Source organism: Pinus tabuliformis, chromosome X (assembly GCF_031772625.1).
Source record: "Pinus tabuliformis cultivar Carrire ecotype Pingquan chromosome X, CPIR1, whole genome shotgun sequence".
In the NCBI taxonomy this organism is placed as follows: Eukaryota; Viridiplantae; Streptophyta; class Pinopsida; order Pinales; family Pinaceae; genus Pinus; species Pinus tabuliformis.
In genome coordinates this window covers 459,554,919-459,658,568 of record NC_142308.1, presented here as the reverse complement: position 1 = coordinate 459,658,568, position 103,650 = coordinate 459,554,919, and the positions used below count along the sequence as shown (strand labels likewise).

General features: G+C 38.3%; 1 protein-coding gene across 7 annotated transcripts; it reads right to left on the bottom strand.

Annotated features, from left to right (window-relative positions):
• Positions 1-25,201: 25,201 nt before the first annotated feature.
• Positions 25,202-85,359, bottom strand: LOC149140600 (vesicle-associated protein 1-2-like). 7 transcript variants are annotated; one of them, XM_089450050.1, is made up of 11 exons: positions 85,179-85,359; positions 84,911-85,043; positions 84,666-84,758; positions 83,872-84,073; positions 83,262-83,332; positions 82,970-83,051; positions 82,699-82,814; positions 82,453-82,611; positions 82,203-82,244; positions 27,156-27,233; positions 25,202-25,935 (listed from the first exon to the last, which is right to left on the bottom strand). In XM_089450050.1, the coding sequence occupies exons 4-11, from the start codon at positions 83,921-83,923 to the stop codon at positions 25,828-25,830; spliced, it is 708 nt and encodes a 235-aa protein (XP_089306176.1). In that variant the 5' UTR covers positions 83,924-84,073; positions 84,666-84,758; positions 84,911-85,043; positions 85,179-85,359; the 3' UTR covers positions 25,202-25,827. The 7 variants fall into 7 exon arrangements, with proteins under 7 accessions (XP_089306176.1, XP_089306177.1, XP_089306174.1 ...); XM_089450051.1 differs by having other exon boundaries at positions 84,911-85,001; XM_089450048.1 differs by having other exon boundaries at positions 83,872-84,118; positions 84,911-84,986.
• Between the last annotated feature and the right edge of the window lie 18,291 nt (positions 85,360-103,650).

Sequence of the window (103,650 nt, the reverse complement as noted above, 5' to 3'; positions counted from 1 at the left end):
ATTTAAATCCCTCTCATGCATTTAAAGAGGGGTCCAAAAATTTTATCAGAAACATTATTCAAAACATGCACTTATGTACCTTTGAGGAGGTTCTGGTAGAATGAATGGAATAGGATCTATTTTCTTTTATATCTGACATGTTCTACTGAAATTGCACTTTTGCACTCTTAGATGATGTTGGATTGGTTGGAATTAGATCGATATTGCTGAAACACATGAGCAGAACTTATTACAAATGGTACTTTTATCTTCTGATTTTGTTTTATTTATGTATCAGGAAATATCTTTTCTTCAATTGCTTTATGTATGAAAGTTTGAATTTTCGTTAGCATTATTGCAATTTTGTATGGTGTTGGCTTTAATTTCCTACTGGATACGTGAACGATTCTATATGCAATATATCTCTCACAATCGTTTTGGCTAACTATTTATCCAAAACAATTATTGTTAAACGATTTCATTTCTTATTGCAGTTGAATGATCTTTATTACCAATTGCTATAGGACATTATTGTAGATCGCATACCTTGTTTTTATTCCCGGGTATAGTTATAGTTTGATAGTGTTTAAAACTAGGATATATGCATGTGATTAATAGTTTAGATTAGATTACACGTAGTTAAATCATTCCCCCATTATATCATATATCACCCCATCAACACTACCAAAATCTCTTTTTGGGAAACTGGTCCCAGTGGAAGCCACTACACCAAATGGAAAAGGAGTTGCCAACCAAGGTCCGGACTGGGTGCCTTTCCCCCATGTTGTAGCAACGATTTTCGAGGCTTCAACTGGTACCTGCTTCTCTTTTCCTATAACATGCCTTTGCTCCTCCTACAATTATTCCTCCCTTGAACCCATGCCTCTGATCTTCCTGACTTGTTTCCTCTCCTTTGACCAAATATCTTCATTGATACTTCCTGCAATAAACTTCCTTTCTCCCCCTAACATGCTATGTCTTTTACAACTTGCCATGGCTAATACCTTCTGCAATTCTATCCAACATTCTGGTTTCCAAGCCTATTATTCCTAAAATCTAACTATTCTGCCATCTTTCAACTTTATAAGAACCAATAGGTTTCAACATGACAATGTCAACCATGGGGGGTGATTCACCATTTTTTGAGTAAAAAGGTAAAAAGACAAAAAAAAACAAAACAAAAAACTACTTTTTTCAACTCGTATTTTCAACTTATCTCCCCATGATTTTCCTCATATTTCGAGCAGAAGCACTCATTGGATGCGGAATTTGATTTTGCATCCAAGGAGTACCCATGTTGCATAATTTATATGGACCCTACTACATGAAAAATTTGAAATACATGAAAGCATGCAACATGGGTACTCCTTGGATGCAAAATCTAATTCTGCATCCAACAAGTGCTCCCACTCAAAATTTGAGTAAAATCGTAAGGAGATAAGTTGAAAAGGTAGTTTTTTATTTTTTACCTCCAAAACTTAATGAGGTAATCCAATCTTATTTTATTATTTCCACTATTATTTTATAATATTCCTTAGGAGGCCCATTTTAGACCTCAAAATTTCTCTGATGCCATCTCTTCAGTCGGATCATCTTGAACCTTAACATCTTCCATTGTAGTTTCATCATGATCTTTCGACTTTACAAAACTTGAAAGCATGACTGCAGATACTTTTCCACTTACTTGATCTTCTTCCTTTTGCTTTCTTCTCCAAACCTTCACATACCTTATGTTAGGGTTGTGTATAAGAGATTCCATCTTGTACCTGCAATCGCGAGCTATATGCCCATAGCTATGGAATTTGTAACTTTCAACATTGGGCCTAAATGATGGGGAAACTGACTTATACCTTTTGCTGAAAAAATCATTGGATTATTTGCTTTGCATTCCTCCAGCCTTACTTCTATGGTTTTGATAATGCCCTTGATACGTATACATGTCATAAGTTTTACAATTCCTAGCCATATATCCAAAGTTAGTACATGAAAAACAATATTCATTAAACAAATTAGCATACTTGGATGAGTTATCTTGTCTTGACGATCTCTTGTAGTCGTTATTTCTTGGAAGAGGTGCAGCTTTTTGTTGATTATTATCTTTGAATCTTTCTGCATTACTACTTGGAACTGCATCATCTTCAATCTTCTTTTGTCCCATATTTGGCCTTTGATAGACCCTGCTATCAGGAATCTTGCTTTGTGAGATTTTGGAGCTTGTGCCTTCATTGAATGGATCTTCTCTTCCTTCTTTTTCCTCCATCTTTGATTGAGCGATGACATTATACTTATTTTCATCATCCAATAATTTATCCTTTTGTCATTTCCTGAGTTTGTCTATCTCAGTTAGCGCAGCAACGAGCTATGTTTTCTTTTGAGCAAAATCTTCTTGAAAACGTATTTTCAGGGCTCTTGTTATTTCTTCTGACTCTTCTACTTGTAATTTTAGAAGTGTGATCTTTCCAATTTCTTTGTTGAAGTATTGTATGTTTTCCTTCTACCTTTCATTTTCTTTCATGGGTCTGTCTATTTCTACAACAACATTATCCAGTTCCTGTAGAATTTTGTATAATTTTTCCTACAAATCAGCTAGCTTTGATACCATGTAGAACTTTTTCTACAAATCAGCTAGCTCTGATACCATGTAGAAATTTCCCACTTGTAGATCAACCTGGTAATGCAATGTACTAAAGCAAAACACTTGATCTACTTCTACAAACAATTTAGCGGAAGCTTAATCAACCATGAGAAACATCAATAAGAACACATATAACTGATAAGAAGGAATCAATCACACATAACACAGAAGAATTTACCCGGGGAAAGCACCTACCTAAAACCCCATCTCTGTATTATCATACAAGTGGAAATATAGTTCGGATTACACAAAGCCTTAGCTCGGAATCTATCCAGCTCTTAGTACAATCCCTCTGTTGCTCATAGGCATTCAAAGGCTTCTCACAAACCTTCTCCTCTGCCCTCCAAGCCTCCTATTTCCTTGTGCAGTTTCCTTGGGGTCCAATGCTGCCACCTGTGTGAAGTGGCCTCTTCACACATCACTAACCTCTGAACTAACTACACAAACTTGAAGGAGATAAATCCTCATCATGGATGAGCTTCCTTTATAGGAAAAATATCCATCCAAGTGATAGTACACTATCCCTTCTCTGATCTCAACTGAGTCTCTGTCTAAACTACCTTGCATCGGTTATCCATGAGAGAATACTCAGTTATCTGAAAATAACAGTTGTCACATGCATGCAAGCATCAACAAACTGTATCTCATTAATTTAACAACTTGTTAAATTAATTTAATTGAACTTGACTAAGTTAAACTAAGTCAACTGATCCTCTCAATATAGAACTCATCCTTAATTCCTCAATCAGTGGAGCAAATCAAGGACACATTCCCCAATCAGTGGAGAGATTATTGCATGTTTTCACAAAGACTTCAAGTTTGATTTTCCTTAACTAATTAACTCATGGAGATTAATTAATTAATATTTTAAACTGCTGGTAAGACCAAAATTCGTTTTTACTTCCTATAGTTAGACCAGGCACTACTAAGAATAGGAAGGGACCCAGAAATGCTATTTTTAGAAGTTTCTATTTTTAGCAGTTTCACCTCTTACCCAAGGTGGCCAAAATGCTCATTGGCCAAATTGTTATTTTTAGACACGTTATTTTTAGTATATCTATTTTTAGCACTTTCTAAACTTAGCATTTCTTGTTGCAAATTTTTCAACACTCCCTCTCAACAAGAAAGGCTTCCTCTTGAACCCAATCCTATAACTCTGGAATGTTCTGCATGCAACACATCTACCAAGTGTGGTTGCTCCAGCAACACTCGGAACAAAAAAAAACTCCCAACTGACCACTCTGTTGGGCTAGAAACATACTATAATGTTGAAGCTCTACCTGTTGCTGACAAGTGCTCCCTTTCTGACCTCTACGCTACTGCAACATCTCCATGCATCTCGCACCATTACACCCTTCTCTGTGCTACCCTGCACTATGCAACACACTTGTGCCTCTCGCATTGTTGCAGCCTACATGCTTTGCGCTATCCTGGGATTCTGTGCACTGTAGCTCTCTCTGCCGCTCCATCTGCATCTGTCTCTACCCAATCATTCAATTCCTACTACTCCACATCGGGGCTCTTGTATCAAGGTCGCATCTAAGAGGTTGGGTACCTCAAGGATCTTGCCCCTCCTCCTTGGGACGATCACTCTATATCACCCCACCTCCTACCTGGAGGTATGGCTGCAGGTGATCCCTCTGCCCACCTGGCTCGAAGTTCCCCCTACTGGAGGCGTTTGCATGAGTAGATATCTCTACTTGATCTCCTCTCAGCTTCTCTAGTTGTGGCTGCTCCACAACCTCCTGAAACTGCTGCACCAATCATGGCTCCTCCACAATCGTCTAAGACTTCTTCTGGCGCTGCATGTTGAGAGGTAATTTACTCTCCCTCTCAACCACCAAGTCTCTAACCTTTGCCTTGCTCCTCAAGGCTTTGCATGCATCTTGTACCTCAAGTGCATATAGGTTCTTGGCTATCACACCAATCTATTTCCACTTTCCCGTCATCACGAAATTTTCTAGAAAAAGAGCTAATTTTAAATCAGCGATATCTCCCTCATCCGAACTCCGATTCAGCCGATTTTTTTTTATTTTTGGTATTTTTCCGCAAGGAATCCAAATCTTCTATTTATTTCTAAAAATTTTGTAGAGAAATTTTCAGATCTACTCTGCAAACTTTTGGCCCAAAACTCAAAACTTTGAAATCTCCTCTCAGTTTTTGTTCTCTCCTTGATCACCTGTGCTGCGATACCATGTAGAATTTTGTAAAATTTTTCCTACAAATCAGCTAGCTTTGATACCATGTAGAACTTTTTCTACAAATCAGCTAGCTCTAATACCATGTAGAAATTTCCCACCTGTAGATCAACCTCGTAATGCAATGTACTAAAGCAAAACACTTGATCTACTTCTACAAACAATTTAGTGGAAGCTTAATCAACCATGAGCATCATCAATAAGGACACATATAACTGATAAGAAGGAATCAATCACACATAACACAGAATAATTTACCCAGGGAAAGCACCTGCCTAAAACCCCATCTCTGTATTATCATACAAGTGGAATTATAGTCTGGATTACACAAAGCCTTAGCTCAGGAGCCATCCAGCTCTCAGTACAATCCCTTTGTTTCTCATAGACAATCAAAGGTTTTTCACAAACCTTCTCCTCTGCCCTCCAAGCCTCCTATTTCCTTATGCAGTTTCCTTGGGGTCCAATGTTGCCACCTGTGTGAAGTGGCCTCTTCACACACTTACTAACCTCTGATCTAACTGCACAAACTTGAAGGAGATAAATCCTCATCATGGATGAGCTTCCTTTATAGGAAAAATATTCATCCAACTGATAGTACATTGTCCTTTCTCTGATCTCAACTAGGTCTCTGTCTGAACTGACATACATCAGTTATCCATGAGAGAATACTCAGTTATTTGAAAATAATAGTTGTCACATGCATGCAAGAATCAACAAATTGTATCTCATTAATTTGACAACTTGTTAAATTAATCTAACTGAACTTGACTAAGTTAAACAAAGTCAACTGATCCTCTCAATATAGAATTCATCCTTAATTCCTCAATCAATGGAGCAAATCAAGGACACATTCCCCAATCAGTGGAGAAAGTATTGCATGTTCTCACAAAGACTTCAAGTTTGATTTTCCTTAACTAATTAACTCATGGAGATTAATTAATTAATATTTTAAACTGCTGGTAAGACCAAAATTCGTTTTTACTTCCTATAGTTAGACCAGGGACTGTTAAAAATAGGAAGGGACCCAAAAATGCTATTTTTAGAAGTTTCTATTTTTAGCAGTTTCACCTCCCACCCAAGGTGGCCAAAGTGCTCATTGGCCAAACTTTTATTTTTAGACATGTTATTTTTAGTAGATCTATTTTTAGCACTTTCTAAATTTAGCATTTCTTGTTGCACATTTTTCAACAGTTCCTTTTGATTTTGGATGACTTCTTCCTCACACTTCTGAACAGATTCTTCTAATTTTTTTTGCTTCCTGCACCTGGAGTTGTACGAGAGAAACTTCTTCTTTGAGTGTGTGATTTTCTTTCTATATGTTCATCCATACTTTGAATGAATAAATTAATTATTTATCTACATCCTATTCTACTTCTTCTTCATCGTTGTTAGATTCTTTGACCTAAGAACGGTCTTCATCGTCATCTTAAATTACTTGCTTCTCTAAGAAAAGATCATGAAGCTTATTCCAAAGACTTTTGGCTGATGTACATTAATCAACTTTAGCTTTTATAGGATTTGGCAGAGTACTAAGAATAATATTCATGGATTTCGTATTGTTCCTTCTAGATTGAAAGGTATACATGTCTTCAAAAAAAACAAATTGCCTTGCATAATATCCATGGGCTTGCAGATAGGCTTCCATTTTAGTTTTCCAAAAAAAAAAAAAAAAAAATGTGATGCGTTGAACAAATGAATTAGACCAACTTGTTTCTCTTCAACAATGGTAATAGGATCTAAAACTATTTCAATACCATGAACTTCCTTTGATTGCTTGGCAGCTTGCTTCTTTGATATTTCCATCTATGCACTCTGAGATATGCCTTACAGTTTTTAAGTTGCTACTGAAGGAACCTGCTCTGATCAATTGTTGGAAAAACTGAGAGGGGGATGAATCAATATTTCTCTTCAATTAGTTAATTTTATTTTTTTAAAGCATTAATTATCATAAGCATCAAATCAATACATAAATCAACACCATTCAAGAAATCACAATATAAAAGATAGTAGACACAAAAATTTTAAGTGGAATACCTTCTAGAAGAAAAACCATCGAATGCTTCTTAATATATGCATTTTCAAGATTACATCAATGGAAAACTCCAACTTTCAAAATTCTCCAGCTATAACTGGAAGGAGGCTCCAACCCCCTAATTAATTAGCTACAAATGAAAGGACACACCAACACCCTAATTTACCAACTCCAACTGGAAGGACACTCTAATTCCCTGGTTTACAGGCTCCAACCTGAAGGATGCTCCAACCTGATGTTTACCAACTTCGACTGGAAGGATGCTCCAACGCCTCGTGCAGGCTCCAACTTACCCTAGCACCACCATGTTGCCCTAAAGTGTTCTCAATCTCTTACCTGAAGGAGCATCCAATCACTTTCCTTGCACCACCCTGATCAGCAAAGTGACCACCCTGAAGAGTTTGTCAAAAACCTTTCTTTCCAAGAACAACACTACTTTTATTAGGAAAATTCGTGTTGGTAACCTTTTGCATAACCAATGTCTAATGTTGTCAACACTACCTTTACCACGAAAATCCGCGTTGATCCTCTTCAGGTAATTTTTCCCAAAATGGAGGAGAAGCTTCTCTTACTAGAAATCTCAAGAATGATGATGTGGTTTTGGGTGAATGGAGATTGGAACGAGACCTCCCATTCCTGGACCTTGATCCTATTTCCATGGATCTATCCCTTGAGATGTGGAACTCCTCCCTCTTTTCATGGATCCTCAACTCCCTCTCCTTCCCTATAAATGAATTTCCCACCATCCACTAATGGTTGGCTAATGGTTGGGTGGTTTCCATCCTACTGCTGAACTATGCCTAATTGTTGTCCATTTTGCTAAGGAGAAAGGAGTGCTTGAAGGTTAAGGCTAGGACTTGGAAACTCACCTAAAGGAGGCTTCCAACATCAAGGCATAAGTGGTTATAATGCTCCCTTTACCGATAATTAATAATACATTATGTGTTTTCTTTCCATAAATGTGTCAATTACTGCTCATTTAGTGTAATACTCCTTGATCTGTTACATGGTTTATATTGGAATGAAGTTTGCTATGAATTCATTTGTTGTCTCCACGTGATCTTCCTTGAAGGTATTCATCCATAATGGTGAAGAGGAGATTTATCTTGGAAATAAAAGAATCAAGGACGACACCAACGGATGTTAGCATCAAAGTGAAGTAGGTCATTTATCCTCCTTTATGTTTTCTGGTATAAACTAGGAAAGTTTACATATATTTGTCTTCTGTGGTTGCTAGATCCTCTCATAGGACTAGAGGGATTTTTTGTGACCGTAGAAAGGGTTGCCTGCACAACAAAATGGAGACTCCGCTAGGGACTATATAACTCTTAAAACCTCCTTTTGTTTTTGGTCTCTTTTGATAAGTTTGGCCAACCTCTTAGTGATCTAGGACTTTGATTGATTGTGGATCCACATTTTGAGTGGTGTGTGGTTTAGAGTGTCAAATCTAGGTCTTTGTTCAACTTTCTTTGTTTTTTCCTAAGATTTTCTCGCTCAGAGCTCATTTCTATGCAAAATAGAGCGCTGCCAGCATGGAGTTTTGTTGGTTACAGTAGCACTGAAGACCCTGTCAGCGTGGATTTTGACCATTACAATAGTGTTGGTCCAAAAAATGAGATTTTTTTAAGGTTTTTGATAGAAGACCTAGAATGTATTGGTCTCTAAAGTCTTTCTCGTGCTTTGTGTACATACAATTTTGACTTATTGTTGTTAGATCCTTTGTGGTTTTCAAAAGCTTATTCCATATTTAAATAGTGAAAACAAACTTTGGTTGAATCTTTAGTTCTTTGAGAAATTGAATTTACTGTTTTGTTGCTTGCATGTCATTACTGATTTGTTGTCTAATAAGCATTTTTAGTCCTTTTGAAACTAGAAAAGAAATTGTTTTTGCATTTGTTAAGCCTTCATCTCAAAATTGATCATTACTTCTGGAAACTTCATTAGATTACATTGCAATGGAAAGTTTTTTTTGAGGTTGTCATTGAGCATAGATTACATTGCTTGATGTTGAAAGTTGATAAGTGCATCTTCATTCATTTGAAAAGAAAAAAAATTCATGTAGGTGAACTTTAGTGAATTAAAATTCATTTACTTTTTTATCTTTGCATTGGAATTGTGGAATTGAAAGATCTAGTTACAAAGCTATTGTTGGTTTCATTTTTTATTGTCGCATCAATGTTCTCACTTCTTCCCTACACTACATAGCTTTCATTGAAAATGAAAAGAGTCATTTTTTCATATTAGTTGCATCATAGGTGTGTTCAGGTGACATCGATTTTTGAGCCTTGAAACCGAGTCATAATTCAAGGTCAACTTTAAAATTTATCTCAATTAACCTAAGGAGCATTTAGAACATTAATGAAAACCTCTAGACGTCTAGGCTAGATACGTGTTACGTCGTCATTAAACGTAGAAGTTTTCGTTGTTTTCCAGCGTTGCATCCCAGGGGTGAAATCTCTTTCCACATACAAAAGTGTATAGGATCGTTCTCCATGTACCTTTGAGTATATTGGACGACGCTCCACACATGAAAAGTATATGGGAACGCTCTCATCGAACGGTTACACATTAGACAGCACTATTACAAACTGCACTCCCACGTACCGTAGAGTATATTTTGGGAGTTCCCTATAAGTTGTTATCCATCCATAGGTAAATAATTCTACCGCCTTGTATATCATGATACACCGAACACAGCATTCGAGGAGATTGGTTGTCGTACGTTAATTCCTTGGTTCGCCAAGGTGTATATTGCAGTTCACGCTTGCTTGGCAAATATTTATGCCTAGTTACCCCTTTTTTTTTATTTGTTGTTAATTCTAAAATTAATTCGTCGTGGAAAAACTTCCTTCCTGTCGAAATAGTCCTTAGTAGATCTTAGGTTGAGACTAATGGCAACAGTTCCTGATTCCACCAATCAGGGAAACCCCTCTGACGGGAATCCTGGTCCTTTTCCTTCTTTTGGGAATGTTGGTGCTCCTTATATGGCAACGTTGTCCCTTCTTAGATTTACCATTGGTTTTCTAGTTTGGTTTTTTCGACCCCTATGGTTCCAAATGTCCAAACTGCTTCTCAACCGAGTTCTCCTCCACATGAACAATATCAACCTCTGGTTGATCCTAAAGTTGACTCTTTTCCTTCTTCGCATGTTCATTTTTATTCCTCTTCATCTAGTGAAATCCTGCAAGTTAGTAACTGGGTGGATAAGAAGAAGAAGAAAAATAAGCAAGGGTCCAACCCAGCAACCATTGTTATCGATGCAACTAGTGTGGAGAAACCTTCCAATAAGCCCCACGAAGTTAAATTCTAATGCATGCTTTGTAAGGGTGACCACCTTCTCAAAGATTGTCCTGGTATTCCCAATATAGTATAAGTGTGGTCTACAGGCTCACATAGGCCTTTGTCATCAGCCTCTCAAGATCATGTTGGTGACAAACCCTCAACTAGTGATAGCAAGCTCCATGGGAAAAAGGGTAAAGTCAAATTTCCCTGTAGGTTATGTGAAGGTAATCATCCTATTCACCTTTTTCCTTATATGGATGAAGCCTCAAAAGTGTTGGGAAACCCTACAACTTATCAGCCTTGCCTTCCAACTGCTTATCGAAAGATTTCCCCTGATCCTCCACTATTTGACCAAGTTATTGATCAAAATTCATCTCTAATCAATCCCACTCTCTCTTAATGTGAATCCCATGAGCTCGTTCCCGACCAACCATTGGTTGAGAAAACAGTTGACTTGATACCACCTTCAGTTGATCGTACTTTTCCCGTAAAGAGTGAACTTCACACCACTCAGGTTCTTCTTGTTTCTTCATATTCTGATTAATTGGGGGGAAATCCTCCAATTTCCACAGTACAAGGGGATGATCCTCCTGTTCCCATAACGCAAGGGGGGATTTCTCCCATTCCCATGGTACCCCCTCCAAGTAGTGATGTCACTTCCTTTGGTTGGAGTTGACTAGCAATATATCGTCTTCCTTCTTACGTGCCCTTCCATATCATAGTATAGGCTTATAATATACCCGTACCTGGCACAATAATAGATGAAGGCGCATTGCTTAGTATTTTGTCCTCAACTACTTGGAAAGCTTTAGTTTCTCCACAAAGTGTGCCTATTACATAGAATCTATTGGCTTTTAACAAAGGAACCAGTCAACTTGTAGGGATCCTTCCTAAGTTGCCTATTACTTTGGGAGGAAAAATCGTCTATATCGATTTGATGGTTTTCCAAGTCCCTTTGGGTTTTAATTTACTCCCTTGTCGTGACTATGTTTATGTCATGGGATCTCTTCTCTCTTCTCTCTTTCGTGTCATATCTTTCCTGCATGAAGGAAAAATGATGGCCATTGATCAGCTTTTGTTCGTTGGTCCTAATTTGACTCCCACTCAACCAAATTCCCTAAGTGGTCCTTCTATGAAAGTGATATCACCCCCGCCACAGGTTAATTATGCGGCCACATGTTCCATGCCCTCGCCTATTGGTGATCTATTCATTGATATAGTGCATCATGTACTGGGGCCATTGGAGCTTGATCTTTCCATTAGATCCCTTGATAAGTATCCCTTCCAGAGAGTTGTTCTCCCATCTGATGAGAACTTCTTAGAATCCATGGCCTCTTATGGTCCATGATCAAGATTCCCAGAGCACGGTTCATTTTCTTGTGCCGAGCTCCTTAAAAAATGAATCAAGGTTCTCGGAGCACAGTTCCTTCTATTGTGGCAAGCTCCTTAAAAAATGAATCAAGGTTCTCGGAGCACAGTTCCTTTTCTTGTGTCAAGCTCCTTAAAAAATGAATCAAGGTTCCTAGAGCACAATTCATTTTCTTGCGTCAAGCTCCTTAAAAACTGAATCAAGGTTTTCAGAACAGAGTTCCTTGTCTTGCGTCAAGCTCCTTAAAAAATGAATCAAGGTTTTCGGAACAAAGTTCCTTGTCTTGCGTAAAGCTCCTTAAAAAATGAAACAAGGTGTCGGAGCAGAGTTCCTTATGTTGTGTCAAGCTCCTTAAAAAATGAAGCAAGGTGTCGGAGCAGAGTTCCTTGTCTTATGTCAAGCCCCTTAAAAAATGAAACAAGGTTCTGGAGTAAGGTTCCTTCTCTTGTGTCAAACTCCTTAAAAAGTGAAACAAGGTGTCGGAGCAGAGTTCCTTGTCTTGTGTCAAGCTCCTTAAAAAATGAAACAAGGTGTCGGAGAAGAGTTCATTTTCCTGTGTCAAGATCTTTAAAAAATGAAACAAAGTGTCATGAACATGGTTCTTTTCTTGTGTCAAGCTCGTTAAAAAGTGAAACAAACCCCCTTCCAATACGAGTCTTTGATTAGATCTCATAAATTCCCAGTCGATTCTTTCACTTGATCTTGTAAGTGAACCTTCATTCCATCTACCTGTTAGTAACCAGTTGTCTACTTAGGTGAATGAGATGAAGCTTGGGGACATGTACCTCGGATTGATTCATTATTATGGGGGCATGAAAACTTATCTCAAGCATAGTTTCCCATGTTTCAAGCTTGTGTAAAAATCAAGCCATTTCCACTTTACCTCTCGTGATTGTCGTTTTTATCGCCTATTTTTGCTAGATGAACCTTGGTTTTTTCATTCCATCGTCACCATCTCTTTGGCTAATCATACGCTTTCACTTGGTTTCTCTACCCTTGCATGAGGAACCGTTGTGATGAGTGGTCTTATTAGCTAGCTTCTTAACCTTTACATGTTTTGAGCGGTTCCATCATGAATGCAACCGGTTGCTATCCTTTTATACCATTCATTCCTCCAGGTGGAATCCTCTTTCAATGCTTTTCAGACTCCAAAAACATGAAAAGATTGTCGAGCACTTGTCTTTTCGAACTCGTTAAAGTAAATGAAATGATGTCTACTCAGTATAAGTTTAACCCTTTTCCAGACTGAGATAGACTAGTTACGAAAAAAGAATACCTTAGTCAAATGTGGCTAAGAGGTTATATTGGATATTGTTTTCTACCTTTTCGAACTCGAAAGACTATCTACGAAAAGGGACATCTGAAGTTTTCTTTTTGCCTCTTTTTCAAACTCCCTAAACATGAAAAAGACGTCAATTTACCCCTCCGTCGGACTCGTAAAACTAAAACGAAAAAGGAATTGTCACCATGACGACACCGAGCTACACCTTCCTAGGGCTCGTTAAATATATTAAGATGGATGCATTTGACGAATGACCTTATACGACAAGCATATGGTATCCTCTTCAAGCTTGAGATTAAAAATAAAGAGATACTTGCTAGAAATAGTGGGGGGGGTGGAAGGAAACATATATCCTATATTTTGTATAAAAGGCAGCATGTCGCTCTTGAACATGACACTTATCTGTATCTCGTGCCAGGTTTGGGCTATCCTCACTTCGTCACTTGCTATATTGTGTTTCGGGAATCCATTTTCCTCTCATCTAATTACATCCTATTGTCACCATGACCTCTAATCCTATTTTGATTCAAATGTTGCCAAATTCTGGAGTCGTGTCGCCAATATGTTCAAGAGAAGTCCCACTTGCAAATTCAAACCCCTTATATCTTGTTTGACTTTTTCTGCATCAATCCTGAATCACTCTTGTCAGCTTTATAAAATCCTATGTTTCATGTTGATGATGTGGGAAACATTATGGCCCTCCTTCAATGGGTCACTTCCAGTCGACTCCAACTCATTATCCAGGAAGATGATATAGAAACTCCCTTTCAATACCTTGGAGCTTGCATGCCTCAATGGCAGGTTCTTTGTATTTAACGATAGGTTTACATCACTGGCCTTCAATCAAATGATTCTGCGAGTGTTCAACTTCATCTACATTATTCACACTTGTGGATTGTGCTATTGTACCTTGAGAACCATCGTCATCATTGGTGGTTATCTCATGCCTCTTAATGGTTTACATCATTGACCGGTAATCAGGTGGTTTCTACCATGTTCGACTCTGAAAAATCTATTCACATGGTGAGATTTGTACTTTGGTTGGATCAAAATAGAGATGAATACCCCGGGTTTCGTTTAATAAATCCAAGTTGCGTGGAATTATTAAGCATTCATGATTGGAAAAATGGTCTCTTCTATACGGATGGTTGCATCCATGTCATGGATCCATGTATTGTTAGATGTTTACACTTTAAGCATACTTACATCAGAGATGTCAGATATATTGTATTATGTGTGATTTGCAGGTCTCCTGACAGTGGTTCTCTAAGTCCTTGCCTTTTCTTGTAAAGCATTTCAACCATCACTTCCCGTTCTGACTTCATGCTTTAGGGGGCATCTATTATACATTATTTTTTCACACTCCCAGTCTCGTGTCCTGAAGTGTCGCACTTTGTGTCGTCAATGTCGCAAAGTGATGAAATTTGTTGCAAACAGTGTATTAACCCTAAAAAATGTTTGAAACATCCCTAAAGAAAAGGAAGAAAACTTGCCTTGAAAAAATTTTGAAGAGCTTGTAAAAACCCTTGTTTTGCAAGACCAACGCTACTTTTATTAGGAAAATTTGTGTTGGTAACATTTTGCATAACTAGTGTCTAGTGCTTCCAACAGTACTTTCACCAAGAAAATTTGCGTTGGTCCTCTTCAAGCAGTTTTTCACAAAATGGAGGAGAAGCTCCTCTTACTACAAAGCTCGAGAACGACAATGTGGTTTTAGGTGAATGAATATTGGAACGAGACCTCCCATTCCTGGCCCTTGGCCCTATTTCCATGGAACTATCCCTTGAGATGTGGAACTCCTCCCTCTTTTCATGGATCCTCAACTCCCTCTCCTTCCCTATAAATGAATTTCCCACCATCCACTGATGGTTGGCTAATGGTTGGGTGGTTTCCATCGTACTGCTGAACTATGCCCAATTGCTGCCCATTTTGCTAAGGAGAAAGGAGTGCTTGAAGGTTAAAGCTACGACTTGGAAACTCACTTAAAGGAGGCTTCCAACATCAAGGCTTAAGTGGTTGTAATGCTCCCTTTACCATTTATTAATAATACATTACGTGTTTGCTTTCCATAAATGTGTCAATTATTGCTCATTTAGTGTAATACTCCCTTATATGTTACATGGTTTATATTGAAATGAATTTTGCTATGAATGTGTTTGTTGTCTCCACATAATATTCCTTGCAGGTATTCATCCATAATGGTGAAGAGGAGATTGAGCTTGGAAACGAAATAATCAAGGACCAAATGATGTTAGCATTAGAGTGAGGTAGATCATCTATCCTCCTTTGTGTTTTCTGGTATAAACTATGAAAGTTTACATATATTTGTCTTATGTAGTTGCTAGATCCTCCCATAAGACTAGAGGGATTGTTTCTGTCCACAGAAAGGATTGCCTGCACAACAAGGTTCCAACGTTTGACTCACACTGGCAGACCACGTTCCATATATTTTCAGATTGTATCCCCCTTTGCTCAATATAATAAATGATCATTAAATAGTCTGTTGGTTTTCGTCGTTTTGCAGTACTCGCATAAAGTCTTCAACAGAGGCAACAGCTTCTTATGTTCAACAATTAAACCCTAGTTGTCAATCTCAATGTTGTACTTCTACTTCTTCAATTGATCTGAATTGGATCGTTATATTGTTTTTCATCCATCTCGATGCATTTGGAGTGGAAAAAGTGGAGGAATCAGCTCATGGGACCGTTTTTACCAGCGGGACCCAGTTTAGAAAAATGGGATCTAAAACCTTCCAGGAGTGTTTTGAGGCATCAAATGACGCTTTTTGGGGTTAAAAATTTGCCTCTTTAGTGCAGCGCCTTTTCATGCTATTCTACACACAGATATCTTTCCAACAATGCAAGAAGTACGTCAATCAAAGTCTATATGCGAAATTTATGCCACTTAGAGTTGACCTTCATGTTTTCACACCTATAGTTTGGGAGGATGCCGCGTCATCCCCATTATTTATGCAAAAAGGGCTATCCACGTGTTTGTGATGTAATAGACTCTAACAAAGTCTATATTGTAACTCTAGTTAAGAGTTGATGTAGTCGAAATTAACCACCAGTAGGCTATCAAGTTGTGTTATAACCAGGTCACTAGGAGGAAGAGGCATTCCATTCTTTCAAGAGCATTTTGTTCTATAGCTGAGCAAAGATATCTAGGAGAGATAGGAGGTAGAGCACACAGAGAGGATCTGTGCACTGTAGCATCCCACGGGCCACAAGCATTACTTCTTTGTACTTGCAGCCATATTTCTAGATAGAGAAAGAGAGCGAAGCGACCTCACCTTCCAACTGAGTTTTATCTAAAAAGGGTTTCCCATAAAGCATATCTTGTGTCTTATGTGTGTGTGAACTTATTTTTTCGTTCTCTACTTTTCTGTATAATTTTCATTCACATGCATGCACTAATTATAGTAAAATCTACAGATCTAGAAATTAAATAAAATTGTAATTGTGTAAAATTTGAATATTTTAATATATTATTATCAGATTTGTTGTGACAATTTGTCTAGTGGAATATCCACGGCAGTTTACGGATCAGAAACTGAAACCCTAGCTTCACAATGGGTACCAACACTGGTTGTCATATAGATATATTTGTTAATAACTCTAGTAGTAATACGTTTAATTGACTAACACAATGACTTGCAACATATATGCTCTAGCATCACAATCTTGTAGTACTGCCACTACTAACATTGTTGACTTCTTCCCACGAGTACACACCTAGATGCCACCAATCTGACCTATGCGCAAATGTAGGTTGTATTATTGACGAGCTTGGGATCATAGGATGTTGAACCAATATGTTGCAACAAAACCCTCGTTGCTCATACCAACATCATCATCTATTGTAGTGAACTTATGGAAATGTACTCTTCATGTAAATAGATCAAACCTAGAGTTTGTTGTCAACATGAACATGTCATCAAACTTTGACCCTCTGTCATATGCATCTAAGACAAACTACTGCAAATTATGACAGTGAAAATTGCTTGGCAATTAACCCTTAATGCATAACAACAATGAAACCCTTATCATTGAACCTCTTACTACAAAACTTCTTCAAACATTGTTGCTAGATGATGTGAACATGGAACACTTATTAGTGAATAGATGCTCAGTGACCCTAAACCTTACTATTGATATACTTCAAATGTACAGTGAACCCTTACTCCAATAAACAATGAAACCCTATATTACAAATGAAACCCTAGTGAAAGCCTTACTGCAAGATTCAAACTGATGACCAAGGACTCTTTCTGCCAAACTGTTGTAAAAGTAATGATGACAATGTGTTTTAATAGATGTGCATTTTGATACAGTGACTGTCAACAATGATGAAACTGTCCTTGCTGCCAGCAATAATAATAATAAAATTGTTGACAAATATGTTGATGTCTCTTCTTGTAAATGCCAATACCTTGTAATACAACTGCTATATTTCTGTATACTTCAGTCAATGAAGCTTCTCATAAAACCCTAACTACAAAATCATGCTGCAAACAAACAACTTATTCCAGAGAAAGGCATCACAAGCAAATATTGCGCCTCTGTTCCTATTTAACTTAAAAACCCTTGTTTATTCATGGCATCAATGATTAATGCACGAGGTTAATTATATAGTTTTGCAACCCTCACTGAATGAAATCTTCAACTGACTAATCTCATTCCTTTGTCTTATTGTAGAAGATGAATCTTCAAATTATGCCTTCGGAACAGGATAACAATATTGTGGCTATGAGAACCAACAATATAAACCATACCTTGTTAGATGTTGTCAAGGACACTTACACAGTCACAGTAATGAGTATAGGTTCGGACTTATGCTTGTATTACAGTACCTTCCAGTAAAGTCGGCTTGATCCTTGAGTGGCTTCAATTAGGAATTGTTGGCATATGTTTGTATGTTGTCACTAGAGTAATTTGCATATATAATTCCAGTGAATTCAAAGCAAGACAAATCCTCGACCAGTACATATCTACTTCATGGCAACTCAGCTAATTACTTCCATATGGAGATCATAATCATATGCAGCCAATCATTAAAACACATGTGAATATAGAGACAACGTAAAGATTAAAGAGGTCGCACCAGCTAAGATTAGTAGTCGCTTGTTGACTGACGTCAACTAGAACAAAAGAAGTTATCAAATATGATTACCGAGCTTTTTCGCGTCCACACTCTGATTGAATATAAGTTTGTTGAAGATATATTTTTGCTTGGGTCGTTTCATACGGAGTACGGACCATCAACCATATTCTTATTAATAAAGTCGAAACCCTGAGTCATTAAAAATTCGTGCAGAGCCAGCCAGATTATTTGGGCGTCACAAAAATACAATGTCGCGCTTTGTGATATGAACAACGATGCTTTTGACCAAAGAACCATATCCATATTATTCATAAAGTCCCCCTTTCCTACTTTAAACCATGCTTCTTATTGTCGTATAACTTTGTTTGCCCTAAAGCATTTTATATATATATATATATATGCTTCTTATTGGCATTGGCAAATTCCAAAATAAAAGAAATAACAAATCCATTATATTGCCTTGATATTGAATTAACATATCTCCACAATAGAGAGGAATCGCTCGGGCATGCAACCTATCATCAGAAACAACATGATGAGAATAATGAAATGACAAAGGTCTCTAGAGCAAGTTCACTAACCATTATCCTCAAAAGTTTCAACAAGTGCAAGGCTACTAGGGTTTCCAGCGATCCTTCCAGGACTATTTGTCCATTGAAGGTTTCCCTTGATGTAATCATGACATATATTAAGAGTGTTCAAGAATCGATGTTGACATCAATGACAACACCATTCAACAAATTTGATAATCAATTGATCATTTTGGAATACATTTCAACAAAAGAATAAATTGCAAACATATTCACTAAACCTCTACTTCGAAAACAAAACAAAACAAAAAACAAAATTGAATATCTTAGACCAAAAATGGGTGTAATTTCCTCCTCACAAAGGGAAGTGATCCATTGATTTCAACTAAGAAGTATGTTGGTGAGAAATGGATTTCAAGGAAAAAGTATGCATCGGCCCAGGGGGAGTATTAACCCTTTCTCATTAATGTCAAAGGGGGAGAAAAAAACAAAAATCAAAAGAATACAAAACAGTGAGCAAGCAAATAGGGGCAGTTTAGCCCAAGATCATCAATGACTAGCAAATGTATAGTGGTGTTTCCATCAATACCGAAGGATGAGATTGTTGCACACAAGTTGCCATTGAAGTCAATTGCAGTTATTGATGTCAAGTGATGTCAAGTTCAGGTGGGGCTTGTTTATGTGTGTTGTCATGGATTGTTGATTGTAAGTTGTTTACCCTTATGTCATTGATGGAGTTGTACAGTCAATCTTTGGAGGCCTTTCTTTGTCAACTCCTTAGTCCAAACATGAATGCAAAGTGTACAGTTGGATGGCCCTTTGAAAGACCTTCCCAACGGTATATGGCACTTAGCCTAACACCTAAGGGATGAGGATAATGTTGGAATTTCCATGCCCTCCAGGTCTAGTATGTGCCCTAGCTAAGAACACAACACACTAGAGAAGCCCAACACAAAAGCACTTTGCATGGCAAAAATATAATAGCAATGAAACAATAAAGTACACATATTTTATGAGCCCAAAATCTCAAGTCCATTAATAAGAAAACATTAGGGTTCTCATACCAAGGATCATGGCCCTTCATAAAAACAGATATTAGCATACATAGTATACAAAATCTAGGGCTTGAGGTTTGATCCTTAAAACCCTCAATCTGTCCATTACCACAAAAACAAAATTGCTTGACTTCTTGTGGTAATATTTTTCCTCCAACCCTTTATGTCCTCTTTTCCCTTGATGTACCTAACTATTCTTTTCCTCCAAAAACACATAGGGATTAGCTCCTTTCAATGCCCTTCCAATCAGCTACTCACAAGTGGTCTTCTCCTTCAGTGCATTGTACTATATCAACATATCATTGATGTTTAGACTTCTTTCATTGAATAAACTTCATGAACAGCCCATCCAACCACCTTACTACAAAACAACAACCTCTTGTCCACACTTGCTAGTATTCACACCAACCTAAGACACTTCGACCTACCTTTGTCATAGGTTTGAGGCTTTTTCGACCTCCTCTAGGGCTTCAACCCTCCCACAAAACAACATTGAGACCTTTTAAGCCCTTTTGTTGCAAACTCAAGGGCTTTTGGCCACCTTATTTGCCTGAGGCCTAGTCACATAACAAGTTGTGGCCCTCTATGAAGCCTAACAAAATTCAATCTAACCTTTCCAGCAGACAGGGAAACCTTCCTCTCGACACAAAACCACACAAACTTGCCCCATGATTGTTCAGTGCTTGATGCTACTCATCCTTCTTAACACAAATAAGCAATCAAATTGTCCTTTCTTCGAGAATTGCGGCTCACTTCTTGAGACCTTGTTCTCACAAGGTGTACTTCCAATGGTATAAAATGACCTCTCCATTGGTATCTATTTATACTTGATCATGGGAAACCTCAACGGTCATGTCCATCGGCTTTGTTGGCCGACCTAAGCCTACATGATCAAAATAAATTAATATTCTTTTTCTTGGTTTTAAGCCCACACTTTGGGTCCAAAAGCCCCAAACTTGGGTACTTTGCCCACAAGGCCTCTTTTTGTGGGTATTCTCTACTCGAAAAAACCTTTTGAAATTACCCAAATTTCAATAGAAATTAGACTCGTGTTGAAGTTTAGTCATGGTTCGAAAAGCTCAAGGTTTCGTGATAGCCCCACCTCGTCGAATCAACACCAATCAACAGTGGAAGGCAAAAGCTTAGGGGAATTCACTAATGGGAAACAGGTGGTGACCAGACATGCCACTAATCACTATGACCGGTCAACAAGGAGCCTAGCAATAAGCTCTCAAGCATCTATTATATCACCCGAGATGTTCTTGCAAGCGATGAACATGACTGACGAGTGGTGGAATGACAAGCCTATTGGTCACAGCACGTCGTCACGGGGTGCCTGGCGAGAGGCGTCAAGGCGTTTGTCAATTCGCTCTAAGCACAAAAATTTTATACAGGAATGAGCGCAACAAGCAACAAGGCCACCAATCACAATCCTTGGTCACAAGGAGCACAGTGGTTAGCATCTAGGTGCTTTTCGTTCCACTCGATTTAAATAACTTGTTCACAACAAAATGAGTTGTAAGCAACAACCTAGCACAAGTGGCACCCAAATGACATGGCAAAGGTAGATAGCAGGCATATGACATTGCACCCCAAGGAGAGGACACATAGCAAAGTGGGTTTGGGATTCTTTGGGTGGCCAAGTGGCTCTTATCCTAAAGACACTTCCTAGTGATGTGGCATGACATGTGGCAAGTTGTGATGTGGCAATGATGAGGACATGGCATGGCCAATCATCCATAAGCCACCGTGCAATACTGGGAAAGTGGGTCTAATTATCCTTTGTGGTACCACGTTGCCCAAGTGAATGCAACAAAGGACTTCAAACAATCTCCCCCCCCCCTGGCACAATTAAAAATCAAACAACAGCAGGCAAGTGGGCCCAATCATCCTTTGTGTCACCGCGTTGCCAGGGCAAATGCGACAAAGGACTTTGAACCACCACATCAACCCCACCTTCCCCCCAATTAAAAATCGAAAATGCAAGGGGCCCCTAAAGTGAGGTCAAAAAGTTGGGGTTCATTTAAATCTCATATGTGACAAATTGCAAACCCCCTCGTCATTAAAGCTCAGATAGGTGAGAGGGCCCTAAAGTGATGTCTCTATTGTCAATCATAATTAGATTAATTAATGTGCACTAAAGTTGGTGGATAATTAACCTAGGCGAATTATGGTGTGACATTAAGGCTCCAAAACCGACTATGGGTCATATAAAAGGAAAGAGCCAAAAGTTAGGAGTTTGGTCATGGTTCCAGAATTGTGGTTTTGTAATATCCAAGTATTTGAGAGTCGTCCCATGCAATAGTGTTTAGAGCCGGATTTTCAGATACAATCAAAAAGAGCCCTTATAAGGGCATGGTCTCAACGTCTGGTCATGTGGTCACAAAAATTAAAAGAATTAAAAAACTCATGGAGCTAGAATTGATAATTCAAATACATACATATATTAAAATCTTTTAACAACACAATTACATTAAAATGGTTATGTGAATGCAAAGGTAAGCCCCGAAGGATCTAAGCAAATATGAAAAGTAATCTGAGTTATCTAGACCAAATTTCCAAGAACAAAATACTTTGCTATTAGGATTATATGTCAGCCATGCCATGAATTGACAATCCAATGAAGTATAAATGAGTCAAAGAGAGAGAGAGAGAGATAGCAATGTAACAAAATGTGGAACTCGAAAGTGGTGGATTTGTGGTGCAAAAGTGGTTCTATGGTGCGAGAAAGTAGTTTGAATTGAGCAAAGGTGCAGAGTGCAAAGGAGCGTGAAAGAGATGTATAAAGATTATGTGCAATACATGGAGTAAAACGCAAAAGGAAAAGAAATCTAGGAAAATACAAAGTGGATCCAAGTTTGTAAATGCTAAATAGAAGAGCAACATATAAAAATTGTGTATGAAATAAAGTTGAAAAAAATGGTTCAATAGAAATTTTCAAATCGATGCCTATATTTCTCGGGGGATTAATGCCTCTTTCTAGTTGGTAGTAAATCAATCTAACAATTAGTTAGCATATATATATATATATATATATATAGGATTAATTAAAATTGCCTATTATATCGATTCAACCACAACCTCCCCCCTCCCTCTTCCTCCTCCTCCTCCTAATAATCTAAAATAAATCCACCTTAACAAAAATTCCTAGCATATTCTTTTGCTAATTGTTCTTAATTGCTATCAACATAAGTGTAATTGATTGCGCTACTCTATTATCTAAACCATGATTTTGGAATATTAGTGCATGTTATGTTTAGCAATCTCTAAGAGAATTAATTTGAGGATAGAGGGTGAAAAATGTGAGTTGAACACATGCAATATCTTAAACCTATACTGCAAAGTAACATCGATCATGTCTTTAACGATCCCACTAACCATGCATTGTTGTTATATTAATTGCCTACACTAATAATAAACTTTCGAAATCATTGCATAGCATATGGAAAATAAACATTATTGTTGTTGGTCATGGTAAAAGGATTGGATCTTTGGATTCACAAGAAAACACATAAAACCTTGAACTTATGAATAGTTTTTATAAAAACACTTAGCATGTCTCAAAATATATGCAATTCAAGCCAATTTCATGCATTATGACCAACTTGTTCCTTAAGTTATTGCATTTAATTCAACGCTATAGGGTTCTTAATGCAAATATTTTAAAAGCAACACAAATTCATTCACAAGTTTATATCATAAAATAAGACATAACATTCTATAGATCATTGAATCACATTCACAAGTTTATATCATGAAATAAAACATCACATTGAGTCACAAGCTAGTGCAAAAATCTACCTCTACTTTTAGTTTTAGATAAATTTAAAATATTCATCTTGTAATAAATAAACATGAAAGAAATAACAATATAAGAATTTTAATTTCAAAAACAAATTCTCAAACCATAATGCAAAATGCTCCTAACATGTAGAAACAAATTTAAAGATTAAAATCAGTTGCTTAAAGCATAATTCAAAATGCTCTTTCTAACCACATGCTCAACTTACATAAATTGGCTCACCATGAAAGTCATATCGGTGACAAACAAGTGTTAATCTCTTGAAAGGTGAAGATACCAAAAGTTTTGTGAAAAGTTTTGTGAAGCTACCGTCTTCCTATTTGTATTTTGGATGGGATTTCCTTTTTGGAACAGCCACTAAAGTTTTGTCTCATCTCCATAAACTTTTGATCCGGGAGATGCATATATTTTGTCACGGTATTTGTCACTGTTTCTTCTCATGTGTTCTTCTGTCAGGGTTTTTGTAATGATGATAGGTATTATCTGCTGCCATGGATTTAGTCTTGCATCATTATACAGAGGCCTGGGCATCCAAGCCAATCAGTCTTTTCTGAATATGTATATTTTGACCTTTATATTCTCTTAATATAAAGCTATGTTGTTTTTTTTCTCTGAAAAAAAAAAAAAAGAGATACCAAAAACACTAAACATATGACACCAACTTATATATCTGCATACTCAATATGTGCGTATCCTTTTCTCGAATATACATAAAGGTTATTGCAATTACTGTATTAAAACCTCTTAATTGGTTCATAGCACAATACACCCATAAATAGTAATGAATGTGCAAAGGGTGTTCCACCCGTTTCATTCACTAGACAATATTTGTAGTTAGATGTTATTTAAGAAGCTGTGCAAATTAAGAAACTCAAACACTTGAATTGACGACATTACTCTAAGTAGTGGTTCTCACCTATGACATATTTTTAATTACAATTTTAACTAAAAACATCTATATGTCGAAAAACTTAACTCCCAAGCTATGGCCTAGTATGTCGAAAAACTTACTCCCAAGCTATGGCCTAGTGGTAGGAACTGGATGTTCAAGCTCTGACGAGTATTTGACCTCCAAGAATTGGTTTTCCTCCATCATCAAAATGTTTTAACACAAATTCAACAAGCCAAATTGATTTATGTAAAAGATTAATAAAATACTTTTATCCATCATAATCCTAGTCTTTAGTCTATAAAACTGTAAAACTGGTTCTTTAATATCACCATTTCTTATGACATGTTAAGATAACATCCAAGAAAAATACCAAAAATAGTTGAGTTTAAACAATATAACTTATATTTATTATATCAGTATGTGATTATAACTTGGTCTGAGGAATACCCATGGCTGCACAGAGAGAAATGTTAAATCCACGCAATCACGTCACCATTTAATATCCATCTTTACCATATTAATGCCCACGCATACCTAGTAGGATTTCTTATTTTGGGACTAGACGAGACGTGTTTATTCACTTTATAAAAATTAATAACATTAATTAGTCCCTTTTCGTCAACAATTGAAATTTCAAGCATTACAGAAACAATTAAAATTGTTTCAAGCGTGATGAAAATATCTTATCACATTCCATTAAGGTTTAAAACGCCGCACATTGCAAGAATGATTGTGGCTAACCAATTGATTAGTTGAATATGAGAGTTTTCTAGATATTATTCACATTAATCAATAATATATTTTTCCACATTAACCAATAATATATTTTTCCAGATGTTATTAGTAGTAAACATCAAAGAGTTCCCTAGATGTTATTTGCATTACTGACTAAAGAATTTTCTAAATGTTTTTCAAGTTCACTGATTAACCGTGTCCAGTAAAATCTGCCAAGCCAAACCTTGTAGTACAATGCTATAGAACAACATGGTACATTGATTTCATATCAACAAATTCTATGAACTTAGCGTTTGTAAACACAATCAAGAGTGAAATACTCAAATAATAGATTAATCAACCCTTTGTGATTCTGACTCTCAATTATAGATTGCCCGTGACACAAGGAAAAAGTAAGGGTTTATGTTTACCCTCAAAACAGACTCAAACTAAGATGCATTTTTTATGCACCTTCAACGATACAGGAAATCTAGATGAAACATTGTAAAGAACCAAATAATTTATGATTTCAAGCAACCTCCTTTGGAATAAAAGAAGCAGGCAGCCTGTTCGAAGGATGAACAGGCTGGCTTCACGAACAGAATCGAGCCTTGATGTGTTCTAGAAAGCATTCATGATTTCATTCTTAGCACACTCTCTATGCTATACTCAATCCATAGAATTGTACACCAGTCAAAACCTTACCAGACAGGTGTTTAGACTGCACAACTACCCAACCGTAATGCAACTTCACTTTGACAATGTCTGAGCTTCTCTCTTAATATGCTGGAGCTCAACAATAGCATTCATAACAAAAATTACGTATTCAAGCAGCAAATACCTAACGCAAAGGTTACCAAATATGCTTCATGCTTTTAGAAAAACTTTCGAACAAAACCTTTGCACCTCAAACACTTTATCTTTCTAACAGTGACGGAAATGGTTACATCAAATCTATGCACTAACAAGGTAGCCAACTAGAATACCTAGAAAACCAACAATCAAACAAAACAGGATGGAAAAGTGAGAATGTGCGTTTTGGGTTCCTCGGCGAATTGATTCCTGCAATAAAGAAACCAAAAAAAAACAATAAATGTAAGTGAAACTAAAAATATTTTTTAGAAGATGTTTCTCTCAATAAACATTATATAAGTCAATGGAATAGGCATCAAGCATAGCTGCATCTCCGTTGAAATAGTCCCAAAAAAATTATATACATATGAAAGAATCGAGGAGATTGTGCTCTAAAGGAGACAACCAGTAACACTATCTGTTTTAAAACTTACATTATATATGACCCTAAAGGTATGCTTATCTAACTTGATCAACCTACCACCATGTGTAACAACAGAAGAATAAAAATAAAAATAAAAATTCCTGGTCAAAAACCCATGCAGGAACCAGTTTTCAGAGAAAAAATGTGAAAGCTTGGACCATATCCACAATTTTTTTTCTATAAAAGTCACCAACACTTTGCTACAACATTTTACAAACTATCAAATCGATCATCAACAACATTTAAGACCAACACCAAAGGATATACTAGAGAAGTAGCTTGACTGGATAAAAGGTGTATGCAGATCTAGAAAATTTGATAGCCTGAAGGGTTAACAGGTTGTGGCCAATGTTGCTGGTCATTTAGCTAGTTGCCAGCAGGTGCCCAGTTCTAATCCACCTGGGTGAGGCACACTAATCTATGCCAAAGGATTTTCTAGGGATGTCATCCAGAAATGAGTGGCAGCATCGTTAGATTTCCACACAAGGTTTTATGAATTCCTATAGAAAAGTGTATACTCTGTTTCCATTCAGACAGAAGATGGTAACTGAATTGCAACAATTCGAATAATTTTGTTCTTCAATGGTTCAGAAGAATAAAGCCCTATGTATAGGGGTTAAAGGAAAACTCATCTGTCCTCTCAAGATAAATCCAAATATTGTTAGATAAAGAACCAGGAGATTGAATTCATTAAAAAGATATTCAACCTTGTGACCAAACAGATAAAGATCAGCTGTTGGCACAGTAGCCACAGATTTGGCACACCAAAAACTGCCTGTAAAACCCAAGAGTCCAAAGCATGCACAAAGTACTTCAGACTAATCAGTACCCATAATCACAGCCAGGCTCACAAACTATCTAACTGAGTATGTCCAAAGAAAACATTTTATTACAGGAACAAGAATCAACAAAACACAGAAAACATCAAAAATACTGGAACTGAATAGGCCAAAATGTGCTCTGATACAGGGACAATAAATTTGAAGTAACTAATCCTGAAACGTACCAATTCCTGACGTAGTTGTTGAGTTTGGTTCACAACTGTGTTCCTTTCATCTGTTAATTTTGACAGCATTGTCCGTGCCTGCAATATTTCAAAATCTTATGGACAAGTTTCTTCTATGGAAATCAACATGCCCAAATGTGCCTGCACTTAAGTTGCACTAATATTGAAAATAAAACTTTATAGTACAAGCTCTGACAATCTTTGTTGTAAAAATCACAATGGAACAGCAAATCTAGAAATTACAAAGAGTTATATTTTCCAAGGCCTGGATATCTTGGGCATTTAATATTCTAATATGGCTAGACATGCAGAACAGCAAGCAGACTATGAAGAGATTAAATAAAAATCAACAAGCAGATATCATATGAAAATAAACTTATATTATCATCATCCGAATACCCAATAGAATCGATAAATTGATGAACTGAATGCTCAAGCCTGATTTGGTTATATCTGGGACAATTTAATAATGCATATGTTTCATATTTGATCACGTATTGGTCATATAAGAGGCATCTGCCAACAAAATGGACAAAACTTAAAAGTCATGCATATTGTTGCTAGTGCCTCACTTCCCCATTTGTCATTTTTATAATTAGCTCATATAGGTCTTTGCCTTTCTCATTTTCTAACGGCTTGAATCTTTTATCTCGTCTTCTAAAAGACCTCATTTTCTGTTATAATAATCCCCATCTAAATTTATAATTTTCTCTAGACTTTATGTTTCCCATCAAAAATTGCTTTGGGTTTGATTTCAACTCATCGCACAAGTTTAACAGTTAGCTAACTACATTTTCCCTGTAAAGCTTGTGTCTTCCTCGTTAATATATCGCTCTCTGTAAGCATGCCTCAGTTGGAATTCCTCTTGTGCATTTTCATGATTCTTTCTGGCTGTTTTAAGATCTTCCTCGAACACTCCATTGCATTGTTTACATTTGTGCTTTCTTTTATCCAATCAGAAAAAAAACCTTACCTACTTTTGTAAGATCTTTTATTCATTTCTTGATTTTTTTTCCATACAATTCTGTGGCCACTGTATTTTGAAATTTCTTCCTTCAATTTTCAGATGTACATTTCAGCTTTTTGAGTCTGCTTTTAATTCATTCATCTTTCTTTGCAACATTGTTAACCAATGAACTAGTTACCCTTTTAACTTGAAACAAACAGATCTCTATGTAGATTCTGGAACTTTAACCCTGATTTGGAATCTTTTATTTGGATGGCCACAGATTCTTGGTCTATTAAAGAATCTACTACTAGTGAGGATCCATAATTGGATGAGCTTGAAATCACCATTTCATTCAAAACATAATGCACGTTGCAGATATGCTGCTCAAACTACTGCATAAATCTAGAAGATTCTTACCCTTCTTACCCATTGCTGTAGTTTCTCCTTTATCACAGCTGAAACTTGCAATCAAGAAATTGTTTTATTTTCTCCACTTTCTATCTCTTCCATCCAATATAAGTTTTGGAGTTTCCTCAAAATGACCCCGATATAGAGACAAGCTGGGGAATGGTTCTCAAAATGACTAGTCACAAGATTGATTCAGTGATAGTTTAGACACATTTTTGCATAATTTGGAAAGTCGCTATTTTTAGTAGGTTCCCTACTATCTAGGGGATGGAGTTCTAGGGATGATACAGCAGCATGGATCACATAGTCAAGTCCTTACGAACTCCGGATTTCAGTGAGGCCTTTCCAGGGGACATGCATGGCACTTTCTATGATCGTGGATTTGGATTCCTTACTGAAAGACAAATCCAATGAGTATACTCGCATGCGATTCAAATACTTTCTATTTTTACTAACGGTTGCATGCCAAGTCTGATTACACATCCAGGTTCCCCACAACATTCTAAGTCCATTGGTTTTGTTCTCATTAAAATCTGTGAACTTTCTATACTTAGCAGTCAGAGCCAGGTGCTAGTGATTACATATTCAAACTCCACAATGAGTTCTGAGCATGACAGTAATCATTTCGTTCGATCCTGAGAACTTTCTATTTTTAACAGTCTTGGCATGGTCGTACTAACAACATATATGGTGTTAGAAAATCAAAGGCAAAGTAGATTTTCTTACTTGGTAATTACTTGTGAGAGTTAATCTTCTTTTCTTTGTTATTTATTCTTACTTTTTCATCAAGCAATTACAAAAACTATTCTTCCAAGATCACAATCCTCTTCTTATTGAATCAATTCAAAATGAGATATCCAACCTGAGACCAAATAAAATTCTAAGTCAGCCCTTCTCCTCAAGCTAAGTCAAACTTCTTCAATCTGATCAAGATATCTGAAATTTCAGCTCAGCTGCAGAGGTAAAATTTCAGTCCTGCTATAGACATAAGATAAAATGTGGTCCTGTGATAGACTTCAGAATACTTCAGACTCGGACTTGTTACAGACTTCAGATTCTCGGTCTTATCTCAAATTCTCGGTTCTAATACAGACTTCAGATACTCTCAGATTCTCAGCCCATGTTTACATTTGCAGACATGACAGGTATAGGGTAGAAGTTCTAACTTCTTTTTCTTCTTAGAATCTCTGCTTCCTTTCCTTCTATAAATTGCAGAGGTCAAACTATTATGTGCTTGCTTGTGTATCTTCAAGGCCCAAATGGTATTTTTTATATAGCTGTTGAGTACAGTGCCCAAGAGCCATATAGGCCGACGTCACTGAGAGAGGGCTGACTTGGAATTTTGACAGACTTTTATTAACTAAATAATAATAAACAAATTCCTTTCTTTTCAAATGTCAAACGACATGACTCAAATTCATATTGTCTTGACTCTTTTGACTTCAAAAGCATGATGAACACGCTTGATAAAACAATAAAAAATAAATTTATCGATTCCGAGACTAACGAGTATAATGTTGTAAATATGCGGACATATTACTATTTTTAGCAGTCCCTATTTTGGGGTATCTATTTTTAGTAGCATGAGGTGGTAGTGTGAGGGGTAGACACGTGGCAACAATTAGGATGCACATGTGGAATGGAATTGGATGAGTAATTTGTGACATGGAACTTGAGCAAATTTATTTCTCTCCTAAATTTTCTCTCTTCCTTCCCCTAAAATCTCTACTGATTTCCCTCCACTCATTCCCCTAATTTTTCTCCTCCGTTATCTCACATTTTCCTTCCTTTCACTTCTTAAAACTCTTCCTATTTTCCCTCCTTTCTTTCCTAAAAATTCTCCCTATCTTTCCTCCAAGAATTCAATTTCTTAACTCAAGCTGTCATGAATTGGTTAAAGGAAATTAAAGGTGCTAGAAAAGGAAAATTGAGAAAAAAAAATTAGCCAAGTTGAATTTATTGAAAGAAAATAGAGGGAAAAAAACACTCGCGTGTAACTGCCAAAAGTTTCATAGAGTGATGTTTGTCTCATGTTAACTCCAAGAGAGGGTTCATTAACTCAAATTTTCTCAGGTGAACTAAGGCCCAATAAGAGCCATTCGACCTCTCCTAATTTTGGTTCAAACTTCAAACTAGTGAACTGAATTATTATTTAAGCAAGCAGAAGGCCAAACTTCCAACTCGAATTGGTCTTGATCAAGCACAAGCATCTCACTCTCTTCTCTCCATTATTTTACTCTCTCTCTCTCTCTCGATACTCTGCGTCTTGGTATCATTGTCTCGAGTTCTGTAATAGTCATCTTTGTGCAGCCAACCTTTTGGCCATTGCAGAATAAAATTTAGTTTTGATTGACTCACTCTGGTTCATTTGATTCAATGTTATCTTCTGCAAATTATTAAGAGTTTTCAACTATTTATTTGGGCAATTTGAAACTTATATACACTTTCTTCTTGCATTTTTTTCATATTAGAGGCTGATTTGTGAAGGACTGTTCCACTTATTATTTTACAATTTTTTCTATACTTGTTTGGCCCCTAACATTCTGGTCAAACAGCCTTAAACTTGTTCTTTTCTGAGTCATATATTGCAGATTTACACCTCTGGACAGCAGGTACACTCGCTAGGGACACCCCCATGAAGTTGGCAAGCACCAACTCAAACAGAGAAAAGAGGATTTGGCCCAGTGACACCTAGGACTGATTCCCTTATATGTTCACTGATTTTGTGGCTGATTTAAAAAGTTTATATAAACTCAAGGGAGTAAAAATTAAGGTTAACAAAATGACCTCATTGCTTGGGACACAGAATTCTTGGGTGTCTACGATATCGATGAGCTTTTGTTTAAATTGCTATATTTTAATTTACTCACATCATGACCCCATTGCAGGTTGGATCAAAACGTATTTATTGACAAGAGGAAATTCCACAATTTGACCATACACAAGAAAGGTTATAATTTCATGGATACTAAATACTTTCAGCGGGCACAAGATAAACTTTGGGAGTTTTCTTGCATTAAAAAGAGAAAAAATGAAACTCTTCATAGGTTTCATGTTTGATTCATCAATACATAAATTTTTCTTGGTTGTCAAAAAAGTAGAGGAATTTCCAAGACGATGGAAACCTTGTATCTCATCAAAATCTTCCAGTGATAAACAGGATGAAAGTGACTTATGCTTGGATGATCACGAACTAGTAGTTGCACCACTTGAGTAATATGCAGAGTATTGATCTTCTAGTGCAATCAAGACTAGTATAGTTTTTCACAATTGATAACTACTTCTAATGATATAATCAGTCTTCTTTCAGCATTCCAAACATGAAAAACTTCAACCATATACTTTCATCAATAGAACAATAGAGATCACAGTAAACAGTAGAGCAAGAGACAAGAGACACCAAAATTATGCTCACAGCCAGGGCAAAACCCACAAGGGGAAAACCCAACCAATCTTTCCTTATGAGAAAGATTTTGTTCATCAAAAGTACATCAGAATATTCCAACAAGATTCCAAAATCTGACCTCAACAATATCCAAGTCAAATCAGTCAAAGGAGAGAGAATCTGGTAAACGTTGGTCAAAGTTATAGTCTGGAACAAAGGAGCCGAATTTCGACCTGAGGTAGCTGAACAGAAGGGCCAAAATTCAGTCCTGAAATTGCCATAGAAAATATAGTCAACAAACCAGTCAAACTTTCGGTCAAAGCTTCAGTCAAACCCTATGGTCAACCCAAGTCAGCAAGCCAGATACAGAACAGAATTTCGGTCAAGTCATGTCAACAATCTTTTGCAATCTTCGACCTCCACAGATAGTCAAAATTTCGGTCAAACAGATCCAAATGCCCAGGTCAATGCAAATCAATCAGATCAAAAGAAGTTGGTCAACGCAGATCAAAAAAGTCTCCTTTTACTCCTTCGTATGTGTGAACTCCTTGCTATGATGAGATGCCAAATGAGCTTCAACAAACCTTTATTTATATGTGTCTTAGGAGGTGGCTTTTCCACATGTGGGACCGACTTGTTCATCATTAGGCCGACTCATTCAAGTTTGAAAATATGAATTTTTCTCTATTATTTGCCAATGAAAATACCGACCATAGCTACCCATTTTTCAACACTCCCTCCTAGCTAGGGAGGTACTTTTCATTCTCTCTCATATTCAATGTCCTCGACCAATCCATAAGTCCCTCATCCCAAAGCCAAAGGGAGAGATCACAAGTACAAGTCTCTCTCAATCAAGTTCAATCTCCCTGACTAGTCCATAGGTCTCTCAACACACAGCCTAAGGGAGAGATCATCAATCTCATCATAAGGAAAGATACATAGCATCCACCACAACAAGTGGGATCAATCAATGAGGCCAAACCAATCATATGCACAGGGTACATCTCCCCAACCACAAACAAAGTCTCTTGACCCACATCCTAAGGGAAAGAAGTCGAGATCAATCTCCATGACCAATCCATAGGTTTTTCAACACACAACCTAAGGAAGAGATCATAAACTCAGTGCCCCAGAACCAAGCTCCCCGACCAAACTCACTGGTCTCTCGACCCACAACCTAAGGGAGTGACAATCTTCCCAACCAATCCATAGGTCTCTCGACACACAGCCTAAGGAAGATTGTCAATCATATGATGTTGTACACTCAATGCTCCCTCTCTCTCAGAGAGGGGTTCTCAACAACTCCAATTTGTTCTCTAAAATAAGCAAACTTCATCCAAGACAATGGCTTTGTCAACACATCAACAACCTGCTCATCAGTAGGGACATACTCGAGCCTCACAACTCCCCTCTGGACAATATTTCGAATGTAATGATACTTGATCTCAATGTGCTTCGACCTGTCATGGAACACTGGGTTCTTAGAAAGCTTCACACAACTTTGATTATCACAATATAATGGTTGATTCAAGAACTTGATCAAACAAACCAACAAATAGCATTTGAAGCGACATAGCTTCACAATAAGTTGAACATGCAGCTACATACTCAGCTTCAGTCGTACTTAGAGCAACAAAAGTTTGTTTTCTACTAGACCATGAAATCATAGTGGAGCCAAAGCCAAAACAAAATCCAAAGGTGTTCTTTCTATCATCAGAGCTTCCAGCCCAATCAGCATAAAGAAATCCATGCAACTACCATTCTCCATTAGAAGCATATCTGAAACCATATTCAATGGCGCCACGCAAGTATCTCAATATATGCTTCGCTACAACCCAGTGCACATGTTGGGGCTCAACCAAAAATTGGCTCAACGTGTTCACAGCATAAAAAAATACCAAGCCTTGTGCTCTATTTCAACAAGCGAATCAATTTGTGACACATAGAGGGGTCAATCAAATCAGAGTCACAACCCCGGACCTTCAAATTCGTCACCATATGAGTGTTCATGAACTTGCAATCCATCATGCCAAACCTTTGAAAGATCGTAATAGTGTATTTGCCTTGGCCAACAAAGATTCCATCAAGATTTTGCCAAATTACCAATCCCAAATAGTAATGCACGAGACCAAAATCCTTCATCTCGAATTCAGAAACCAACTCCCTCTTATACTCGAGAATCAGAACTTCAACCCCTGTCAAAAACAAATCATCTATATACAGTAGCAACATCAAGGGTTTGCCTTCCACGACTCTGAAGTACAAGTTCAAATCAGAATTTGATCCAAGTGGATATTGGTGGCCACCGGCCTATTCCACTTGCACCCCCAACACTGTTTCCTTTTAGTTTCCTTAATTCTAGCACATTTTTGACAGTTTTTCGGGTCCTAAACTTCCAGAGCCATTTTGAGGTCCTAAAAGACGTTTTCCGGGAAAACAAAGAGACTGAAAAGTGTCAAAATGTGTTTCGCAAATTCTTTTTTTGCCTCCTCGTGGAGATCTTCGAAATGAAGTATTATGATAGCCAAACGGAGATTGTATGCCAAAGTTACGACCCTAGGAAGTTGGCAGTCCAACTTACCCTAAGAGGGCCCAAAACCAATGGCGCTTCATCTCCTAGGGTTAGGCTTTCACACTTCTTTATGATAAAAAGTCCTCTGAGCCTCATTATAACACAATTCAGAAGGCATGTAGTTGTCACATCTCTTATCAAAGATAAGCCACCACCATCCGAGCTAATTTGTCTTATTCTACATATAAACAGTGTTCAATACTTGTTATTAATTAATATAATTTTTGTTATTTCGTTGTATCTTTGTGTTCTGTTTAAATTTGTATTTCATTTCGTTCCTTCATAAATATAGATTAATGTTATCAGAGCAATATGCTCTTTCTCTGTTTTTCTGTGCATGTTCCCAACAAGGTCAGGGTATAAGGAGTTGGGACTTGAACTAGTTGGATCGTTGCAAGATTGTCCCCGCCAACATCGATGGCATCCCATTGCAGAAGAAAAGAAAAACGAAAAAGCCCTCGAGTGGCAAAGGAACAAGACGATGGACAACTTTGCCCATATCCTTTGGTGGATGTCAATAGCTGACACATGTTCATCTAGCAGTCACTTTGGAGGCGCCATCCCCTTCAAGGTACAAGTTAACTTTGATATTCCCATATTCGAAGGTCAAATAGATGCAGTTGTTGTAGATAAATGGTTAAGTCTATTGGAACTTAGAAGGTTATTTTTCGATCCATAATTTCTTCAATAGGGAAATGATTACTTTTGCACTGCTTAAGGTCGTCGCCCATGTCAAGCATTGGTGGGAAACTTACTGTGAAAAGAGGGTTGAGGGACACTCTTTGTTTACAAACACACCCTCTTGGAACTCTTTCTAAGACGTTGTCAAGGAATAGTACCCTATGGCGAGTTATGAAGACAAGTACATACAATGGACCACACTACGGCAACAAAGGGACCAAGATGTGCATGAGATCACAAATATTTTTCATACTCTACGCACAAAGCTAGGTATCAAAGACTCTGAGCGACATCTGGTGCTCAAGTACTGCGATTGTCTGCACAAATCATTCAAGAAGAAATGGAGTTCTTGGACATCTCCTCAGTTGGTGCAGCGTACCAATATGCTACCAAGATTGAACAAAAATTTAAACAAAAGAAGCGCGACTTTGGATTTGTGAATCTGAAGTAAGGCAAGAGCAACCCAAACCGCAAAACAAAGAACAAAGCCAAGGTGGAACAACCCATCGAAGCCACAAGCAATGAATGGCACCACGAAGACAAAGGAGGACACAGGAAAGTGGTGAGAGTTCCACAAGGCCCCACTCACAACACGAATGAGTGTCCCACCAAGCAATCATTGGTGGTCGAGCTAAAAGCTTTAGAGTCTGATGCATGTTCTGATTCTAAACCAAAACCAGAACCCAACAAGAGGAATGACAAGGGGAAGCAAATTATTGACGTAGATCCCAGTGCCATCATTGCCACCACCAAGGTCCAAAACACTAAGCTCAAAGATCCAGAGGAGAGGGAGCATCTCTTCCACTCACAAATGTGGGTGAAGGGTAAGGGTTCTCCGTTACAGTGCATTGTCGACAATGGAAGCCAAAAGAACCTCATGTTAGCAAGAGGTCGTTAAGCGGTTGGGCCTGCCGACCACACCACACCCACAACCATATACCATTGGGTGGCTCCACCAAAGACGAGATCTATGTATCAGTGAGCAGTGTCGACTTCTCTAAAGCATCAAGCCCTTCACAGGCAAGGTACTATGTGATGTTGCTCCTCTTGAAGTTTGTAATTGTTTTATTAGGCCAACCATATTTGTGGAAGCGTCATGTTATGTATGGTTCCAGGCCTCGCACTGTTATTATTACATTGGGCAGGGAACTAAACAAGATACCGGAGGTAGCCCCGCTTACCACCATCTCTTTGATCTCTATTATGAATGCAATAAGATCATCTCCTAGACTGGGAAATTTGTTTTCTTTCTTATTCATTCTCAAAGTAAGGGAAAGTTTGTGGCCACATCCATGGCCCCTGGAAAGGGTCCCTTTATGCAATAGAAGCAAGTTGATAATGTCGTGGAAGAATACAAGGACATCTTCTCCTCACCCACAGGAGTACCATTGCACTATCAGGTCAAGCACTCGATTGCACTGACTCTCAGAGCTCCTCTAGCCAATGGGCCAATATACTGTTGCTCTCTTCCAAAAACTGAGGAAATCAAGTGGCATATCCAAGAGCTACTACAAAAATGGGCACATCCGACCAAGCTCCTCGCCTTGTGGGAGCCCAATTGTACTTGTGCAGAAGAAGGATGGGACCTGTTGAACACACCATGTCAACTACTCCATAGTTGTACATCTTTTCATGCATGGATTTCCATCATGTCCGAGCACTCAAATGATCAACAAATTCATCATTATCAGCTATATGTACACTAGAGTTTTGTAAACCCATTCTGCATTTTGTGATGTAAATGGTCCTAGTAAGACAAATGTATGTAACAACATAAGTAAATTTATTTTTCTGATGATGATTACTATCCTAGGAGGTTTTTAGTCTCACTAATTCATGTGTGTTTCTAAACATAGATGATCGGCAGAGTTTTTCCCTCCAGCCTCACCCCAAAGCTAAGGTGGATTTTGTTGTCAGGATTTTAAATGAGTCCTAGTGTTATTTATCAAGTCTCTGTAAAAGTGATTTGGGAATAATTCTAACTATTTGGTTAGATTATTTTATTACAAGTCACTTAGTCTACTAGATTATATTTTGTGTCGCAGAAATGGGTAATTATTGAGAGTCTATAATGAACGGGTGTTCCCCCTTCATGGGTTAGAAATGTAATATTTCATGTAAAAAATATTTAGTGCATGGTACCTCATAGTTAGACACCATGGCTAAATATTAGAGGGTTGAAAAAATTAATAATCCCCTCATGAGTCAACTAATTAAAATTTTTGGCTAAAATAAATTAAAATGCTAAAACCAAAAATTTAATTAATTTAGGTCCTAAGAAAAATTAAATTCTCCAACATTTAAAATTCGTGGGTTTTAAAGTTTTTAATTTTTGTGGTCCCAGACCAAGGGAATATCAAAAATTTCAAGATATTTTGAACCCTTGGGCCATAGTAGTTAAGTCAAAGTCAAATTTTTGCGGCAATTAACTCAAAATAGTCATTTTTTAGTTAATTAAAAAGAAATTAAAAGTGATATTCGAATTTCCTCAAAAAGTAACTTTATTTCAACAGTGATGATTAAAAGATCATTCGATCTTCATCAACGGTTGAGATTGCTTTGACAGGGATCAAGCCAACTAGCCGTTGGAGAATTTTTCTATAAATGAGGCCTCTCTCCATTGTTTAGATCTGATTTCTAAATGGTGTACTTGCTCTAAGAAAGTTCTTGTAACTTTTTTTGGTTATTAAAACGCAAACACTTTGGAGTTTGAGAGCGTGGTGTTCCTCTTTCATGTTTATGTGGTAATATTGTTCTTAATACTTTGTTGCTTTTATTTGCATTTGCTGGATAATAGCCTTTGAGCATTGATCTGTGTAAAGGTATCTTGCACAGATTTCTGGGTTTTTAGAATATCATTTTGATTTGATAGAAGTAGCAAGTATCTCTATTTCTTGATGATTTTATGATCATTTTTAAATTTCTATTAATCTAACAATCAGATCTAAGTGTGCAGAAGTTATCATTCAAGATTTGGGTGTTTGGGAAAGTCTTCAGCTTGACCAACTGACTCTTAGTTTGCAGAATCTAAAAGAGCCCAGTGTCTTTTTAATTTCTGAAGTCATTTTATAGAATATCTTATTTACAAGGTTCTTATTGAGCTTGTGCCTCTTTAAAATTTCAAATTTATTTCTAAATATTGTGCAAAATTTGTTTAAATCTAGCTAATAGAGGGCTTTGATCTGCAGATTTACTAGATCTTAAAATATTATTGTAGATTTGTAAATAGCAAATTTCTAATTCATTGGAGATCTGGGTATTTCATATTTTGTATATTCATGCTTTGGGGTTTTCTGTCTTTTATTTGTGCAAGGAAAAATCTGAAAAATCACAGTTGATTTCTGTGGATTTCGGAGAGAGATCCAAGCCCCGGAAGGCATCTCCATTTTGTTTGCAGGTTGAAAAAAAAAATTGCAAGAAGATCGTGGGCAAATTTTTTTAGGGCCTTGAAGCCTTGCGCTGGCCATCTCCCACCTCCTTACGGCCTCCCATCATTCTCCTTTCAACCTCCATTTCTTCACCCTCCTTCATCACTAAATTTTCTCCATAAATTTCCCTAAAATTTACCAAATTTTAACAAAAAAATTATGAGTTTGGCATTTGCATTGGAGAATTTTCAATGACTTGGGCAACCCATCTTCAAGTATCTTCAAACCCCTAGGGGCTGACTGGTGGACATCCTCTAAACTCGTACCTCTTTCATTGATCTAATTGAAAGCAAAATTAATACTGACATAAAATTTTAGTTATCTGAAATTTAGCAATTAGTTTGTATCTTTCATTGCATTACATTTCAGAAATATAATTACTTTCAGAAACTTTTGCATGTTATATTCTGAATATTATTTTGTTGTTTTTTCAGTAATTTTTTTAGTTTTTAGATCAAATACATCAATAGATCAGAAAGAATTAAACTCAAAAATTTTCTAAATTTAGTAGCAAATTTAATTTACATTTCTTATTGTTGTATAATCGCAAAAATAGAAGCTAGTTTCAGTAACTTTTGCAAACAAATTTCTAAAAATTGTTTTACTATCGTTCAGTGGTTTATTTCTGAGTTTTTTAGATCAAATGCATATATAGATCAGAAAGAATTAAACTCAGAAATTTTCTGAATTGTAGTTATCAGTTTGTCATTTAAAATTTTATGTTGTTATACATAGAAATTTCTGAATATTGCATGGTTACAGGACTGTTGTTTTAGAATATATTGTTGGTTTTAACATTTGATGTAAGAGTAGATTACTAGACTGATATTTCATTAATGTGATCTGAGTTTAAAACATTTAGTTTAATTTCTGAAGTTCATTTGTTTTTTACATGCTTATGCAAGTAGGACTAATCTAGTTTTACTTATGCATCTAATGATCTTGATTGAGTATTTCATACAAATGAATTTTTTAATTTAAAGGTGTTTTATTCCAGCATTTTACATTTCAGTCCATTGTGCATTTCAGTAATTATTTGTGCAAATTTTACATTTTGTAGTGCTGGTATAAGCATTGTTTTAAAAAACGACAGAGTGGACTCCAACTCGGCCGAGTCAAACCGAGCAAATGCCTGGCCGGGTCAGCTCGGTGGTCGAAACAGAATGGCTGGCCGGGTTGTTACCGAGCCAGTCATTGACTCGGTCGACTCGGTAACAACTCGGCCGACTCGGTAATGACTCAGTCAGCTCGGTAACAACTCGGTCGGCTCGGCTCTTTGACAAAAATCCTAAAGCACATTTGTCAAAAGTTGTTCCGCTTCCTACATATCAATGGTTGGGTTGTTGTTCATTGCATATTTATAGCCCTAAAGTAATCTATCACTGTGAGAAAGTTTTGAAGATTACAAGGACGAAGTATGGTTATCCTAGTGGCATGAATTAGGAAACTGAAGCAATGCGTTGAGCCATACAATGTTTTTAAAAAGGCAAACATTCGGGCAATGGACTAATAAATACATATTTACCTCTGATTGTTCTGGAGCTTGACTAGAATTAAATCAAGGGTTTTGAGACTTCATTAGGCGCAGAAATTGGTATTATTGTTGTTGTAACTTGTAGTCTAGTAACTGTCCTTAGGCTGAGGCAGAAAAGAATCCTGGCATTGGTGGCTAAGTATGAACTTTGTATTGGATAGTGCACTGGATGCCATTTTGATATAATGGATATATTCATGAGCCTACTTTGATCATATGTTGTCTTCTCTCTATATTCTAAAGCTTTGTGTTTGGAAACATGAATGAAAATCTTTAAATTTTAAAATTATGTTTTTAATAGAAAAATAAATATTTAATGTATTTTTTACAACGACCAAGTCATTGAAATCAAACAGGTCGAGTCGATACCGAGCCGGAATCGAAGTCGAAGCCAACCCTCGGTCATTTTCGAACCAGAGTCGGAGTTTTAAAACATTGGGTATAAGTACCTGCTTTCATATTTAGATCACCACCTTTCTGAGCCTTAAGCAACATTTAAGACATATTTCGAAAATAATTTTAGGCCCTCATTTAACTAAAATTAACCAAGTCCTTGCATTTCACATAGTTTTAAATTTTGCATTTGCATGAGATAGTCGAGTCTTTTCAACAGCAGTTTTCCATCCTTTACTTGAACCTTATTTTCTTCGCAAAATAGTTGACTCCACAAGGCACTGGTATCACTTTCTTCAAACCATTTTGAATACTTCAAATCTTGCGCAATCTAAAACAAGTATTGATTGCTTAGTTGTGTCTCCCAAGTTGGTCTACCCCCCTTAGTCTGCTATTGGGAAACAACTCAAACGAAGTGATTAGCGATCAGTGTCAAAACCCCTGATCTGAGTCATTGTCGCAGTGCTTAGACATTTTGTGCGACAACAGGACCTAGAGACTCTGCATTGATTATCGGGCACTGAATAAAACCACTGTCAGGAGCAGGAACCCAATCCCACAGATTGATGACCTTGTTGGCTAGCTCAAGGGGGCCAAGTACTTCAACAAGATTGATTTGAAGTTCGGATATCTCCAAGTTCCGATAAAGCCCACAGATGTATGGAAGACCGCCTTCAAATCCAAGGGGGGCCTTTTTGAGTGGTTGGTCATGCCCTTCAGGTTGACAAAAGCCCCTGTAACTTTTATGAGGCTAATGGATGATATCTTGCAACCTTTCACCAACTCATTTGTGGTTGTATATTTGGATGCATCCTCATCTTCAGCAAGAGCTAAGTAGAGCACTTGCAACATATTCGGAAAATCCTTCAAACCCTACGTCAGCACAAACTATGTGCCAACCTGGAGAAGTGCTCCTTTGGCATGGATTAGGTCCAATATTTGGGCTACATAATCAACAAGCAAGGCGTGCATTTGGATCTGGCTAAGATCCAAGTCATTTGGGATTGGCCAACCCCGACAACTATGACAGAGCTTCGCAACTTCTTGGGCCTTGCTAATTTCTACCAGAGATTCGTGTTGGGGTTCTCTCATATTACTTGGCCCTTGAGTCAAGTTACCAAGGGCAGAGCAAAAGCAAAGTTTTTTTGGTTTGAGGCACAACAAAAGGCATTCGTTGAACTGAAACACCACCTTTGCTTTGCACTAGTCCTCACCTTGCCAGACCTACAACAACCATTTGAGATTGAGATAGATGCCTCAAATTATGCTATTGGTGCAGTCCTCACTCAGCAAGGGCACCCAGTGGCCTATCACAGTGAGACACTCTCTAATATTGTTCGTAGGTACCCCACCTATGATAAGGAGATGTACTCTATAGTGCAGGCCTGCCGATAATGGAGGGAAAGAGGCAAGCATTATATTCTAGGGAAGGAGGCGATCATCCACACAGATCACCAACCTCTTCAATTTATGCAGACACATGGGAAGTTGCAGAACGATCGCCATCAGAAATGGTCCACATACCTACAACAATTCCATCTAAACATAAAGTACAAGGGAAGCACCAACTATGTCACAAACTGCCTCAGTCGACCCTTGATTGTGGCACTGAGTAAAGTTCTCAACTCTTGCGAGCACGAGACCTCTGGATGGCCACAGCTATATGAAAGTGACTCGGAGTTCACTGCCACCTACAAGATGTTGATGGATGGAAAGCCAATTCTAGACTTCCACCTTCAGGATGGACTATTGTGCTATCTAGGACATATTTGTGTTCCTTCAAGCAAGCGTGCCACGCTGATTTGGGAGGCGCATTATAGCGGAGTCGCATGACACTTTGGTGTCAAGAAGACAGTGGCAGTACTGCAAAAATATTTTTGTTTGCCAAAACTCGAACAAGATGTTGGAAAAAATATCAAATCTTGCATTGCATGTGCCATCTCTAAACCAACCATTAAGAAGCAAGGCCTATACACTCCTCTTCTTACTCCTGGCCGACCTTGGGAATCCATCTCCATGGGCTATATGTTTGGCCTCCCTTCTACCAACCATGGTAATGACTGTGTATTTGTGGTTGTTGATATATTTTCTAAGATGGCTATATTGATGGCCTGCAAGAAGAGCATCACAGCAAAAGACGTTGCCAAACTCTTCTTCGAACGAGTGTGGGTTTATTTTTGGATTCCACAAACCATTATGTCAGATCAAGATAACAGGTTACTGAGCACATTTTAGTCGAGCCTTTGGTCGTTATTGGACACTAAGCTCACCAAGTCGACTACATCCCATTTGCACACTGATGACTAGACAGAGGTTGTCAACAGGATGATAGTGCACATACTATGTTTGTACAACTCCAAGCATCCACGAACATGGGACAAGAGTTTTCTCTATGTGCAACACAGCTATAACAAAGCTCTCCATAGCTCGACTAGCCATAACCCCTTTCAAGTGGGCATGGGATTTCAACCATTGTGTCTTATTGATGTCGCAATGCCTCTTGTGACTACACAAGCAGAATATGCACATGTTTTGTCTGAAGTTTATAAAGCCACCAGATTTGTTGAATGCATCTAGCACATCCGCCAGCAAGTTCATGATATCCTGGATAAAGTCAATGCCAAGTACAAACAATGTCATGATCAGCATCGCATGCCACATAAGTTTCAAGTGGGTGACAAAGTTTGGTTACATTTACAAAAATAACACCTTACTGGATCCCATCAGAAGCTTCAACCACTCTAATATGGACCTTACACCATCACCAAGGTTGTGGGTGACAATGCTTTTGAGCTCAACATTTCCCCATTCCTTGACCTGCACCTAGTGTTCAATGTGGACCACCTTTGACCATACTTTCCACCATTGTTGGACACATCACGCATTGTTGAGCAATTGACACCAACAAAGCTCAACCCAGATTGCATTGAACAGGCCACGACTGACCGGATCATGGACACAGATTAAGCACACTCACCAACAGAGGATCCAACTGTATCTAGTTATCAAAGTCGGCCAACTCCTACACCAAGGCAAGTGGCTCACCAGAGACCAAGTTCAGTGGAAGTTTCCCCATCTCAGGGAGGCAATCAATGCAATAGGGACCATTGCTTCCTAAGGAGGGAGGATTGATCCAGGTGTATATTGGTGGCACTCGCTTATTCCACTTGGACCACCAATATTGTTTCCTTTCAGTTTCTAATTCTAGCACAACTTTTTATTTTTGGCAATTTTTCGGGTCCTAAAATTTCAGAGCCTTATTAAGTCCTAAAAGATATTTTCTAGGAAAACGAAGAGATCAGAAAAGTGCCAAAATTTGTTTCACACATTTTTTTTCCACCTCCTCATAAAGATCTTTGAAACGAGGTATTATGATAGCCAAATGGAGATCATATGCTAAAGTTACCCCAATGGGGCCCAAAACCGTTGGCACTTCATCTCCTCGAGTTAGGGTTTCACACTTCTTTATTATAAAAAGGTCTTTGAGCCTCATTGTAACACAGTTCAAAACGCATGTAGCCATCACATCTCTTCTCAGAGATAAGCTACCATTGCCCGAGCTAATTTGTTCTATTCTAAATGTAAACAATTTTCGGTACTTGTTATCAACTAATTGTAGTTTTGTTCTTTTGTTGTATCTTTGTGCTCTATTTAAATTCTTATTTCATTTCGTTCCTTCATAAATCCGAATGACAATCGCTCTTCTTGAACTCAAGACTCAATAGATAGCCATGAAGTACCATGCATGAGGAGCCTACTTTATTTCATTTCGTTCCTTCATAAATCCGGATCACAATCGCTCTTCTTGAACTCAAGACTCAACAGATAGCCATCAAGTACCATGCATGAGGAGCCTGCTTTAGCCCACAAAGGGCTTTCTTCAATTTGCAAACATGAGTTTCTCTATCATGGACCTCAAAGCCTTGAGGCTGCTCAATATAGACTTCCTCTTCAATGAATCTATTCAGAAAAGCAGTCTTGACATCCATTTGATGCAATTTCTAACCTAAAATAGAAGCAAGAGCAATGACAGATCTAATAGAAGCATACCTGGAAATGGGCGCAAACGTGTCTTCATAGTCCTCTCCCTCTTTCTGGGAGAATCCACGAGACACAAATCTAGCCTTATACTTTTCAACACTGTCATCAGCAGCATGCTTGATTTTGTAGATCCACTTTGAAGGCACAACAAACTTTCCCTCAGGCCTTGGCACAATTTCTCAAACATTGTTCTTCAACATAGATTGATATTCTTCAATCATAGCATCTTTCCAAACTTGTTCCTCAATTGCTTCTTCATAGGTGGATGGCTCGAACTCAATGATATTGCACATCATTACTACATAACCCGAGTACTTCTTTGGCTTCTTTCTTTCCCTAAAGTTCCCACAAGGTGCAACATGTCCTTCAGCTTCCTTCAAAATTCTTTCAAGCAAGGAAGGTATTTTTCTAGTCTAAGGTACAGTGGCTCTTGGATACTCAACAAGTTCATGATCATCAGTTTCTTCATGAGAGCCTTGATCCATGGATTCAGGTTCTTTAGACTTTGATTCCACATTCTTCGGAGCCACCTACATCTCGTCATAAGAGTCCAAGTGCAAACCCTTAGACTTCCAAAAAGTAACATCCTCATCAAAGATAACATCCCTACAAGTCTCAACAAAACGTTGCCCTGAAACATAGACCCTAAAGGCCTTTGAATTCTCACTGTAGCTAACAAAAGTTTGTTTCTTCCAGGAAGGTTCCAATTTTGTCCATTTCTCCTTGATGAACATAAACAAGACAACCAAAGATTCTTAAATGCTCAACATTTGGTCTCTCACCTGTCAAGACTTCTTTAGGAGCCTCGTAATCCAATATTCAATGTGGGCATCTATTTTGAACATAGACAGTTATTCTTGCAGCGTCTCCCCAAAGAAACATAGGCAACTCTTGATTGTGAAGCATGGTCTCGGAAGCTCCTATAATAGTCCTATTCTTTCTTTCGACAATTCCATTTTGTTGAGGATAATTGGAAGCTATCAGCGCCCTCTTAATTCCAGCATCCCTACAGGGATTTTAAAAAAAAACAATTCCTTGGATACATATTCTCCACCATTATCAAACATTAGAGTCTTTATACTTCTTACTGTAGAATTTTCAACCTGTGCCTCGAATTCACGAAACTTTTCAAATACTTGATCCTTTGTCTTTAAGAGATACCATGCTTTACAAGAATAATCATCAACAAAAGAGAGATAATATAAATTGTCACCCAACGTCTTGTCAGATATAGGCCCACAAACATCAGAGTGCACAAGATTTAAGATTCCTTTGGATCTACTATCACTGCTAGTACATCTTCCTTTAACAATTTTCGCAAGAGCACATCCCTTGCAAACTCCATCATTGCAAACTCCATCGTGATCAAACCTGATTTATGGTACACCATTAACAAAATCTTTCATTCTAGAGAATGTTTTATAGTGAATATGAGCGTACCTTCAATGCCATAGCTCACAAAGATTAGCGGTGTTGTGTAGCAAGGCTTGAATTGAATGTCCAAGGAGGCGATATGTTGGAAAAAGTAACTACATTCGGTCTTCAATAATGTACTTGAGTCATTATGTGATGTACTTGTTAAAAGAATAAAGAAAAGAATTTTTATTATTGTGACAGTGACTTATTAAAGCATGGGTTTCATGCTTGGGTCATCATTATATTATTCAAAGTCCCCATTGTGGACTCTTAGGATTAATATTGACTTTATAGAGTCATTGTACATTCAAAGAGACCCTTCTTGGGCTTTCAGATCATGTAAAAAGGTTTTGTATCAAGTCAAATATGAATTATGTGTCCTCCACATCATGTCGGCCTAAGGAAGATCAAGTTAGCCTAAGGACCCCCATTCGACCCACAAGAAGCTTATATATTGAAGGAGGGTGAAGTCATTTGGAGCACTCACTCTCAAGCAAGTTCGATATCTCAAGAAGAGTTGGTGAAGTGAAAAGTTTGTTGTCAGGAGGACAAAAGAAGTGTGAGTTTGGGGCAGTCTCTAAAGAAGAGGAAAATCGAACTGTTGGTGCCTCTCTCTTTCTGTTTTGGGGTCTGGGTTGGGAGATCGAAATCTCCTAAGATTTCGTTGTTGTCGTACGCTGCATGTTGCTGGGAGCTGCTGCCTAGTCGAAGTTGCTGGAAGGGGTCGAAGAGCTTGGACGCTAACAAGGTGTCGAGGGAAAGTCTAGTCTTGGTCTAGGGTAAAGAGTCTCAAAGAATACTATTGGAAGGAAGAATTATCTTGACTAGGTTTTCCCCTCAAGGAGGATTTTTCCCTAACATGTGTCTATATCTTGTGTCTCTTGTTTTGTGATCTTCATGTATGTATAATTGCTTGATGAAAGATAAGATAATAAAGAAGTAAAAGAAGCCAACACACTCACAAGTAATTATCAAGAAAGGAGAATCAAACCCTAATATAATATCCTTGATTTTCCAACATGGTATCAAAGCTAAGGTCAAGAGAAGTCGAAGATCACTTTGTTGGCATGGATTCTCCCTCTATGGTGAACTACATAAGTTTGGGTTTCAACTCTGCTGGAAGATGGATCAAGAAGATCATCTACTACCTATTCAACAAAGTCAAGGGTCATGGATTCTTGGTTTCCCTTACAGGATCTCTTACTGATAACAATGCATGGATCATTAATAGTGGAGCATTGAGACACATCACAAGTGAAAGTAGCCAACAACAAACACTGTCAAAGGAGTCATCCTCTCATGCAATGGAATTGGGTGACAAAAAAAGCTATGTTGTTATAGGTGTGGGATCTACATCATTAAAGTTGGACAATGGATCTAAGCTGCATCTCAACAACATTCTCTATGTTCCAAGTTTGAAAAAGAATTTACTTTCCATTTCTTGTTTAGAAGATAAAGGGGAAAGAATTGTTTTTATTGATGGAAAAGTATTGGTTTAGGGAAAGAACTCTAGTATTGACAAAGCTAGGGTTATTGGAGTTCGTGAAGGAAGTCTTTACCAGGCTATCACTCCATCTCCTCAAGCTCTGGTTCATATGGAAAAAGGTCCCATTGAACTATCACATCGAAGGTATGGCCAATTTCTTTAAAGGGTCATCCCTACTCTTAATCAATTGGTTCATGGTATTCCTAATATGAAGTTAGACCATGAAGGTGTGTGCAAGGGATGTTCTTTGGGGAAGCATACTAGAAATCCATTTCTTCATAGTGAATCTATATCTAAAGAAATATTAGATCTCATTCATTCCGATGTATGCGGGCCCATGTCTGATAAGACACTTGGAGGTCATCTCTACTATGTAACATTCATTAACGACCATTCAAGGAAGACATGGCTCTACCTACTCAAAACTAAAGATGAAATATTTGATAAGTTCAAGGAGTTTAAGGCTGAGGTAGAAACCCTAACCGAAAAGAAGATAAAGACTCTAAGGTCTGAAAATGGTGGGGAATACACCTCTAAAGAGCTTATTGCATATTGTAAGGATGTTGGGAATAAGAGGGAGCTCATTGTTCCCGACTATCCCGAACAAAATGGATTGACCGAAAGGAAGAATAGGTCAATCGAAAAAGGCATTCGAACTATGCTCCTTGTTCAAGATCTACCGAAGTTCTTATGGGGTGACGCAGCAATGGTTGTCGTGTACGTTCAAAATAGAAGTCCTCATAAGAGTCTTGATAATACTACACCCGAGGAAGTATTCATAGGAAAGAAGTCGAGTGTGGATCATTTCCGCATATTTGGAAGTCCAGCATATGTCCATGTTCCGAAAGACAAGCGAAAGAAGTTGGACTCGACAAGCATCAAGGGAATATTCGTTGGTTATAGTCTTTCCTCAAAAGCATATAGAATCTACATAAAGGAGGGAAGATACATTGAAGTAAGCAAGGATGTCATATTTGATGAGGATCAAGCTTACAAGAAATCAAAGGATATTCCTATTAATTCTAATGACGAAGAAGTTCATGTATTTGAAGAAGATGAAGTTCATGAGAACTCTATTGTAAATGATGAAGGAGAAGGACCAAGTGAGCAGGACCTAGGTTTGATGCAATATTTCCTAGGCTTGGAGGTCTGGCAAAAGCCAAGCGAGATTTTCCTTTCTCAAGGGAAATACATTGTGAAGTTGTTTGAAAGATGTGGAATGGTGGAATGCAAGTTTGTGTCTACTTCAATGGAACTAAACTACAAGAAGCTATGTGGAAGTGTTGCTGGTCTTGAATTGGCAAATCGAGGCCATGATGTTCTTGGGAAACTTCTGACAGGACATATGCTTCGTTGTAAATACTTTGAGTCAATTTATGTTTGAGCCTCATCACGTACATTGGGTTGCTACAAAGAATCTCTTAAGATATCTTTGTGGCACTATCAACTATGGATTGAGATACACTGTCGAGAATTTGAGGCTACATGGATATTCTAACGCTGACTGGGCTGGCAGTATGGTGGATAGAAATAGCACGTCAGGATGTTTCTTCTCTTTGGGATCTGCTTCAATTTCTTGGATGAGCAAGAAGCAGAAGTCGGTTGCTCTAAGCACCATCAAGGCCAAATATATTGCAACTAGTATGGCTTGTTCTGGCGTTATTTGGTTGAAGAAGCTCTTCAGTGAACTATTTGACCATGTGTTGGATACCACCGTTATCTACTGGGACAATCAAAGTAGGATTCGCCTTTCAGAGAATCTCATGTTCCACTACCACTCCAAGCATATTGATATAAGGTACCACTTTATCCGGGATATGGTACAACAAGGAGCAATAAGGCTCCAACACATCAAGACATATGAACAAGTTGCAGACATCCTCATGAAGCCCTTAGGGAAGGTCAAGTTCTTAGCCTTCCGAGAGAGACTTGGAGGCGCGGAAGGACCCTCCCATGCGGGTCTCGCTTGAGTTGGACATTAAGCTCTAGGAGCTCCTGGGGGTTTGGGGTACTTCTTGGAGCTATGTGGAACCATAGGATGAGCAGTTCACCTTCCCCTATAGGTATGTTGTGTACAGGGTGAGTGGTTCACCTTCCCTTGTGATACCCCATGATGATAGATGTGAGCATAATGTGAGTGGTTCACCTTCCCCTATGGCTGATGATATATGCATAGTATGAGTGGTTCACCTTCTCTTATGGCATATGAGAAAGATGAGTGGTTCACCTTCTCCTGCGGATGCACCAACATACATCCTACCCTTGCAATATAGGACTCTTGGGAGGTACATTTCATTTGGCCAATGAGTTGGGAAAAGTGGTTAGGGACCATAACACTACAGATGGACGTGTTATGTACTGTCGTACTCCCTATGTCTAGGATGCGTTATGTTCAACAACTTTATCACTCAAGATCAAGTCCCATTGGGGTTCTACCCCTAGTTATGTGGATTGACTTTTGTCAGTGGAGAGTGGCAATGTCTTGCGTATTATCTATATCAATCTTCAGCAAAGACGAGACGAGATGCAAAGATAATACATGATGGTCTGAATGGCATGATGATGGATGAATATTGGCAGGTGGAATTCTCCCTAGTTGCGAGGGAGTGTTAAAATGTGCAACTAGGGCCAAATTCCACTTTGGGCAACTCATTTGAAGAAGATGATTATTAGACTGAATTCCTCTTTCCGAGAGGCCCAAAATCGACCTAAGGATCATTGAATTTGGAAAAGGAGAAATATGATTTTGAAGGTCAACCCACTAGTGCAATTTGTCAAGGTCGACTTGGGGTTAATTAGACAAATTGCACCCCTCTCCATCACATATAAATAGAAGAGACCTCCAACCTCATTTGGCACATTCACAACACATCATTTCTTCTCTCTCCTACATTGATTGGTTCATACAGATTGCAGGGCAACCTATTCCTCTTCACACATGCGAGATTTTTGGAGGCATCTTTGACTATTTGGATTGACTTTCCACAAAAGGACAATTTGACTTTATTTGACCAAGATTCTCTCCTCTATTTGACTTTGTTTGACAACCAAAATTTCGATCTTGGAGGGCCGAGATGGTGGGCACAAAAATTGAGGAAATATGGGGAAGTTAAACTGCGTTGACCGCAAGCCTATATTGATTGTTTGACTACAGGGTTGACTTTTTTGTTGATTGTTTGACTACAGGGTTGCTCCTTTATTGATCATTTTTTTGTTGGTTATCTCTAAGTAAGGTTGAATTGCTTTGACCTTGATCGAGCTCAAGGACATTTTTACTGTTGCGTTGACCATTGTTGACTTTCTGGTTAGGCTTGTTTCACTGTTGTTGACTAAGAGCAAAATTGCATATTTTGATTAGGCTATTTATTTGACTAAGGGCAATGATATTGGATCATCTATTTGGCAAGTCAACTTTGACTTTGACTTTGTATCATTGTACTTTATTGGATATTCTCTCTCTATTGGACATTTGATATTTGGTAATAAGAAGGATTGATCAAGGGTTTTCCCCATCTTGGAGTTTTTCCCTGGCCTGAGCCAAATTCTTGTGTTCTCTTGTCTTGGCTTGTCTTCTACAGTTTATTACTTATGTTCTATCTACAGTTACTATCAATGTGAATTAATGGTTTATGTGATTGCTATTGGAATTTAAGTGGAAATTATCATTGGGCTAATAAAAGGACATTGAAGTAATTGTTGCAAGCATAGAACATACCATTGTTATTTAAAATTAATATTATCTTAGGAAACTGGGATTTACAAGGAGCTATGTTGATCCAAACTTATACTTCAAGGTTGAAAAGGACATGCCACTTATCTTGGTCTTGTATGTCGATGATGTATTTATGACCGGTGCAGACCCTCTCATTTATCAATGCAAGAGGGAATTGACTTCCGAATTCGAGATGAAGGACCTATGACTGATGCATTATTTCCTATGCTTGGAGGTTTGGCAAAAGCTAGGCGAGATTTTTCTTTCTCAAGGGAAATACATTGTGAAGCTCTTAGAAAGATGTGGTATGGTGGAATACAAGTTTGTGTCTACTGCGATGGAACTAAATTTCAAGAAGCTATGTGGAAGTGTTGTTGGTCCAGAATTGGCAAATCCTTTTGAATATAGACAACTTGTGGGGGCCCTAATGTTCTTGGTGAACACTCAACTGGACATATGCTTCACTGTAAATACTTTGAGTCAATTTATGGTTGAGCCTTATCATGTCCATTGGCTTGTTGCAAAGAATCTTTTAAGATATCTTCATGGCACTATCAACTATGGACTGAGATACACTGTTGAGAATTTGAGGCTACATGGATATTCTAATGTTGATTAGGCAGGCAATGTGGTGGAAAGAAAAAGCACACCTGGATGTTGTTTTTTTTTTGGGATTTGCTGTAATTTCATAGATGAGCCAAAAACAAAAATTTGTTGTACTAAGCACCGCAGAGGCTAAATATATTGTAGCTAGTATGGCCTGTTGTGAAGCCATTTTGTTGACGAAGCTCTTCAGTGAGCGATTTGAGCACGGGTTGAATATCACCATTATTTACTATGACAATCAAAGTGGGATTCGTCTCTCAGAGAATCCATTGTTCCACAACCAATCCAAACATATTGATATCAAGTACCACTTTATTCGAGATATGGTACAGCAGGGAGCAATAAGGCTCCATCACATCAGGATAGATGAACAAGTTGTTGACATCCTCGCAAATCCTTTTAGAAAGGCCAAGTTCTTAATCTTCAAAGAGAGACTTGGAGTTGTGGAAAGACCCTCTCATGAGGGTCCCGCTTGAGTTGGACATTGAGCTCTAGGAGCTCCTAGGGGGCCTAGGGTACTTCTTGGAGCTATATGAGCACAGAATGAGTGGTTCACCTTCCCCTGTGGAGTATATACCCCAGCATGATTGAGCAAAAGGTGAGTAGTTCACCTTCCCCTATGGGGGACACTATTTGAACATAGGGTGAGTGATCTACCTTCCCCCTATGGATTACACTCTATGAAAAAAGGGTGAGTGGTTCACCTTCCCCTGTGGATGCCCCAACATACATCATATCCATGAACTCTGGGACTCTCAGGAATTACCTCTCATTTGGCCAATGAGTTGGCAAATAGGTTAGGGTTAATTAGTACTACCGATGGATGCATTAGGTTCTACTGTATTCCCTATGACTAGGATACATGATGTTCAAAAGCTTGATCTCTAGCGATCAAGCCTGGTAGGGGTTCAGACTTGCCTCAATCATTTAGGTGAGCCTGGTAGGGGTTCAGACTTGCCTCAATCATCCTCGCAAATCCTTTTAGAAAGCCCAAGTTCTTAATCTTCAAAGAGAGACTTGGAGTCGTGGAAAGACCCTCTCATGAGGGTCCCGCTTGAGTTGGACATTGAGCTCTAGGAGCTCCTGGGGGGCCTAGGGTACTTCTTGGAGCTATATGAGCACAGAATGAGTGGTTCACCTTCCCCTGTGGAGTATATACCCCAGCATGATTGAGCAAAAGGTGAGTAGTTCACCTTCCCCTATGGGGGGCACTATTTGAACATAGGGTGAATGATCTACCTTCCCCTATGGATTACACTCTATGAAAAAAGGGTGAGTGGTTCACCTTCCCCTGTGGATGCCCCAACATACATCATACCCATGAACTCTGGGACTCTCAGGAATTACCTCTCATTTGGCTAATGAGTTGGGAAATAGGTTAGGGTTAATTAGTACTACCGATGTATGCATTAGGTTCTACTGTATTCCCTATGACTAGGATACATGATGTTCAAAAGCTTGATCTCTAGCAATCAAGCCTGGTAGGGGTTCAGACTTGCCTCAATCATTTAGGTGAGGCTGGTAGGGTCTTGTGACCCACCCTCTTTCAATCCTTTCTTATTGATCTATAATATCAATCTTCAACAAAGACAAGACAAGTTGCAGAGATGGTACATGATGGCATAGTTGTGGATGGATGTGATCAGTTGGAATTATTCCCTAGATCAGAGAGTGTTAAAGAGTCCAACTAGGGCCAATTCCCTGTCCTAGAAGCCCCTCCCTTGATGCTTCTTTTCACATTTGGATTTCCCTTGATGGCATCTCCCCTCACCTTCAAAATTAGAATTTTTACACACCTACGAATGCCTCAAAATCATGTTGGCCCCAAGCTGCCCCTCTTCAAGTCGGCCCAATAATGAAGGGACATGACTTTTCACCCCACGCCTACCTCTATAAATATAAGTCAAGCCCTCCTCATTTTGGCACATTCATTCACAACACATTCTCTCTCATCTTCTGATTGGTTCGTACACCTTCTGAGGCAACTCTATCTTCCACACGTGCGAAGGGTTCCTTGGTTGTTCTGTTTTTTTCCTGCATTGACTTTTCTTAAGCAGACTTTGACTAGCATTGATCGAGGGCTTTCTAAGGTGATTTGACTGTGTTTTGACTTCGAAAAGTTTTGTTTGTGTAGGCCGCATTCATTGGCACACAAGCTGAGGAATTATAGGAAAGTTGACCAACATTGAGCACAAGCAGACCGCAGACTTTGACCGCAAGGCATTAACTTTGGTTGACCGAGTTTTTATCTTTGCTTTGGACTAACATTGACTCACTGAAGAGGTCGAGTTCCTTGTTGCATTGACCGAATTTTTTGGAGGTTGTTTGACCACTGTTGATTGGACTAGTTAGGGCAAGTTGACTGCTATTGACAGACTTTAGAATTGTCGATTTGACAAAGACAGATTTGGATCAAATTAGGCTCCTTGTTTTGGGCATTGTTTATGGTTGGTCATCTTTCTTTGGATAGTCAAAGCTTTGACTTTGACTTTGTCATCATTGTAAAAATTGGATTTTCTCTCTTTGCTCGACATTTGATATTTACCAATAAGAAGGATTGGTTGGGTTTTCCCTCTTGTGGTGTTTTCCCCCTTGTGGGGTTTTGCCCTGGCATTAGCCTAAATATTCGTGTTCATTGTCTTAGCTTATCTTCTTGTGCATTGTTGATGATGTTCTATCTACAGTTATTGTCAATAATGAACTATTGTTGAAGTTTAATGTGATTGCTATTGGAATCTAAAGTGAAATTGTTACTGGGCTAATATGTTCAATTTTCTTAGGGCTATATTGTTCTTTGCTTTAGATAATTGCATTTGTTCATTTACATATTAAATTCACCCCATAGCATCATAACATTATTCAATTTTATCACATTATTTAGCAACATATGCTATATAGAAAGAACAATATCATCATTAATGCAGCAGAACATAAAGGAACAATAGAAGAAAAGCATTCACACATAGAGACACCAGGATTGGTCAAAGACCAAGGCAAAACCCCACAAGGGGGAAAACCCTTTCAAATTCTTCTTCTTCTTAGATTGTCATAAAGTGTTCAGCAAAGGGAGATTACAATGATCCAGTTATCCCTTTACAAAACTAACCCAACAAATCAACCTAGCAATATCCAAAAGATGATCCTAGCAAATCAACCAAACAAGAGCCAAAAGATGATCCCGGCAAAAGTACTGATCAGATATTACTTCACCAGACTGTATCCAACTTTGGTCATTTGTGGTCAACTGTGATCAACTATGGCAACTGTAAAAAACAAACCTTATTTTCCAACCACAGGGAAGACATGTTGTCCATGCGGCTGAGAGGCTCCAGCCGCACAGATGAGCCAACCTATGTGCAGTTGTAGTCGAGATTTCACCTTGGCAAGCCTGCAGTTGAGGCTCAAAACCCTAAAATAGAAATGCGAACTTCAAACCCTGCAATTTCAACTTCGTGCGAACCAATTCTCCGCAGACCTACCTCAAACCTGTGTGAGCCAAAACCAAAGAAGAGAATAGAAGAATGCTTCATGATGGTGTCCAAATGAGGGTCACTTCACCTGTATTTATAGCCATCAATGGGTGACCAATTTCCTTTGGGCTAACCTGTCCTTTTGTGCACATGTGGGCTCCAATCCAAAAATACACTTTCCCTTGTCCAAATCAAGTGCTTCAAAAGTCAAAATTGGTCCTCTCAAAAAGAGGAATCTAGTTCCACAATTGAAATTTGTCACTAAGCTGCCAAATTAACACTCCCTCTCAGATAGGGAGAAATTCCAATTGCATCATGCAATCATCACAAGTATTCCATCATCAAATGTCATCATTGCTCATCTCGGCTCATCTTTGCTTATCCCTGCTTATCTCTTACTTGACTTAGCTCATATGTTGAACACTCTCGAATCTAAAAGAAGAAGGATTTGACATCGGAGGGGAGCGCAAGCTACCACCCTCTATCCATCAGGGAAACACTGCTACCACCCAGAATCACTGCTAGCAAGAAGCCCAATGCTACTACCCGGGAAATATCAAAGAGCTTATCATCAAGGATCCCTGCTCAACCTGGAACCACATCTGGGAGCATATCTCAACCCGAAATCCAATGACAATGAGGAAGGTCCTATGGGACACTCTCACCTCATGTTTATGACAGTGGGAGAGGTCCTATTGGACACTCTCACCCGAAGTCATCTCATCAAGCAATAGGCAAGATACAATTTACCAAGCAAGGATCATAACCACCCCATTGTGCAATCAATGGCCGAGATACCACTTGCTATACGAGGTAAGGATCACAACCATCCTATTGCTTGTTGATCTTCCCAACAATAACCTTGAAGAGTCATGTGGTAGAACACTTGGATCCTAATCAAATTGGGTGAGATACCCAACTTACCAAAGGAAAGGATCATACACCCCCAAGCTCTCTCTCAACCTATTGGCCAAACATGGAGCAATAATCCCAACAAGCCCAGCTTGTGATTATGATGCCAACTAGGGTATACTCTGCTAGACCAAGATAGGGGAGCTACATCTACAACCTTATGGGTGACAGATAAGGGTGATACCCCATTGTCCAGAGATCCCTCAACCCTAGGACCCCTCCATCTCAATTCCTCACCCAGGGAGCTCAAACAGGGGGGAGAGTTGGCTTAGTGTTCTCGATCATCTATGCTCTATATAGATCAGAAACAAATCAACGTGCTCATATCATATACTTGCTTACTGAAAAGTTCAATCATAATGTGTCACATTACTCAAAGTTGCAATTCTTTGTTAACCTATTCATGCAGAACATCGAATCAAATATTATATTAGAATAAATACATGTCACAAAAGGATACCTTATTCATCCTCCCTCTCACAGAGGTATCAACCACAAGCCTAAGCTTGTCTCGTACAACAGCACTGTCTCAATATATGAAGATATCTCAGTCCTTGCTATATATAGGATTCTCATCCAATCAGATCCCACTCTTTCTTATCACAATGTATCACTGACACATCCAAAACCTATTCAAAATAGCTTTCCAAAGAGTTTCTTCAACCTACCTCACAGCTAGCCATGCTCGCAACATCGAACTCAGCTACAGACTTCTCATCTAAAATATCATGGCAGATCTCATACTAAAGCAGCACCTAGATGTGCTCATTTCATCAATACCAATGCCAAACAGCATTAGTACATCCATGCAGTCATATATCATAGAAAGAATATCTCAAACCAAAAATCTATCATCCCATGCAAATATCTCAAAGTGAGCTTGGAAACAACCTATTGTGTATGAAGTGGTGGCTCAATCATGAATCAACTCAAATTCTATGCAAAAACATATACGAATGGGTGCTCACACGGAACATTAATGCTTCAATCAACTATCGGTTGCCAAGACAAGTTCAACAATATCTCTTCATAACTTCTTGAAATTCAATCGGAGTGTCCAAGGATTTGCATTTCCACTTTCCAAAAATTCTTCAATAACTTCACAATATAGATTTTCTTTTCCAAACTTCAGAAAGTAATTCATCATGCCAAGATTCTTCATTTCGAACTTCAAAGGCTCACTGCCTCTTACTTTGATCATCAGAGGCTCATTTCCTATCAAGAATAGATCGTCAACATATAAACCCAGAATCAAAGCCATACCTTGGTTCACTTTTGAAGTAGAGGTTTGGACTGGCACATCTTCCTGGCTTCACCAAGTAACTGTCAATGCGAACATACCAAGTTCGGGAAGCTTGCTTTAAACCATACAAAGTTATCTACAAACATTATACTGATCAAACCAATATATTCAACCTCACGCAAATCAGCATTGTGTAATCAAATCAACTAAGTCGTCTTATCAAGCATTAGATGCCAAACCAAAACTAATTTCAAAACCATAAAGGTTTCTACCAATATCACTAGAACAAACTCTTTGAACCAAGTGTCAGGTAGAACTCACATCCAAATACCAAGTTATGACTTCGTCTATTGTCATGTCAACAAATTGTTATTAAGTATATCAAATTCCATCAGACCATCCACATAATCATAATATGAATTATTTTTGTCATTTTAGAGATAATTCATCGACGCGTTTCAAACCATCCAGTGTAATTTGGCCTCATGGTCGGGAGAAGTTGGATCTATTTTTCCAACAACTAAACAATCAGTCTAACTCCATAAATTTTACCATGGAATGTGAGGTTGATGGTTGTCTACCTTTCCTTGATGTCCTTATTTCAAGGAGAGATGATGGTTCTTTTTCCCACCAGGTCTTTCGGAAGAAAACTCATACTGAGCAATATCTTCATGCGAGGTCCCATCATTTCCCTGCTCAAAAGCTAGGTGTTCTCAACACCTTAGCTACTCGTGCATTAAGAGTTTCTGATGAAAACCACATTTCTGATGAAAAAGCCCATCTTCTTAATGTGTTCAATAATAATGGATACAGTAGGTGCCAAGGGCTCAAAGCTTTCCTCGGGGCTAGCAAAGGTCCTTCAATTAAGAAAGAACCCAAAGATCGAATTTCAAGTGTCCATCTTCCTTTTATCCAAGGGACGACTAATAAGATTGCTAGAATCTTGAGAAAGCATAAGGTTCCCTCTACCTTTAGGCCCCTTAACACCATTCGAAGCTCCCTAAGGTTTGTAAAAGACCTGGTTGATCCTAAGAACATGAAAGGTGTTTACGAAATTCCATGTTCTTGCAGGACCCCCTACATTGGTGAAACTAGTCGTTCAATAAATCAAAGGATCCATGAGCACGCAGCTGACATAAAACATGGGAGGACCCGCTCCTCAGCTTTGGTAGAGCATGCGAAAAAGACGAAACATCACATCTGCATTGAAGAGGCTCGAGTCATTGCAAGGGTTGATCATTTCTTTCATCGAAAGTTTAGGGAGGCCATTGAGATTGATAGGAAGCCTTGCAATCTAAACAGGGATGATGGATGGAAGATTAGTGATCATTGGGTCCCTACCCTTTCTTCCTAAATTTTATTTATTTTTATTTTTATTTTATTATTATTATTATTATTTGGGTCATTAAATTTACTAATAATTTTTTGAATGAATATAATAATTAATTAATAAATTAATTAAATTAAATTAAATAATATATATTGGTCAATAACTTTATTTTTATTTCTTTAATACCTAGACTAAAAATCTATTTGATTTTATTTTTAATTTTTAGGCTTTCTTTTTTATTATTCAAAGAATTTTATTATTATTGGTTTATTTTCATTTTTAAGTTTGACTTGAATTTATTATTTTCATATTTAAATCTAAATAATTTATTTTATATTATTGCATATAACATTTTATTTCAAATAATTTAATTCTTGAATATAAATATTTGACTTAATATCTAACCATAACTTATTAATAAATTTAATTTTAATATAATTCAATATAGATATTGTGAAAATTCAAAAACCCTAATCCCTATTGCAGCAACTGATTAAATTTCTCCATTTTGTTAACTTTTGAATCAAGTTATTTACAGTGTTACACAGTAAACATCGAAATGAAATCCACTGCAGCGTTCACAACAAAAAATACTACAAAAACAAATTACTGCACAAAACAGAAATAAACACACACATAAGTACACGTTATTTTTGGAAACAAATGTCCCTGGAAAAACCCAATGTGGGAAAACCGGTGGAGCAACCGAGGGTTTTAATTATTAAGCAGTAGTATTCTAAGTACAAATCATTGGATGCCCAAACTGGCTATCTGATACAGAGAATAAACTGGCAAAGAGGTAGTGAGAAGATATCTCACACTGTCACTGGAGATCTGACACTGATACAGGTTTTGGATGAGTTGTCCTACATTATTACTGCGCAATCTTTGCGTGGGCTTACACAGTCACTACGTCACAGCTCAAGGGATTGTGTCACCTCCTTCATTGGCAAAATTACGGACTCCCTTTGAAGAACTGCGCTACCTCTTTGGACCTCTCAATGCCTTCTTTGCCTTGCACTCACTGGAACTGGAAAAATCCCCTCCGATCTACTATCCCTACCCCTCACTGCAAGAAGATCACTTGATCTCTCTCCAGCAACTTAGCATTGCTAATATTGAGAATTCGATCTTTAGGTGTCACTATCTCGGTGTGTTCTCCAAGTTTCCATCAAGCTCCTTCTTATAATGTTTCGTTGGAGCACCAATGGCCAAGATTAAAACACAATCAAGGGCTAAGATTAACTGGGAGTTGATCCTCATTTTTTTTAGAAGATTCACACCAGATTTAATTAATGCCCTTTAATTAATCACATTTCCTAAGTTTAGACTTAGGAATACATTAAAAATGATTTATTATTTTAATTAGACCATCTCTAGGTGGAATTTTCCCAAACGATTTCCAGGTCTTGGAGAATGCATGTGTCTTAGCCTCTTTGCAAAATTTCAAGGCTAGAGCACATCCAATGCTACAAAAATCAACAATTATTTGATTATATATAATAAAATATTATTTTATTAATTCAGTTTTATTCCTATTTATTTATATTTTAATCAAAAAATTTAACTTAGCCTTCATCTAAATATTTGAACTTTCCAAAATTTGACTTGAGTCAATTTTAACATCCTAAAAATCAATTTTTCAAAACTAGTTGTTGAATATAGTGGTTAAAAATATTAAGGATCTCTACATTGGTTTCTTTATTTAATTTGGTGCCATGATCTGATTCTCAGTCTTGTCCTGACGATGAACCACACTAGATGGTTCGAAACGCGTCGATGAATTATCTCTAATGTGATTTCTCCGAAAAGAATTCAACACATAAGATATGGAACACAGAAGCCTAAATTCAGTTATTTTTGTCGTTGTATATCAAGAATAAGTCATATAAGTTTCATCCAATCATTATGGGATTAGTGCATATTGAATCACAATTGTACTTCAACCAATGTGCCAATGCCAATGATGTCAATACAGAAACAATATTGAATACCAATATTAGTCACTGAAAGTCACTATGCCCACATAGCACTGTTATCAAGGCAAATTATCAGTTATCAAATCAAAACCCTAATTTGTTATCACTGTGAATTCAATAAATCCATAAGCCAAAGCATGTTTATGAACTATCAAGCATCATGTCAAAACTCCAATACTGTTCATCTATATTAAACCAGTAAGCCAAATCTTGTCAAACCCTTGCAACTTTATCAAATACTGAAATATACTAACTTCAATGATCGAATCAAAACAACATACTAAATGCAAATTCCAGTTTAGTCAACACATTAACATTCTCTATAGTAAGTCACACATTCAAACTTCCCTACTTATAGGAGTTTCTATTGTCTACTCCATATCTATCGGATTGTCATACACCTAGTGCACTCTTGATTTCATGCATAAGGTTTTGGATTTTGTGTCCTACAAGCACAACTGCACCCATAGGTCTTCTTCTATGCAGTTAAGAGCTTTATAACCGCACCTTAATCCTTCTTCAGTGTGGTTGGGACTTAGAATAGGAGAACCCTTCTCTACTAAAATCAAAACCTGCCACAACCTTTTTCACAACATCAAATGTTTATTCATGTCTTGAATCCTTCCTCCGACAATCAAGTGTCTTCTATTCATTTTCTACAAATAATAATGGAGATATCATGGAGAGTTTCTCCCTCTGAATGGGAAGCCACTGTAGTAATCATCATGCAAAACATCAACCTATCTACCATAATATTGTCATACATCAGCAAAATTGTTAGATCATCAAACTATATCAAATTCTTAGACATAACATATTAGAATTTAGCATCAGCTACTTCATCATCATGATATCAAACTTTCATCAAGGGTTAGTGTCATATAAATAGGGTAGCTTAAAAGTGTATCATTGTACTTCAAGGATCATAATCACTACATCACTTCTTTAAGTCAAGGCATCCATTCATACTGAAGCCCTGCCCCAATACGACACAGATCTAGAGGGATCGGCCACTAAAACCAAAAAGCAGGAGAACCTGGGGCACTACAAGCCCAAAACAATAGAGAGTTTGCGGGTTGTTATCACCGACCCTGAAATGCAAGCTTACAGAGACCATATGTCAATACATGCGGTGATCTATAAGTTCATGGGCTTCTGGCCTACGGAAAAAGCCCTCTGCTTGTGGATCAAACAACAGTGGAAGCCAAAAGGGGATGTCGGACTACACCTGGGCGCCAAAGATTTCTTTACTGTAGTCTTCGCGAACCTGGAAGACAAGGATCGCATTTTTGATGGTGGGTCGTATTTTTATGCCTCAACAGGTCTATATATGAGACCATGGAAACCCAACTTTGCACCAGAACAGGAAACCTTCAAGCATGTACCTGTTTGGATACGCCTATTCTCTCTCCCCATCGATTACTGGAGGCCTGCAGCGCTGGAAACCTGGAACAGATAGGCAACAAACTGGGAACCTTCATCAAAGCCTCGGAAGCTACCCTGCAAAAAAGGTACACATCTTGTGCTAGAATATGTGTTGAAATGGATGTCTCAGGTGCCCTTCATGAAGGTCTATGGTTAGAATTTAGAGATGAAGTCTTCTTTCAAGCCATAGATTATGAACAAATACCATTTCAGTGCTGGAAGTGCCACGAACATGGTCCCCTGATTGGGGATGCCCAATGAACAAGCCAATCGAGAAAGCCAAAGAAAACACAGGCAAGCAGCAGGAAGGTTTTACCCATCCTAATGGAAGACATCGGGCCAATAGGAAATACCAACCCAAAACCAGCACCTCCATCAAAAACACAGTCAATGCCTTTGAAGTTCTTGGGTCCAACACTGAAGCAGCAGAAGCCCCCTAGGGACCAGACCAAGCGCAGGAAATCCAGGAAGATCAAGCACAGAAAGCACAAAATCCTAATCCAAACCAGACAATCAAAACCCTACAGTTTCAGGAGTTGACTAAGGACTTAGAAGGAGATGCGGAAATGTTAGTCAGTGAAATAGGAACAGAGGATATGGAACTCAGTGATATTTTAGAAAGAGAGGGTATGGATCTCATCACCATGGTAGAGCAATGGAAACAAAAAGGAATGGAACATATCCCAGAGGAGGAAGTAGACAGAGTGAATTCCCTATTCCTAGCAAGGCAAGGTGCAGAACAAAATGTGCAAAAAAGAGGCTTTGGCGCAACAAAGGGTCTGGGAGTCAAAGCCCTAGGATTACATCAATCAAACACCAATGCCAAACATAGGAAGAAGAGAGGCCGACGAACAAACAATGAGGCACTTCAAGAGCTAGATCAGATGCTCCTCAACTTAGGTAAAATGAAAGCTCTTGAGGTTTTCACGATTCCCTCTTAAAAACCATGTTAATTATGAAGATTCTTTCATGGAATGCTAGAGGGCTAAACAGCCAAAGGAAACAAAGACTTCTAAGAAAGAAAGTCAAAAATGAAAATCCTGACATGATTTTTTTGCAAGAAACCAAATGCTCTAGAGAGAAAATGAAAGGGATAAGCAGAAATTTAGGAAAAAGCTTGGAATACATGGAAGTGGAAGGGAATGGAATGGAGGGAGACTTGGCCATGCTTTGGAATCCCCACGTCCTCCATCTTATAAATGCAGAGGCTTCCAGATCATTCATTTCCCTGGAAATGCAAATCATAGGGGATTCCAATACTTACCTGTGTGCTAATATTTACAGCGCCCAAAGACTAGATGACAAACTGATAATGCTAGATCGCCTCTCCAATTTGCAACACAGGTATCCCACGGCTAAAGCCATTTATGGAGGAGATTTTAACATGATAACCTCGCTAACAGAGAAGAAAGGAGGAATAAGAATGCTAAATCGAGATGCAGAGGCATTCAACGGCTTCATCAGAAAAGCAAATCTTATGGACATCATAATCTTATGGGACCGATCCTACCCCAAAAATGGATTATATACCTGGAATAACAAAAGAGGAGGAGACAGGCAGATTGCCTCTAGACTGGACCGCTTTCTCATAACAAAAGCCACCCTCCTTGAGGGGTAACTGTAGAATCAGACATCATTCCCTGTCGAGGCTCTGATCCTTGGCCCATCACCATGGACGCAGCCATCCTCGACACTCCAAAAAACTGACCTTTTAGGTTTGAGAAATTTTGGTTAAGTCACCCGGAATTCACTTCCAAAATCAAACACTGGTGGCACGAGCCAATGGACACCAGAGGCACCAAAATGTACAGGTTCCAAGCCAAATTAAAGCACCTCAAAGCACGACTCAGATCCTGGAACCAAGAGGTCTTCGGAAACATCTTCAAAGAAAAACAGGCCCTGGAGGAACAGTGGAAACAAATCCACACAGACTGGCTCAAAGGGAACATCACCCAGGATGCCATCAACACAGAGCAAATCCTCATGCAGAAGTGGAATGAAAGATGCCAACAGGAGGAAATACTTTGGCAACAAAAGTCTCGCATTCAATGGCTCAAAGAAGGGGAAAAAGCACCAAGTTTTTCCATAGGTTGGCTATAGATTACAGGTGTGCCAACAAAATAGCCCGGATGAAGGATGAACATAGCACCCCCTCCAATCTCATCAGGATAGCTCCTCCCTCCTCACTAATCACATCAGGATAGCTCCTCCCTCCTCACTAATCACTTTAGCCACATTGCAAAGGAACCAGATACAGATAGGGAAGAGGCTATAAGGGAAGTCATGGCCTCCATTCCAAGGTTAATAACCAATGACCAAAATAAATCTCTAGACCACCCTGTTACAATGGGGGAGATGGAAGACGCAGTGAAAGAGATGCCTAGTGGAAAAGCACCAGGGCCTAATGGTTTCACCGTTGATTTTTATAAAGCTTGCTGGGAAATTGTGCGTATGGAAGTTTGGGAGGTGGTGAAAGACTCCAAAAAATCTTCATCCATCCTCAAATCCCTTAACTCTACTTTCATCGCCCTTATTCCCAAAGAGGAGGCCGCAAGTACACCTTCAAAATTTCGGCCAATTGCTCTATGCAATGTTCTTTATAAGATTATCTCCAAAGTAATGGCCAATAGACTAAAGCCAATTCTTCCTGGGATAATCTTAGAGGAGCAATCTGGCTACGTGGAGGGTAGACAAATCATGGACAATGTCCTGCTAGCTCAGGAAATGGTTCACACTCTTCAATCCCGGAAAAAGGCAGGTATGATCATCTAGTTGGACCTCTCAAAAGCCTATGATAAGGTCAGTTGGAGGTATTTGGAAGCCATTCTGGAAGCCTTCGGATTTGCTCAACGTTGGATCAACTGGATTTTAGCCCTAATCAAATCCCCCAGATTTTCTATCCTAGTCAATGGAGCTCCCACCTTCCCCTTTGCCTCCTCAAGAGGTATTCGTCAAGGGGATCCCATTTCCCCTTTTCTTTTTGTCCTTTTGATGGAAGGCCTAAGTCGCATCATTAAAACTTCAAAGGAGAAAAACCTTATACAGGGCCTCCAGCCCCTGCCACCCTACCCAGCCACTACTCATCAACAGTTTGTGGACGACACCATGCTCCATGGAACCCCAACGATTCGCGAAGCACAAGGATTCAAAGTTATTCTTAATCTCTTCAGTAAAGCTACAAGAATGGACCTCAATCTGGACAAATCCTCCATTTTCTTTTTCAACACTCACTTAGCGACCCAGAAGAATGTCACTGCTATCCTTGGGTTCAAAAGGCAAAACCTTCCCTCTAAATATCTAGGAATCCCTCTGACTGATAAACCATGGCAAAAGATCCACTGGGAAAAACTGCTTTCTAACCTCGAAGATCGATGCAAACACTGGACTAATAGGGCTCTTAACTTTGTTGGTTGGCTTGTCCTAACCAAGGTTGTCCTACAAGTCATCCCTCAGTATATGCTCTCCATCTTCCCGGCCCCCAAAGGAGTTCTCCAGAAGATTAGAAACATTCAAAGAACTTTCCTATGGACTGGAAATTCAGATAAACAGAAATGGGCACTAGTGGCTTGGGAAAAACTCTGCAAACCCAAAACCCTGGGTGGTTTGGGACTTCAAGACCCAGACACAGTAAACAAGGCCTGTGGGACAAAATCCTGGTGGAGGTGGGTTAAAGAACAACAAACACCTTGGGCCAGGCTATGGAAAGCCAGGTATGTTGATAATTGAAGCCCTCGGGATCTCATTCGAATGACCGACCCTCCAGCAGGATCCCCCATTTGGAACATGGCTAAGGCCAATCAAAACATCATCCAGCAGCACTGTTTTTGGGAAGTACGTAATGGTAACACAGCTGTGTTTTGAGAAGATGCTTGGCAGCAACTTCCCAAGATTGAAAGTCCTAACTTTCTAACTTTCTTCTCTTGCAGCACACGTACCAGGCACAAGGCAAAATAACGATGAACCAGTACTGGAAAAATAATAATATGGACCAGCACTAGAGACATTGGGATACAAACACTACCCCACAAGCAGACGGGATGGATGAACTTCTCTTATCCCTGCACTCTGGTCTAGGTAAAAGGAAGACCTGTCACTCTCAAGATGAGGATCAATTGAGATGGGGCAAACTGGATGGTGGCTCTTTCAACCTAAAGGAAGCCAAACTTTATTTAGAGAATAGGGATTAGGAAGAGAAAGTGAATTAGCACACCAATGTATGGGACACAACTATCTGGCCGAAGATAAAAACCTTCTTATGGCTCTTAATGAATCGTAGGATCCTCACTTGGGAAAACCTGCGCAAAAAAGGTTTTATCGGTCCATCTCGATGCCCCCTCTTTGAAAAAGAAGAGGAATCGATGAATCATCTCCTCAATATCTGTGAATGGACCAATAAACTTTGGGTTTGGGTGGAGGAAATCTTTAATCAAACATACGGAATCAGAGAATCTATACAAGATAGCATAGCCAACTGGAAAACCAATTATTCCACTTGCGACTCTGTAAACATCCTATGGAAACTAAGTCCTGATTTTATAGTCTGGTCTACATGGAAAGAAAGAAACAGAAGAATTTTTCAAAATGAGGCCAGGCAGCTAGATGCAATTAAAACTAATATCATGCAAAATATGCATGAGACAACCCTTACCAGATGTAAAGCAGAACAGGAGATCAGGCCATCTACAAATGATAGACGAATTCTGAAGATTTTCAGGATAATTGCTGCATCTGATCCCATTTCTCCGGCGCAAGGACCTCAACCTAGTTCCTCTCCACTCTCAGGCCCTGCCGGCCTTGGAGGGGTAATACGCAACAACAAAGGCAAAATTCTCCACATCTTCAGTAATTCTCTGGGGGAAGCCACCAACAACGAAGCCGAATTTGCGGCTCTGGAGCAAGGTCTACTAATCCTAATCCGCTTGGGGAAAAGGGCAACAATAGTGGAAGGAGACTCGCTCCTAGCTATCAATGCAGCGAGGAAATTACAAACTGGTTCGCGGGCCGAGAAGGTAACAAAGAACTGGCGACTAGCCATGGTAACCGAGCTCATAGCTAAACATCTCTCCATTCTAGATGGGGTGGTTCTGCAGGCAATCAGGCGAAATTTGAATGCTTTGGCGGATAGCCTTGCAAACCACGCGGTCGACCATCCAAATGATAGCATGGACACCTGTTGGCAGAACATTGCGTGTGAAAATCTTCGGAACAAATGCTTACAAATCTCCAGGCACGACCTCACAGGTGTGTCAGGAGAGAGGGATGGCATACATGGGACCGCTCATCAATGATTTATGTGGCCAGCTATAAATGATCACTCCCTAATCCATCATGCCTGGAAATGGCACCGCGAGTGGGAGTCCTATGGTTCACTTCGAGAAAGGTGGAAGATCAACCTCAGAGATAGAGGTCAGTTCACATATCATGATTCAGAGTAAATGTGGCCTCGGCTCATCAGTAACCAACGCGGTAATCCGAGTGTAATCGACTGTAATAATGAGAAGGCAGTCAGTCACCTACTGGGGACGCAGACTGTAAGGTACAAGGAAAAAACGGAGGCTTCGGTAAGGATCGCGGACCCTCACATTGTGCCCGCAACTATTAATATTCAAACCACAGGGATTGATTTCACCTGCCTCAGTTTTTTCTTAGAGCTCAACCCTGTTCATACTCTGTAGAGTTTAGAAGCCCGACTATCAATTGTCGGTACCTGCAATAACGTTATGGCAGATAGCAACAGCCGAAGCGTTAGAGCATCCAGGGAGTTGAAAAGAGCCCGGGAGATTTATGAGGACTCTGTCTCCACGAAAGGAAAACAGTATATTGAAGAAATCCAAGCCGAGGTAAACAAAGCACAAGAAGGGATGGACATCAACACCATCAGTGAGAAGATTCACTGGCTCTCGGACCCAGGCACCCCAGCTGCCAGGGCCACCCAGTTCCTCAGAACACAGAGTGAGGCCTGGCGAATGAAGACAATGCTAGCTAAAGCCCTGAGCTTGCAAGGGGCAGCTCTGAAGGAGGCCTACCAAGCGAATTCTATTGCCTCGGCCAAGAATTCTACGAGGCTGGATAAAATGGATATCACCTTGAACTCCCTCACGGAGGAACTGCGAATGCTAGCTCAAAGCCTAGGAGCTTTCATTCGGCTCTTCAAACTTTCTATTCGCCAAGGGCTTAATGTTGCTATTGATATCCCTAAGGACAACTTCACAACCACCACCTTCAAATGCCACAAGTCACACAGTGCGTCCAAGGAAGATGATGGAGTTGGTCCTAGCGTAGCTGCTGCTCAGGAGGTCGCAAAAAGTTACCAATAGGTCTTCAAAGAAGCGATTGTCCACAGCGAGTTACAGTCTGCCCTCTGCTGTTTAATCGTCATTTCTGTTGTCTGTTCAGTTTTTCATATCTGTTGTCTAATGTTCATACTATACGGTGAGCCTCTCAGAGGCCTTCTCTATTAAGTTTTGGCTATAGATTTGTCTGGCAGCCCTGTGTTGTTGGCGTTATCAGGTTCGTTTCATGTTTAACCAAGGTTCTGTTATGGTAGTTCAATTTAAGAGTAGCATGTTTACTGCTCCATAAGGCCTTTGTAAGCAGTCTTTTGTTTTGACTGGCCTGCCTTTCTCTATTCTCTCTGGCACTAGCAAACCCATTTTTGTAACCATATGTATTTTTTGTGATCTAATATATCAACTGAATTACACAAAAAAAAAAAGTCAAGGCACCCATTCATACCTTCTAAGCCTATCGAAAACTAAACAAGGTCAATAAGAAGATCTTGAGTATCCATCTTATTGTTACACTTTTATCATCAAGGTTATCATGCTTATCACAAGCATTAACAATAATATCAAGTCATCATATATCATAAATCAAGAAATCCATCATGTCTAAATTGAAAGATGCTTGCAAATATTAAGAGCACCAATATATATCACGTACCATAAATCAAACTTACTTTCATATTCATATATGAGTCATTCATGAAGGTGATATTCCCATCATACCTTAGGGCTTATCTTGCCATCCAATATTGCAGTTGAAACTTCACATATCTTATAACATTCAAATACCTTGGCACTTACTTGTCATGGGCAACTGTAGCTCTTCTCTTCCTGCACTAGCTATCTTTTCCTACACCTCAAATGATCCTCAAGAAGGATCTGTTAGTTTTTGTAACATCGGATGTGTTCTAGCCACGAAATTTGGTGCAGAGGCTAGAATACATGTATTCTCCAAAACCCATAAATCGTTTCTGGAAATTCCACCTAGAGACGACTTAATTAAAATAATTAATTGTTTTTTAATTTTTCCCAAGTCTAAACTCAGGAAATATAATTAGTTAAAGGGTATTAATTAAGTCACAGTAAGACTCTTCTAGAAGAAGACATGGATCAAGTTCTAGTTAATCTTAGCCAACGATTATGTTTTAATCTTGGTCGTTGGTGTCTCAACAAGAGATTATAAGAAGAAACCCGCTGGGGGTTGGAGAACACAATTGAGCCACCAGCAGTTCGAATTTACTAGCAGATCGAATGCCAAAGTAGCAGCACTGAGTTGCCAGAGAGAGAGTTAGTGAGCTCGAAGCAGTGAGAGGGGCAAGGATAGTAAGGCCAGAGGAAGATTTTCCTGTTCCAGTGAGTGCATTGCAAAGAGGCGGTGGGTGCCACAGAGAGGCAACGCAAAGCCACACAGAGGCAGCACAATGCTTCAGAGGGGAATCAGTATTTTGTTGGGGAGAAGCAGTGATTCAATGCCAGAAGCCGGAGTGGGAGCCCAGAGGCCAAGAGAGTCAATCTTCCAGATAGCAGTTGATCAAATAGCAAGAGAGACACAGTTCCGAGTTGTGGGACACAGTACTACTTAGGCTGATGCAGGGACTGCACAGAGGTAGCAAAAAGCAGCTCATCTTGAACCAAGGTCAGTGTCGAATCACTAGTGGGAGTGAGATTTTTCTCACTAGACTTATTGTCAATCATTTCTCTGTATGGATTGCTAGATTTGAGCATCCATAGTTTTGTACTCAGATTTACTACTGCATAATAATAAAACCCTCAGTTGTTGCACTGGTTTTCCCAAGTTGGGTTTTTCCGGGGACTTAGTCCAAAAATAATTGTGTATTTGTGTGTGTGCATCTATTCTTCCAGCATTATTTTTCTTCCGCGGTATTTTATTTGTGAAGGTTGCAGTGTATTAGTTTCAATATTTACCGTAGGATGCAGTAAATAATTTGTTCAATTCATTTAACAAATAGAAGAAACTTAATCAGTTGTTGCAATAGGATTCGGGGTTTTCCGAATTTTCACATGGTATCAGAGCACAGATCGTAAGCCGGAGAGCTCAGTAGCAAAAGGGAAGAGGAATTTTGAAGCTCTGCGTAGGCAGCAGTTCGAAACCCTCAAAGGAAGCGCAATTCCTTTGGCCAGGAGGGTTGAGTTTTTGAGGAAAGATATATTTCTGTGAGACAGTCGACAAAGAAATTAAATTTTCCAGATCAAAGAGTACAAGAGGCAGAGGGAGCAACAATATTTTCCTTGCAAAGCAAATCTTCAGCTAAGACAGTTATTTTGCAGTAATTTGTTAGTGCAAAATAGCGTCAGGAGGAAGGAAGAGCACACACTGAGGGAATTCTTTTCTCAGGGAACTTCTAGTCCAGAAGTTTGATTTTTCCCAACAGAGCAGCAATAGTTGTGAGCAGATTTGCCCACTCCAGCAGGGAGTGCATAGAGCCAGTCAACAACTACGCAGAGGAGAAGAGGAGGAATTCAACTTTTTGAGGAGATGGCATCAACAGCGCTGAGAGATCATGATTGGTTGGAGGGAGCCTCCAACTATGTGATCTGGAAGGCAAGAATTTACTGTCTTCTAGATGAATATGAACTCAAAACCTACATTGATAATGTGGTAGTTGTACCTACAGATGCAGATCCGCTGAAGACCTACAAGAAGGAGATGGAAAAACCAAAGAGGTTGATTCTCGATGGGGTTCAAGATCACGTGATGTCTCACATAGCTGGCAAAGATACTCCCCGGCAAATATGGGAGGCTCTTACTACGCTATACGAAGGATCTTCCGAGCAACAAAAGATGTATCTTGAGGAGAAGCTGGGATGTACAAGGATGCAGAAAGGAGAGCGCATAGAATCCTTCCTCACTAGGCTTCAGGATGTCCGAGACCAGCTGTCTGCAGTGGGGTCAGCACCCTAACCTACAGAATTGGTGCGGTTAGCTCTCAACAACTTTTTTAAAGGATGGCAGGTCTTCATCCAGAGTATTATGGGCAGAGACAAGTTACCAGAGTGGGATCGAATGTGGGTTGATTTGCAACAGCAAGAGATGAGGCGAGATTTGGTGAAGAGCACCATCAATGGCACCAACAACAGCAGTGGGACGAAGCAATTAAAGGAAGAGGAAAATGTGGCCCTCGCATCAAAGGGGCAGCAAGAGCAGCGCAGGAGGAAGGACATTTCAAAGGTCAAATGCTTCAGATGTGGTGAGCTTGGCCACTACAGCACCCAATGTCCTCTCAAAAAAAAGGACAAGGAGGAGAAGCAAGATCAGTAGGCTGCATCTGCAAAGATTGACAGGTTGTCCTCCAGATTGGAGGAAGAGTTTGCCATGATCACCGATATATCTCCAAGAGTGAGGTGTGGTGATTTGGTTGTGTAGCCCCAGAGAGCTACAGGGTGGGCAGGATTCTTAAGGAGGTCCACCTCATGAATCAATACCTTGCTACAGGAACCCATAACATGCAGTAGCAGGATGGATCAATGGCAGATGGTGCAGTCAGATGCCAAAGTGACAAATGCACTGGCTAGTAGCGGTCAGATATTGGACAGCGTAGTGTAGAGTTGATAGCAATGAAGTTGGCACATAGTAGAGTCAACAGCAGCGCAGAGGCTTAAGTGACAGCGCAGAGTCTAGCAGCGATCAGAACTCTGCTGACAGATGCATCATACTGATCACAGTTGATTCAATATTTTGGATGCTTTTTAGTTGCAGATGTTGCAGTTGCAACAACAACAAATGGAGAGGGAGTTGCAATGCAGACGCAGTGTTAACGGCAATTCAACAAGGTCAACAACATCACAAATGTAACAAATATTAGAGTTGCGCAGTAGTTGGTGAGCAGCAGCAGCGTGACAGGAAGGGATGCACAAACAGGGTGTTGCTTCAGTGGGTTGCAACGCTAGAACACATTCATCACTAGGAGAGAGTGTTAGTTTTTGTAGCATCGGATGTGTTCTAGCCACAAAATTTGGTGGAGAGGCTCAAATACATGTATTCTCCAAAACCCATAAATCGTTTCTGGAAATTCCACCTAGAGACAACTTAATTAAAATAATTAATCGTTTTTAATGTTTCCTAAGTCTACACTTAGGAAATATGACTAATTAAAGGGTATTAATTAAGTCATGGTAAGACTCTTCTAGAAGAAGACATGGATCGAGTTCTAGTTAATCTTAGCCATCAATTATGTTTTAATCTTGGTCGTTGATGTCTCAACGAGAGATTATAAGAAGAAATTCGATGGGGGTTGGAGAACACACTTGAGCCACCAGCAGTTCGAATTTACTGGCAGATCGAATTCCAAAGTAGCAGCGCTGAGTTGCCAGAGAGAGAGCTAGTGAGCTTGAAGCAGTGAGAGAGGGGCAGGGATAGTAAGGCCGAAGGAAGATTTTCCTATTCCAATGAGTGCATTGCAGAGAGGCAGTGAGTGCCACAGAGAGGTAGCGCAGAGCCACGTAGAGGCAGCGCAATGCTTCAGAGGGGAATATGTATTTTGCTGGGGAGAAGCAGTGATTCAATGCTAGAAGCCGGAGTGGGAGCCCAGAGGCCAGGAGAGTCCATCTTCCAGATAGCAGCTGATCAGATAGCAAGAGAGACGCAGTTCCGAGTTGTGGGATGCAGTACTACGTAGGCTGACGCAGGGACTACGCAGAGGCAGCAGAGAGCAGCTCATCTTGAGCCAAGGTCAGTGTCAGATCGCCAATGGGAGTGAGATTTTTCTCACTAGATTTATTGTCAATCATTTCTCTGTATGGATTGCTAGATTTGAGCATCCATAGTTTTGTACTCAAATTTACTACTACATAATAGTAAAACCCTTCAGCTACTGCATCGGTTTTCCTTTGCGTTTTTCCGGGTACTTAGTCCAAAAATAATTGTGTATTTGTGTGTGTGTGTGCATCTATCTTCCACATTATTTTTCTTCCGAGGTATTTTATTTGTGAAGGTTGCAGTGTATTAGTTTCGATATTTACCGTAGGATGCAGTAAATAATTTGTTCAATTCATTTAACAAAGAGAAGAAACTTAATTAGTTACTACAGTAGGATTCAAGGTTTTCTGAATTTTCACATGATCCACTTATTACATCTCATCAAGAGGTTAGAAGTATCCAAATACTCAAATATACATGTAGGAATACAATCAATGATCAAATCAATAAATCTAAACAAAGGTAAAGACATAAAGAAGTGACATAAACCGAAAAAGTACTTATCTTCAATGAGAGGTGATCATCTCCAACTTTTAAGAGTCATTACTGTCCATTGTTCATATAACATTGTTGCCTTCTTTATATTTCAACCAACTTCATCAGCACCCAAGCCTAATTGAGACTATCCCATCTAATGCTACATCAAACCTGTCACAAGTGTCGAAACATCTTCACATTAATCATGCTAGAGTTTCTAGATTGCATCTCTCAAATATTTGTCATAATTTAGGGTTTCTTCCAAACCTTAACCTCATAATATCCATGAAACCATCATCATTGGGGTGATCTTCAATGACTTTTCTTCAGCCCACCTTTGATACCATGTTAATTTTTCTTAGGGCTATATTGTTCTTCGTTTTAGATAAATTGCATTTCTTTATTTACATATTAAATTCACCTTACAACATCATAACATTATTCAGTTTTATCGCATTATTTAGTAAAATATGCAATTATATACAAAGAACAATATCATCATCAAAGTAGTGGAACATAAAGGAACAATAGAAGAAAAGCATGCACACATAGAGACACCAGAATTGGTCAGAGACCAAGGCAAAACCCCACAAAGGAGAAAACCCTTTCAAATTCTTCTTCTACTTAGATTGTCATAAAGTGTTCAGCAAAAAGAGATTACAATGATCTAGTTATCCATTTACAAAACTAACCCAACAAATCAACCTAGCAATACCCAGAAGATGATCCTAGCAAATCAACCAAACAAGATCCAAAAGATGATCCCCGCAAAAGTATTGATCAGATATTACTTCACCAGATTGTATCCAACTTCGGTCAACTACGGCAACAGTAAAAAACAAACCCTACTTTCCAACTACAGGGAAGACGGGTTGTGTGTGCGGCTGAGAGGCTTCAGCCACACGGAGGAGTCAGCTTGGGTGTAGTTGTAGCCGAGATTTCACCATGGGAAGCCTATGGCTGAGGCTCAAAACCCTAAAATAGAAATGTGAACTACGAACCCTGCAATTTCAACTTCGTGCGAACCAATTCTCCACAAACCTACCTCAGACCTATGCAGGCCAAAACCAAAGAAGAGAATAGAAGAATGCTTCATGATGATGTCCAGCATTTTGAAGTTTATAAATCCTGGATTGATAATTTAATGTAACAGGGTTTAACATATAAATTAGCTAACAATTCTCATGCTTTTATTGAGTTTTAAGCTTTAAATAGAGTACTTACAACAACAACAAAACTTTCTATTGGAAAATTTGTTTTAGGGAAATATTATACTATACATGTTGTATTTGTAGAAAACAAAGAAAGTCTTGTATTATAAATAAAATAAACCCACACAACTAGTGTCTAGAGTCAATATTGGTTTTATTGTCAATCAGTGTAATGTAAGTGTTCATGTTCCAAGTTGGCACACTCATCTAATCGCTGGTTGTGGGCACTCGTGTAGAAAATTGAGAACTAAGCCCCTCCCGCGAGTCATGCCTCGCACGCAACGCATGCATAGTAGGAGGGGTGGCAACAGCAATATCTCATAGGGCCAACAAAAGACCCAGATATTTGCCCAAGACTTGGCCGAGACTTATTTCGTGTAGAAAATTGAGAACTAAGCCTCTCCCGCGAGTCATGCCTCGCACGCAACGCATGCATAGTAGGAGGGGTGGCAACAGCAATATCTCATAGGGCCAACAAAAGACCCAGATATTTGCCCAAGACTTGGCCGAGACTTATTTCAATGTTGTCCCTCTTGAGACTTGGGAAGAAATCAGAAATTTGGACACCATGGTGGGTGCTGAGAGGTAATCTTATTTTGACTCTAAAACAATGAAAGAGGTTTCTTGTTGGGTTCCTGACCCTAGTCATAGTAGGGGACGAAGAAAGCACTACCTCAACTAAATTGCACTACACTGGCAGATGAAGACCCTACTGAGCATGGTGCTGAAGGATAAACAAGTGAAGAGATACAATGTGTTAGGGGACGAAAAAAGCATTGCCTCAACTCATTTGCACTACACTGGCAGATGAAGACCCTACTTAGCATGGTGTTGAAGGATAAACAAGTGAAGAGATACAATGTGCTTGCTTCACTGGAAGATATTAATTTATTAAAAGAATGTTGAGGAAATAGTATTTTTCATTGATAGGCTTGATGCAAGGCTGGCACATGTAGAAGGGAATTTTCAATGTGACTCTCATTCTCCTGCTCTTCCTAGTTCGAGTGCAAAGGACCCAGCTCTTATTTCTCCCTCTGACTCTTAGTGGTCTACAAGTCTACTGGCATATCTGGTCCCTTCCTATGTTTTGTACTATGTAACCAGAATGTCTGGTTATGTTTTTTGGTTTTTTTGAAGAAGATAGTTGGGTGATTCACCTGATTGTTGAAGAATCTAGGGCAAAGTGGTGTAGTGTGATTCTTCGTTACTTGATAACAATTTGTGGAGTCTTTTTACTTTTCTTGTTAGCTTAATCTTCTTCTTATTATTATTAATGCATATGTGTATACTTCATCAAATTGCTACCAAAACATAAAAAGAAGAACACAAGATGTTGGCTCTCTACCAGGGCCAAAACCTCTCTTCTCTTGAGAGGGAAACCCTTTAGTAAGTTTCTCTTATTGAAGCTTCTTATTGACCAATGCCAAACCATAGACCCCTGACAAGAATATCCTCCAAGCACAAGTCAAGCCCTTCCCTCTTTCTGCACCTTGCTTCCTGGCACTTCTTCTGGTACTTCATTTTCCAGCACTTCATCTTCCTGCTTCTGGCACTTCGTTCTTCTTTCAATTGTTAGTAAGTCTTATTATGCTTGCTCTAGAAGACATGCATTAGATGAGATACTCCGCTTGTGATGATCCCTTCTCTCTCTTAGGCAACCAATGAACTTTCAAGACTGTCAAGGGAGGGTTGTTATAACAACAGTGCAACCCTAATTCTTGCATGTGTGAGAGGTACCCTAGAGAATTAGGGTCATTTTCCTTCGCTAGAGAGAGGGACTTCTTCGCTTGACTTGGGAGGCCTTGTAGGCCTAGTGACTAGCCCAAACACCAATGAATCTTGCACTGAAAACTTGTTGCTGCTATATCCGCAGTTTGTCCTCCTTATCCTCGCACGTGTGACTGTTTCTAGCCCTAGAAACAGTCCTTAACCTTCGTTGAGTTTCCTCCTTCCTTCGCTACACTTTTGGAGACCCTTTAGACTTCCCTTACCTTCCTTCTCGGCTTGTCTCTTCGCTGATTTCAGAGCTTGTGTTGTCTTCTTTATGAGGGAGTGGACAACCTCTATATATAGAGGACTGTCCCTCCTCTAGGCCAACATGTAGGCTGACTAGTTAATTGTTTGCACGCCGACTAGAAGAGTAGATTTCGAATGGTTTCCTTAGTGGTATTGCATGCTTGAAGGAGCTTCTTAATGGTGCCTGAATATAGGAGGAGACTTGACTTTGCTTGGAGGTATTCTCTTGACCTTAATACATATTTATACAAGGTGTAACATGCCCTTAAGGTCTTCAACCTTTTATTTTGACTATTTGACTTACCTATAGCACTTTAAATAGTGTTAGACCTATTTCAATGAGCAAGAAACTCATTGACATATATTATAAAAATAATATTTCTTTTCTTGAATAAATACAAATATCAAAAGTACATTTATGAAGACCGAACCTAGTTACATTTCCTTCAACACTCCCTCTTAACTAGGGAGGTATTCATACAATATTCCAAGGTGTTTGGCTATTATCAATCTTGAAGAATTCACATAAGAGAAACCAGATTTGCAATCCATCTGTTATAGCATCATATTCATCAGCATTGTCATAGTGCAAGGCCTTGACTAACAGCTCCATCTCTCTACGAGACCATGAGCTACAACGCTCACGAGACCAATGATTTATAGACACCTTCATCATTGTCTCTCAAGGTACATACCCACCCGGGTGTTCTCTGAGTATGACCTTATAGGACTATTCTTATCTTGGGTTCCCAACCCTCAAAGAATATCGGTCCTCTTGCCTACTCTTGTCTTGGATGCCCTACACATCCTCAAAGAGTATCGAATGCCAAATGATTACCTAATCCTCCCATTCTTTCTTCCCAAGTGAAGACAAGAATGTTGTGTCTATCTTGTGTCTACATTTCCATTCATGGCCTTCATCTAGACTTACGGTTGTTAGTCCTGGTCTAGTGCATGACCCATGAAATGGAAAACACAATTGTCACTCCTTTGTAATCAAGGGTGATCCAAAACTCCCTCTTGATCAGGGACCTATCAGAGCTCCCTCTTAACTAGGGACTCTTTCATTCATCAGCAACTTCTTCTTCGGGTGTCCTTCAGCTGCTTGATCTTCTTCCTTTCTTTGATGTCATGAAGTCTTTGTTCGAACTTCTTCTAGGTAGGGCACCATCCATCGATCACTTTCCTTCCTGGGTTGTCATGTCTTGCTTCCTTCGTGGAAAGTGGATTTCTTGTCATTCATCAGTTTTTCTTGTCATTTAGGCTACTCCTTTGTCATCTTGTCCATGCTTCAGAATACTCTTCTCATGGATGCTTCGTTGTACTTGCGTGTTTACATGCTTCAACCTAGTAGCCCATCATGACTTCACCCTGATATTGCTTCAACATTGCTTTTTGTTGGATGGTTTCTTCATCATAACATCTTCATAGAGTAGAATCAGTTATCTACATCTTCCTTTGTCAAAGTGGTCCTGCCTTCTTTCGAGAGATATCTTCAAAGTATCTTGTCAAATAGTGATTCTCAGTGATCATGCTGTTCTTCCACATTCTTGATCTCTTTCTTCATTTGCTTCTTCTTAGATAGATAGGTCAACCATCTTATGCTTCTTGTGAGTGTATTTCTTCATTGCTTGCTTCCTGGACTAGTCAGCTTTTCTTCTTACTTCGTAGTCAGCAATCTTATACTCCTTATGTGAGCATATTCTTTTATTGACCTTCAATGCATTGTAGTACATGCCTTCGAGCATGTCCTTGGTGAAAGAGATTCTTTCATACTTGATCATGTTATAGAACTATTCCCATGACTCAATAATATACAAATGATAACATGACTAAACTTTGAGGCATACATACCTCATCTTGATTCTCCTTTGATCATCTTAGCTTCAGTTGGTTTTCCTTGGTGTGGCCCTTCTTGCTTCATCTTAGCTTGCCTGCATATCATCCTTTTCTTGAATCCCATGACTAGGATTCCCAATGAGACATCTGCTTTGGTCCATGAACCTTCTTTCGAAGATTCCATCATAGGATCTTAAAGATCCTTGCCTTGCAAATGTTTCTTTTCTTTTGATGATGGAGGCCTTCTAAGATTCCTTTTTATGATCAATTTTCTTTAATTGTAGATGAGGTCCTATGCTAGGTGTGCTTCTTCTACATGAATATCTTGAGCTATATTTGCCATGCTCCTATATTCTAAAAGATATTTCTACTCATGCATTTTTGTTCTTATCATAAATGTTATATCTTCATGAGTATCTAGAACTCTATGTACATCATGCTTCTAGATTCTAGAGGATGTTTCTAGCCATGCAATTTTAATCTATTCCTACATGCTCCTATCCTACTCAAAACTTTGAAAGAAGTCTAGAAGTAAAGAGTTTGACCTAGTCATAGTAGAGATCCGGAGGATCTTCCTTCTTTTGCTTCTTTCCTTCTTCTTTCACCTCTTGAGTTATGTGAGCTTCTTCCCACTTTCTTTTGTTGTTGTTGTCCTTCTTAAGCTTGGAACAATTCCTTTTGTAGTGTCCATATTCTTGGCATCGAAAACATTGGATTTTGGATATGTCTTTGTTGTTTGTTCTTCATGGACCAAATTTGCCAAATTTACCCTTTCTCTTGGCCATGGTAGCAAATGCTTGCTCCTTTGATCCCATATCTTCCTTTGCCTTAAGTTTGGTTTCCTCTGTTATGCATAGAGACCACATTTCACTGAGTGGTTGCTTCCTTCTTGGCATATATGCTTGATGTGAAGTTTCCCCACTCCTCAAGTAGAGCATTGAGTACTACAATTGTCATCTCTCTGTCAGAAATGACTTCCCCAAGCTCTTGAAGTTGATCTCTCATTTTAGAGAGTTTCATGAAGTAGGAAGCTATTCCTTCCTTTGTTATCTTCATCTTGTACAATTCATTCCTCAAAGATATCACTTCTCCGATTGTGGATACCGAGAATAGCTCTACTAGCTTATCATAAATTTCTTTCGATGTCTCGAATTTGGAGACATAGGGAATGAGAGAGTCTTTGATTGATTCTATCAGAATCTTTTGAGCTCTTGTCTCATCCTTATTGTACTTGGCTAAGGCTTGAGTTTGTTCCTTAGCAAGGATAGTGATATTCCCTTTGACATGTTCTAGGAGTTCATTCTCCTTGAGAAGTAGATCAATCCTCTTCTTCCATGCAAGAAAGTTATTGGTACCTACCAATTTATTGCTTTCCTTGCAAAAAGACATTGATGTATATTCAAAAGAGGACATGTACTTGATAAATTTTTGAGATGTCGTGGATTTGCTTCCTCTTTGGAGACTTGATGGCTTGCCTTCCCTGGATCTTGATGTTCTTCAAGTTGCTTTCTCCAAGTGGACTTGCTAGATGATGAGATTTGCTTGAAGACTTGTAGCTTGATGTAGGTCCTGCTTCAATCTACTCTTCTTTATAGGTGCCTTTATGTAAGGTTCTTCTTCTAGCTTTGTAAACCTCCTTGATGAATGATGTATTGTAGACCCTTCTCGTCCTTCAAGTGATTGAGACTTCTAGGCTTGATACTTCAACTTTGTAGATGCTTCTCCTTGATGAGTGTTCTTGAGTTGCCCTTTCCTTGATGTGTCACCTTAGCTTCGATACCATGTTGAAGAATTTAGGGCAAAGTGGTGTAGTGTGATTCTTCGTTACTTAATAACAATTTGTGGAGTCTTTTTGCTTTTCTTGTTAGCTTAATCTTCTTCTTATTATTATTAATGCATATGTTTGTACTTCATCAAACTACTACCAAAACATAAAAACAAGATCACAAGATGTTGGCTCTCTGCCAAGGCCAAAACCTCTCTTCTCTTGAGAGGAAAACCCTTTAGTAAGTTTCTCTTATTGAAGCTTCTTATTGATCAATGCCAAACCCTAGACCCTTGACAAGAATATCCTCCAAGCACAAGTCAAATGCTTCCCTGTTTTTGCACCTTGTTTCCCGACACTTTGTTCCCCAACACTTCTTTCGGTACTTCATTTTCCGGCACTTCATCTTCCTTCTTCCAGCGCTTCATTCTTCTTTCAATTGTTGGCAAGTCTTATTATACTTGCTCTAGAAGACATGCCTTAGATGAGATACTTCCTTTATGATGATCCCTTCTCTCTCTTAGCCAACCAATGAACTTTTATGACTGTCAAAGGAGGGTTGTTATAACAGCAGTGCAGCCCTAATTCTCGCACGTGAGAGGTACCCTAGAGAATTAGGGTCCTTTTCCTTCGCTAGAGAAAGGGACTTTGTCGCTTGACTTGGGAGGCCTTGTAGGCCTAGTGACTAGCCCAAACACCAAGGAATCTTGCACTGAAAACTTGTTGCTGCTATATCCGCAGTTTGTCCTCCTTATCCTCGCACGTGTGACTGTTTCTAGCCCTAGAAACAGTCCCTAACCTTTGTTAAGTTTCCTCCTTCCTTCGTTGCACTTTTGGAGACCCATTAGACTTCCCTTACCTTCCTTCTCAGCTTGTCTCTTCACTGATTTCAGAGCTTGCGTTGTCTTCTTTATGAGGGAGTGGGAAGCCTCTATATATAGAGGATTGTCCCTCCTCTAGGCCGACATGTAGGCCAACTAGTTAATTGTTTGCAGGCCGACTAGAAGAGTAGATTTCAGATGGTTTCCTTGGTGGTATTGCATGCTTGAAGGAGCTTCTTGCCTGAATATAGGAGGAGACTTGACTTTGCTTGGAGGTATTCTCTTGACTTTAATACATATTTATACAAGGTGTAACATGCCCTTGAGGTCTTCAACCTTTTCTTTTGACTACTTGACTTACGTATAGCACTTTAAATAGTGCTAGACCTATTTCAATGAGCAAGAAACTCATTGACATATATTATAATAATATTTCTTTTCTTGAATAAATACAAATATAAAAAGTACATTTATGAAGACCGAACCTAGTTACATTTCCTTCAACACTGATATCACTGGAGGTTGTGAGAATCCCCCTACATGATAAGAAGAAACGGCATTGTACACCGGTTTTGAAGACATTCTGATGCAATAAAGCTTTTAATTTACAACCACAACAACAAAACATGGAGTAAAGTATATACATAAACATTTCCAAATTTCATCCTACTTCATTCATTGCTTTCAATTGAACCAGTATAAATTTGAAAGAGTTAATAATGTTTGGTCCGAGTTAATAATGTTTGGTCCAAGCAATACTCTTGACATTGTATGAATAAGCAAAGCTATCCAATTTGTGAAAAAAAATCACATTCCAATCATGCACCAAATCTCTGACCTTTTTTGCCACGATGTCTTTTCATCATTGTACCAATTATAACAAAATAACCAAACATTCACCATATATTAATTGCACTACTGATAATAAAAAGCAGGGTTTTGCTGACCTCAGTAAGTTTTGCCTTCAATTCACCAAGTTCTTTGGGCGCCTGTTGATATGTGAATGTAAAAAAATGAGCGTATGTTACATAAGAAGGCCACCTTTACGATAAAGTCAATCTTGACCATATTGAACAGCATGTTATTTCTTATAAGGAGAAACCACAATGTTTAGACAACTAAGCAAACACCCACATCTGTACATACTGATAGAAGCGTGACTAACTAGAAACAAGATTGTATAAACATAACACTCACCGCTTCAAACAAGCCAGTATTCTGTTTTCCACTGTCAGATGCCCTTGGAGATAGGCCCTCTTCTGATCCTTCAGGAACTGGAGAAGGAGGTTGGGGTGGAGGAGCATAAACCACCCTGAGCTTGCACTCCTCAACAACCTTCCCATCCTCCTTATTGAACTGCATAAAGCACTCATTGTTCACATGTGAAAAAAGTAAATTACATGAATTGAGGCACTAAGAGCCTCTGAGATAAAATTATCTTACCATTTCCTGAGTGATATCCTTCTGATCTACCCCATAAGGTGCTACAACGCTCTGCACAAGAAATTTGTCTTTGCACTGCAGATCAGGAGGGGCTTCTCGCTGTGATTGCATGGTGACTACAAAAGACAATAAAGAATGTGCATAAACAGCAGCAAATACGACGTATTGCAAATACGACGTATTGCAAATACTATAACTGCAATAGTTTGCTGCCAATACAGCTGAGAAACATGAAACCAACATGATCAGGATTGAGCAAGAAAGCTGGTACCTATAACATCACAGGTAGACTTAGGCAGGACAACTCCAGTGTTGGGTCGTACACAATACTTCTTTGGGGATGTAGTTTTCACCTACCAGAATTTAAAAGATCAAAGATTTAATTCAATTTCAAATAAAAGTGTTCATCAATGCCCAAACCTTCGGCTTTATAATGCAAACTGATAAATAACATTCGGCTTTGCAAATTGATAAGTCATTCATATGAGCCATTTGTATTGTATGACAAAATAGAATCATATATGAGAGATGCATGAAAACAAGACATGATGGTATTAGAATACCTTGAAGGCCACATAATGATCTGAGTTATTTACCAACTGAAGAGAACATGAACTCTGCTTCTTCAGTTCGACTGCTCCACACATCCAAAATCCAGTATTTAATAGAAGTTTCAAAATTATACTACTGAAAGTCGTAAAGTTTCTTTAGAAAAAGAACTAGCAAAAGCTCAAGCCAACCCTATGCGGCAAAATTGCTGGAAACACTCAACCATGGTCCATGGCAGAAGGGCATATGTCATTTGCGCTGAAACAACTTTCCAAAAACATGTACAAGTAAAATGGCACTGGGGACTATGTTGAGTTTGAAAGGGCATATGTCAGACTTACGCTTATTACCATTCGCTAGCATTTTTCACCCACTAGCAACTAGATCATAATGAATTCATTTCTTGGAAAATTCTGTTGAAGAAAATTTATAAATAACAGACAGATATACAATTATCTATAACTACATGAAATCCCAGACAGAACCTTGGAACTCTATGTAACTCTGTCACAAAGAGCTACAATGTAATCTATCTGCAAAATAGCTAACTTAATCATTTTGATCTAATATGAGGGCTAAATGCTTTCACAAAAATCAATCAAAACTGAATGTTTTAACACTTACACGGAAATTTAAGTTCAGTCGGATGAATCGTCAGAAGATCCTTGTTACTCATTCTTTACCCTGAACTTGAACGTGAACCCCGGTACAAATTCCCAGGCCAAACGCAACCCTCAAAACAACCTCTTTAGATCAGCTTTTGCAAAGCCCCATTTCACGAACAGATCAACACGTCCAAGCGGCGATTGAGGTAACCAGAAATGACCTGAAATGGCATCCACCTTCAAACACCGAGCATAAACATGAATACCTGAAGTTTGTTATAAATTTGATCGTCACTCTCTAGTCTGTTGCGACTCTACCAGCAATAAAATTGGGAAACATTAATGGTGCGATATATCATGATTAAAAATCAAAGCCGTGATACCATCCATATGGGGAATTAATGCACACATACACAATTGCGAAGAGAAATAAAGTAACAAACAATCAAAGGTGGAGATTGGAAAGACTGGAAGAGGCATTTATGTTGTGATAAAATTCCATGTTGCAAAGATTGGGGAGAATTAAGGATGGTATTGTCCAACCTTGGTACCGCTATAAAAATCACAAACCCTCCTCTCTCAATCTCCACGCTTCGTTCTCGTAGTTTTATATCCTCACAGAGCTTTCGTTGGACATTACTCATTATGACTAATTAATATAATGCGTAGCCCTACATGTGACACATGTTCATATATTTGTCCCATCTGTGATACATTGGGCCACCCACACGAAATAATAATTCGTGTGTAGCAATAATGCTCACTCTGACCATAGTTAACATTTCGTTCGATATAGTGAAAATAAATCCTCACCTGGGATCTTCCGGACCTTGAAGCTCCCAGAAACCCGCTCCTCCAACGCTCAAAACACGAAATCTGAAGATGTTTGCCAACTCATATTCAGATCTGCAAACCACGTAATAGACGCAAGGTCGGGATCCAACAAGTTGTCCAAGAACGAGCCAATTAACAAGATTTTGCAAAATTGCAGCATAGTCCAAGAAAACATTAGAGAATCCGTTAAAACCCCAACAAGCGAAAACAAAAAGTAAAGTTACCAATTTTACAGCCCTAGCAATGCAGCTCCTGGTTTTGCAACAGCGCGCGAATTCAGAGAGTTCCAAAGCTCCTGCACTGAGTATTGACAAACTACACTAATTGGACAGCTTGAAGCTCCAAGTATGGCGAAATCTGAAAACCCCAAATGCTCGGAATGGAAAACAGACAAAAGCAAATGCTACTCTGTGTTCAGGGCTCTGGAATCCGAACTGGTAACTAAAGAGAAAAAATATAAAACTGAAAAACGTTGATTTGCTTCGATGTTACCTGTAATTGGAGCGTGAGGATTTTCTTGAGGCGATTACAGAGCACTATGCTTCTGCTCCACAGATGGGAGATGGCTTCGCACTGTGAGGGTGGAGTTGGGCTTACAAGAGCCGAGAAATGTAATAAATGCGGTGAGGGTGTGAGAATCCTAGAAATTCCAGTAGAAGTGTACTGGCAAGCGTAAACTGTGGTTAAGTTTATTAACTCATCTGACTCCCACCCTGCTTTCCCGTATTTTTGCTTCTTTACTTTCACGTGAGGAATTTGTTCACCCGCGCCATTACCAGTTTAAATTTGTATATGTAATGTCAAGGTGGGGTGTGTAATTTTCTTGAAATTTTTTGGAAGATTTTCAGGTGAGTTTTTCTGGTTTAATTTATTTAAAATCTCGCTGTATTGAAATGGGAGGTTTCATGGGTAGTTGAACAATTAAAGTGTTTTATGGTTATTCAGGGTGGTGAATCTTACAAATTCCATGGGTAGTTGCACAATCAAAGTGTTTTACAAATTCCATGGGTAGTTGCACAATCAAAGTGTTTCAATGTGGTAAATCTATGTATACATTTAAACTAAATTAGTTTAAATAATACAAATCAAGATTTCACCTCAATTTTTTATTTAGTGAAAGTCCAAAAAATTGCACTATAATTAACTCTAGATTATATATTTTAATGAGATTGTCAAAATTAGTATATTCATTTTAATTACAGAGAATTAATTTTCTTACATTATAATTTAAAAAAAAAAAAATTGAATATAAAATTTGAAGAAAATTTTATATAAAATAAATTTGATTTTTTAAAGTTAAAATAAGTTTACATAGATTCTTTTCCAAGTTCCTTTTCCTTTTCCTTTTGTGTAAGGAACACTTCCACTTTGTGAGAATATTGGATACAAGTCTCTAATTCAAGTTTGAACCAATGGTAATATGAGGTGGTCAAAATTAGTATATATTCATTTTAATGATAGAAGATTAATTTTTTTTACATTGCAATTAAAAAAAAAAAAAATTGGAAAAATTTTATATTAAGTTAAATTTGATTCTTTTGGAGTTAAATAAGTTTATATTGATTTTATATACATAAATAATTTTTTTTGTATTATATATATATATATATATATATATATATATATATATAATTCAGTAAAATCTTTTGATAAAAAATATATTGAAACTCTTGAATGGAAGTGTTTGAATCATTTAATATGGTTCATTTTCATTTTAATTTTATCTTAGTTTTAATAAAATTATTTTAATTTTAATTTTAATTTTTTTATTATCATTTAATATGGTTCATTTTAATTTTAATTTTATCTTAGTTTTAATAAAATTATTTTAATTTTAATTTTTTTATATAATTTAACTAAATAAATTAAATAACATATTAAAAATTTTAATTATATATATATATATATATATATATATATATATATATATAATTTTATTAATATAAATTATTACATTTAAATGCCATAGTTTAAGAATTGTGTTTTTTTGTTTTGAAAGTTATGGAAATTCCGGACATATTTTGAAAAATTTGGCATAAATTTTTGTAAGTCCAAGTAAAAGTTGTCAAATTTTATAATTTTTGGTGCCCTAAAAGTTTTTGATGGTGTTGAACCAATTTCCACCATCAAAACCATGATTCAAACACTGCCTCTGCAAAAATAATTTTAATTTTAATTTTTTTCCTTGGATTCCGGCCACTTTTGGCCATCCAGGCAATTCCTCCGCCTCGGTAGATTACTCTCATTTAATATATATATAATATTTTAATTTTTATTGTCATATCATTTTATTTTATTTTCACTTTGATTTTTATTTTCATTTTTATAAAACAATAACATCTATTTTATCTTAAAAATGTGAAATCTAATATATTAAACTTTGACACATTGAATGATCATTTATTGAGAAAGTGAATACCTTCCTCTTTCATAACTTATTAGTCCCTGCCTCGCAGCTGGGACTATAGTAATCCGATTGATGCCTTTAGAATTAGTCCTTGCCATAATTAACTTAAGTTTTTAGGCACTCAAATTTTATCAACCTATAAAATTTATGAATTAATTTTTGGGAGCCAATAGCATTTTTCTCGGTCTTATTTGGCCTCTTCCCGAGGCAGGGAGGCCATAAGCATGCATAATATGGTATATATTTTATTCACGTTGATGGAGTGCAAACTAATGCTAACTTTAGTTCCTGGAATTAAATGTTAAATGTTATTTGGTTGCTTCAAGTAAGCATATATACAGGTACACCTATCACGTAACCACATGGCTAATGTCATTTGGTCCCTTACTACACCTATCCGATAACCACATGGCTATGTCATGTACTCTGGCCACCCGTCACTACCCACATAGCAATAATTTATCATACCTATTCATGAACCGCCTTCATGAACGTTCATCTATTTTCGTGTTCGCCTGTTTTCATTTTGTCTGTTCAGAATGGTTGGTGCCCTGTCGCTACCTTTGATGAAAAATTTCGATGAAAAATAATGGAAATGGTCGATGCCCCTACGAGATGGCGGACCTTCAATGATTTTGCATCATTGTAATCCTTGCATCACTAAAAGGCCTACATCCTGGCTTGAAAGTGTTACATCCTGGCTTGAAAGCCCTGCATCCTGGCTAGGAGGATGGTTTGAAATTCCACCATCCTTAATTACAGAACTTATAACACTTTGAGAAATTGAATTGCTTCGGGAGGAGGTACGTACAGCAACTAGAGAACCAGGTCGAATAGAGAGAGATGGAGATATGTCGAGTGCAATTTCAGTAGTTTCAAAGCCAGTCGTAGTATCAATCCAATCAGTCCATCCAGCCAGAAGGATGAATCTTTATACCGGTGGGCATTCTTAGTTCCATCAAGCAAGCAATCACACATCAAATCAAGTGCCAAAGGTTACAGTTTGAGCTCATCAAGCAAGCATTCCATCATTCACTCAAGTGCCAAAGGTTCCATTTGATCTATCAATCACCAGCAAAGACAGGGGTAGCAGCATTACAACCAACAGCGCGGGGAGCTAGAGTCGGGTATGGAAAAGACAATTCACCTTCTTTGCAAGAAGTGGAATAACCCCTGTATATTTTGTTTGATTTGTTTGACGAAGAGACATCCCATGTGACTTTTGAAGTGCTTGGAATTTTTTTGTCACTACCTTGCTGATACTCTTTTGATAGACATTAAAAGGCTAAAACTGTTTACATAAATCATAACTTATGGTTAGTTTTTAACAGGAAAGTAAACAAACGAGCACTGGGTGGAATCTGGCCCTCACCAAGCAAGAAAGAAAGGGTAGGCCCTTCTGTTGAAAGCAGACTGGGATTGCTCACTGGGTTAGATTGGAGCAATCAATCTATTATCCATCTTCTAGATTAACCATCATTGCTAGCCGTTGCACACTTTCAAAACACGGTCAATTTGATGACTCGGAAAACGAGGTGGAGCGGGAGATAGATAAAAGATGAACAAGTTACAGTCAAACAAACCATACATGTAGTCTTCTTTCAGTGTCCAGGCCCTTCACTAATGGATATCAGATCCTAAACCTTTCTCTCATGAATAAATTTTCAAAATTGACCTTCATGTAACATTGATTTGCTGCCAGCAAGTTGTGTCTGTGGCATGGTATATCTGTGATTTCAATTAGAACATCTTTTTTATTTTTATTTTACAATGATATCAATTTTAAGCAAACTGGAATTTTTGCTTGCCATAATCAATTTTCATCACTTGAAAGAGGGAGGCCTTCGGATTCTTTGTTGATACTTGATCAGTACTAGCATGGTTCAGTAAATGAAGGCCTTTAGAATTCAACAATGCTCTTGGTGATTGTTCACTTACGATAGTTGCCGCTGGTGATGGGGAATCCAACGTCCCATCCAGAATCACTTCTGAAAGGTTTTCAACTGCCAAATGCATCACATTAACATAATCATGCAGTAAGGATGTCGAATCATCCACCATCTATTCATTTTCCACCCATATGGTATCATCAGAAATGAAAAACCAGGCGCAGTTCACATTACTTCCCTATTTTTCGGTGAAACAAAGCTATTTCCTGTTTCCACCATGCAAACTAAAATTCCGGTGCCAAAGACATTAGGTGGACTCATAACTTTAGTTGCATCTTCTCCTTATGTTGGAAAAATTCTCCTTGTCTTAGAAATAATAGTGAAAGAAGCTCAGTTAACTAACTAGAGATCTAATGAAATTCCTCTTCTTAATAACATCTGCTAGCTTTTGAAATTCATTGGTCGCACCTAGTTGGGCAAGGATCGGGAGATTGAGGATTTCGCTGAAGATGGCAAACGCAACAATCTCCTCCAGCCATGGGAATGGACTCAACGGCAATACAGTCGTTGGCGGTGGCGAGGCAGGGTCGTTTACAGCCATAGCTCTCTACAGGAGCGGCCTCAAGAACGTGACGCGGGATCTTTCTGAATCCCTTCAAGCAGCCGGTATGTTTTTGTTTCTTTGGCCAAACGACAGGAAAATATTTGACGCCCTCGGCAAAGCAGATTTGCTTGCAGGGCAAAACATATTTAAGGAGGATCTGACGATGCAGCCCGAGAAGCCGCACGAGACCAGAGATCCGGGATCAGCCTGCGTTTCTGGGTCTAGATCCCATCTCGGGGAAGGAAAAACCTTAAGTTTTGGCTTGATCTATGCAGGATTCGTCAGCCTGCCGTCCATTCGGCTTATCTCCCTGATGACGCCTCTTGCATGCAAGGATTGGGGTCTGCATGTAGTAGATCTGCCCCACTGCATACCTGTATGGACTATCCTATGCAGCCACAGGCCAGATCTACCTGATTTGAGCAAGCCACAAGTTTACCCAAAACCCAGGCAGCGGAAAGATGGGGAAATGCATAGATTGAGGAAACCCAGGCAGCATATAGGGGACAAGATACATAGATTGAGCAGAGTTTTTATAGACATCGGCATGCAAATGGAAAAATGCCTCGCAAAGTGGTCAAATCTGGAAGAATCTTCACAAACAGAGCACCGACGGATCAACAACGTCAATGGCTCAGGCGGATCAGGAACCCAACTGAAACCCAGATCTCAGGTAACAAAAACACGCTTTCAGATTTTCATTAAAACTACAGAGGGGAAATCTTGTTTAGTGTGGGTTCATGCAGAAAACACCATCATGCAGCTGAAACAGCAAATCCGAACTTTGACCGGATGTCCAATCCAGTTTCAACATCTGGTCAGGGGTAGGTGGTCCCTCCAGGAAAATAGAACCTTGGAAAGTTATGAGATCGGTCCCGAATCAACCATTGTTCTAAACCTAAGGCTGAGAGGCGGGGCTCTGCCCCAGGGACAGCAAAGCTCCACAGGAAGGGACAAGGGGAAAGCTCCTCAGCATCAACCCAAGGGAGGCCCCTCCTACAAAAACATACTTCAGGGCAACAAAGATCCAGGGTCCTCTCCAGATCAAGGCAGATATATACCAAGACCATACATAGTAGATCAGCAAGGACAAACCCCAGCCCTTAACTGTGATTCGACAGGACTTGATGAGTTCGTAAAGTCCTATGAAACGCAGGCCCTAATATGCCGCTTTAACAGCTTCTGGCCAAAACCGATGGATCTATTTCATTGGATCTTCACCACTTGGACCATGGAATGTGATATACATTTATGCTCCAAGGGTTTCTTCATAGTCAGATTTGCATCCTCGGAAGTCAGAGACACAATCATTAGAGATGGGCCTTGGTTCTGGGGAACATCGGGGCTGTTCATAACACCATGGTTCCCAGATTTCGATCCAAACAATATGACTGTATCCAAAGTGCCGGTTTGGGTCCGCCTTTATAACCTTCCCCTTCACTTTTGGAGTGAGCAAGTACTGGAAGGAATTGGGAACAGCATAGGAAGATATATCAAAACAGATCTGGAGAGGATTGATGAAAGGGTATACACTTTCACACGCATCTGTGTGGAAGTAGATCTAAGCAAAGGGCTGCCAGATAACATAAGGTTGATCTACAAACAACAAAATTGGCTGCAAGCACTAGACTATGAAAATACTGCTTTCAGATGCAGGCTATGCAGGCAGACAGGGCATCTACAAAGCACATGTCCAGAAGCCAAGAAAGTAAACAGTAAAAAGAAGCAGAAAGGGAAGCAGAGGAAAGGATGGCAATTCCCTCCACCTAACTCAGATGATGAAGAATCAGAAGCAGAAGAGGAAGACACCCCCGCAGAGAATGCAGAAGTATCCCAAGAAATGGAGACTCAAAAGGAAAATACATCAGATAACAAGACTTCACGGCTCTACCCAATTCAGGCAGAGAAAGCAAGTGAGGATCAAAGCATGGGAGGGATCAAAAGGCATCATCACTCAGATACTTCAGACTCAGACAAGGAAACAGTCTCACAGAAAGCAGAAACACAGTTAGTCATAGCCTCGATCGAGCCCACTCAAGGAGAGTGGCGCAAAGTTGAAAAGAAAAAGGGGAGAAAAACTTGAAGCGTGAGTTTTTACTCACTGCCGGGAATCAGTTTTTGCCTCTTTTTCTCATCTCTCTCTTCTCCTTTCTCATTCTTTCTCTTTTTGCACGTTAGCTTGTTAACGGTGCGTGAGGTGCGTAAAGCACTCGAGCCCAAAAGGGCAGCTTATGGAAATGCTTAAATGCATCTGCTAGTGTAACTTTTCATTTTTTAAATAAAAGGTTACCGTTTTTTTCTCTGGAAAAAAACTAACTAGAGATCTTTATGCCCATATAGAGGATCTGTATGTGACAGCTGGAACTTCCTTTACTTCTTTTGCTTCTTATGATAAAACACCTACTACTGTTTTGACTGGTGTTACTTATATTCTTGCTTACTACGAAACTAGTTGTTAGGCTTTCTAGTTTTACATTTAATAACATCGCAAGCTTTTTAGTTTTACATTGTTTTAAATAATTTTCATTTATCAATAAATTTAACTAGAAGCAAAATGATTTAGATCACATTAAGATCTCTCTAATCAAGGGGACCATTTGATGAATATCACTATAGTAATTGGATAAGGCTTTTTCCAGCAGCCTGGCCCCAAGTGTTTAATTAACTGGTTCATCAACAGTTAACAAATTTATGCAGAAGTTCACTCCAGCTTTCTTGATCTCCTCCATGTCTTGGGTGCATTCGTCGTTCTCCTTTGTGATTTTCGTGATTCTATTAGCCGCCTATGGATCACTTGAGTAAGAATTACAGTTACCTCGAGTCAGCGACTGGAATCACTGCTATTTTCACTATGGATGCCCTGTTAGGTACTGCTTATGAATAAACTGGATTATCTGTTGGTGAATCTATTCGAAGTTGCGAAGCAGCTTGTGCTTGCTTCCACTCACTAGCAACCAGGACAGGACACCCAAACCTCAATAGCAGGAAACATTGTCTAAACAATAGTAGAGTTCATGATTCATATTATCTTCTAATTCAGTTTCCACCATTTGGTCTCAGATGGTAAAAGACCAAATGGTAAAAGAGCAGTTGGTAGCGGACCTTGAGCTACTCTCATTCCTTGTACTCTAGATTTTGGGTTTATCTCTCCCTAGTCTGTGTCAATGTTCTCATTCCTTGTACTCCATATTTTGGGTTTATCTCTCCCTAGTATGTGTTTTTATATATAAGAGTTCTATTTACATCTCAAATCAGGGCATTACCTCACTTTATTTCTCTTACTTCCTCCTTCTTGCTTGACAGTAAGGTTGGGTAAGACAAGACCCCTTCTTCAAGGCACTAGTGATGTTTATCACCACACCCAGGCCAAACAAGGCCAAACAAAACCATGTAACGAACGCCTACCCTGCACTAGGCATATACTCCTCTTTGGTCAACCTGCTCTTTGGTCAATAATAATAAAAGGCATAGATGATGAGGACACATGTACAATCCTTGGGATTGGCGGTTAGTGAGCAGCTCTTCTTATGGGTCATTCATGCAAACCTTGTTGAAGGTAAATGACGTTCAGCATGCCTCACTATACTTTTTTTTCTTCTCACCTCCTTAAGGCAGGGAGTTGCTGCCCTGCAACTCTCTGTTATATCTAAGAAATGGATTATTTTTTCAAAATTTGGGATTTCCCTCACCAAGGCACTATTTATATTATCAAAGCTATTCAACGACCTGTTTTTTAACTAATTTTATAAAAATGTGAGATCCAATATATTAAACTTTGAATTACGAAATAATCATGTGGAAAAAAGTGATCACCTTCATTCTTTCTAAACTTATTAAATCTAAGAAATCAATTCTTTGTGATATTGTTTTTCCAAAGTTTGGGATTTGCCTCACTAAGGCACTATTTATATTATCAAATCTAAGAAATCAATCCTTTGTGATATTGTTTTCCCAAAGTTTGGGATTTGCCTCACTGAGGCACTATTTATATTATCAACTTTATGCAACGGCTTGTTTTTTAACTAATTTTAGTCTTGATAAGTAGATGTATTATTTTCATATACTTTGATGTTAATTCATATGGCTAATGAGGATTCTTGTTCATAAGGAAAATTTTAAGGATATAATTTTTTTTTGAAATTTAAAAATATTGGCCAATTTTACCAATCTGTAATATGCAAACTATAAAATGTTTATTAATCTCTAATATGCAAACTATAAAATGTTTATTAATATATTTGTAAAATTATTCAAATTTATAATGATTTTATACATAGTCTCTATATAATGTTGGTGATTTTTAAGGCAAAATAATTTTATATTCTAAAATTTGGGTGAATCGTCTTTTATAAAAAGTGGAAATTGGCGAATCTTTTTTTTGGAAAAATCATGGAAAATTAGTCCATTAGGGGGAGATTAGCCCCTCAAATTTTCCATTCATATTCAAAGTTCTCTATGTGTGAAGATTGTGGCTAGTGCTAATTTGTTTTAAATATTAAGAGTTTTTCACTATTTTTATTTTTGATTTAGGGCTAGTGAAAAATATATATGCAAAACAATTATTAAGGTTATAGTGTTTCTTAGTGTTTATAAATAAGATATTTATATAGCAATTATAGAGGAGGATCGTAGAATGTGTTAAGGTATATTTAAATTTTATTAGAAGAGTTGTTTTCTCTTAAACTTTAATAATTATCATACTTATTTTTAAATTGAGAATCATTTAAAGTGATCTTATAAATTAATTTTCTCATATCATTCATCTTTTGTTATGCAATTAAGGATTTATCTTCATTTATAGTTACTAGATTCGGTATAAAATTATTTATATATCTCTAAATTTAATTTTGTTCAAGTTTTTTTGTCTTGTTACTTTAATATATAGCAAATCATAAGATATAAATAGTTTCATACACCAATTTGGTGTTTGGTTTGGTCATGGCCTTAAAATTATATTATTATTATCTAAAACATCTGCTTTTATCAAAGTATAGTATTATCTCTATTGGCATCTGAAATCATTGTTGTGCAAAACTCTCATTGAAAGGAATGATAAAAGAGATTGTTGTGCAAAACTCTCATTGAAAGGAATGATAAAAGAGATTGTTGTGCAAAATTCTCCTTGAAAGGAATGATAAAAAAAGATAAATTTCTCCTCGAGATGGAAGAACTTCAATTATGATTTCAAGAAATGGACGATCACTTGGTGAGAATGGAGATTGTCATTCTAAAGGGCAAGAGGCCAAATGCACCGAATAGTCCTGGGCATCCTAAACCCATAGAGATCTCCACCTCCTCTTAATATTTTACATGCATAATAGAATTATGATTATGGTTGTTGTGTCCATGAGTTTTGTGGCTAGTTTATGTTATCTAGGTAGAGATTTTTTTTGTTAGTTGTTAGCACATACTCTCTCGCTATATTCATTGGTTTTGAGTTCAAATGTTATCTTATAAAATATGCATACTTATTATTATTTCTAAGAACTAAAATTCTACACTTTTGCTATTAATTTGGTTTCCCATGTGACAAGCCAAAATAAATAACAAAATCATATAATTTATAACTATGTGATTAAAAACACATAAAAATAAAAAAACAATATCCCCATATCTACTATATAATATTAACAATTACATCATTTTTAAAAAACAAAAAACAAAAAAGATCTATACTTATTTTTGAAACCGTATAAACTTTATATATATATATATATATAAATAATTTTAAACCTCTTATACTAAAAAAAAGGAAAAGACAACAACAACTACTATATCCTATTCTCAAATTTCCTCAAAAAAGAAAAGACGACAACAACAACTACTATATCTTATTCTCAAATTTCCATCCAACAAAATCAATTCTCAAGTTTCCATCAACAAAATCAATAAAGAACTAAATCTATCCATTCACTTACAATCCAAATTTTAAAAACTTAATTTGTCCCTTAATGAAAAATCCCACCCAACCTCTTGTGTGGGGCTCTTGAATATACATAGAAGCAAAATCAAAAAAATTATGCTCCAAAGATAAACATAAAGTAACATAGTATAAATAAATGAAATTTGTTTAAACTTTAAAATGATATTAAAACAAAGGCTACGTAGTAGCTAGTACCTCCGCTTACTCTTAAATATAGCTTAATGAAACAAAAAACTAGCAAAGACAAAGATTTTATAGCAAAAAATAAAACAATTATTATATTGTTGAATGTCATCACCAAAAAATAAGAAATATGATTAATTAATATTGTTTATATTAAAATACATATATCTATATGTGTGTTTTCTTTTTATTAATGTATATAATTGTCTATAATTAAATTTACTAAAATATGTTTTTAATATAATAATATGGTGAAAAAATTATAATTCATGAAAAAAAACTAAAAACAAAAAATTAGTAAATAATAGAAATGGAAGTTACTAAACAACCCATAATAAAAATTGAATTTCTAATGTTAAACTATGGATAAGTGTCATAAATTTTTGGTCAAAGACAAGCTAATACCCTGTCAAAAGCAATCACCTTACAAATAAATAAATTTCAATAATAATAAAAATTGAATTTCTAATGTTAAACTATAGATAAGTGTTCGGTTATGGTATGTTCTACGCTTATAACGGTTTACTTCTTTTTCTTATTATATTCCATAGATTAGCAATCACATGTACATAAAGTAAAGTGCAGATAGAACATTAAACGATCGACAGAAAACAAGCCAAGACAAGAGGCACAAGATGTGGCGGCTAGCAAGGGACAAACCCCACAATGTGTGGGGAAACCCTTTGATCAAATCTTCTTTTATCTTCAATAATTCAGCAGAGAGAAATAGTACAATAAATATGATTTATATCAGCAGTGGCAAACCCTAGATCAGCAGCATCAGCATTAGCGGCTTCATCGTCAAACTAGGGCAGACGATGTCTCACAAATCGACCGTCGGATCGGCTTGATTCCACCACCAAAAGTTGTGGCTTTCAGAAGAGGTTCAGATGAACCTAAAGCGCAATTTAGATGAGGATATCTTCTAGTCCACATAGGTCAAACTTCACTTCTGCAGTTGCAGCTTCAGTTTTAGCAGCTTCCTTCAAACTAGGGCAGTTGATATCTTGCAAACCGTCCGTCGGATTGACTTGATTCCACCAACAAAAGTTGCGGCTTTCAGAGGAGGTTCAGAGGAGGTTCAGATGAACCTATAGTGAAATTCAGATGTGGAGATCTTCTAGTCCACGCAGGTCAAACTTCACTTCTGCAGTTGCAGCTTCAGTTTCAGCAACTTCCTTCAAACTAGGGCAATCGATATCTTGCAAACCGTCTGTCGGATTGACTTGATTCCACCACCAAAAGTTGCGGCTTTCAGAGGAGGGTCAGATGAACCTACAACGCAGTTCAGATGAGGAGATTTTCTAGTCCACGCAGGTCAAACTTCACTTCTGCAGTTGCAACTTCAGTTTCAGCAGCTTCCAACTTCACATGTGTGAGAGAGAGACCCTTTTATGCACAGTAGAGAAGAGACTCTTTTCTGCGCAGTAGAGAGAGAGATGTGATGAGATGAGTGAGTGAAAATGAGGAAAAGTCCTCTTGTATTTATACACAATTGTTGATGTTTGAATAGATGTGACTGTCGGGCTTCTGAGCCTACATGAGTTGTAGGTCGGCTTGATAATAATTCCATAATCAAAATAAATTCATATCTCCATGAATAGTTATTGGAATTGGATGATCTTTTTATCAATCCTACACCTCTCGACGAGAGGAATCTAATAAAAATATTATCAGCCATGAATAAGATGACCCACATGAAGTTTTGCCCTAGTTGCCAATTTTAACAATAAGCATCATAAATTTTTTGTCAAAGACAAACTAATACCCTGTCAAAAACAAATTGAATGTGTTATTTTATAAATAATTAACAATTTTTTATTTTTTTAATATATATATATATATATATATATATATATATATATATTTTTTTTTTTTTTTAATATTTAAAATATAATTAGTATTTATTTTTTATTCTAACTAAAAACGTTAAATGCAATATATTTTTATATTTTAAATATAAAGTAATAGATATTTCGAAATGAAATTTTATTTAGCTATCTTTCTCATTGACATGCCATTATTGTTCTTCTTTAATTTTGTTGGAATGGTCAAGGTAGAAGGCAAAATCAAAATTAGGGGGATCATGCAACATGCTCGACAGTCATGATAAGCATCCACAAAATAGATGTAGCCATGCAAATGGCTCTTCCTAAGCATAACGATGTTTTGATGTGCTTCTTATAAGGCCTCCTCCCACATTTACCCACTTTAACAAGCTCTCCAGGTTAAACGTGAGCTGAGTGTCACTATGGTATGACAAGACCTCCAAGTTTTAGCTATGGAACTGGGGCCAACTAACCGACAACTTACAGTTATCTCTCAGGGACTACAAACCACTCAGAACCTGCAAACCACCCCAGGTGATTAATCCCTGAGATGGAACTCCTTTTCACAAGAGAAACTCCCCAACCGCGCCCTTCACACATTATGCATGTGGTTGGGAGGCTATAGTCGCACCCATAGGCCTGCTTACATGCGTTATGACTTAGATTCATCAGTTTAGTGTATGCAGTCGCGAGATTTATGCCAAAAATTCAAGCAAGCCTTTAGACCACTGCCCAGAACTACTTGTAACTTTCCAGAATCATAAATAACATGATAACAAGGCTAACCATGCAAAACTTGAACAAGATCTTAACCAAAACATTTGTAGTACATGACAAACATTTTGTCAAACACATGATAAACATATAAGATATAGGTCATGAATGCGTATATGATCATAAACTTATGAACTTCATCTAAAAATCACCAAGAAGGCTCAATGCCCTCTCAAGCTAGTTGCAACAACACTTGTTGCTCCATGCATTCATCAACTATCCAATAACTTATCAAATCATGAGAGGGATCCATAGTTAAAACACACAATAGAACCATGCATATAACCAACATATAACTAGAATAGAAACTATGACAAATCACCAATAAGATCACCATAATAACCAGTACAAGTGTCCATTGATCACAATAGGAAAATAGTTCATATTAACACATGACAATGCCAACCAAGTTAGGGACTTCCGCGTACCACTCGACCATAAATTGGGTTGACCCAAATCTCTCTTTCATCCAATCACCCTCGCGTCATATTCCAAGCAAGAATGTGGGATCATATGGGTTAAATCAAAATAAAACCAACCAGGGCTTTCGGAGGCCACGCCACCTTAACCGTCAACCAAAGTGATTTCACGTAACTAGTCCAGAAATCACTAATAACAAACCATATTGGTCTCTATCTAAGTTGTCAAGGGCTCCAGTAACTAGTAACTCAACCCATAGCCTCCAGAGAACCTAAGTTGTTATAGGGCTCTAGAGCGTTTATCTCGACCCACAAGCTCCAGGGACTAGTAACTCAACCAACAACCTCCAGGAAACCCAAGTTGTTTCAGGGCTCCAGAGATTTTTTTCCAACCCACAGTCATAGGAAAACTAGGAACCAATTAGAAAACCAAATGGGGAAGCCATTGCACCATGGTTATCCAGGAATGGCAAGATAAGGTTGAAACCATTGTCAATCCAGGCAAATATCCATGCCAATGATAACATATAATCTAGGAACCACATTCATATACCATGCATCCTAAAACTGGTAAGGAGATCACACATGCAACATATTACCTACAAACTAAGTTTGTTTTAGTTGTTGATCCAACTGTCAACTTGCTCTTCCTTACTTTCCTTTACTTCGTTTCTCCAAATCCAAGTGAATGTTAGAATGCTCCAAGAATGATCCATGTGTGCAAGAGTATGAGAGAATGAACATGAGTTCAACTCAAAATTGTCAAAAAGTTGTAATGACCAAAAGCTAAGCCAAAAATTATGAAATGTTTCTCTAATGCTTTTTTATCATTTATGTCTCCTTTTTCTTCATTTTCCTTCATTTTTCCTTTAATTTTCCTTACATGCAAATATGTGTCTCTTCACTTTCCTTTTCTTTTATTTTCCTTTATTTTCATAATTAAATGTCATTGATTTCCTATTTGCCTTTGACAATGTCTTTTCCAATTTCCATAGCCATTAATAAACCACAAGTGATGCCCAATATAATGTCTGTCCATCATTCAACTTGGAATATGTGTCCCATGACCTTGGTCATATTTTATTTACATGGAAAATCAATTAGGAGTTGTTACAAACCCCTCCCCTTTTGGAGAAAACGTCATCGGTGTTCAGTGACGCTTATAACCAACAAACACATATTGCCCATGGAGCTTTATGACGCAACTCAATGCAGCATTTACATCATACCAAACTGCTAAAACCATGAACACCATACTGCTTATTGGAGCTTTATAACACAACCCATTGTAGTATTTACAATTCACATATGCATATATAATCATAAACCAAAACACATATTCTCAACCATCAAATAAGGTAGGATACAAAGCCTGCATATGATCAACCATCTCCCATGTAGTTTCATTGAGCCCAAAGTGCTTCCACTACACTTTAACCTACTCAATTGCTCACTTCTGGAGCATGAGTTGTTTCCACTACAAAATGCGCTAAGGTTCTGGCTGGAATTCTCCCTGTGGTTCCACCTGCAATACAAACCAATTGATCACATTATCAATATCCTGGACATATCTCTTAAGCAATGAACACATGGAAAACATCATGGACTTTCACTGTTGGCAACAATACAAGTCAGTAGGCCACTGGTCCAATCCTATGCAGGATCTAAAACGGATTGAGGTGCCATCTTGGAACATGATCCAATCCTTAAGGAGATCCTCTTGGGATTGATGTGCAAGTACACATGCTCCCAATCTAAAACTCCTTGAATGCTCTATGTTGATCTGCATGACTCTTCTAACTGTCTCGTGCCACCTTTAAAATCCTCCTAATAACCTGCATCTCCTGCTCCATCTCAACCAACATATTTGGTCCAATCAACACCCTGCTCACTAGATCACTCCAGCTGATAGGATTATTACAACTCCGCCCATAAAGAGCCTCAAATTGACTCATCTTCAATGACCCTTAATACCCATTATTACGCAAACTCTAGCAGTGGAAGATACTCCTCCCACTTCTTCTACTGATGCATAACATACATCCTCAACATGTCCTCAAGAATCCTGTTAACGCTCTATGTTTTTCCATTTGTTTGCAGATGATAAGTTGTGTTGAAAGCCAACTCTGTCCCTAAGCCTACAAACAACTTCTTCTAGAACTTGGAAGTGAACTTGGCATCTCTATCTGATATGGTCTTCTTGGGAACACCGTGCAACCTCACTGTCTCCTTAATGAAGATCTGAGCTACCTCACTAGTTGAATAAGTAGATTTCACTGCAATGAAGTGAGCTGCCTTGCTCAAACTATCAACCACAACCATGATGGAATTGAGTTGCTTCGATATCCTTAGCAAACATATAATAAAATCTATGGAAATGAGCTCTCATTTCCATTCTGGAATCAGAATAGGCTGTAATAGACCAATTGGGTGCTTACACTCTGTTTTCACCCGCTAATAGTCCAAACATGTAGCAACAAACTCAACCACCTCTTTCTTCAAGTTCGACCAATGATAGAACTTCTTAAAAATTGTCAAAGTCTTGTGATATACTGGGTGTCTTGAATATGGCTTAACATGAAACTCCCTCGAGATAAGCTTTTTGGGCTCACTGTTATCTGGCACATAAATATTGTTCTCGAATCTGACCAATCCATATATAGTTAGGTGATACTCCTCATCCCTATCACCTTCACCCCGTTGCTGTAATCTCTACTTCAGTTGTTGGTACCTCTCAATCATGTTGCCCTGCATGCAAGATCTCTTGTAAATATGTCCAATAAGACCTCATTGTTGAAATATGATTCACTTGCACCCTCCTACTGAGAGCATCTGCAACCGTGTTCTCCTTGCCCTTGTTGTACTTGATCTCAAAGCCAAACTCACTTAGGGTAGCCAACCATCTAACTAGCCTAGCATTTAGATTAGGTTGTTCAAACAAGTACCTCAGTCCACTATGATAAATCATCAAAATAAACCTCATGTCAAGAAGATAATGTCTCCACATCTTCAATGCATGAATGATAGTTTCCAACTTGAGATCATGAGTCACATAGTTCTGCTTGTGCTCATTCAACTTCCTTGACTCATATCATACCACTTACCCTTCCTGCATTAGGACTCTACAAGGTCCTTCCTTGTAAGCATCTATATAAAACACAAACTCCTTATGAGGTTCTACAATCTTCAAAACTAAAGCATTTGTCAGCAAATGCTTCAACTGATCAAAACGAGTTGCACACTTCTCAGTCCATGCAAACTTCCTTCCTTTTCTATGCAAAGATGTAATAGGATAGGAAATTTGTGAGAAGTTCCTGATGAACCTCCTGTAATAACATGTTAGTCCCATGAATGATTTGACCTCATCCACATTCCTAGGAGTTGGCCACTCCATGATAGCTTTAATATTTTCCAGGTCCATTACTATCCCCTCATTGGAAACAACATGTCCCAAGTAGTGAATATGAGATTGAAAGAAACTGCACTCACTAAGCTTGGCATACAACTGATGTTCTCTCAACAATCTTAGCACTGCTGCCAGGTGCTCTACATGCTCTTCCTCATTCTTGGAGTATATTAATATATCATCAATGAACACTATCACAAACTTTTCAAGATAAGGTCGCAAAATAATGTTCATCAAACACATGAAAGTGATTGGAGCATTAATAAGACCAAAAGGAACCACCAAAAACTCATAATTTCCACACCTTGTACAAAATGTAGTCTCGTAGATGTCTTCTTCTTTGATGCACACCTGATGATATCCTAACCTCAAATAAATCTTTAAGAACATTGTTGCTCTCTTTAACTAATCAAACAAGTCATCAATCCACGGTAATGGATATTGTTATTGATAGTTACCTTATTCAACTGCATGTAATCAATGCACAATATGAGAGTAACATCCTCCTTCTTTACAAATAGTACTAGTGCACCCCAAGGCAACACACTTGGCCTTATGTATCCTTTATTAAGCATTTCCTTAAGCTGCAACTTCAATTCCACCAAATTTGGAGTACTCATCCAGTACCATGCCTTAGATGCTGGTGTTGCTCCCAACATCAACTTAATAGAAAACTCCACCTCTCTATGAGGAGCCATCTTTGGAATCCCTATTGGAAACACATCCTGAGACTGCTACAAAACATGATACCTCTTTAGGAATTCATCATCCTTAACATCCTTCCCTTTGTCACTAGAAATGTGAACTGCAAACAGTACACACTTACTACAACTGCACTTTGCTTGCATAGTTGTAACCATTCCCATTGTTATAGGCTTCTTCTTTCTCTGCAAGATTCTCCTTTCCTCATCATTATCCAGGCACTCAATAGCCTTATCATAGCAGTGCATTTTAGTCCTGTGAATGAACAACCAAACCATGCCTAAAAGCATACTATGTGATCCCAAAGGAAGCACATTTAGATGTGTTGATGTAGGCATACCATTCAGCTCAAATGCACAAGATCCCACCCAATGATGAACTCTTCTTTTAGTCCTTGTAGCCAACAGCACCAACCGAAACTCTGCATGCACTTCTTTATTCAAGCAACACTTATCCAGCAGGTCAGGACTGATATAACTATAAATAGATCCAAAATCAATTAAAATGGAAACAACTTGATCACAAAGATTACCTTCCATCTCAATAGTGGATGTTTTATGATAAGCCTGCCTATTATCCATTGTTGCATAAATACAAGGAATACTTTGACCAACATCTCCATCTGTATTTGCCTCTTGAGCACTATAAATCTGAGGTCTTCCACCCTGGTGCGATGGGAACTCACTCCTACGATGCTCTCCACTACAAGTCCAACAACTCAAATACTTCTTACCATTATATTTATTTTGTTCCTTAGGCTAAAATCCATGTCCTCTGTAAACTGCATTGAACTTCTTATAAGGTGCCACGTTCTCCTTGTCACCTGCA

What these genes read in the sequence shown, in the direction of transcription:
- LOC149140600 (XM_089450050.1), bottom strand. Translation starts at nt 83,923, where the DNA reads ATGAGTAACAAGGATCTTCTGACGATTCATCCGACTGAACTTAAATTT. An exon ending in GTCTACCTGTGATGTTATAG is followed by an intron (nt 82,815 to 82,969) that starts GTACCAGCTTTC and finishes TGTCTTTTGTAG; the next exon opens with TCACCATGCAATCACAGCGA. An exon ending in TGAAGGCAAAACTTACTGAG is followed by an intron (nt 27,234 to 82,202) that starts GTCAGCAAAACC and finishes GAAATATTGCAG; the next exon opens with GCACGGACAATGCTGTCAAA.